Source organism: Pituophis catenifer, unplaced genomic scaffold (genome assembly GCF_029215685.1).
Source record: "Pituophis catenifer annectens isolate HBS135680 unplaced genomic scaffold, rPitCat1.0.hap2 SCAF_5, whole genome shotgun sequence".
In the NCBI taxonomy this organism is placed as follows: Eukaryota; Metazoa; Chordata; class Lepidosauria; order Squamata; family Colubridae; genus Pituophis; species Pituophis catenifer.
In genome coordinates this window covers 79237695-79381873 of record NW_027256885.1, presented here as the reverse complement: position 1 = coordinate 79381873, position 144179 = coordinate 79237695, and the positions used below count along the sequence as shown (strand labels likewise).

Here is a 144179-nt window from a genome sequence, read left to right as displayed (position 1 = left end):
CGCCTAGAGAGCATTTGGAGGACTAGTCAATCCGATTCCGACCGGACACAGGTGAGGTCCTATATCAAGACCTACCTAGTGGCGATAAAAGCGGCAAAATCTAACCATTTTTCCGCTCTTATCGCATCTGCAGAGAACCGCCCAGCCGCCCTGTTTAGGGTGACCCACTCCCTTCTTCGGGGGGGAGTGCGGGAAGATCCCTTGCAGGGTCGTGCTGAGGATTTTGTGCAATTCCTGCACGATAAAGTCGCTCGGATTCGGGATGGCTTGGACTCCGATTGGATGAGTCCACGGGAGGAGACCGGGGCAGGCCTTGAGAATGTTATCTGGGAGGAGTTTGATCCTGTGACTCCCGAGGATGTGGACAGGGTTCTGGGTAAGATTAGTGCCGCCACGTGTTTATTGGACCCGTGTCCCTCCTGGTTGGTACTGGCCTCCCGGGAGGTTACACGAGGCTGGCTCCAGGGGATTATAGGTGCTTCTTTGGGTGAGGGTGCCTTTCCTGCTGCCTTGAAAGAGGCGGTAGTGAGGCCCCTCCTCAAGAAGCCTTCCCTGGACCCGGCTGAATTAGCCAACTATCGTCCAGTCTCCAACCTTCGTTTTGTGGCGAAGGTTGTTGAGAGCGTGGTGGCACGACAACTTCCCCGGCACCTGGATGAAGCTATCTATCTATCTAGACCCGTACCAGTCGGGCTTCAGGCAGGGGTACAGCACAGAAACGGCATTGGTCGCGTTGGTGGATGATCTCTGGAGGGCTCGGGACAGGGGTTGTTCCTCTGTCCTAGTCCTATTAGATCTCTCAGCGGCTTTTGATACCATCGACCATGGTATCATGCTGCAGCGGTTGAGGGGGTTAGGAATAGGGGGCACCGTTTTGCGGTGGTTCTCCTCCTTCCTCTCCGACCGCTCGCAGTTCGTGTTGGCAGGGGGGCAGAGGTCGACCTCGAGGCGTCTCGCATGGGGAGTGCCGCAAGGGTCGGTCCTCTCGCCCCTCCTGTTCAACATTTATGTGAAGCCGCTGGGTGAGATCATCCGTGGTTTTGGAGTGAAGTGTCATCTGTACGCTGACGATACCCAGCTGTACATCTCCACCCCAGACCACCCCAACGATGCCCTTGATGTGATGTCCCGCTGCCTGGAGGCCGTGCGGGCCTGGATGGGGAGGAACAGGCTCAGACTCAACCCCTCCAAGACCGAGTGGCTGTGGCTCCCGGCGCCCCGATATAGTCAGCAGGTGCCATCGCTGACTATTGGGGGTGAATCTTTGCCCCCCACGGAGAGGGCTCGCAATCTGGGTGTCCTCCTGGATGCACGGCTGTCTTTAGAAGAGCATATGACGGCCGTGGCCAGGGGGGCCTTTTATCAGGTTCGCCTGATTCGCCAGTTGCAGCCCTTTCTGGATCGGGACGCCCTGCGCACGGTCACTCATGCCCTTGTTACTTCCCGGTTGGACTATTGTAATGCTCTCTACATGGGGCTCCCCTTGAAGAGCACTCGGAAGCTCCAGCTGGTCCAGAATGCGGCCGCGCGGGTGGTTATGGGCGCAACCCGTTATGCCCATGTGACACCCCTCCTGCGCGAGCTGCACTGGCTCCCGGTGGTCTTCCGGGTGCGATTCAAGGTGTTGGTTACCACCTTTAAAGCGCTCCATGGCATAGGACCCGGGTACCTCCGAGACTGTCTTCTGCCACCAATAGCCTCCCACCGACCAGTTCGTTCCCACAGAGAGGGTCTCCTCAGGGTGCCGTCAGCCAAGTTATGTCGGCTGGCGACGCCCAGGGGGAGGGCCTTCTCTGTGGGAGCCCCAGCCCTGTGGAATGAACTGCCCCCGGAAATTCGTAAGATATCTGACCTCCGGGTGTTTCGCTGCGCATTGAAGACCCTGTTGTTCCGCCAGGCCGGACTATCAATACAATAGTTTTAAATTGGGGTATTTAAATTTATTGGGGTTTTAAATTTGAGCCATTTATTTAATTATTTTAAATTTTATATCATTGTTTTGTTTGTGTTTTTAAATAGGCTGTACACCGCCCTGAGTCCTTCGGGAGAAGGGCGGTATAGAAATAAAATTATTATTATTATTATTATTATTAGTCATGCGGCGGGAGGGATGCATCAGGTACAGGCATGAGAGTAGCGGGATTAATAGTGGCACATTGGTGAAGACTTATCTGGGGGTTTTCTAACAGCAGAGCCTGATATTTATGCAATCTCTGGTTACTTATCCACAAGTGTCCTTTGTTTTCTAGGATAGTTTGCAACGCATGGGATGTGTAGACTGCTACTTCTGAGGTAAAAGTTAGTTTGTTTGTGTCTCTCATAAGTTCTGCCACAGCTGTCCAACTGCTTGGATAAGTAAGCCACTGGCCGTTGCCATGATCCTTGCTGTTGAGTTAATACCCCTATTGCCACATTCTGACGGACATCCACATAAAGACGAAAGGGTTTGGAAAGGTCTGGCAACCCTAAAGCTGGAGAGGATGTAAGTGCTTCTTTTAAATGACTTAATGCATTTGTTTGTTCTTTGCCCCATTCAAACGGGTCTGTTTCTGCTCCCCGGGTTGAAGCGTACAGGGGTTTGGCAAGTAAGGCAAAATTGGGAATCCATAAGCGACAAAAGCCCATGACTCCCAAAATGCCTCACAGTTCTTTTCAATTTTTCGGCGGGGGCAGTTGCAAGATTGCCTGTTTCCTAGGTAATCCTAAATTTCTCTGACCTTGAGATAGAGTGTATCCTAAATACGTGACCTCTTTCTTTACTAATTGAGCCTTTTTCCTTGAAGCTCTGTATCCACAGTCTTTCAGTAATTCAAGGAGGGTTTGGGTATTTTTGAAACAGTTATCCTGAGTGGTTCCTGTTACTAACACATCATCTACATACTGAAGGAGACAGTCCCCTTCCTGAACAGGTTGGAAGTATTGCAAGTCCTGAGCCAAGGCGTGCCCAAAAAGGGTAGGAGAATTCTTAAAGCCTTGGGGTAATCTTGTCCAGGTATACTGGCAATGTCTCCGCAGTTTAGAGTCTTTCCATTCAAAGGCAAACAAGTCTTGGCTATCAGGATGTAAGGGTATAGTGAAGAAAGCGTCTTTCAGGTCTATGACGGAAAACCATGCGGCTGAAGGAGGGATGGTCCCCAGCAAAATGTAGGGATTCGGGACTATTGCGTATAGCGTGACCACGGCATTATTTATTGGTCGTAAATCCTGGGCTGGTCTCCACCCCCCATCTGGTTTTTTTATGGGCAAAATTGCTGTATTCCATGGGGATTGAGTTTCTCTGAGTATCCCGGCGGCTAAGTATTTGTCAATTAAAACTTGAATGGCTTCTGCCGCTTGTTGAGGAACATAATACTGAGGTACTCTGATGGGCTTGTATCCCAATTTCAGTTTAACTTCTACTGGGGAGGCAAATTTAGCTAGCCCAGGGGGGTTATCCTCTGCCCACAGGGTAGGAACATTAAATTCTTTCCATATACTTTCCTGAGTTGAATCTTGCATTAACATTAATCGCCAAGTTTCTTCCACTGGATGCGACACCGTCAAGTACTGTCCATTTTCATTGAATGACATGGTGGCTCTCAATTTAAAAAGTAGATCTCTACCTAATAGCGGAACTGGGCGTTCAGGCATATACAAGAATTGGTGTTCTACTAGGCCGTTCCCAACCTTGCATTTAACCGGTTTCAGAAGGCTGTGTGTGGCTGGTGTGCCTGACACTCCTTGGACTCTGACTTTCTCCTTTGATAAAGGGGCCACTTGTTTATTAATTACTGATCGACTGGCTCCGGTATCGATCATCATGCGGACTTGATGTCCTCCCACCCATAAATCCATCATGGGCTCCGGGGGTGGGTCCGTGGGGCCCTGGCCTCCTCAGTCATCCCATTCCATTTCAGCCAGGCCGATTACTTCCTCATTCCGGTGTGACTGGCTGGGTGGAATGAATTGCCTGTCAGCCCCCCTCCTTCCTCTGCAATCTCCTCTATTTCCTCTCATGTTTCGTCCTCGAAAAACACCTCTCTGACTTCCTCTCACCATCTGTGACCCAGGCCCGTAGGATTCTTCTCTGGATTCCCTTCTTCTACGGGGACATTCTCTCTGCCAATGCCCATCTTCTTTACAAATTGCACATTGATTGGGTCCCAAAATGACCCACCCGAGTGCCAGAGTTAACGTTTCTGTCTTCTTTCTCTCTTTAGCAGCTTGTCGTTTTTCCTCTTCTTTCTCTCTGTTCAGATATACTTTTCTAGCAACTTCTAAGAGTTCACTGGTATTCTTGCCTAAAGCTCCTTCCAACCGCTGTAATTTTTTTCTAATGTCCGGAGCACTCTGGCTTATAAAGCGCTCGTTTAACATGAATCTATTTGCTGGATCTTCTATGTTTATTCCCGTATTTATTTTATAGGATTCTATTAATCTGGTTAAAAAGCTTTCAGGACTTTCATCTTTTTCTTGAAGTACTGTCGCCGTCTTAGCGTAATTAACAGGGCCTTTTGCAGCTTCTCTTAAACTGTTTACACATAAGAGGCGGTAGTCATTTAATTGAATTAAATGCTGAGCATTGTTCGCGTCCCACTGGGGATCGGTCTCAGCCTTTGCTCTAGCCTTATCAGCTGCTTGATTTACATCAGGAAACATACGAGTTAATACTTTTTCTTTAGCAATCTTGAATTTTTCCCTATCTTCCATGGAGAGTAAGGTATTTAACAGTTGTCGAATATCTCCCCAGGTGGGTTTATGGGTTTGCATGATGGTGTTGAAAAGATCTATGATTTCATGAGGCTTTCTGCTAAATGGGCCATATTGTTGCTTCCAATTAAGGAGGTCTGTAGTTGTGAAGGGCTGGTATTGAAACAATGAACGAATGGCAGGTGGCCCTTGACCATTCATTTCATGAGTTAACATCTCCCTTAAAGGGGCCAGCGTTTCTGCTTTCTTAAGACTAGTTTGACTTCTAGTTCGGGAGCTGACAGGTTGAGATTCTCCGTCTGTCTCTTCCCCTTCGCTTTTGACTTCTCTTTTGACTTGCAAATGACGCTTCTGAGGTTGAATAGTTCTTGGCGTTGCATTTGCTGGCAGTGGTGGGGAAAGGTTTTGCCTTGGGGGTATAGGATGAGGGGGAGCATAGGGGGGAGGGCGACTAACTTCTTCTTCTTCCTCCTGACTGAAAACTTTATTTTTAAATATCTTTCTGTTGGTTTTATTTTTCTCTTTCATCAAACACACTTTCACACACTCCTGCTGACGTTTCTTAAGCCATGGGGGGGGGCTGCCTTTTGAGCAATCAGCCACTGATCTATGTATGGAAACTGGTCCCAATGGCCCTCCCGAGTAATGACCCGATGTGCCTTGGATATCACTATTGGATCCAATGACTCTTCTTCTGACCACCCTATGCCAAGGGCAGGCCAGGTTTTTTTTTACATAACATCTTCAAGGTTTCGGGATTACACTGGGAGTCACCATAAATTCCACTGTAGGGACTTTTAAAATTGGCTAGCATACATTGCAACGGTGTCCTGGGGACACTGTTACTTCCACCCATTCTAACAACACTACCCCTGGCCTATGATGCTGGACGTTCCGACAGTCGTCTATGGGAACCGCAGAGGTTTAACCACCACGCCAAAAGAAATTCCTTACTGGAAGCTTTAGGACGACACCTTGCTTCCTAGGGGGATGATCAGCCCCCCTCTTCTACCCAAAAGGGGTAGGTAACCCTTTTTACTTATACTTGCCTGATGGCTTTTTCCTGTCCTGGTGGCCACCTGTAGAAAGGTATGAATCTGGTCTGACCTGAGGATCCTTGACTGGTCTGCTTCTTGCAGCAGGGTTCATGGCGTCTTTTCACCGAAAGATTCTGTAGACTTCAATGGAGTCTTTGTGGCCGGCCTGTGAACTTTCCTTGGAAAGGCGTCGATCCCTGCCAGGAGCAGCTGTCAGGCAGAACAAGTTTCTTTGTTCCTCAGTCCCTTCGTGGTAACGCCAGAAAATGTTGTAGAAATGAGAGGCTGAAGCACATTCCTGGGTCAGACAGATATCTTTTATTTGCGCAAAGGTTCAGGGCTATGTTTGATTGTTGCAACCTGAACAGAGGATGATTATTATTCTATGACTTAAATATGTTTTCAAGACAAAAGAGTTCTATGAGCCTTTCCAGCTTCCATATATGGTTACATTAAAAAGACATTTCACTTACATTACACTTTACTAATTATCAAACCATTACCTACTATTTAATACAATTATTTAGGCTACACATTTTCACTACTCCATCATTAAACTATTACAACTTTGACTAACCCATCACTTTATGTTTTACAACTGTCCTTTAAGTGCTGTAATGTTTAAATGCTGAAATTATGACTATACTTTAAACAATAAGTAACCTTTTGTATCCCCTGTATATCCGTCCAGATGTTCACATTTGATTCTGTTAAGAAGATGTATAGAATCAGTGGGTTTGACACAGGGCCATAGGTCAAGTAATTATAGGGACATCCATGAACTAATTGCTTAGTTTCATTCACCAGAACTCCACTCTTAACTTTTCTGCTGGATGACAGTTGAGCCTCATCAGAAGATATATTTTACTAATAATGAAGTCCAGCTGCCTTTAGCCAGCACGTATCCTTAAGTGAATAGATGAGTTCATTCAAAGGTTACTCAGAGTTCATAGGATTTGATCTGACTTTATATACCTGACTGGGAATGATTATTTCTTTTATTCACCTTTTATTTTCTTTTATTTACCTTATTTCCACCTCAAAACAAGGTACTTCAAACTTACAGAATGCATCCAAAATCTGAGACCCATGACTCCCATGGAATTGGAATTTAGCAAATTTTATAAAACATTATGTATGTATGTGTGTGTGTGTTTTTCTTTTAGCTAGGTTTTTCCTATGTAGCCAAGATTTTTCTACAGCCCTAGCTCAGTGGAGTCACATCCACTCGATTCTGGGCTTTTTTCTTCTGGCAGCCAGCAGGCCCTATGCTGCCCTATGCTGCTTAGTGAGAGACTTATATAGATCTATTTCTGGCTCGTTAGCCATCATCAGCAAGCCACACCCACATCTCATGTATCCTCCCTGTAAAGGTCTTTGGTTATTCGGGTTTTCTCCCACGTAAAATTGGAGGTTTCTTGGCAACGTTTCGACGAAGTCTCATTCGTCATCTTCAGGCTGGTGTTCTCGGCTTCATGCTTCTAGGAGCAATGTGTGTGATCGCAGATGTTTCTTCCTTTTAACTGCCAGTGGGGGTGTGAACTGATTGGGTGGGAGCTTGGCTGTGTTCTGATTGGGCGGAGGTGTGTTCTGATTGGTTGGGGGGTTGGCTGTGCTCTGATTGGATGGGGGGTTGGCTGTGCGCTGATTGGATGGGTGTGTGTTCTGTTTAGGTGGGGGCTTGGTTGTGCTCGGGTTTAGTTTAGTTTAGTTTATTTGATTTGTATACCGCCCTACTCCCAAAGGACTCAGGGTGGTGAACAGCCAAGCAATAAAATACATAAATACACAAAATTTAAAAACCAGATAAAATCAAATTAAATCATTTTGGCCCGGACAGATTAAAACACCCCAATAATTTAAAAACAGATTAAAATTTACATATTAAAAGAGGGAGAAGATTAGGCCAAGCCCGCTTGATGGAATAAAAAGGTCTTCACAGCGCAGCGGAAGGTGCGCAGATCCGGGATCCTCCATATATCTGGGGGAAGCTCATTCCAGACGGTAGGTGCCCCCACAGAGAAGGCTCTCCCCCTAGGGGCCGCCAGCCGACACTGTTTGGCTGATGGCACCCGGAGGAGTCCCTCTCTATGAGAGCATACTGGCCGGTGGGAGGCTATTGGTGGTAGTAGGCGGTCCCGTAAATAACCAGGTCCTAAGCCATGGAGCGCTTTAAAGGTGGTAACCAAAACCTTGAAGCGCACCCAGAAGACCACCGGGAGCCAGTGCAGCTCGCGCAGGAGAGGTGTCACATGGGAGCGCCATGACGCTCCCATTACCACCCGCGCGGCCGCACTCTGCGCCAGTTGGAGCCTCCAGGTGCTCCTCAAGGGGAGCCCCATGTAGAGAGCATTACAATAGTCCAGGCGGGAGGTGACGAGGGCATGAGTGACCGTGCGTAATGAGTCCCGATCCAGAAAGGGACACAACTGGCGAATCAGGCGAACCTGATAAAAAATCCTCCCGGTCACAGCCGTCAGGTGCTCTTCTAAAGACAGCCGTGAATCCAGGAGGACGCCCAAGTTGCGAGCCCTCTCTGTGGGGGCCAATGATTCACCCCCAATAGTCAGTGATGGCATCAACTGACTATATCGGGACGTCGGAAACCACAGCCACTCGGTCTTGGAAGGGTTGAGCCTGAGCCTGTTCCTCCCCATCCAGATCCGTATGGCCTCCAGGCACCGGGACATCACTTCAAGGGCATCGTTGGGGTCATCCGGGTTAGTCTGAGTAGCAGGGGGATTTGAGCTGGTGAGCTGTGTTGCTGTTGTTTGGCTTCGTGTTCGTGGCCATGCCACCTCTTCATGGTGGGTGTCAGTCTGCTTCATGTATGGATTGGAGGGGTTTAAAGTGGCTAATGATGCAGCTGTGGTCTGGCTTCTGGTCCGGGGTCGTGCCTCATCATCAGTGTGGGTTTGAGTCTGCTTTCGGCGTGGATGTGTGCTGGTTACATCCTGTGTGGGTCTGGTGTCATACTCCAATCCATACATGAAGCAGACTGACACCCACCATGAAGAGGTGGCACGGCCACGAACACGAAGCCAAACAACAGCAACACAGCTCACCAGCTCAAATCCCCCTGCTACTCAGACTAACCCGAGCACAACCAAGCCCCCACCTAAACAGAACACACCCCCATCCAATCAGAGCACAGCCAACCCCCCCATCCAATCAGAGCACAGCCAAACCCCCAACCAATCAGAACACACCTCCACCCAATCAGAACACAGCCAAGCTCCCACCCAATCAGTTCACACCCCCACTGGCAGTTAAAAGGAAGAAACATCTGCGATCACACACATTGCTCCTAGAAGCACGAAGCCGAGAACACCAGCCTGAAGATGACAAATGAGACTTCGTCGAAACGTTACCAAGAAACCTCCAATTTTACGTGGGAGAAAACCCGAATAACCAAAGACCTACATACAAACACCCGCGAAAACCTCAGAATATATATATATATATATATATATATATATATAAAAACAAAACATAAAACAAATCCATCATCCATTACAAATGCAAACAGTGTCAGTCGGTTACAAATCTTTTGTGCTTCATCCCCATATTCAAAATTTACTAATCTAATTTCTCATATTGTCAAACAGATCAACATCCTCATTTATTATTTATTTAACTATGGCTTTGTCACTTCAAAAAAAATATTTTCAAATATTATATTTATAACATTCATTTCATATTTCATTTCCATGTTTTATTATCTAGCCATTGATAAAATAAATCCCATATCTTGTAGTATTGTTTATCTTCTTGTTCTCTAATTTCAAATGTCAATATATTCATTTCAGCACATTCCATGATTTTCTTAATTTCATCTTGCATTGGTATTTTCTCATTTTTCCAGTTTTTAGCAAACACAATTCTAGCAGCTGTTAAAACATTCACAATCAAATAACTCAATTCTCTATTGTATATTTCTGGCACAATCCCTAATAAAAAAAATATCTGGCTTAAAGTCTATATGTTTTTTTGTCATTTTTTCCAACCATGTGTGGATTTTAGTCCAGTATCTTTTCGCTTCTACACATGTCCACCACATATGGTAATATGAGCCCAGTATCTGATGACATTTCCCACATTTCTCGGATTTGTTCTTGAACATTCTCGCTATTCTTGTCAGGGGTAGATGCCACCTGTAAAATATCTTATACAAATTCTCCTTATATGCTGTTGACATTGTCATTCTATAATTTTGCATCCACAATTTTTGCCATTTCTCTAGATCAATTCCATAACCAAAATTTTCCCCCCATGCAATCATCGTTTCTTTGACTTGTTCTTCTTCCAATTTTTCCTCTAATAAGTAACCATACAATTTTTTAATTACATAGTCATCAGAACCTGTTAAAATTTTGTCTAAGTTAGATTACTATAAAAACCTTCTGTTTTAGAATCTTTTATCATATCTAGAATGTATTTGCATATACGAAAACCAGTCCATTTTTATATCCTGTTCGTCTAGTTCTTGCTTCGATTTAAGTTCACCCTTTTCATTCAGTAATTCACTATATCTAACAATTTGTTCCTTTCTAAATGTTATTGAATATGAGAATGCTTCAATAGTAGATAACCAGACTGGAATTTTTAAATAATGTTGTCTTTTAATCTCCCAATTTAATAGCAAAGACGCTCGAATAACATGTCTTCTAAAATACCCCTGTGATTTTGTGCCCTTGTACCATAAGAAAGCATGCCAGCCCAACAACAAGTCATGTCCTTCTAAAGTCAACAACCTAGTATTTCTTAACATTATCCATTCTTTGATCCACATCAAATTAGTTGCTTGATAATATAGTTCCCAATCCAGCAAACCAAAACCACCTCTTATTCTAGCATCTTGCAGCAATTTTAATTTTATCCTTGCCTTTTTACCCTGCCAAATATATTTAACACTATTTTATTCAATTCTTCAAAATAATCTTTTCCCAACCTGATTGGAATTGTCTGGAACAAATATAAAATTCTAGGCAATATATTCATCTTAATAGTTGATATCCTCCCTATCAATGATAATTGCAAATTCTCCCATTTAGCCAAATCTGTCACTATCTGTTGTTTAAGTTTGTTGTAATTATTCTCCTTGAGTGTACTGCATCTTGCTGTCAAATATATCCCCAAGTACTTAACCTTGTTCGTTACCCTGCATCTTCGATACATCCACCAATTCTTCTTTGTTTTTTTAATATATATTTAATATATTTAAAAAAATAAATTTTATAAAACATTTTATGACATAATTATCATAAAGCATTTTATGACACAATACAAAATGTCATAAACCAGTTCCTGTACTGATGTCTGACTGTACTATACATTTCAACATGCATTATTTTCAAGGCAGAGACATCTCTGAATGTCTCCCAGCTTTTCCAGTAAAGGTAGCACATTAGCTCTGTCATTGTTGAAGGCATTCAGGAATCTGGTAAGGAAATATATCTGAAAGATGACCCAAGGGGTCACGGGTTGTCTGATTGTAATTAATTCTATATTTTATATTTAAATGTTGCCCTGTAATGTCCTGTTTATTTGCAAATAAGAATGGAACAGATTATATGTGATGATAGAATAATGCTATTGTCCTCACTATCAAGACATTTGGTTTACAAAGTTACTAAGCTTAGAGGCACATTATGTGAACTGGAAGGAAAAATATATGGCTAGATGGGTGGACAGAAGTTTAATAAATAATACTTTCAAACTGACTGATACTTTTGACCTGATAATTCTAGAGAAGTTGGCAATTGCCATTAAATTTAACTCATTTTTCCCTTCCATATCTTACATTTTATTTACTGAATGTGTTGCTAAGGTTTTTTATTTTGATTTGTAACGCACTATGTTTTTGATGATGCTATACAAATAAAAATTAATGAAATTAACCTGGAAAACCAATTTAAAATAGCAATATTTCAAAGCATGACATAGTGAAATCTTGTCAATAAAAGCCCTTGTACATAGGAGTTACACTGATTATCTAGTCTGTTTTTAGTAGTTTTATTTAGATGTTCCAGTGTTTCAAACCTTGAATTATTTACATTAATCCTTTATTTACAATGAAGGAACATTGCAAGTGCTAAATAAAAAGTAGAGGGTCAAAGAGCTCACTTACAGCATCTCATTTTTGTAGAAAATACTGTATTTGTGTGGCATTGTACACAGGTATACAGATCTGCCCAAATTTTCTTCCATAACTAATAAAAAAATAGAAAGATTATCCTTTTTGGCAGTGTTATCACTCAGACTAAGCAATCCAATTAGTAATTAATCTGTTGTTGGAAGAAATGTCCATCTGGGTTCAGTTCCAAGTGGGGAGAAAGACACTGGAAACATGGAAGTAGTAAGGAGTTCATACCAAATTTTAGAAGGGGTTTAGCCCCACCCCTTTGTGACATTTTTGTTTATTTTTTAGCCCCGCCCCTTTGTGTGACGTCTTTGTTTATGTTTTTGCACCACCCCTTTTGTGATGTCACAACACCCCCAGCCCCTCCTTACCTTGGAGGACTATAACGTCATAACCCTGGCCCTTTACCCACAAGCCCTTTTTATCGGAAGAACTTTTACATCATGGTGAGCCACCCCCACTTGACCCATAATCCTTCTCACCGGTAGTGCGGTGACAATACCACACACGCCCCCTCTCTGACCCGGGGGGGGCCTTTCACCCGGAACGGCTGTAACAGCAAACACGTCTGTCCCAGAAGCCCTTTCAGCTTGACACATTAATTATGCATATGAGGCTCTTCTCATTGGTCCATATTTGCAGAGGCAGGGATTGACAGTAGCAGCCTATGAAGTTGTTTCTCTGATTCAGAGGCGCTTCCCATTGGCTGAAAGAAAATGATTGACAGGCCGAGCACATGGAAGAGGCTAACCCGCCCTGAAAGGCTTCCCATTGGCAGAATCAAAATGATTGACAGGCCGAGCACGGGGGGGCCTTCTATTACAAAAAGCAGAAGCATTTCTGAGCTTCAAACCCCACAAAAACATATTTACACAGACCAAGAAGTAAAAAGCATTATCAAAAAGCAGACTTGGACCCTGTTTGCAGTTGTAAAGTTTGGAAGCTGAACACATCCTTTTCTTTGTTCTCAGAGGATTTTACTTTTGCAGAGGTGTAAAAATAAAATTACTATTTTTTGCAAAGAAAGCCCTTTTTGTATGCAAAATGTTTTTATTTTTATATATTTCCGAAAGGTTTGGGTAATGGGTAGGGCTAGAAGGCTGGAAAAATAAAATTAAGAGAAAGAATAAAGAATAAAAACATGAGGTTATGCGCAGGCTCTGTATATTACAAGAGGCCCCAGGGCGTGTTGGGGCATGCCCCAGGGAGGGGTGGCCCGCGGTCATGCGCTGCGTATATGGTTGCTAGATAACGGGAGGGCAATGAGCGTGATGGCACGTGCAACAAGCTTGTTTATGGCGTGTTCTGACATGTCCCAGGCGTGGCCTGTGGTTCACAGACTGATAAAAGAGGGCCTCTGCAGAAGGGCGACAATTCAGCCGCTTAAAGCCTAGGCCTCATTTAATAATATGGGGCAAGATGAAGGAAATAATAAAAAGGTTGTAGACCCTTCTACATCATGGCCCGAGGCAAGGCCTATTCTGAACGACTGCCACAAAATATGTTGTACAATGTTTGATGAAGACTTACAGGCCTTCAGGCCTATTTTGTTCGGATGCCGTCTATCATGCTGTAATGTACAGGACGCCATAGAACGTGAAGACGTGAACGATCTCACCAGGTCTTACCTGTCACGATGGGAAATGACTAAGAGATGCTCTTTATCGCCGGTCCAAGGAACAGGCCTGAGTAAGTAAAAAATCGGTTATATATTCAAATGTGTAATTCAGGCTAACACTGTTACCATCATGATAGGTAATGAATTAATATATTTTCCAGGTTCTGTCCCGGGATATAGTCACAACAACAGTGACCCCTTAATGTCAAACTTATCAACCGATGAAGAGTCTGCAGAGGGGCGCTTAGGTAAATGAAACTAAATTGACTTTTTACTACAGCTATTGATGACAACTTTATATAATAAATGGAGAAAGTTGCTGTTAGATTTAGTAATGATATATTTTTTATATTTAATCAGAAATGTCCCATGGATATAAACATGACAAGAGTCTGGTTTTTTTAAGAAGCATCTCAAGCGAGGAAGAATCTACAGAGGAGAGAGGTGATTGTCAGTGCCCTACGAAGACCATTACCAACGTGCCTACGGCAGATGTTAATAATGGTATTAATGAGGCGGTTCTGAAGCTTACCGAATACCCCGTTTGTCTACCAGAGGATGTAAATAAAGACATTACAAATGTAGTTAACATTGCTAAAGTATGTGAATGTGGTCGTGTTGGTTGTATTTGTGATGTGACTACAGAATTTGAATATAGTGATGATGATGATGATGATGATGATGACTATTACTATAGCTCTACTAGTGATGAAGGTTATTATTCTGCTAGTGAAGAATGGTAAATGATATGTAAATTACAAATAAAAGGCTTGTGCTAAAGAGCAAAGTGTATTTATTGTAAGGAGCGAATGGTGCAGAATGAAGTATGAAAATATTCTAAAGGAGTTGTATTATACACCCGGATGCACAGGCAGTTATGGAGGTGTAGACCCACTATTTAAGGCAGGACGGAAACACATTAAAAACCTAACCTTGAAGCGTGTCAAGATATGGCTTTCCGGACAAGATACATATACTCTTCATAAGCCAGCAAGAATAAATTTTCCTAGGAACACAACAATAGTTTCTTGCATAGACTGTCAATGGCAGGCAGATCTTGTGGATTTATCAGGATTTGACTCTGAAAACAACAGTTTGAAATTTATTTTAACAGTGATCAATGTACTTTCGAAATATGCCTGGGCTGTCTGTTTACTTGATAAGTCAGGACGGGGGGTGTCCGAAGCCTTCCAGACCATCTTCCAATCAGGAAGGGCCCCCAGAAAGTTACAGACAGATGCTGGAAAAGAATTCCTAAATAAGCCTCTGAAGACACTTTTGGAGCGTTATGGCATACACCATTTTGTCACACATAGTGAAACTAAAGCGGCTGTTATAGAGAGGTTTAATCGAACTCTGAAAAATAAACTCTGGAGACATTTTACAGCTAAAAATACTCATAGGTATGTGGATGTTTTACCGGCTCTCATGCAGGGGTACAATGGCTCTTACCATCGCAGTATCAGGACAGCCCCCAACATGGTGAAACAACCTAACGAAAAAGACGTGTGGCTACGGCTATATGGAAAAAGTTTTAAAGCAGTCGGAAAGTTAAAAACCTTTAAGGTGGGGGATCACGTTAGAATATCCAGACTAAAGGGTAGGTTTGAAAAGGGATATCATCAAACCTTTACAGATGAAATATTTATTGTCAAAGAACGGGTTCAGAGGGGAGAAAGAGTTGTATATAGATTAATGGATTATACAGAGGATCCCGTACAGGGAACTTTTTACCCAGAAGAGCTGCAAAAGATTCCTAGCGAACAAGAACGTGTCTACAGAATCGAGAAAATAGTCAGGAAAAGAAGGAGGGGAAAACAAAGAGAATATCTAGTTAAATGGTCTGGGTGGCCGGAGAAGTTCAACAGTTGGGTTAAGGAGTCTGAAGTGTGCCACCTTTGACATGGCTGGTTTTTATATTACACTGCCCAGCAATGCATCAGCAGCAGCATTTCCCAACAACAAAAGTTCCAACTTTACTATTCGACTAGCAAAAGTGTTGGAGCTTCCAGGATCATGGGAAGTAGGGCTGGTTGAGTTACAATATCCGCACACTTGGAATACATTAAATGCAAAGGAATATTTTGAAATCGCTAACGAGAGAAAAAAATGGCATTTTCCTTTAAAAGCTGGTCACTATGCAACCATCCAGAAAGTAATAGAAAATATGAACAAGGTTATGACAGAAGCCGAAGATCCCCCAGAAGTAATCGTGAAGTATGATGCAATTGGATGGAAAATCAGACTTAAATGCGAGGGTCCCTACAGCATCCTAGTCACTGAAGACCTTGGTAAAATATTAGGATTACAACCACATGTACGTACCAAAAAAAGCAACTTTGTCACGGACATTACAGGAGGATTCAACACGCTGTATATTTATACAGATATTGTAAGCCCGCAGATAGTGGGTGACTTCTATGTGCCGTTACTACGTTGTTTACCTGTGCAGGGTAAGGACAACGAAATAATCTTGACGACCTACGAGCAGCCGCATTATGTTACCGTCAACAAACATTATATTGATACGATTACTGTAGAAATCAAAACGGATCAGAATGAAAACATCGCTTTTAACCACGGTAAGGTCGTTGTTAAGCTTCATTTCAGGCCTCAGAAAAGTGAAGGATGGTCGTGATAAAGAAGTGCGGGAGTCCTCAAGCATATGTAGACTATTACAGGGCACAGGCTGGAAACGGGCTGCCCGGTTTCCGTGGATCCCCCGTTATGTATGGTACCGGTATAGGGGACCTGTTCTGGGGTCTTTTTCTAAAAGCAATGCCGTTACTGAGGAGAGGCCTAGAAATCATTAAACCTCACGTTAAAGTGGCGGCTAATAACATTGCCAGAGACGTGTCAGGACAGCTTGTATCACGTGTTATTGGGGGTGGGCAGGGGGGGTCTGGCATGGCAGTGATCAGGAAGAAACTGCCTGTTGGCCCGCCCATGCCTCCTAAAAAGAGGCGGCTTGTTAAAAAAATACGTCATACAAAGAGGAAACGTACACAAGGAAGGAAGCGCGGTGACAAACAGAACATCTTCTAAGATAAAATGGCGTTTATCCACGAGGCTTCAGAGGAATGTGTCAAATCGGAGCTAGATCTTTTTCAATTGGCGCCTACGCAAACTAGCATTGAAAACTGCACATACATCAAGATCCCCCCTTTATCAGCGCTGACTCCCAATGCCCTTTTGGAATTTTTTATAACGGGGCATGGCGATCATTACACGGATTTAAACAATACTCTGCTGTATGTGAGCTGCAAGGTTGTGAAGGCTGACGGCACGGATATCGATGACGGGGCAAGAGTGAGTCTTGTCAACTACCCCATAGCGTCACTGTTCAATCAGGTGGATGTTACATTAGGCGATCGCGTGATTACACAGAGTCACCGCTGCTATGCTTACAGAGCCCTTATTGAACTTATTCTGAACTACAGCGGAGATGCTTTGGGGACCCAGTTTTCAGCGGGTGGCTTTTACAAGGATGACGCAACGCTCATGGAGAACACCTTGCTGACAGCCGCCGGTAACTCTGGTTTCAGAGCACGAGCCAGACATACAGCTGGCAGTCATAAATGGGATCTGCTAGGGCCCTTGCATAGCGATCTGTTTTTTCAAGACAAACTATTGATTAACAGTGTGGATGTGAACATTAAACTCTCAGGAAGTAAAAATGAGTTCTGCCTGATGAGGGATGGTAATGAGAATTACAAAGTACAGATCCTGGCAGCGTCTCTCTTTGTAAAGCGTGTAAAAGTATCACCTGGTGTACGGTTAGGACATGCGGAGGCTCTGCTGAACTCCAACGCCAAATATCCTATTGATCGTGTTGGTATGAAAGTTTACAGCATTCCTGCAGGCAGTCTTGTGTGTAACCAGGAAAACCTATTTCTAGGGCAGTTACCTAAACAATTAGTGATTGGTTTCATGGACAACGCTGCATTTAGCGGTGATTATGAAAGAAATCCTTTCAATTTTCAGCACTATAATGTCAACTTTTGTGCCCTGTATTGTGACGGTGAACAAATTCCTGCTAAACCGCTTCAGCCTAATTATGAACATAACCTTTTTGTGAGAGAATATATGCAATTGTTACAGACGTCTGGCAAAGCAATGAAAGATCGATCTGTGCTAATCAACCGTGAGGAATTTAACAACGGCTATACTTTATATTGTTTTGATTTGAGCCCCGATCAAGGCTGCTCAGAGCACTATTCCCTGATCAAGAACGGAAACCTCAGAGCAGAAATTAGATTTGCTGTACCTCTCCCCAATACCGTCAACATGATACTCTATGCAATCTTTGAAAATCTTATTGAAATAAGCCACACAAGGAATGTATTGTTTGATTATATGTGAGGATGGATACCATGCAGATACTACGTGTGTTGTCTGGAAATGTGTTCTTTCTAGGCGTATACCCCAGTGATTTGTTACCCAAGAGAAAAATCTCCAAGAGACCTTTCGGTTTAATTGTAAATACCCACCCCCATACTCTACCTGGTGAACACTGGTTGGTGCTCTACTTTCCAACACACAGCAATGGTGAATTTTTTGACTCTTACGGAAGAGCTCCAGACGACTCTGACTTCCCCGTTGGCATCGTGAGGTTTTTAGAACTGCAAGCTAAGAAGTACAATAATCCTCTGTTTTGAGCACCCTTTTATTATAGACAACTTTTAGAGTTTTTCTGAGTACCCAGGTTTCCAGAGCCCACTGTTTCTTAATCCTAACAATTCCCGGCTGCTGGATCCTGATCTCTTTCTTTTCCTCACCTTCTGATTGGCAATATTCATCAATCAGATCTTTCAGACTTTCAAAGTTAACCTTAACACAGTTGGCACTGTTTAACGTTATACCCTTCACCTTTAACACAGTAGAACCATTTGACAAAGCATACCCATAGGTTTTTGGACCAACCGCCACAAACTCGGTGATGGAAGTGTTTGGAGGAATCTCGCTTGTCAGCTGCCCTAAATAATCACCTAATGCCGGTGACCACGCCCCCTCTCTGCTAATAAAAATGACAGAATCAGTATCGTGATAGAGGCATCTGTCCCCCAAACGATCCAATAACCTGTATAATTCTAGCCGTGCATAAGCAGTTGTAAAACAAGCAATGAACAAGTTTGTACACGTTGACTTAGTAGGATGTTTTTTGGCTGTTTTCCATGTTACAATGGCTGTTTCATCATCCACAAATTCACAAGAGGACACTTCGTAATGGGGGACAAAAAGATACTTAAATAATTCCTCAGGTTCTGTCACCACCGATGTAGTCAGTTGAGTGGTACTCTGGCCAAATTTACCCCACAAGGAGTTTAAAAACAGTTTAGCAATCTGCCTTTTAGCAGGATTGACTTCAATGTGCTCCTTGCGTAAACGGACCCCTTCGTTCTTTTCATAATCCCGAATGTAACGCTCTTTATCTTCCTCTGTTTTGCACCAGACGGGATAACCGCTAGCCTCCTGTTTTTGACGGAGATGCATGTTAATATAACCAGAAAACAAGGTTTTTGACTTCCTTTCAAAATGCCAAACTTCATAGATCTCTGCAATTCTGTAGCCTTTCTCCACAGCGACATTCAATTCTACAGTACACCACGTTCCAGTTAGGGCTCTTTCTTCATCATTGTGGAGACACTCTGTAACTTGTTGTTTTTCTGTACAAGTTGCACACAGACTAAACATTAATTTGCCACCAGACTTATGTGGCAGTACTGGAAAGTAGAGACCCCTTGGTGTGTACACTTTAACTTTAGCAAATCCAAAATACTGTTTTATATCCCCAAAGTTTTGGTATATTATTTCTGGGTACCCTATCGGGTACAGTTTGTTCTTGTTCACAAAGGGATATAAACTTGTAAAATCATAATATAAGATTTGCTCCCCCTGTTTTGGTTTATAGTACAGACATGTAGCATTTGTTCGGCCCCCAAAAAATGCATCTCTGGGGTTCAAGGGTGTTGGAAAATTACTATCTACTAGAAAATGTTTCAATCCCTCATTGTTCTTCAACATATCATTCCACTCGTGTTCCCAGATGATGCGTACTACATACCCCATGCTCTTCAGGTATTCTTCTCTCGCCCTAGTGCGTGAGTACAACAGGCTGTAGGTTGAATCAAGCAGATTGTTGAAGTCTTGGGCCTTGTAGCATATAGGGCATCCATGAAAAAAACAGCCATAAAATTCAAAAGCGGTGGGGGACCCGTTTATGACAGCAAACCCATCCAAAAAGTAAACACCTACTTGCTTTTCTCCACCTTGCAGAGCGTGTTGGATGTTTATACCCTCGGTATGCTCTATATACATCAGCCATTGTACAGAGCATGCAGAATAGCTTTTCTTGCTCTTCTGGTAATTGTCCAGAGGTGCTAATGCTACGGTATCCTTCTTCAAAAACATGAAACGGTACTGCGCCATACAAATAGATGCTAATGTTACATATTGAAAAGGATCAATGCAACGAATTTCGGACTCTTCAAGAATATCACTACCACAGCCTGTGAAAAACTCCCTTTTTGTCATTTCCATCACTTGCTCCCTAAACCTGTTACAAGCATCTCTCAGTATCTTAACATCTTGTTTGCAGTAGTAAGCAAGATCTTTTTTGAGGTTAAATGTTGTACCTTTATTAGCAGCATGCCATTTCTCAAATTCCTCTTTTTCCCCAGGCATCATGGTGTCAGAGCTATAATATTTGATATCCGGCAACGTCCCCACATAATCTTGATTCTCTGCAGTATTGAACAAATGAGGGAAATAACCCTTGGAACCTTGAAAGCCCATAGCTTTGGGTAATTTACTCAATTTCATGGGTAAAAAAGAAAGGCTATCAATAAAACGCATATGAAAGTGTGGTAGGGTTATGCATAGCAGCTTACCACCCTGAGTTAAGAGTTGTACCTTTACCTTTTCACGAATGAGCTGCCTGAGGACTAGGTATCCATCATAACTCTTGGAGTTGTGAGCTATGAATGTGGTCCCTTTAAACTTAGGCTGTACAAAAGTTTTCACAAATTCCTCCAGACACTTATCACCGTACCATTCCCACTTCCTAACATCACCATCATCCAGCATGTCCATGGCATAGACATAGTTCGGTATGTGAGCCCCCGTTTCTTGACAACATTCAAAATCATACACAATGTACATGTAACCTACAACTGGCTTAAAAAGCCTTTTCAGATAACATAAGTGACCTGTCAGGCTGTCTACTTTGGTACCACACTGTCCACAAGTTGTTTTCTTACATTCGACATGTGGTGCCGGCACATAGATACCACACCTGGAACAAAACACATCCTCACGAACAATTTTTCCTTCCACAGCTAGCTGCTCATGTCTTTCAAGACAGGCATTAGAGCGACAAAGCAGTTTACATATACGGCACCTCACCCTCCCCCCAGCCACTTCGCGGCATTCTGAACCCGTACAAGCTCGACAAAAATATTGACAATCATGTCTAAATTTGTGATGATACGCTGTATGGCACAATATGCAGAAGTAACGTACCCCCATGAAGCCTTTGATGTTTTTTATCCCATAGTAATGACTGTCGTGTAACAGCATAAACACTACTCTTACTTCTAGGGTCCCTCCAGTTACAAAAAACCTCCAACCCCCTTCGTGATAAAACACAATCTTTATAGTTATACCAAAGTGGTCTTCAAATAAGTGTATCTGTGAAAAATCAATTCTGTGAGATGTAGATATCCCAAGTGTGTTGTGGAGGTCTGTGGCTCTGGTAATAATTTCTTGTTTACTAGACATTTCGTTATCTAACAATGATAGCAGGCTGCCTGCAAAACACAGAAATACCCCCTCCACATTGAAATCAATCAGGTGTTGTCTTTTCTTCTCTAAAATCTTACTGAATAGAACAGTTCCTAATTTCCTAAGACCGCCCCCCTCATGGTTCTTCACAATCGTGACTGTTAATTCCAAAGAGTTCCTCCATAAGATCTCCACATTGCTTTGTAAACTCTCTACATAACTAAGGAACTCATCAGCATCTAACTCTTCAAGATGCCTTCTAACACTAAAGAGGGGCCTACTTAATTCCTCAGCATCCAGCCGCAATTGTACAAAATCATTTGGTCTTATATCCCTGGAAATACGGTTCAAAAGATTCTGTATCTCATTATGAATAACATCTATAGCAAGCGTAAATGATTGAACATGCTCCATATTTACAAATCTATAATGTTCATAGTACTCTATTGCTCTGTAATGTTGCAGGGGCCTCTGCCATGATTGAACTCTCTCCAGGTACACGGTTGGTGCTTCAGGTGTACTTAGTGGTTCAGAACCTTCCAAAGAGCCCCATTCCTCTGCTGATTGTGTTTCTGACATATCACCCTCTTCACTGGAGATGTCACTGTATGCAGATGTTGGATGCTGCTCCTCAGGCCCCCTTTTAGACTTTTTACATACAGGTTCTAAATAAATAAAAAAGACATATCGAAGGTCTGTCACTGTTTAATGAATACATATAACCCTATTTACCAGTTCTTGTACATTTTAATTAACCTTGTATGCCGCGGGATGTGGATGGCTGGGGTTCAATTTCCTGTTCTTGTACAGCCCTGGCATTGCATGGGGGTGCCTCCTGTAGTTCAATATTCTGACCAATGCTTTGTGTTCCTGTTGGACATGGTTCTTCTGCAGATCCCTGTTCACTGTCTCTATCTTTAGGTACACAAATAATTAACATTTAGGATTAGTACTTATTATAGCACAAAAACATATTGAATATCACACCCCAAAATACATAATTGCTGCTTTTCCCTAAAATCCATATGTGAATATAAGTTCAGACCTTGCATTTCCATTTCTTCAGTCCCCTGTGCTGTTGCTATCTGCTGCACCATTTCTGGCAGCTGCTCCTCCACAGGCGCCTGTGATATGCTTGCTTGCTGGTTCCCACCCCTTTGACCATGATGTGAAGCACTGCATCCTGGGAATTTGGCATGCATCTGCCCATTCCACCATTCTGAAAGGAATGTACAGCAATAAGGTAAAAGGTTCTAACGTTTATTACAATAAATAATACGGCCTATAGCATAACACATAACACATACACACACGCCCCCACACATGCACACCCCTCCACCACACATATTGTTACTTAGGGACAGTCATTTATTACAAACCCTAACACATTACAGCTTTTATACAATAATTATGCCTGCAAAATAAAATGCCATACCTTCTAATTTGTTTTCTTGTGCCCTTTGTAATGTGGATTCACCATGACCACTGTTATATGCAGCCCATTGAGAGTCCGTGGGCATTGTAAAAGCAGCAAACATTTCATCAGCAGCAGCAGCAGCAACAACATCATCCCTATCTGAAATAAACAAAGAATCATATAGGTATCCTTCTTGTTACAGAAAAGACAAGAGAACCCATAGTATACTAAAGTATACTAAAGACCCAAAGTATACTAAACACGTATACTTTGAATAAAGTGGCCACCCCGAACCCTTACACATTATTTTTGATGATAGATCAACATTCCCTAACAGACACTGCTGTTTATCCAATAGTAATATCTGCAAATTAAATGACATACCTCCTAATATCCTCTCTGTAGGGCATCCTAAGGGGCTTAAATTGCCACCCGATATATAAATTCCATTGTGAGTCTGTGGGCATTGTAAATGTCCCAAACAGCTCATCCTCCTCACAATCTGAAAGAAAAATTGAATCTTACTGGAATATGCACTGCCACAAAAAAAAAGGACAACCCACCCCCTATAATATTTGCATGGTAAAAGGAAAATAATACCTTCAACGGCCTTTACACATTGGGAATCAGTTGCATCCTCCTAATAACCACAAAATATATATTATATATATATAAAGCCAATTTGACTTTTTTAATACATATAAATCGGTATATAATAATATATCAGCGTTAAGCTATATCTTTCATAGTTATAGAAACACTTACATCAGCGTCTGTCATCCTGAAGCTGACTTCTTCACCGGTCAATAGGGAAGGGTATCTATGGCTAGCTGACCACTACCTTCTTATCAGTTTCAACCAGCTAAGACTCCAACGCCCAATGTTCTTGATGTCATCTTTAGTTCAACATGCGTATTGGCTGTCCTGAAGCCTTAACATAAAACACCCTCCAACCCACCCACCTAATTTTTTTTGCAAAAACAGTCAAACTCCCCCCTCCCTCCCCCCCCACACACATCCCTGACTCCCTATCCGTACTTCTAAATATCCCTTTACCAACCAGAAATAACAACAGTTTTCAAAGTTCTTCAGTATACATGCTTTATTAGAAATTCACATCCTTTACATTAACATTTTCTTGTAATCAATTTCTGATACATTTTGACATATCAATCTCTTGATTGAGATTGGAGTCTCATCTCTTATTCTTGTCATTAAAACCAGTGGATCCTTCATCCTCTCAATGTTTTGTATACATTCTTTGACTTCATCCAATGTATCCCTTGTGAAATATAACTTATTCATTTTATCTGAAATATAAATGATCATCCAGACAATTTGGGGTATAGATATTTGAAGGCACATTCTTTTAACAATGCTAGTTTCATCCATTCCATCTAATTGATCTTCATTCTTCAAACATCCCAGTAAACAATGATGCAAAATTTTCACAACACAACTCTTGACAATTTGCAAAAGGTCTGTATTCTGGTGAACATCCAGTTCTGAAAGAAGAAATAACACGTTACATATTTGTTTTCAACTCATAATACTTTTTAATTTTCAATGCCTATATATACGCACCGTTTGGTGACTGGCAGAAGCGGCAATAACAAATCTTAAGCGTCAATTCCTGCTCATTCTCAATATTAACTTTTTTACAACGTTTCCTAACTCGGCGTGTCCTCTTTGGGAGTTCTGGTGTCACGTTTATTTATTTATTTATTTTATTTATTGAATTTCTATACCGCCCTACTCCCGAAGGACTCAGGGCGGTGCACAGCCATGAAATAAAACACATAAATATACAAAATTTAAAATCGAATAAAATGGATTAAATAAATTTGGCTGAATTAATACCCATAATTTAAAAATACCCATATTTTAAAATCCATTAAAATTTAGAATTTACACTTAAAAGGGAGAAGATTTAGGCGAGGCCAGCTTGATGAAATAAAAGCGTCTTCAACTCGCGGCGGAAGGTGCGCAGATCCGGAATCCTCCGTATCTCTGGGGGGAGCTCATTCCAGATCGTTGGTGCCCCCACAGAGAAGGCTCTCCCCCTAGGGGCCGACAGCCGACATTGTTTGGCCGACGGCACCTGGAGGAGCCCCTCTCTGTGGGAGCGTACTGGTCGGTGGGAGGCTGATGATGGTAGTAGGCGGTCCCGTAAGTAACCAGGTCCCAAGCCATGGAGCGCTTTAAAGGTGGTAACCAGAACCTTGAAGCGCACCCGGAAGACCACCGGGAGCCAGTGCAGCTCGCGCAGGAGAGGTGTTACATGGGAGCTCCATGTTGCTCCCATAACCACCCGCGCGGCCGCACTCTGCGCCAGTTGGAGCCTCCGGGTGCACCTCAAGGGGAGCCCCATGTAGAGAGCATTACAATAGTCCAGACGAGAGGTGACGAGGGCATGAGTGACTGTGCGTAACGAGTCCCGATCTAGAAAGGGACGCAACTGGCGAATCAGGCGAACCTGATGAAAAATCCTCCCGGTCACGGCCGTCAAGTGCTCTTCTAAAGACAGCCGTGAGTCCAGGAGGACGCCCAAGTTACGAGCCCTTTCCGTGGGGGCCAATGATTCGCCCCCAATAGCCAGCGATGGCACCAGCTGACATCAAATAAATCATCAATTGGCTCTACATTATCAACCTTTTTATTATTTCCTTCGTCTTGCCCCATATTATTAAACGAGGCCTAGGCTTTAAGCGGCTGAATTGTCGCCCTTCTGCAGAGGCCCTCTTTTATCAGTCTGTGAACCACAGGCCACGCCTGGGACATGTCAGAACACGCCATAAACAAGCTTGTTGCACGTGCCATCACGCTCATCGCCCTCCCGTTATCTAGCAACCATATACGCAGCGCATGACCGCGGGCCACCCCTCCCTGGGGCATGCCCCAACACGCCCTGGGGCCTCTTGTAATATACAGAGCCTGCGCATAACCTCATGTTTTTATTCTTTATTCTTTCTCTTAATTTTATTTTTCCAGCCTTCTAGCCCTACCCATTACCCAAACCTTTCGGAAATATATAAAAATAAAAACATTTTGCATACAAAAAGGGCTTTCTTTGCAAAAAATAGTAATTTTATTTTTACACCTCTGCAAAAGTAAAATCCTCTGAGAACAAAGAAAAGGATGTGTTCAGCTTCCAAACTTTACAACTGCAAACAGGGTCCAAGTCTGCTTTTTGATAATGCTTTTTACTTCTTGGTCTGTGTAAATATGTTTTTGTGGGGTTTGAAGCTCAGAAATGCTTCTGCTTTTTGTAATAGAAGGCCCCCCGTGCTTGGCCTGTCAATCATTTTGATTCTGCCAATGGGAAGCCTTTCAGGGCGGGTTAGCCTCTTCCATGTGCTCGGCCTGTCAATCATTTTCTTTCAGCCAATGGGAAGCGCCTCTGAATCAGAGAAACAACTTCATAGGCTGCTACTGTCAATCCCCGCCTCTGCAAATATGGACCAATGAGAAGAGCCTCATATGCATAATCAATGTGTCAAGCTGAAAGGGCTTCTGGGACAGACGTGTTTGCTGTTACAGCCGTTCCGGGTGAAAGCCCCCCCCGGGTCAGAGAGGGGGCGTGTGTGGTATTGTCACCGCACTACCGGTGAGAAGGATTATGGGTCAAGTGGGGGTGGCTCACCATGATGTAAAAGTACTTCCGATAAAAAGGGCTTGTGGGTAAAGGGCCAGGGTTATGACGTTATAGTCCTCCAAGGTAAGGAGGGGCTGGGGGTGTTGTGACATCACAAAACGGGTGGTGCTGAAAAAATAAACAAAAACGTCACAAAGGGGTGGGGCTAAACCCCTTCTAAAATTTGGTATGAACTCCTTACTACTCATGGAGAATGCTTGGAAAGATGGTTTAATGGTGGACAGGACCACATGGTTTGAGGTCCTGGGCAATTGAGTACATGGGTAAGAGAGAGAGAGAGATTTATACCCTCTCTTGGGCTTTGAATTTTAGCTTCCTGTTCCTGTGGCAAGCTATTGGCTGCTGTAGGGGTCATAGCTAACCTTGTAGGTTTTCTGAGTCAAGCTTGGTTGAACTGTGCTGGGTGATGCAATGAAGGGGCTTTGGGCAATTCCTATTATGGCTGAGGGCTAATCCTACCTTTGTTGGATCTTGGGTGAGGGTATTTGCTTATGAATAGACCTAGCCATGTCTTTATCTCTTAAGTGCTGACATCTGCTGTGGGCTATTGAGAGTGGGGGCTATTAAGAGTGAGTCTGCTTCCTGCCTAAAAAAAACATGTTTCTCCATTTCTTATCCAGGGATCATGTGACTGGGTGGGCGAGGCGTGGCTGGGTGGGCATGGCCAATTTAGCAGTCCATTAAATAATACACACAAATTAAACTTTAATTTGTTTTGCTCCTGGGGGTGTTTTATTTGCTTTTCTTTGACTTTTCTTTTTACTAGACCATTTTTTAAGTTGTTTACGAGTCTAATGGTCCACTTCAGAAAACTCAGTTTTGCAGCAATTCTTCTCAGCCCCAAGGAGGTTACAATCAACATCTCTCTCTCCCTCCCTCCCTCCCTCTCTCTCTCATCTGTCTCTCAGAAAAGAAAAGTGTGCTAGTAGAAGAGCAAATGGGGGTGTGGGAGAGAAACCTTGCTAAATTCCTTTCCATTCTATTCTCTCTCTCTCTCTCTTATTTCTCTCTCAGGAAAGAAAAGTGTGCTAGAAGAGTAAATGGAGGTGGGGAAGAGAAACCTTGCTAAATTCCATTCCATTCTATTCTCTCCCTCTCTTATTTCTCTCTCAGGAAAGAAAAGTGTGCTAGAAGAGCAAATGGGGGTGGGGAAGAGAAACCTTGCTGAATTCCATTCCATTCCATTTGCATCACGGCAGTTTCAATCCACTTTTGGAATCTCTGGCCGCCCCAGGGCTTCCTCCGCATGTGCAGAACATGCGCAACAGGCTTGGGCAAGGGCTCTGCACATCTGGCAGGCAGAATCAGACTGGGCAGGCATTGCTTGGAGTGGATGTGGTGAGGAAGCCACAAGCGGGGGTTCAGCAGCGTTGATCCGCTGGCCAGCCAGCCCTTCCCGCCTCCCTCTCCAGTGGCGGAGACGTCTGTCCTTCATGTGCGGGCAACTGAGTGGGAAAAGGACAGGCAGCCAAGCAGCGGCGGGGGGGAGAAGGCAGCGGTGGCTGTTGCGGCCCCCACTCCCTAGCTGGTTCACGTCTCTCCAGCCCCGCTTTGCCAACAGGCGCACAAGCCGCACCTTCCTGGAATTTGGCTGCAACCCTCCGCTCGGAACAGAGATGTGGCCGGGGGCGGGGGGGGGGGGCGGCTGCAAGGCAGAAAGCTACCTTCAGTCCAGGGAAGGGAACGCAGCCTCGGGACTCCGTCTGAAGGAGCTGCGTCAGTTGGGCAGCGTCCCAAAAGCTCTCTGGAGCTGCTGCCTCGCAGATCAGGGCAGGGCTCTGCTCTCCCTGCTGAACAGCCCCGGTGAAGGAGGCACATCATTGGGGGTCTCTACCCCTGGCAGCTCCTGGGTGGCAACTCCGCCGCCGCTTGGCAGACCCGCGCAACTCGAAGGAGCCAAAGCTGCCAGCTAGAAAGTCCGAGAAGAGGTGGCAAATCACACTCAGACTCAGCAGGCAAAAAACGGCCACCACGAAGGGGGAAAGCCAGATCCCCATCAGAGCCCTGGCTGCCCAGACCCAGCAGAGAACAGGGGAGGCACGCAATCACTGCTGGGCTGGGGTGGCCATAGCGCCGATGGGGATTGAGCTTTCCCCACTCGCGGTGGCCGCCTTTTGCCTGCTGGGAATGGGTGTGCTTTTACCACCTCTACTCAGCCTTTCTAGCTGGCCACTTTGCCTCGGCGATGGCACTGGCCTAATTGACCTGTGCGAGCTCCACAGCGCTTTCGGGGCGCTGCCTGAGCGACGCAGCTCCTTCAGACGGAGCCCCGAGGTTGCAGTCCCTTCCCTGGACTGAAGGCAGCCTTCTGCCTTGCAGCCACCACCACCCCGCCGCATCTCCGTTCTGATTGGAGGGTTGCAGCCAAATTCCGGGAAGGCGCAGCTTGTGCGTAGCCAGGCTTCCTTCCCTGCAAGCGGGCGAGTCAGTTGGGCACTACCCAAACCGGTACCTGGGCCTCAAAGGCCCTCTTCCTCCAGCCTTGGGGTGGGTGCCGCTTCCTACCCCGCCCCCCGCGCCGCTTCAGGGAAGCCTGGCTGGGCGCCACGTGTTGGGTCTGGTAGCAGATGGGGAAATGCTGCGCTTTCCCCTATTTCCTGCAGGGTCTACTGGCAAAGTGCCCCTCTCGTGCACCCACCGCTGCAGTCGGGTGCGCGAGGGGAACACGCTTCACACGTAGGCCAAGGGCAAGACCCGTGAGGGGGCCAAGGAGATGACAAGCGGTGACCTGATCTCCAATTGCAAGCCAAAAGAGACGGGAATAAGTAGGCAGCAGCCGCCCCACACCCTCCTCACCTTGTCTTTGCCCGCAGTGGTAGCAGTAGCTGAAGGCAGAGGCACAGGGGAGAGGAATGCGGTCCCACGGACTTGTTATAGGAAAAACGGACTAGGCCAAGCTCTTCAATGCAGGAAAGAGTTTATTGCGCAAGGTTCAAACAGTCCAAAGACAGCGAAGGGTCTGAACGCCGATGGCTTCTTCTGGCCATGTATTTATACAGTTTAAAGGCAAAATTATTACAGAGAGTGATGCATTTCACACGTAGAAGCTGCCCTTTCATCTATCTCTGGGAAAGGAAATAACAATCTTCTTCTCTTTTTTTTTTTTTTTTAAATTTGATTTTTATTATAACATATAGTGATACAATCGGTACATTTTCGGTTCATTGGTGCAATTATATACATATATACATCTACATGCATTATTGATTGTCTTTTATTGATATTGTTTCTTGAAGCTAGATTTAATTTCAAAACACTTAAAGATAATAGTGCTCAACTCTCTAAGACTAAATATAATACTATTCATATAGATTTTGTTAATTAGTTAATATTTAATCTCTATTACCTTCTTTATTTCTTTCCTCCATCCATTCGTACCACATGTCCCACACGCTATAAAATTCTGAATCTTCTCTGTCATTAATTTCTGAAGTCAATTTGTTCATTTCGGCGCACTCCAATATTTTTCCAATAACATGTTCTTGAGGTGGTATTTGTTTTTCTTTCCAATACTGGGCAAAGGAAATTCTAGCGGCTGTCAGAATATGTATAATTAAATACTTTTTCTTTTTTGCATATTCAGTTTTCAAAATTCCCAGGAGAAAAGCTTTTGGGTCGAAATCAAAATTTTCTTTTATTATTTCTCTAATCCACATCCATATCATCCTCCAGAATTTTTGTGCCTGATTACATGTCCACCAGCAATGATAAAAAGTACCCTGCTGCTGGTCACATTTCCAACATTTAGGGCTCGAATTGGGGTAGATCTTCGCTATCCTAGCTGGGGCCATATGCCATCTATAAAACAGCTTGTATTGGTTTTCCTTATAAGCCGTCGCCTTTGTCATTTTAAGGTTATTATTCCATATTGAATCCCATTCGTTCAGATTTATATTCTGTCCTATATTTTTGGCTCATGCTAACATCGGTTCTTTAACTACTTCCTCTGCCATATCGTACTCCAATAAGTAATTATATAATTTAGCTAGAATTTTGTCGTCTGTACCCATCCATATCTTGTCAAATCCATTTATGCTCATTTCAATGCCAAATTCCTCCTTATCTTTTCTATATCTGGATTTAATTTGGTTATATGGCCACCAGTCTATAGAAATACCTTGTTCCATCAATTCTTCCCTTGTTTTAAGGTTCCCTCCCCCATCTAATAATTCATTGTATCTGACCGTTTTACCCATTTCTAATACATTTGGATATATTATAGCCTCCATGGTGGAAAGCCATCTCGGAATTTTCCTATGGTGCTTCTGTCTCATCTCTCCCCATATTTGTATCAAGATCTCTCTTATTTTATGTCTATGGAAGTAAGTTTTTATCTTCTTCCCAGTATCCCAGAGATATGCATGCCAACCCTTCTGGAGATCATACTCTTCTAAAGTTAACAGTCTTTTATTTCTCAGGGTTGCCCATTCTTTCAGCCATACTAGGTTTGCAGCTTTTTGATATAACTCCCATTTAGGTAATCCGAAACCCCCTCTTTCCTTCTTATCCTGTAAATTCCTAATTGCTATCCTTGGTTTCTTTCCCTCCCAAATAAATTTCCTGATGATGCTATTGAGCTCCAGAAAGAATTTTTTATCTAATTTAACAGGGACCATTCGGAATAGATACAATAACTTGGGTAATATGCTCATTTTTATTGCCGCGATTCTGCCTAATAATGATATCTGTAGTCTTCCCCACTTTTCCAGATCCTGTTTAATATTTCTAATCAATGGTAAATAATTATCCTCTCTGAGGGCCGAGCACCTTGATGAAATCCAGACCCCCAGGTATTTTACCTTCTTGGCGGTTTGGATCTCCATTGATTCTTCCAGTACTTTTTTCCTTACCTCCGTCATATTTTTTGTTAATAATTTAGTTTTGGATTTATTTAATTTAAGGCCTGCTACCTCCCCGTAATTGCCCAATTCTTCCAGAATTTTAGTGCCTGATTCTAATGGTTCTTCCATGATTAATACCACATCATCTGCAAATGCCTGTGTCTTATATATCTCTTTTCTGATTGTCAGACCCTTTATTTCATTATTGTTCCTAATCTTTCTCAAGAATACTTCTAGTGCTAAGATAAATAGAAGTGGGGATAGAGGGCACCCTTGTCGGACCCCTTTTCTAATTTGAAAAGCCTTAGTTAATTCTCCATTCAGTAATATGTTAGCCTTTTGTTTTTGATAGATTGTGGATATCGTATTGACAAAATTTGATCCAAATTCCATTTGGATAATTTGTTGTTTCATAAATTGCCAATTAAGATTGTCGAATGCCTTTTGGGCGTCGACAAAGACCAATGCCATTTCTTTGTTCGGGTGTTCCTCATAGTATTCCAATATGTCTATTATCATCCTTATATTATTCCTGATTTGCCTCCCAGGGAGGAATCCATTTTGGTCACTGTGTATTAATTTATTCAAAATTATTTTTAGCCTTCCTGCTAAAATACCCATATAGATTTTGTAGTCCGTATTCAGGAGGGATATCGGTCTGTAATTTTTAATTAATTTTGGGTCTTCTCCTTCTTTTTGGAGGAGAGTAATATACGCCTCTCTCCATGATTCTGGAATTTTGGATTCTGTTAGGGCCTCATTATAAATTTCTAACAACTTTGGTAACAAAATTTCTCCCAAATCCGAATTTTTATAAAATTCCCCTGGAAGTCCATCTGGGCCTGGGGATTTGTTCTTTTTAAGTTTTGATATTACCATCCTTAATTCTGTCATCGTTATTTCTTTATTAAGTATTTCTTTATCCTCTTCCCCGATTTTTGGAAGACTTTCTTTTGACAAGTATTGGACCACCTTTTCATTAGGAATTTGTTCTTCCACATACAGAGCCGCATAATACTCTCGGGCAATCTCCAATTTATCTTCCTGTTTATTGTTGAGGTGGCCTTCCGGGTCTTCCAATTGATGAATTATGCCTTTCTCTTTTTCTTTTTTTTAACCTATAGGACAGCCACCTGCCCGGTTTGTTTGCATTTTCAAAATAATATTGTTTGGTTCGTTTCATTTTGTACGCCAATTCCTCTTGATCTATAACGTTTAATTTGTGCCGTATAACCATCCAATTTTCTTTAACATCCTTATTATCTGGTTTATGTTGTAGTTCCCTCTCAGCTTTCCCTAATTCTTCTATCAGTGCCTTCTGCCTCTCTCTTCTTTCCTTATTCCTATGTGCACTATACGATATTGCTAGTCCTCTTATGTACGCTTTCATTGTATCCCATATGATACCTCGAGATGTTGCTTCATTTTCATTTACTTCAAAAAATAGATTTAATTCTTTTTTTACTTTCTCAACATTTTGCTTGTCCTTTAGAAATTGATTATTTAATCTCCATCTTGTATTTCTTCTCTTGTGCGTACATTCCCATTTAACCTCTAATGGATTATGGTCTGCCCAAATGTTGGGCATGATTTCTGTTGACTTAATATCTAACCCTATATCTCTGCTTATCCACATCATATCAATCCTAGACCAAGATTTCTTAGGATTAGAATAATATGTATACTGCCTCTGATATGGGTGCAGAACCCGCCAAATATCCACTAGATTGAGTTCTTCTACCATATCAAAGAATGGTTTTGGTAAATTTTTCCTCTTTTTCTTTTTACCTTTGGTCCCCTTATAATCTCTATTCGAATCTATTACCCCATTAAAATCGCCAATGATGCAAATCTTGCTCTTATCCATCATGCTTAATCTCTCTCCTAATTTTTTATAAAAGTCTCCTAGGTTTTCATTCGGGGCATAAATTGCTGTTAATAAGATTGGACAGTTGCCTCTTTTAACTTCCACCATTAATACCCTTCCCTTCGGGTCTGCATATTTTAGTTCGGCTTTTATTTCCTTCTTGATGTACAATGCTACTCCCCTTTTCTTTTTATCAGCTAGGGATGCATAAAGATTCCCCAATTTCTTATATTCCAAATATTTTTGATTTTCCTTTTTAATATGGACCTCTTGAAGGCACACTATATCCATATTTTGTTTAGCTAATTTTGTAAAAAAAAATCCTCTTTTTGTTATCGTTTAGGCCATTTACGTTAACCGATATCAATTTCCAATCATCCATCTCTTAATTTTTGTATACTATCCTAATACTTCTTGGCACGTGTGACTCTTTGTGGACTTTGGTCTTTCTTTGTCTCCTTACTATCCTTATCTTCCTCCTCCTTTTCCTTCGATGTCCCTTCTTTCTCTCTTATCTGCTGGGTTGCTTCTTCTTTCGATGTTTCCGCCTCTAACTTCTCTTTACTACTTTGATCCTCTTCAGACGCTCGTAATTGATCCAGGAACTCTTGAGCTGCTACTAAGCTATCTATCTTAACTTTATTCCCTTGCCACGTGATCCACATGCCTTCTGGTAAGATCCACCTGAAGAGAATATTCCTTTTGTTTAATTGAGTAGCCAAAAACCTATAATCTCTCCTTATCTCCCTTACCCTCCTTGGAATTTGTTTCAATATGATCACCTCCTTTCCCTTATACATGACTGGCTCATCTCTTGCCATACTATAGAGGATATCCTTTACCTTCTTCCTTGCGAATCTTATATGCACCTCCCTTGGCAATTTATTTCTTCGTGCATAATTTGTCTGGACCCTATACGCCTCGTCAATTTCCTTTATAATATCCAATTTATCTTGTTGCAACACCTCAGCAATTAATTCTGCCATCACCTGGCACAGATCTTCTTCCTTATCTTCCGCAATGTTTTGGAAACGGAGATAGAAGGAGGCTCGATCCATTTCCAATTGGGTAATTGAGTCTGCCAATTCCCTGTTCTGTTCCATCAGTTTTTGGTCAACCGTATCTAAATTTTTTTCCTGTTGTTCCATTTTAACTTCCATCTTTTTAATCTTCTGTGTATTAGTTTGTATCGATTCCTGTATACCAATCATTTTTTGATCTAATGCCCTAATATCTGTCTTCAATTCAGTATGGTTACTAGACATTTTTTCTTGTAACATAATCATCGTGTCCTGTATTGCTGTCAATGTTGATTGCATTGCTTGCATTGTGGGTAGCATTCCTGATTTCTCCATTTTAGAGAAACCTTCAGTCAATTTCTGTGTAGCAGGTGATGTCGTTGTGATCGTGGGATTTGAGGATGTTTTCTTTCCTGTTTTTGTCACCGTGGATGAGAAGCTCATCATCTCTTTTAATACCTTTTTCTGTTTTCTTGTTATATTTTCAATGTTTTTCCAGATTGTCATCCACCAATATTTAACTGCCTCTATCAAATGAATTTATATTAAATCGTTCCCTTCCGTTCCACTATTCAATATTGTTTAGTAATACAATAATTCAATAATTCAAATTTTTATCTGTTGCACAAATCTATCTTGTAATAAGTCACTTATTAATCAATTAATAGTTAAACTAATTTGAACTAAGATAACCCTCTCACCTGCTACCACTACTTAAGCAAATTATCTTTACCTACTCTTATTTAACACTTAAGCACTGATGACTTTCTAATATATCTTAAGCAATCTAAGTACACATATAGATAATTAATTATGCAATCTCAATATTCAATATTTTAAGTTATAAAAAGCTAATCAAAATTAAGAATCAATAATTGAAAGAAGAAGAAAGGAGGAGAAGAAAAGGAAAAATCCAATTATAGAATATAAAAGATTATAGCGTATATAAATTCCTTAATAAAAAAATCTAAAAAGTACTTAATAAATTTTAAATAAGTTCACAATTAATTTAGATTATCTAAAATGGAATATGTAATATATATAATATTAATATAGATATATACTTGTAGATATATAAATTTTCTAATTTTTTTTGTTGTTGTTGTTATTTGCCCAACTCGTTGATTGATTAATTGCTCAATAACTTCTCTCAGTCATAAAAGAGCAAAGGGGAAAAGCAACCAAAAATATAAAAAAAATATTTTACAATGATGTAGCAGGCACGCTTTGCTGTATGATCTGCTTCGCGTTGCTCTTAAGTTCAATCACTCTCCATTTGCATTGTCATTCAGATTTCATCAGCCATGTTATCTTCCCCAAGTGCTCCTTCTCAGTCTCTCAGCTCAAGACAGTCTTATTATTAGTCCTGACAGCTACCGCACTTCCAAAATCCAGTTCCTTTATTCAATTAGTCTATTCCACACTCTTAACTTTCCAAAGTTTGTTTGCTCAAAACAAAGTATCAATCCAATCCACTGAAGGCTCCGTCTCCCTTTCTAAAAGTGTCCTCAGTCTCACCAGCACGTCTGCGATTTCGTCTCCCACCAATCTCCTCCAACCTCACAATCGCCGCCAATTCCTTCCAGGATCCTTCTTATCCGACGCAGCCAGCACAATCCAATTGAATTCACTCCGAGCGTGTTTAAGGGAGAGTAGTACGAATGATCATAGGCACCAACTTCACTGAAATCTTCTTGCTTCCTGTCTTTTGTTGGCTATCACAGCTTCAAGTCTGCCATTTAAAGCAGACGCGCCGCGTTAGTTTGACAGCGGTAGTCGGTCCAGCAGAGAGTGCTTGCTCCTCACCACTCTGCCTGCTGACACCCCGCTATCGTCCGCGGAGCTCTCCGAGCTCCCATGCCTCGAAGGGACCCCAAAACGCAACAAAAAAGTGGCGCTGCAAGCAGCGATCGCTGTCACAGCGCCAGATCGCTGTCACAGCGCCATAACGCTGGGATTCACCAACCGGAAGTCCAACAATCTTCTTCTCACATACTCAGGTTCTCTGCTCCGGAGCTCAAGACATAACAAAAGGAGATAAGAGGCTAGGAGACACCTCAAGGGCAATAAGGAAGCAGCACCCCTTATCCAGGGATATGCATGACATTTGGGATGCAATAAACATTAAACAACAGAATGTATCTGTTTAGGGTCAGTTTGCCCTTTTACAATTCTGTACCTATGTCAAATACCTTTTGCCAGCTTAGCACCTTGGCACGGAAGAGGCACTTCTGTCTTGACCAAAGATTTGGATTTCTAATATTTGAGTTTTATCCCAATATCGAATCTTAGCCTGGCTCAGACTGGATGCATCGGGCAACCACCTGCCCTGTCCCAGCCAATTGTAGTAAGGCACAAATTGATGCGGTGGGCTCAGTTACCGGTGACAGCCGCCGCCGCCTCGCTCACACCTTCTCATCCAAGCTGCTGGGTGTTGCTCCGGTTCTTTCCGCCACAGCCGCGCAGCCTTTTCTTTCAATTCTAGCTATGCCTTGGCAATTGCAGCTGCGGGAGCCCAGCACTGCGGTTCCCCTCTCTCCAACCAGCAGCCTCTGCTCGCATCAAGAAGCCAGTGGCTGGGTGGGAGGAGGCCAAGTACGGGTGCAAGGTGATGCGCCGTTTCCACGACAGTCAGGCCAGTGGATGGCCAAGCAGGCAGCCCTCAGGGAAGAGAGCTGCACTGGGTGACGCATCCCCCGGTTGCGGGCTGGATGTGGGGCCCAAGGCAGAGGGGAGGGAGAGCGTGCGGCAGGCACCCAGAGGCCCCACAGAAGCCAAGAGGCAGGCCCGAAAGGCAGCCGAGGCTCGCCGTCCACAGCCCCCTTGCCTGAAGCAGCCCTTCAGCCTAGCACAGCGGGTCCAGGGTGGATTTCCCACCCCTGCTGTTGGCTTTACCTTCCAGTTCCAGCCTGCGGGGCTCACACCACTCTGCTTGCTATGGCTGCCCGCGAAAGTAAGGCCCGGCGGGGGAAGCCAGCTGGCAGAGGAGCGATGCGGGCAGCGCAGCCTCGTGTTTCCTTGCTGCTGGCAGCCGTGGCAGGTGAGGCCCAGCAGCTGCGGAGAGTCCGGGCGGGGGAGTGAGATGTGGGCTGCGAGGGCGAGCGGCAGCGGCTCGCATTTCTCTTTGCCACCAGCCACGGGAGAAAGGGAAGAGTAGGCGGGACTCAGGGGTCACGGCCAGCCCGGAAAGCTGAACTGCTGCCCAGCCCAGAGCAGCGAAAGGTGGCTGAATTCGCCGTGTCCACCCCCCCTCCCCCGAGGCGGCCCGTCAGCCTAGCATGGCAGGCCCAGAGCAGATTTTCCTCCTCCGCCATTGCCCTTACCTTCCAGTTGCAGCCCACTGGGCTTGCACCGCTCTGCTCACCGCGGCTGCCCACGAAAGTAAGGCCTGCGTTTGGCCAAAGGGTGGGGCCCGGCAGGTGGGTGGGGCAATGTGGGTTAATTAGATTCTGTCTGTGGTTTAATTAAAATACAGACTTATACTATTAGTGAGAGAATTAAAATGTTATTTTTCTATTTCTAAAACTCCAGTCTCCTAATACTTTCCCTTAGTGCTAAATGTATTGGCACAAAAAAACAAACAAACAAGTCATTAAAAAAGGTGCATCAAAAAGAATAGAAAAATACCCAACACATATACACATATTATCCCCCCAATTGAATACTGATTAATACATTACTAAAATGTTGGTTCCCACCCCTTGTGAAACAGGCCCCTCCCAAAATTTTTAAACTAATAAATCTATTTGTCAGCCAACCTCCTGCTTGCTGCCATGGAAATGGGGGGAGGGGTCAGTGGAGAATTTTTCATTGCAGCTTTGCAACTATGGTCTGGACTTTGCTTATCTCTCCAAGGTCATTTCTTCTAACTTTGGTATTCAGCAGCCAGCGACGATGCACTTGTATCAAAGACTTTCTCACAATATTTCCTGGCTGATTCTTGCCCTCTGGTTGCCAAGCTACCAGGGGGGTTGGGCTGTACGGTTTGTTTCAAGTTGCTGCTTCATGAGCTTTTGCCTCAGATCTTGCCAGAAACTTGTTGCATTCAGTTCTCTCCTAGTAAAAGTACCTTTTCTCTGAATCTATGGAGCCAAGGGTCTTTCCTAGGAATTGGACGGTAGCAGCCCTGACATTTAACAGCAGATCTTGCCATGGTGGTGCAATGGATAGAATGCAGTACTGCAGGCTACTTCTGCTGACTGCCAGCTGACTGCAATTTGGCAGTTCAAATCTCATCAGGCTCAAGGTTGACTCAGCCTTCCATCCTTCTGAGGTTGGTAAAATGAGGACCCAGATCATTGGGGGCAATATGCTGACTCTGTAAACTGCTTTTTTATTTATTTATTTAATCTAATTTTTATACCGCCCTTCTCCCGAAGGACTCAGGGCGGTGCACAGCCAAGAAATAAAACAAACACATATATAAAATTAAAAGCAATTTAAAAAACATATTAAATAAGTTGGCCCTGATATCATTAAAAAACTAAAACAACCCATTAAAATTAATGTTTAGGCCAGCCCGGCTTGTTGGAACAATAACGTCTTGAGGGCACGGCGAAAGGTGCGTAGGTCAGGGATCATCTGTATCTCCGGGGGCAATTCATTCCAGAGGGCAGGTGCCCCCACAAAGAAGGCTCTCCCCCTGGGGGTCACCAGTCGACATTGTTTGACCGACGGCACCCTGAGGAGTCCCTCTCTGTGGGAGCGTACTGGCCGGTGGGAGGCTATCGGTAGCAGAAGGTGATCTCGTAAGTACCCAGGTCCTAAGCCATGGAGCGCTCTAAAGATGGTAACCAACACATTGAATTGCACCCGGAAGACCACCGGAAGCCAGTGCAGCTCGCACAGGAGAGGTGTTACATGGGAGCGCCGTGTCGCTCCCATAATCACCCGCGCGGCCGCATTCTGGACCAGTTGGAGCCTCCGGGTGCTCTTCAAGGGGAGCCCCATGTAGAGATCATTACAGTAGTCCAGATGGGAAGTGACGAGGGCATGAGTGACCGTGCGCAAGGAGTCCCGATCCAGAAAGGGACGCAACTGGTGAATCAGGCAAACCTGATAAAAAGCCCCCCTGGCCACAGCCGTCACGTGATCTTCTAGAGACAGCCGCGCATCCAGGAGGACACCCAAGTTGCGAGCCAAAATCTCACCCCCAATAGTCAGCGATGGAACCAGCTGGCTATAACGGGACGCCGGAAACCACAGCCACTCGGTCTTGGAGGGGTTGAGTCTGAGCCTGTTTCTCCCCATCCAGATCCGCACGGACTCCAGGCACCGGGACATCACGTCAAGGGCATCATTGGGGTGGTCCGGGGTAGAGATGTACAGCTGAGTATCATCAGCATACTGATGGAACTTCACCCCAAAACCACGGATGATCTCACCCAGCGGCTTCACATAAATGTTGAACAGGAGGGGCGAGAGGACTGACCCTTGCGACACCCCACAAACACGGCACCTCGAGGTTGACCTCTGCCCCCCTGCCAACACAGACTGCGTGCGGTCAGAGAGGAAGGAGGAGAACCACCGCAACACGGTGCCCCCCACTCCTAACCCCTCCAACCGGCACAGCATGATACCATGGTTGATGGTATCAAAAGCTGCTGAGAGATCTAATAGGACCAGGACAGAGGAACAACCCCTGTCCCGAGCCCTCCAGAAATCATCAACCAATGCGACAAATGCCGTTTCCGTGCTGTACCCCAGCCTGAAACCCGACTGGTACGGATCTAGATAGACAGCTTCATCCAGGTACCGGGGAAGTTGTCGCACCACCACACTCTTAACAACCTTTGCCACAAAGCGAAGGTTGGAGACTGGACAATAGTTCACTAATACAGCCGGGTCCAGGGAAGGCTTCTTGAGGAGGGGCCTCACCACCACCTCTTTCAAGACGGAGGGGAAGAAACCCTCACTCAGAGAAGCGTTAATAATCACCTGGAGCCAGCCTCGTGTGACCGCCCGGGAGGCCAGCACCAACCAGGAGGGATATGGGTCCAATTAACATGTGGCAGCGCTAAGCCTACCCAGAATCCTGTCCACATCTTTGGGAGTCACAGGGTCAAACTCCTCCCAGATAACACTCTCAAGACCCACCTCCATCACCCCATCTGAGCCTACCCAGTCGGAGTCCAAGCCTTCCCTAATCTGAGCGATTTTGTCATGCAGATATTGCACAAAATCCTCAGCCCTACCTTGCAAGGGGTCTTCCCGCGCTCCCAAATGAAGTAGGGAGCGGGTCACCCTAAACAGGGCGGCTGGGCGGTTATCTGCAGACGCAACAAGAGCGGAAAAATAATTAGACTTTGCCGCTCTTATCGCCACTAGGTAGATCTTTTTTTTTTTTTTATTGAAAAAGTTTTTCAAATACAAATTTTTCCCCCTTTTCCCCCCCCCCTCCTCCCTAACCCCCCTCACCCCCCCTTCCCCTTTGACTTCTTCATAATAAAACCCAAATTCATAACAGATTATATCATGCTTTACTATCCACTTACTCCATCTCCATATACTGACCCTTTCTTTCTAATAAAATTATCATACCCCCCTTATACTATGCTATAATATGCATTTCAAAGTGACATTCTATTATAACAATGTCTAATAATTCCTGATTTAACATAATAATATTATTATATCTCCCAATTTAACAATTTCCGCTCGTAATCTACCCTTTTACTACCCCCCCTACGTTATAACATTTCAAAACATACTTCCACTCTAAAACTAGTCAATAAATCCTAATTTAACACTTATTCAATTCAACTACCCATTTCCTTCCCCCCCTTCATTACATATATTCACATCTAAACATAATATCCCTTTTCTTTAAACTAAACAATCCATAACCTAACCTATCTCCACCCACTTTCCTACAAAATTACCATAATTATTCTTAATATCTTTATTCTTCTGCCCACTCCCCTAGAAAAATATTCCCTTATGTAAATAAAATCCTAAAAGAAAAAAACTTTAAACTTGTAATCCATATAGCAACTTCTGTAATATCTTTCAACTGGATGATAAACTCCATCACCCGTATTAGGGTAACATCGCATCCTTGTTCCAGCAGTATCTTCAATATCTTCAATTACCATCTGCCCCCATCAGTAACAAATATCTTCATATTGGAAGAAAGAAAGAAAAAAAAAACCCCGACAACCACCCGAGTGACTTTATAATTATATTCTGTATAATGTTTATGGAGGTGTCTTTTATCCAGATTATTAATTCCAGCCATCATAATAGGGTAACAACCAGATCTTCTGCGTGCCCCAATCCAATAAATCTCTTGCCATATAACTCAACATACACGTAATATATTTATCCGGAAATCCAAAAAACAAACAAGATGTTTCCAACCATTCGATTTAAGGCCTTTTTCACATCCCATAATAATTCAGCACTGCAGAGATCTGCCCTATCCTCAGGATAAAATAAACCAATACTTTGCCAATTATCTTTTCATATATTCAGTCCTTTCATAAGTAACTGGCATTACACTGCTGTTTAGTTTAAAAGTTTTTATGTTTGTGAGACCTACTTCTTCTTTTCTTGACTTTTTGTGGGTTGGATCTCCATCCTAAATTCCTTTCTGTAGGTTGTGTGTCAACTGTTTGGTTTTGCTGATGTATAACTTGATCCTGTTGGGTTTGCTTTTGTGGCTGAGATCTTTCTGGTTCTGTAAATTGTATATCAACTAATTGACTTCCATGCTGGTTTGTGGCTTGACAAATCATTGCAATAGGATCCGGAACTGCCTCTCTTATATTAAATAATCCAACTGAGACCTCTGAAAAAGAATCCAAAAGCGGCTCATCTGTAGAGACCTCTTTAACTTGTTGTTTCTTCATTATCTCCATCTCCTTCTGCTTTTCTTGAGTTTCTGTCTCTTGTTGATTTTGCTTTTTAAGTACCTTATAATAGAATTCTTCCGCTTTTTCAACAGTATTTAACTGATATCTTATTCCTTGATATCTCAGTATTATACCCACTGGGACATCCCACCTGTATAGAATATTTTGTCTTCTTAACTCAGTCACCAAAAGTCCAAATTTCTTTCTATCTCTTACCATCTTAGGCGGTAATTCCTTATATATCCAAATTTTTCTCCCATTCAGTTGTAAAGTAGAATTAAAAGATTTTTGCACAATATCATTTCTAATCTCTTTGTCTGTAAAGTAAATCACCACATCTCTAGGCAGTTGCCTTTGTTTTGCAATCCAGGAATTCACTATAAGCCTTATTAATTTTACTGAATACCTCCTCAGGATGAACCTTTAAGATCCCAGCCAAAACTTGAGCAGATGTTTTTCTTAAGTCATCACTATTATTTTCCTGTAAACCTCTGATTCTGATCGCAAATTCTGTAATCCTGTATTGCAACATTACAACCTCTCTTTCAATTCCTTGCTTTATATCTTCTGCATTATAAGTCTCGTGACCAGCTTCCTCTTTAGACTTTAGTTCTGAGCTATTATCTCGAATATTTATTAAGTCCTTTTCAATTCTTAATATTTTATTATCCAAATTATCAATTTTCTCCATTTTAGACTCTAGCAATTTAATATTTGTATCCAACTTTATAACAATTTCTGAAAAACCATTAGTCACTGTTACAATCTTTTCTTGCAAATTATCATACTTTTGTTGTATCATTTCTTTAATTTCCTGCCTTAAATTTTCAAATTTCTGGTTCACAGTCTCATAATATTTTGCCATTTCCTCCTGGATAAATTCTTTTAAGTTAAAACCATTCTGCAAAGTCTGTAAGCTCAGAGCTTGTTCAAACAGTTGTGAGTGGGGGAGCACCCCCCCCCCTTCTTGTCTATCAGATTTTATTAGTAACGCCATCCTTCCAGCAAATTGTTCTTTTTTACCCTCCAAACAAGATCAAGTATAAATCTCCAAGAAGAGAGGAACTTAAAATAACTCTTTTTTCTTTCAAATTGTAGCCAGCACTATATATTCCACTACTTTGTATCTATTATGGAAGGACTCTTACTTTCAGCTTTCTTCTACTTCCCAAGCCTCAGCGGCCATTTTAAAGCTTTTTTTTTCCCTCTTTCACTTTAAAATGCTTGTAAATTCATTAAGGATACTTGCGATTTAGGGTCCAAAATCCAAGTCTCATCTTTTTTAATAAGTCCATCTGTTAGTTTCGTTAGTTAGTCCGTTTCCAGCGCCTACCTCTGCAAAAAAGCAGAGTGCACTCGATGCCCGGAGCGGCGGCAAGGGACAATAGGGAGCTCCAACCTGCTCGCCCCCAAGAGTTAAAAAAGACTCTGGGGACTTCGCAGAGGGCTCTACCCGCCCCCGCCCGCTCAGACTCACATTTCCTTCAGGAAATGGAGTTTTTCGAGCCGCCTTTCAGATGTAAAGGAGGCTCTTTTACAGGCAACGGGGCGGCGGTCACGAAGGACCGTCTGGCGGCGCCGGAAGCCAGCACCACTAGGTAGATCTTAATATGAGACCTCACCAGTGTTTGGTCAGATTCGGAGCGGCTGGCCCTCCAACCACTCTCCAGGCGTCTTTTCCAGCGCTTCATCTCTCTCAGTTCCTCAGAGAACCAGGGAGCCAATTGGGATCGGCACCGGGTCAGAGGCCGCAAAGGCACGACGCAATCCAAAGCTCCAGCGGCCGCCCTATCCCAGGCAGCCACCAGTTCTTCAGTCGAGTCGTGAGCCAGAGCCTCAGGAAATAGCCCAGGCTCCATCAGGAACCTATCCGGATCCATCAGGCACCTGGGACGGAACCACCTAGTCTCCCTGCGGCGGAGGGTAGCGGCTCGAAAGTCTAGTCGAAGGAGTGAATGGTCTGACCATGACAAGGGCTTGATGACTATATCCCCTGTTTCTAGATCATTCAGCCACTGACCAGAGACAAAAATCAGGTCCAGAGTGTGTCCCCCCATGTGAGTAGGGCCTTGAACTAACTGGGTCAGGTCCATGGCCATCATGGAAGCCATGAACTCCCGGGCTGCCTCTGACGTTTCACCGACAGATGGCAGGTTGAAATCCCCCATGACCATAAGCCTGGGGGTATCCACCGTGTCACGGGTGTTTTCAGAATTGCTGTAGCTACTTGATCAGTTACAAACAGTATGGATCCAATCAAGCCATCTCCTGTTTGCAATTAACTGCAAGCCTTCCCCGCCCTAGTTAATTGCAGGTTAACTCCCCATATACAGGTGAAACTCGAAAAATTAGAATATCGTGCAAAAGTTCATTTATTTCAGTAATGCAACTTAAAAGGTGAAACTAATATATGAGATAGATTTATTACATGCAAAGCGAGATAGTTCAAGCCTTGATTTGTCATACTTTTGATGATTATGGCTTACAGCTCATGAAAATCCCAAATTCACAATCTCAGAAAATTAGAATATTGTGAAAAGATTCAATATTCTACACCCAAAGTGTCCCACTCTAATCAGCTAATTAAGCCATAACACCTGCAAAGGGTTCCTGAGCCTTTGAATGGTCTCTCAGTCTGGTTCAGTAGGAATCACAATCATGGAAAAGACTGCTGACCTGACAGTTGTGCAGAAAACCATCATTGACACCCTCTATAAGGAGGGAAAGCCTCAAAAGGTAATTGCAAAAGAAGTTGGATGGGTTGTATTGAAGCACATTAATCAAAAGTTATGTGGAAGGGAAAGGTTTGGACGAAAAAGGTGCACAAGCAGCAGGGATGATCGCAGCCTGGAGAGGATTGTCAGGAAAAGGCCATCCAAAAGTGTTGGGGACTTTCATAAGGAGTGGACTGAGGCTGGAGTCAGTGCATCAAGAGCCACCACACACAGATGGATCTTGGACATGGGCTTCAAATGTCGTATTCCTCTTGTCAAGCCGCTCCTGAACAACAAACGTCAGTAGTGTCTTACCTGGGCTAAAGAACAAAAGAACTGGCCTTTTGCTCAATGGTCCAAAGTCCTCTTTTCTGATGAGAGCAACTTTTGCATCTCATTTGGAAACCAAGGACCCAGAGTCTGGAGGAAGAATAGAGAGGCACACACTGCAAGATGCTTGAAGTCCAGTGTGAAGTTTCCACAGTCTGTGTTGATTTAAGGAGCCATGTCATCTGCTGGTGTTCATCCACTGTGTTTCCTTAAATCCAGGGTCAACGCAGCCATCTACCAGGAGATTTTGGAGCACTTCATGCTTCCTTCCACAAACAAGCTTTATGGGGATGCTGATGTTATTTTCCAGCAGGACTTGGCACCTGCCCATACTGCCAAAAGTACCAAAACCTGGTTCAATGACCATGGGATTACTGTGCTTGATTGGCCAGCAAACTCTCCTGACCTGAACCCCTTAGAGAATCTATGGGGCATTGCCAAGAGAAAGATGAGAGACATGAGACCGAACAATGCAGAAGAGCTGAAGGCCGCTATTGAAACATCCTGGTCTTCCATAACACCTCAGCAGTGCCACAGGCTGATAGCATCCATGCCACGCCACATTGAGGCAGTAATTGATGCAAAAGTGGCCCAAACCAAGTACTGAGTACATATGCATGCTTATACTTTTCAGAGGTCCGATATTGTTCTATGTACAATCCTTGTTTTATTGATTTCATGTAATATTCTAATTTTCTGAGATTGTGAATTTGGGGTTTTCATGAGCTGTAAGCCATAATCATCAAAATTATGACAAATCAAGGCTTGAACTATCTCGCTTTGCATGTAATGAGTCTATCTCTTATATTAGTTTCACCTTTTAAGTTGCATTACTGAAATAAATAAACTTTTGCACGATATTCTAATTTTTCGAGTTTCACCTGTAAGCACGGACCTTTCTGCTTGCTATTTGAGCCTAGACGCTGTTTAGGCCTAGATGCAGAGCCAGTGCTGAAGCACCTGGATGCAGAGCCCAGAGCAGAGCTGCAGAAGGGAGGAGAACTCAGCTAAGGAGTCCTGACGGCTGCAGCAGAGATAGCAGCAGAAAAGGAGCCGAAGAGCTGTGTAAAGATACTCCCACGGAGCTAGCTGCAACTGTGAGTTGAGATAGCTGGGAGCCTTTTGAAGTCTCCAATTTCGGCTTGCCTTTTGCTGAGTTGAAGCACGCAAGCCAACATCTGAACTGTTGCTGCTGTTGGAAGTGTCTCACTAAAGTGTCACTAAATTTAAAGTCAAATAATATCCTTATTATTTGATTACCTGAGAATGCCAATACAGTTTCTATAGGTGAACCGTTGCACAATGAATGTGCTCATCTGATGCATTGCAGGTTAGGTCATGTGAGTTTTCCTATAGTGAAAAAGGTAACCGAACACTCAAGGGGAACCAAGATCAATGATTGTAACACGTTTCTAGATTGTTCAATTTGCAGGAGTGCGAAACTGAAAGTGAAATCTGTGCCCAAGAGGTCTCAGCGGTACTCTGAACACGCGTTCCAGCTTGTCCATATGGATTTGGTAGGTCCATTCGCACCTTCCATTGGCAAGAGACGGTACTTCCTTACCGTAGTTGATGACCACAGTAGATTTGGGTTCGTCTTTCCCTTAACGTCTAAAAAGGAAACATTGGCTAAGTTCAAAGAGTTCTGTAGCTTAGTCGAGAACCAGCATAAAGTCAGGGTTAAGAAGATCTTAACTGACAGAGGAACTGAATTTAATTCAAGTCAGTTTTCTAGCTGGTTGAGGAGTAAGAGCATAATCCATTTACGCACCACGCCTTACTCCGCGTTTCAGAATGGCGTCATAGAACGACGCAATGGCGTATTGCAGACGATGATGCGCGCCCTAAAGGATGCCGAACTAAACTTCGCGTACTGGGTGGAGGCGGTCAGATACGCAAAATTACACCTTAAATCGAGTGTGGTCTAGCATGGTGCAGAAGACCCCATACGAGGTGCTATACGGTCATAAGCCTAGTTTGGCACACCTCCACGTTTTCGGGGTGATGGCTGATGTTCATGTCCCAAAGGAGCTCAGGAGGAAAGGAGATCGAATCTCAGTTAAGCTGAGATTCGTCGGTTATGAGCAGGGCTCCAAGGCATTTAGGTTTGCGTACCCGAATGGGAAGCTGGTTATATCGAGGTCTGCTACCTTTCATGAAGGGGCTAATTGGAGTAAGATCCATGCTAATGAGATACTCACTCAGAACCCTTCCCGTAGTTTTGGTAAACAGACGGAGGATGTATCAGAGAACCTACCTGACAATAGGGATACATCTAGTTCTGGGAAGCGTGCATCCCATGTACCCTTGAAAGGGATGTTAAAGCATAAGATGGGGGTGGCTGGGAAGGATAGGCACCCAGCTTCAGACATGCATTATGAAGATCACGAGGAAGATGACCCATCAGATGATTCTGATGCGAATGATGCGCCTAGAGACAGACCAGTTAGATCTACCAGAGGCAACAAACCTAGGAGGTATGATGATTTCATTACCTCAGTCAATCAGGTTTCAGCCACACCTCAGAAATATGAGGATGTGCTGGCCTTACCTAATTATGAACAACAAAAATGGCTTGCCGCTATGGATATGGAGTTAGATAGCCTGAAAAAGCTAGACGTATTCATGCCAATGAGATTGCCCAAGGATAAGAGAGTGATCGGCACCAGATGGCTCTTTAAGAAGAAGCCTATTGAAAATGGAGGTTTTGTTTATAAGCCAAGATTAGTAGCGCAGGGATTCTCACAGAGATTCCCTGACGATTACGAGGATACCTTCTCGCCTACGGTGCGCCCTGAGAGCGTGAGAACGGCTCTCACTATTGCTACCATGCGAGGTGAAAATATATATCAGTTTGATATACAGACTGCATATTTGCATGCCCAATTAGATAAAGAACTGTATGTGAGGATTCCTCAGGGAGTAAGCCATCGGGAAGACGATGTTTGGTTGTTAAACAAGAGCCTATATGGCTTAAAACAATCTGGTAAGCGATGGTACGAGTGTCTCACTAAAAGCCTGAAACAGATGGGCTTTTCACCATCATCGGCTGATGAATGTGTTTTTGTTAAAGACCATCAGGACATTAGGGAAACAATTCTGTTGTATGTAGACGACATCTTATACATTTGTAAGTCTGAGGACAGTTACAAGAAGTTCTCAGATGGCCTAAGCAAAAGTTTTGCGCTAAAACCATTAGGCCGTATCAACAAATTCCTAGGGGTGCAATTTGTAAAAACCGAGAAGGGGTTTCAACTCTCTCAGCAAGATAAGATCTTGGAATTAATTAAGAAGTGCAACATGGTAGAGGCGAAACCATGTGATACCCCTATGGCAACAGATTTCCTTAAAAACATGTACACTGAGAGTACGGAGTTTGAAGATAAGACCCTTTACAAATCCGTGATTGGGTCGCTGTTGTACATCGCGAATTGGACAAGGCCGGATATCAGTTTAACCATAAACGTGTTGTCTAGACATTCGGAACATCCCACACAGTACCATTGGAATGGGATCAAGAGAGTCCTAAGATACTTAAAGGGTACTGTGAATTACTCATTGTTGTTGGAGCCAGAAATAATCAGAGAACTAAGGTTGAGTTGTTATTCAGATGCCAATTGGGCAGGGGATGTTAGATCTAGAAAAAGTACCTCGGGATACATTGTATATCTGAATGGTAGCCCTGTGTATTGGTACTCTGGAAAGCAGAAGCTAATTGCAACTTCCACAGCTGAATCTGAGTATGTGAGTTTGTCCAAAGCTTCCAATAACCTAGTTTGGTTTGATGATCTTTTGGTGAGCGTATGGAGGGAGCCCATGTATCCTATAAATATCTATGAGGACAACATGGCTGCTGTTAACATATTGGAGGCCGATGCTGTAGGTCAGAGATCGTGCCATATTGATATTAAGAATAAACATGTAAGGCAATTGGTGAGAACAGGTTTCATTAAAACCATCTACTGTGAAACAAGGGAACAGGTGGCAGATGTGTTTACTAAACCGCTGCCTCGTGAACATCATCATTATCTCCTGGGTAAAATATCGATGGCTATGTAAAATGTACTGACCGTTGATGTGCATATGTATTCAATGATGTATGTATGTTTGTTATCAAATCAAATAGCCACAGAGAAGGGGATTGTCACGAGTGTTTTCAGAATTGCTGTAGTTACTTGATCAGTTACAAACAGTATGGATCCAATCAAGCCATCTCCTGTTTGCAATTAACTGCAAGCCTTCCCGCCCTAGTTAATTGCAGGTTAACTCCCCATATAAGCAGGGACCTTTCTGCTTGCTATTTGGGCCTAGACGCTGTTTAGGCCTAGATGCAGAGCCAGTGCTGAAGCACCTGGATGCAGAGCCCAGAGCAGAGCTGCAGAAGGGAGGAGAACTCAGCTAAGGAGTCCTGACGGCTGCAGCAGAGATAGCAGCAGAAAAGGAGCCGAAGAGCTGTGTAAAGATACTCCCACAGAGCTAGCTGCAACTGTGAGTTGAGATAGCTGGGAGCCTTTTGAAGTCTCCAATTTCGGCTTGCCTTTTGCTGAGTTGAAGCACGCAAGCCAACATCTGAACTGTTGCTGCTGTTGGAGCTACAATCGGAGGGAGAGCTGGACAGTTTCCCTCCCAGGAGCTTCAAGCCACGTTTGCTGATTGAATTGTTTTTCACAGGTGACTTTTAGCTGTGAAGCTTACGCTGCTGCCCTTCTACTACCTCGATGATGTATCGACACCGAAGCTGTTTAATGTCATGTTAGTTTTTTCTTATGGACTGTTTCGGTATTGTGGAGAGGAATTTAGGGAGATGGCCTGGCTTCATTTAACCAAGATAAGACTTTGTTGTTAATGTGCCTTTTTTAAAGATATAGTGTTTTTTAAACGTTTTCAAGTAAAGTATATTTTTATACAAGACTCCTCTGCTAGTTTTATTTCAGTCCTAGTGTGTTTGCTTGTGAGCTGGTTCACAGTTCGGGGACAACCCTCAACCCCATCCTGACACACCGCCACCCCGGCTATTACATTGAGCAGTTCGGGCAGGGCCGCCGCTACGTGGCAGGGAGCCAGGTACGCAATCAGCAAGCCCATCTGCACCCCACGACCCCACTTCACAAGAAGGGACTCACATCTGGCTATCTGAGGTACAGTGGCCTCCCTCGGACAAAGACCTTCCTTTATAACAGCCGTCACCCCCCCGCCCCTTAGAGAGGGCTGTGAAGCACTGTGAAGCGGTATATAAATCTAAGTGCTATTGCTATTGGTCAACCTGGACACAGCAGTCTACTGTGGGGACCAAGCATCCAATGTCCAAGCACGGGAGTGAGCTGGAGGCAACTGGAGCTACGTCCAGCTCCCCCACTAGACCACACCGTGCTCAAGACGAGGCAGAATGGCGAGAGGAGCTGGACCTCAACAAGAAGCCTATCAGGCTCAGATGGGCATGGGGCATAGGGAAGACATCCCCCCCCCGGAGGGAAGCCCAGAGGAGGCCATGATGAACCAGGCCCTGTTCCTGATACAACAGGTTATGGGGAGTCGAAGAGCCCGGGAAACCCTTGCACAGATGGCTACCCAAGGTTCCTGGGTCACCCCAGGCCAGGCCATGGATGGAGCTACTACAGTGGGGATCGAACCCACTCTACCTGAACTGGCGCCAGCGCAAGCGATGCCACCCCTGTCAGCGGCGGATGTGCAAGTCAATCCACCTCCAGGGACCACTCCTCAAAGGAACAGGTCCCCAAAGGTCCCAGCCTTGGGGGTGAAGTATGGGGGAGACCCTGACCAACTCGGGGTCTTCCTGGTTCAAGTCTGGAACTACATGCAGGAGTATGGGGCCGAACTGGAAGCGGGAAAAGCCTGAATAAGATGGGTGTGTCAGGGCATTGATTAATCCCATGTTTGGTTCTGGGACAAATCACCCTGATTTAATTAGAGGAGATGGATCGTGGCCTCTCCAAGTTTGCAATATTCTGAAAAGAAACGCGAAGAAAAGTTATCTAATAAAACTCATTTATTTGTTATAAAGAAAATAAAACACCTCACTAACTAAGAAAAGTAATTGCTACATTTTGAAAGTAATTCAGGCCGGCTGCTTTCCAGCAGTCGACACCCCCGTGGCATGAGAACAAAGGAAAGGAGTGTGTGTAGCAAGTGAAAGAATGTGGACATGCGTAGTAAAATACTGATAAGGAACTTGGCAAACTACAGTAAGTCTATTAGTCCAAAAATAATGAAGCTCAGCTGGGAAATAAAAAACGCAGTGACAGGGTGACCATGGCTCTGGAGGGTGCAGTGGCTGAGTGGATGGTCTCCCTCCACAATGACAACACCCCCCCCCAACTGCGGAACTACGACACTTTATGGCAGCCCTTCGCCAATGGTTTGAGGATCCACTGGCAGAGCGCAAGGCTCGGACCCAGATGAAGGCCTTCACCCAAGGACGACGGTCGGTGTCTGCATACACCCAGGAGTTCCGAATGTTGGCATGCTGGATAGCCACATGGCCTGAAGACATCCTCATTGACTGCTTCAAAGATGGCCTCAATGATGGGAGGCAGAGCTGACATTGCGGCGAGATGGTGTAGCTTCCATAGGGCTCTATGGGAGTTCACCAAATTCCTTCTGCCAGAGGCTCCTGACGGACCTTAGCCACCTTGGAGGGGTGGTGAAGAAGAGATCCTGTAGATCACAAGGAGATCGCTAACTCCTTGTTTGATCCGGGGAAAAGCTCTCGTTCTGGCAGAAAGGAAAAGATGGCCATTGTGCGCTGTCCAAGGTTGTGACAGCCCGACCGGAGAAGAATGAGTGAAAATTGAGGAAGAACAGTGTGGTGACTAGGTGAGAACTTTCTAACTTCTGTTGAGGAATTTGTCCCTTTTAAAATTGGCTGAGTGTGCATCTAGAAACATCAATGCCATTTGCTTTCCAGGGTGTATTTCATAATACTCCAATGTATTTAAAATTTGACAATGTTAATTGGCAATTTATGTTATTACAACTAAAATATATGGACTTTGGGGAGAGATTTATTAATATGATTAAAGCAATATACCACAAACAATCAGCCAAGGTGATGGTAAATGGGGACATGACAGATAACTTTGATATTAAAAAAGGCACTAGACAGGGATGCCCACTGTCCCCGCTGCTATTTATATTGACTTTGGAAGTGTTAGCCAGGAATATTGGACAAGATGAAGAAATAAAATGAATGGAAATTAAAAAAGAGAAATAAAAGCTACAGGCATTTGCAGATGATTTGGTCTTCATATTAGAAGACCCTTTAGAAACCAGATCGGAGCTAATTAGAAAGATAGAAGAATGTGGGGAAGTTGCAGGACTGAAAATAAATAAAGACAAGACAAAGATTTTAGTTAAAAATCTCACAGATACAGAAAAAAGAGTGCTGATGGAAAGAATTAATATACAGATAGTTAAGAAAGTGAAGTACCTAGGAATACAATTAACAGCAAAATGTGTAACAATTAAAGAGGATAACTATGAAACTGATGTGGCAAATTAAACTAGACTTGGAGAAATGGAAAGATCTGCAACTGTCATTAACAGGAAGAATAGCTACTATAAAAATGAATATTTTACCAAGACTATTATATTTATTTCAAACAATTCCAATAAAACTGGGGAAAAATATTTTGAAGAATTAAATAAAATAATATCAAGATATATTTGGTTAGGGAAAAAAGCAAGAATAGGTTTGAAAATATTGCAAGACTCCAAAAAAAGAGGGGGCTTTTTTAGGCCTCGATACTTACATGGGTGAAAGAATGGATCAGCTTGAGACATATAAGATTACTAACTTTAGAAGGTCACGAACTTCAACTAGGTTGGCATGCTTTCTTATGGTATGGGAAGAATAAGATACATAGCTACTTTCAAAGACACTATGTTATGAATGCATTGTTATCAGTATGGCTTAAAATAAAAGAACAACACTATTTGAAAATACCAGTCTGGCTTTCCACAATGGAAGCATTGGTACCTCCAAATGTTATTAATATGGAAAAAATTGTAAGATATAAGGCCGTGATGGCAAACCTATGGCACGTGTGCCACAGGTGGCATGCGTAGCCATATCAGTGGGCACGCAAGCTCAACTCTGGGGCGCACCAGCTGATTTTCGGGCCTTCTGGGCCCACCAGAAGTAGGGAAAAAGGTTGTTTCATGCCTCCGGAGGGCCTCGGGGGGTGGTGGGGAAGGCCTGTTTTTCTCTCTCACCTGGCTCCAGAGCCTCTCTAGGAGTCTGGGGAGGGTGAAAATGGCCTTCCCCACCCCCCACCCCCGGAGGTCCTCCGGAGGCCAAAAACGGTCCGTTTCCAACTTCCGGTCCCACCGGAAGTTGGCAAACGGGCCGTTTCTGGCCTCCGGAGGGCCTCTGGGGGGGTGGGGAAGGCCATTTTCGCCCTCCCCAGACTCCTAGAGAGGCTCTGGAGCTAGGTGAGACAGAAAAATGGGCCTACCAGGCCATCGTGTGCCAGGAGCGGGGGAAGCGGGGGCGGGGTCACATGCGCTGTGGCGGTGCACATAGAATTATTTATTTATTTATTTATTTATTTATTTATTGGTTCAACTTGTATGCCGCCTTTCTCCGAAGACTCAAGGCGGCTTACAATGCATTTAAAAACCATATATAAAACATTAAAAGTTAAACCATTAAAAACAATTAAAACCCATTCACACCATTCATGGCTGGATCTCGCCAAATTGCAACAGCGAGATCAACGGCCCCGGGCCTGCCGGAAGAGCCAGGTCTTCACCGCTTTTTGGAAGGTCAATAGGGTGGGGATGGTCCAGACCTCAGGAGGTAACTGGTTCCAGAGAGCTGGAGTAGCCACAGAGAAGCCCCTCCCTCATGGGCCTGCCAGCCGGCATTGTTTAGCTGATGGGACCCTGAGGAGACCAACTCTGTGGGATCTTACCGGTCGCGGGGAGCTATGCGGTAGAAGGCGGTCTCAAAGATACCCTGGCCCTGAGCCATGTAGGGCTTTAAAGGTAATAACCAACACCTTGAATTGTGACCGGAGACCAATAGGGAGCCAGTGCAGCTCGCGGAGAGTTGGTGTAATGTGGGTGTACCTAGGTGCACCCACGACAGCTCTTGCGGCTACGTTCTGGACCAACTGTAGTCTCCGAACACTTTTCAAGGGTAGCCCCATGTAGAGCGCATTGCAATAATCTAACCGTGAGGTGACAAGGGCATGAGTGACTCTGAGGAGAGCCTCCTGATCCAAGTAGGGTCACAATTGGTGCACCAGGCGAACCTGTGCAAAGGTCCATTATGGGTGTGGGTACGCACGCAACCCCCCTGCCCCCCCTCCTGGCACGCGATGGCAAAAAGGTTAGCCATCACTGATATAAGGGATAGATATAGCATGGTGGCCAGATATGCAAATACAATCTCGTTATGAGAAAGATGCTACAATGTATGGTTTTAATAAAAAATTAACAGAATTGGACCAGATATTAACTGGAACGGATGAAAAACTGATGAAGAAAATATATTGTTACTGTATTAGGTATTAAACTTGAAAGTGAGCAGGTAAAGGAGACAATGATTGTCTGGGCTAAAAATTTTGGATATGCAATAGAATTAGATAAATGGCAGAAACTCTGGGATAGAAATGTTAAATTGACTATGTCAACTGCATATAAAGAAAATTTGTATAAAATGTTTTATAGATGGCATTTCGCACCGGTAAGACTGGCAAAATGTATAAAGATAGATCCACTAAATGTTGGAAGTGCAATCAAACACCTGATTCATATTACCATATGTGGTGGACATATTGGACGAAAATACATACTTGGTTGGAAAAAATGATAAAACAACACACAGACTTGCAACACACAGAGATATTTTTATTGGGCATTTTACTGGAAAAAAAATGATAAAAGGAATATATATATTTGATTTTACATGTACTAACTGCAGCCAGAATTGTATTTGCACAACAATGGAAGAATGATAAGATCCCGACAGATGAGAGTGTAATTAAGAAAATATTAGAATGTGCAGAAATGGATAGACTAATGTTTACTATTAAGGATAAAGAAGAAACTGAATATTTTTTGATATGAGACTTATTTTATCAATGGTTAGACAACAGAAACAGAAGTTAGAAATGGGGAGACATAAAAAGAGGAAATGTTAAAATGGAGAGTTGTTAAAGTAGATAATGTTAAATGTTATTATATTATCAATGTTATTATGATGAATACTACCATAAATATTTGGATTATGACTGCTTAAAAAAAACAATTGTACCCAGACTACACAATGTTTGATGGAAATAGAATTTTTATATGTTATATAAATTAAATAAATAAAACATTTTAAAAAAAGATAGTCTCAATGATGACATCTACCACACCTGCATCTCACATGGGGCCTCACACACCCTACAACACTGGTATGTGTTGGCAGATGAAGTGGAGAGCAAACTCGCCCAGGACCAATGCCGGGGGGCCGGAAGATGGGGCAAGTTCTTCCCTCCTGCACATAAAGAATACCCCAGGACCACAAAAAATGATGCCAAACCTAGACCGAGGTCCATGATGTGCTTCAGATGTGGGAAAGGGGGGTACTGAGCTGCAGCATGCCAATCCAGCAAGCCCAACCTCAGTGCCATGACAACTCCGGGGAAGAAGGCAATGAAGCCAGCTCCGAGGACCCGGGAGACAGTGCTGAAAGGCGTGGAGGTCGTAGAGTTCACCCCTCCTGGAGCTCCGACCAGCTTGGGTGAGACTGAAAGCAACGACGATGACCCCCTGCTAAGTCGATCTGTGGCCCCTGTAACCATTCTTGTGGAACTAGTGGCGCTCTCCTCAGGGACCCAGGGGAGAATGTTGGCTTTATTGGACTTGGGCTGGACTAGGTGTGTGGTTAGCCCTGAAGCCGTTGAAAAGCTGGGACTGAGACTCAAATGGCTGAGGGTGCCCATAGCATTTTGCCAGCTAGATGGGACCGTAGCTGGAGGGAGCCCAAATCACTTTATAATGGAACCAGTAGAAATAATAATGGGAAAGCATAAAGAGACTCTGAGTTTCATAGTGGCACTGGGGATGGAGAGGCCCCTCCTACTTGGACTGTCTTGGCTGCAGAAATGGAACCCTTATGTGAATTGGAGGAGAGGGCTTTTAAAGATTTGGCATAAAGTGGATAAGAAAGAGGAAAAGATCCCAAAGCCTGAGGGCAAAGCCTGAAACAAAGAGCAAAGGGAGCTGGGGGCAGTGGCTTGGGAACACCTGATAAGTTAGTCCAGAATCCCGAAGGAGTATTGGGATTTATGAGAAGTGTTTAGTGAGAAAGGCTCTGATGCGGTCCCGCCCCATTGCCCCACAGACTGCAGTATTGAAATCCTTCCCGGGGCTAAATTCCTGAAGCCTAAACTTTACTTGATGACTCCCCGTGAACTAGGAGAGCTTCACACCTTCATACACAAGAACTTAAAACATGGATTTATTCAGCCAGCAAGGCCACGAGTGGCAGCCCCAGTTTTGTTCCGGGAGAAGAAAGATGGGACTCTTCGTCTATGCTTTGACTATAGAGGACTAAATGCAGTGTGTGTAGAAAATGTCTACCCACTGCCCTGATGAAGGACATGTTGGCACATTTAGCCAAAGGCAAAATCTTCACTAAGTTAGACTTGCGGGAAGCTTACTACTGGGTTTGGATCAAGGAGGGCGACAAATGGAAAACTGTGTTTAATTGCCCTCTGGAATGTTTCCAATTCCGGGTGCACTGCTTCTGCAGTCACATGATCAAAATTTGGACATTTAGAAGCCTGTTCGCATTTAAGACAACAGGGTGCACTTCAACAACCCCCACTCACCATCTCTGCCCTTTTGGCCCTCTGCACTCTGCCACCCCCAGCTCTGTGACTAAACCACAGCTGCCACAGCCTGCCCCACATTGCAGTGCAAAGCCGCAGCCACTCCATCACGGAGGTGCAAAGCCACAGCTGCCCTAACCTGGCTCGGCGCTGCAGCACCAAGCCCCAGCTATCCCAGCTGCATCTGTCCTTGCTGCCCTGAATTCTGCAGCCCCTGCCATCCTGCATTCCACTGTCCCCAGCTGACCTTCACTGTCTTCTTGCTCCTGCTGCTGACAAGCTGCACCCAGCCTGGCCCTTTATAAGGCAGCTGCTGACCACACAACGTCTTCTTCCCTAGATTGCACATGGCCTTCCTGAGGCCTCATGAGGTTTCATCACGAGACCTCAGGAAAAAAGACACATGCAACCAGAAGCTTTGCACCTTGGTGCTGGATTGAGCTAGGGCAGCTGCAGGTTCACAAAGCGGAATGGGACAACTCACCACAGCCAACTCGCTGCGGCCAACTCACCATGGCCAACTCACCGCGGGACAACTTGTTCCAGGACAATTTAATGATTCAACTTAATTATTTAAAATAAATATTTTTTCTCATTCCAAACAAACTTATTCACTCCTTTTTGCCATTCCATCAACTGTTTATCACTTTTAAGCACTGGAATCATTTGAAACAAAAATAAAAATCTAGGTAGAACATTCATTTTAACTGCTGCTATTCTTCCAAGTGAAGAGAGCTGCAGTTTTTTCCAAGTGTCCATATCCTTTTGTACCTTTCGCCACAACACCTCATAATTGTTTTGGAACAGTTTTATATTTGAGTCTGCAACTTGAACTCCTAGATATCTCACCTTTGATACTATTTCAAAGCCTTCCTTCCTTTCAAGTTCTTTCTTTTGATCACCTGTCATGTTTTTAACTATCATCTTGGTTTTTTTCTGGTTCAGTCTAAATCCTGATACCATACCATATTCTTCTATAATGTCTTTCATCTGAATTATTGATTCCATCGGCCGTGTTAGGGTAACAACCAAATCATCTGCCCTTGTTCTGTAGTCCTCTTGCCTTATAACTATTCCATACAAAGTACTCGAGTCCCGTATTGTATTCAACAAGACTTCTAGAGTTAGAATAAACAACAACGGGGATAACGGACAACCTTGTCTTGTGCCTTTTTCTATACTGAAGTTTGTGGTTAAGCTTCCATTAATAATAATTTGTGCCGTTTGCTCTTGATAAATTGCTGAAACCGCCCGCACAAACTGCTCCCCAAAGTCCATCTTTCTTAAAGTCTTTAATAGAAAGTTCCAGTTCACTCGATCAAAGGCCTTCTCCGCATCCAAAAACACCAGCACTGCAGAGATCTGTTTATTCTTCTCAAGATATTCCAATAGATCTATAATTTGCCTCACATTGTCCTTCATATATCTGCCTTCTATAAATCCTGCTTGATCATGATGAATCACCTCTTGAATAACTGGCATTAATCTGTTGGCTAATACTTTTGCAAAGATTTTATAATCCGTATTCAGGAGAGATATTGGTCTAAAACTTTCCGGTTTTGTAGAACCTGCTTCCTCTTTCGGTATCAAAGAAACAAAAGCTGCTTTCCATGAAGGGGGTATTTTACCCCCTTGTTGTATGCTACAAAATAAATCTTTTAAGATGTTCAATCATTTCTACTTGTAGAGTTTTATAATACACTGCAGTTAAACCATCCGTTCCTGGAGCTTTAGCTGTTTTCAGTTGTTTAATAGCAGCAATAATCTCCTCAGCTGTTATTGGTAAACTCGTTCTTTCCTTTTGATTGCTAGAAATTTTCATAACTCTTTCATCTAGATATTTATTTATAAGTTCATTCTGTATATCATCTTTGGCATATAGTTTGGTATAATAATCTAAGAAGGCTTCTTTAATTAATCTTTGTTGAAAAACTTCCTTCCCTCCATACTCCATACTACCAATAGTCTGAGTACTCTGTTGTTTCCTCAGTGTGTAAGCTAACCACCTGCCCGGCTTATTAGCGTTGCAAAATGTATTATGGCAGAGGGGGTAGCCTCCCAACAACTCTCCTAAATTCGTGGATGTGCTCTTTAATGGGACAGCCCCTCTGCTTTAGATAGCTGAGCTCATCCTCTGCATACAGGTCTTCCTCTGCCTCCTCGAATCTGGCCTCTAGCAGTCGTAGGAAGTCATCTACATCTTGCAGTTGGGGGGCTCTCCTCTTGTGGAGGGCTGCTAGCCATTCCCTTGCTTCCCCCTCTAGCCCCTCTGCGATGGTATTCACCATAGCTCTGGGGGATGGGTAGAGGTGTCCATAACATTCTAGGTGGATCTCAGCTGAGTCAAGGAATAGAGCTAGCTGGTCTGAGTCCCCATCAAACTTTCCTCTGAACTGGGGCAGTTCACTCAGCACTGCTCCTCTCTCCCCCTGTTGGCCTCTGTAAGCTTGCATTTGATGTAACTGGCCCTCTTCCTCAGCTCTAGTTTGGAGGGAGAGAGGGGTTTGTCTACCCTGGGCAGCCTGCCTGCTGCGTGGGAAAGACACTGGTTGCGGCTTCTTTCTGATGGGTGAAGAAGGGGGGCTATGCTCCTGTCTGCTTCTCCTCACTTCAAAGGGATCCACTGCTCCTCCCCTCTCCTTTCGCCTGCATGACGGCCCCTCATCAGGAAGGGTGGCTTGGTCAAATTCCTTCCTTGGCTGCTCTCTGGAACTCCCCAGGGGCTTTGGAAGCCTGGCTTGTTTCCAGTCCAACCTCCACTCCACTCTTCCCAGCTCGCTCAGGGGCTTCCCCTTTTTCAGGGCATTGGGGTGGGGAAACTCGACTTCAGCTGCCTTAGAGATTAACTCCCCCCAATACTCATCTTTTCTTGCTTCCGTCGCTGAAGCAGGCATCTCAGCTTGGATGTCCGAGGGAGGCTGCACTCTGGCTGCAATTAGGCTTTCTTCAGATAGCTCGTCTTCGGCCATGGTTGCCTGATTTTCCCTCCCAGCACCCAAGACATCGAGGAGCTGTTGGAGAGTCCAGGATTCAGGAAACCTGGTAATCTTTACAGATTTTTAAAAGCAGTCCTAACTGTCTGTGAAGTTTCCGAAAGATGCCCTAATTAATTCATGAGCCATGATCCAAACTTCAAAGGAAATATATTAATTTATTAGGAGCACCATTCCGGCAATACTCGGATGCAGTTAGGACTGATCCTATGTAGATTTATGTTCCCCTATGACCCTCTCTCTCCCCTCCTCTCTGGCCATGTCATAAATCACATTCTCCAATTAACCACTTTGGCTGGCTGTGAAACCTAACACCCTCCTTCTGATTGCGGTGAGAAAGAATGTATGGAATTCACTTCAGTTCTCCCTCCCTCCTGCTCATGGCAACTTGAAAGCTTTGCAAGTTGACAGCTATTATGAAACGGATCGTTTCCCAGTGATCTGCTAGCTCCAGCTTCACTGGTTCAGTCAGGTGTGTGGTGTAAGTTCCCCCCACTAGAGACCCATCAACTTCTTCAAATCAAATTGGGTGGTTGAGCTTTTTGACTCGGATCCCTAATTTTAGGACTGTGGGTAGGTTAATCAGGCACCTCGTGCAGCCCGAATCTATTAGGGCTTGGAAAGTCCCTTGGGTCCTTGTTTTTGGGGCCGTTAGGCGTATAGGGAAAAGAAAAGGGTGGATGAGATTTTTCCAAGGACTTTAACCAACCATAGCCTGGTATGGATAGAAATTGAAATTGGAAAGACTGAGAGAAGATCATGGAGAGTAAATGAAAATTTGTTTAGATATGAAAAGAATGTAAATGAACTTAAAAAGCAAATGAAAGAATTTTTTGAAATGAATTTAAATAAGGGTACCCCTATTGAAACTGTTTGGGATGCGAGTAAGGCATATATGAGAGGGGTACTGATTTATATGAATTCTAAACATAAACTAAATCGACAAAAGAAAAGACTAGAAATGGAAGCAGAGATAAAGAAAAAAGAACAGTTACTTATAAAAAATCCAACAGATGAAAGAATACGAGGAGCTATAAAACTTTTGAAAGATCAATTCCATATGCTTATGGCAGAACAAACAGCAATTAATTTACAATTTGCGAAACATAATACATTCTGTAATGCCAACAAACCGGGCAGATGGTTGGCCTACACATTGAGGAAGCGGCAGAGTACACGGGTTATTGACAGTATTGAGAGTGGAGGGAAGGAAGTTTTTCAACAAAAATTAATTAAAGAGGCTTTCTTAGATTATTATATCAAATTATATGCTAAAGATGATATAAAGAATGGACTTATAGATAAACATCTAGAAGAAAAAAGAGTTATGAAAATTTCTAGTGATCAAAAGGAAAGAATGAGTCAACCCATAACAGTCGAGGAGATTACTGTCGCTATTAAACAACTGAAAACAGCTAAAGCACCAGGGACGGATGGATTAACTGCGGTGTATTATAAAACTTTACAAGCAGAAATGATTGAACATTTTAAAGATTTACTTTGTAGCATACAACAAGGGGGCAAAATACCCCCTTCATGGAAAGCAGCTTATATTTCATTGATACCGAAAGAGCAAGCAGGTCCTAAAAAACCTGAAAATTTTAGACCAATATCTCGTTTGAATACTGATTACAAAATTTTTGCAAAAGTATTAGCCAACAGGTTAATGCCAGTTATCCAAGAGGTGATTCATCATGATCAAGCAGGATTTATAGAAGGCAGATACATGAAGGATAATGTTAGGCAAATTATAGATTTATTGGAATATCTTGAGAAGAATAAACAGATCTCTGCAGTGCTGGTGTTTTTGGATGCGGAGAAGGCCTTTGATAGAGTGGATTGGAACTTTCTATTAAAGACTTTAAGAAAAATGGACTTTGGGGATCAGTTTATACAGGCGGTTTCAGCAATTTATCAAGAACAAACGGCACAAATTATTATTAATGGAAGTTTGACTACAAATTTTAGTATTGAAAAAGGAACAAGACAAGGTTGTCCACTATCCCCATTGTTGTTTATTTTAACATTAGAAGTCTTGTTGAATACAATACGGGACTCAAATTCTCTAAATGGTATAGTTATAAGGCAAGAAGATTATAGGACTAGGGCATTTGCAGATGATCTGGTTGTTACCCTAACACAGCCGATGGAATCAATAATCCAGATGAAAGACATTATAGAAGAATATGGTATGGTATCAGGATTTAGACTGAACCAGAAAAAAACTAAGATGATAGTTAAAAACATGACACAAGATCGAAAACAGGAACTTGAAAGTAAGGCAGGCTTACTTGGTGATTCGGAAAATACAAACCAGGAACACTCCACGGGGGAAACAAAAAAAGAAAAGGAAGAGAAGGAGTCTAGGGAAAGGGAGAAGATGGAGAGAGAAGGGGCTAGGGGGAAAACACAAATGGTAACAAGAAACACAAGTAGACTTAGACTAACAAAGAAAAACTAAGGGAAATGGGACGAGAATTGAAATTAATTTCAATCAATATAAACGGCCTTAATCTACCAACCAAAAGAACACATACTTTCAAAAAACTACAAAAATTAGACATAGACATTATCAATTTACAAGAAGTACATATCAAAAAACAACATCAACAGTTACTAGAAAATAGAAGACTTGGAATATTATTCACCTCACTATCAGATCAAAAAAAAAGAGGCATTGCAATATACATTAAAAGCCATATTCAGGCAAAACAAATCTACACAGATGGAGATGGCAGGATACTAATGATAGACATTAAGATGGAGGCCCGAAATATGCTACTGATATCAATATATGCTCCGAAATATGCTTCAAAAAAATACATAATAAAATTAAAGAATTAGATTACGAACATATATGCATAATAGGGGACTATAATGCAATCGTGGATATGGATTATGACTACCAAAGTAATAAAAAAAATAAATCTAGGAAAAAGACACTACCCGACACCTTTAAGGATATGATTCAAGAGTTACAACTGAAAGATGCATGGAGAGAATTGAATAAAACTAAAAAACAATATACATATTACTCAAATCCCCACCAGTCCTGGTCCAGGCTAGACATGGCCTGGATGACTGCAGAACTAAGAGAAAACATAAAAGAAATCGAAATTACACCGAATGTATGGGCAGACCATAGTCCTATAACAATAGTCTGGAAAGGCCAGCAAAAAAGAGGAAGATGGATGATGGACAGAGAGATCATCAAAGATAAAGAATACATAGAGATGATAAAGAAAGAGATGGAGATATTCTTCCAAATCAACAAGAGGGAACAAACATCATTGCAAGTCCTATGGGATACCACAAAAGCATATATAAGAGGACTAACAATTTCATTCAAGGCGAAGAAAAATAGAGAGAAACAGCAAAGAAGAAACAATTTATTGATTGACCTTGCAAAACAGGAAGCAGAATTACAGAACAGACCCGACAAGAAAGAGATCAAGGAAAAAATAAACCTTATTAAACATGAAATAAATTTAATAATAACAACAGAAATAGCAAGGAAAATCAAAATGGCAAAACAAAACCAATTCGAATTCGCAAATAAAACAGGATGTTGGTTGGCCTATAAGTTAAAGAAAGAAAAGGACAAAAGACTAATACATCAACTACAAGACGAACAAGGGCAATTGCAGCATACGGATGAGGAAAAAAAGCGAATCGTAAGAAACTTCTATCAGGAACTATATGCACAAGAAGAAATCCAATTGGAAAAAGTTAAAGAGTATATAAATAAAACCAACATTCAAGAAATAAAGGACACTCAAAGAGAACTCTTGAACAGACCAATATCGATGTCAGAATTAATTGAAGCAAAGAAGAAGCAGAACAACAATAAAACACCAGGTCCAGATGGCATCCCGGCGGAATTTTACAAAATTGAGCACCAGCCAATAGATGATGTTTTATTACAAGTCCTGAATGAAGCAATTCTAGAAGCCAAAACTCCCAAATCATGGATAGAGACAATTATTACATTGATACCTAAAGAAGACTCAGATCTCACCCAAACTAAAAACTACAGACCCATATCGCTTCTAAACACAGACTACAAATTATTTACATCAATTATGGCCCAGAGAATGAAGAAAATTATTGTGGATTATATCCATCCAGATCAAAATGGATTTATTCCAAATAGGCAAATCAATAAGAACACAAGAACAATAATCAATATCCTGGAATACTATGAGCAAAAATCGGATGAAAAAATGGCCTTACTTTTCCTTGACGCACAGAAGGCGTTCGACAACCTTAATTGGGGATTCTTAACATTACAATTAGAAAAAATGGGAACCGGCGATAAATTCCTAAATATGATCAAAACAATATACTCCGACCAAACCGCAAAGATATGGATAAACGGAGAGACAACAGACCAATTTAAAATATCCAAGGGGGTGAGACAAGGATGTCCCCTCTCTCCTATATTATATATATTAGCATTGGAACCACTGTTGAACGAAATTAGGAATGACAATGAAATAAAAGGATTAAGAACAAAAAACCAGGAGTATAAACTACAAGCATTCGCGGACGATGTAGTATTTATTTTAGAAAGACCAAAACAATCAGGATTGAATTTACTAAGGAAGATAGAACAATATGGTGAAGTGGCAGGATTGAAAATTAATAGACAAAAAACAAAACTACTAACTAAAAATTTGACAAAAACCCAGGAGAAAGAATTGGAAGAGATGCTAGGAATACAAACAACAACAAAAATAAAATACCTAGGAATCTGGCTTACCAATAAGGTATCATCTCTTAAAGAAGACAATTATAATAAATTGGCCAAACAAATCCAAAAGGACTTAGAGGCATGGAGTAAATTGAGACTATCGCTATTAGGCAAAATTGCTTCAATCAAAATGACAATTTTACCGAAATTATTATACCTATTTAGAACAATACCGATAAATCCAGGGAAATCATATTTCAAAGATCTTGATAAAATGACTTTAAAGTATATATGGCAAGGGAAAAGAGCCAGGATTAAACTGAAGCACCTACAGGACACTAGAGAAAAGGGTGGCCTGGGACTCCCAGATTGGCAAACTTACTACACTGCAACAGCTTTAACTTGGATCAAAGATTGGATGACACTCGAAGATAAACGAACGTTAGCATTAGAAGGATTTGACCTGTCGAAAGGCTGGCACGCATTCTTATGGGAGGAAAAACCCAGGCAACATGAGCACTTCAGGAGACATTATATCAGAGGAGCATTGGCAAAAATTTGGACCGAAATAAGGAGAAAACACTACGATAAAATCCCAAAATGGTTATCAACCATGGAGGCCCAAATCTATCCGAACACAATGGATATAGACAAGATGAAAACCTATGACGAATTGTTGAACACAGAGGGAGAAATGAAAACAAGAGACGAATTGAGACAACAGGGCACGGACATTGATTGGTGGCCGTATTTACAGATAAAATCAAGATATAAAATCGACATGAAAAAATTTGGAATCCCAAAAGAAAGAAATAAATTAGATAAAATTATAATGCAATCAGACAATAAATTAATAACTAAAATATATAATTATCTATTAAAATACAAATTGGAAGAAGAAGTGGTGAAGGAAAATATGATTATTTGGGCTAAAAATTTTGGATATAATATTAACCTAGAAAATTGGGAGAAAATGTGGAAAGTAAATACTAAGCTGACAATGTCCGTGCCCTACAAAGAAAATACATACAAGATGTTTTATAGGTGGCATCTCCCCCCCCCCCGCACGTCTGGCAAGGATGTTCCCCAATGTGAATCAGAACTGTTGGAAGTGCAAAACACAGAAGGGGACCTACCACCATATGTGGTGGTCATGCCCAAAGGCCAAAAAATTTTGGAAAACAATTCAAAATCAGTGTTGTGGCCCCGCCCTCTGAGCCTGTCCCATCGGAGGAAGAAAGCTCCGAGCATGAGGAAGAGGAGTCAGCCAGGCCTCCCTCTCCAGGCCCCTCCCCTCTGGCATTGTCTCAGGTGCCAGCCGAGGGAGAGGAGATTAGCAGGGAGACAGGTGGCTCGGATCAGAGTGACAGAGAAACATCATTCCTGGACGCACGCCTCCAAAGGCGTGATAAACGATTGCAGCAGCTTAGGCGGCGTGCTAGGGATTAGAACTGAGTCACTGAACCACACCCCAGAGACTATATAATAGAGGGTGGTGGTCAGTGATCCTTGTGACGAACAAAACTAACCTTGGATAGTCACTAAAGCCTCGTTCGGAACTGCTGAGAGAAATATTTATTGTTGTCAGACATTTGGAAGCTGAGTATTTATCTTTCTGTTTTTCTGTGAAAATAAAGGCACTTGGCAGACGGTGTGTCTATCGCTGCCAAGTTGGAGATAAAGAAACTGGGTGTGTTCCAAAGTGTTTCCTTAACCCTCGGCTGGCTGTGTTTGTGTGTGTGTGTGGACGGGGACAGATCAATCAGCTGGAAGAAATCACCACCCAAAAAGTGCCCCTCAGACCGGAAACATATCTATTAGGAATACTGACAAAGGACTATAAAAAAGAGACACAATACTTGATAATACATATCCTGACCACAGCCAGAATCACTTTCACACAAATGTGGAAACTAGAGGACACGCCATCAGAGGAAAAAATAATACAAAAAACAATGGAATGTGCGGAAATGGACAAACTTACCAAAGAGATACAGGGAAAAGAAGATTCAGATTATTACTTAATCTGGCAGAAATGGTACAACTGGTTAGATAAAAAGAACACGAAATAAGGGAATACCACCCAATGATATAAAAATAAGGAAATAAAATGAAATATCGTTGTATAAACATTGATACATGATAAAAGATAAATATACATAGATATATGGATATATAATTACCGAAGTAGCTCTATTTTTAAAGTTCAAGCTGTAAGACTTGACCTCTCTGTATAGTTAGTTTATGTATAGTTTGTTTAAATGTCTACGTCTGTATATGTATGTTTGTTTATTAAATAAAAAATTAAAAAAAAAGAAAAGAAAGTAAGGCAGGCTTTGAAATAGTATCAAAGGTTAAATATCTAGGAGTTCAAGTTGCAGATTCAAATATAAAATTGTTCCAAAATAATTATGAGGTGTTGTGGCGAGAGGTACAAAAGGATATTGGAAAAAACTGCAGCTGTCTTTACTTGGAAGAATAGCAGCAGTTAAGATGAACGTTCTACCTAGATTTCTTTTTTTGTTTCAAATGATTCCGGTGCTTAAGTGATAAACAACTGACAGAATGGCAAAGAGGAGTGAATAAGTTTGTCTGGAATGAGAAAAAGCCGAGAGTTAAATTGAAAATTATGCAAGATGTTCCAGAAAGGGGTGGCCTTAAGCTTCCAAACCTAAAATTGTATTATGAAGCAGCAGCTTTGACGCAAGCAAGTGATTGGTTTGGAAGGACAAAGACTGGAATATTGAATATAGAAAGTTATGACCTCAAATTTGGTTGGCATGCATACTTATTTTATGAAAACAAAGTGGATAAAGTATTTAATAGCCACATACTTAGGAATTCCTTGATGAGAGTATGGAAGAAGCACCGATTCAAATGGGATTACAAAATACCATTATGGCTGGATCTTGGTCATATCATGTGGAATATAAATATAATGTCACTCGGGGGGTTTTTATACAAAGAAGTTCTTTTTATGGATGGGGGCAGATGGCAACTAAAGACATTAAATACACTGTTGGAAGAAGGGATTAATTTAACTTGGTTACAGTATAATCAACTTCAATTGAGATGGAAAGAAGATCAAAAAAACTGGTATAATGATGCACGAAGAAGAATTGGTTAGACATATAAAAGAGAAAGGTCCAATGCATATTAAGAGGGTTTATAATGTTTTGTTAGAAAGAGATTCGGAAAATGAATTGGTTAAAGATTGCATGATAAAGTGGGCGCAAAATTTTGCAGAACCAGTTATGTTGGAAACATGGGAAAAAATATGGGTCCAGAATGTTAAATTTACACAGTCGCAGAATTTGAGGGAAAATTTTTATAAAATGTTTTATAGGTGGCATTTAGATCCTAAGAAACTGTCGTGCATGTATCCTAATGTTCAACCAAAATGTTGGAGATGTGATTGTTTAGATGCTACATATTATCATATATGGTGGACTTGCAAGAAAGTGAAGGCTTTTTGGATAAAAATTTGGTGGGTTATGCAAAATGTTTTGAAGAAAAAACTCCAATTCTCTCCACAATTGTTCTTATTGGGTATAGTTAAGGGTTTTACACTGGGTGAAACAAAGCTGATATTGTATATGGTGACAGCAGCTAGATTATTGATAGGTCAATATTGGAAAAATGATGCTATGCCCACTGTTGAAGAATGGACTTTGAAGATGGCCAGTTTTGCAGAGATGGCGAAGATTTCAGCATATCTAAAAGATTGGACTCAAGAGACTTAGGTATGGGAGTGGAAGAAGTGGATAGATTATGTACAGAATAAATATCAAACTAGGAAATATCAGATAGCTTTTAGCTGAATGTATTATATAGGGATAGAATAACTGGATGTTATTTACGAAGAAATGAATAGCACACAGGGGGTGGAATAGTTAGGGGTTAAAGTATTATAAAATGTGATTTTGATTTGGATTTCATCTTGAGGAAGTCATGGGGGGAGGGGAGGGTTAGGGAGGGTTTGGGGGGGAACCGGGGGGAAAATGTATTTGTAAAACTTTTTAAATAAAAAAAAAAAGGGTGGATGTGTCCACTCACCATTGGGTCGTCTTCACCCTCGTCCTCGCTGTCATACGATTCGGGGGATTGATTTCCATCATCTGGGATCCCCCTGGTTTCGGTTAGGTGGGCGAAAACCTCTGGACCCTGGGGGATTCTCCGTGGCGCGTTAGTGGCGCGCTTGGGCCCTCATTCCGATCGTGCCTTGGGTGGTGGGTCTGATCTCGGCCTCGGGGTTCCACATGCTGCAGCCATGTGACCAATCCCCCCACACCTGTAGCACCTCAGTGGGCTCCACGGGACTACAGGCCTCTGGGTGGGCTGTGGTGCTGTGGTTTCCTGTCTAATGGGTGGTCCCTTGCCGGTTGGCCCCTCTGCTTGCCATCTGGTTGCTTTGACATGTCGTTGGCTTGCAGCCCTCTGTCGACTTTTATCGCTATGCAGAACCATTCGGAGAGCCGGTTCGGGATGTCCCGATAAGCGGTCACTTGGGCGATTTGCTTGTCTAGGCTTGTTCTAAAGAAATACACCAGTAGTCGCTCTGGTAAGGGAGGTAAGGTCCCAATGACTCTCCTGAATTCACGGATATGCTCTCTGATGGGCCTCCCCTTCTGCATTAGGTTCCTGAGCTCGTCCTCCACATAGGGGTCCTCCTCTGCCTCCTCGAACCGGGCTCGTAGTAGTTGTAAGAACCCATCTGCATCTTGCAGTTGGGGGGCCCTGTTCTTGTAGAGGGCTGCTGACCACCTCCTTGCTTCTCCCTCCAACCCTTCTGAAATGGCACTCACTAGGGCTCTGGGAAATGGGTAGAGGTGTCCATAGCACTCGATGTAGATCTCAGCTGTGTCGAGGAATTGGGCTAGCTGGTCTGGATTGCCATCGAACTTCCCTCTGAAACGGGGTGGGTCCTCCCTCGCTGCCCTCTCCTCCCAGTGCGGGGCTCTATAAGCCTGGCCTCGGTGCCGCTGGTCCTCTTCCTCATCTCTCATTCTAGGGTGGGGAGGTGATGTCCTATCCAGACTGCTCTGCTTGCTGTGTAAGGGAGGAACCCATGGATGCATCTTTGGGCTTCTTCTCCTTCTGCTGGGTGGGGGGGAAGGGCTGTGCTTCAGTCTATGGCCTCTTGGTTGATCAGCCCAGATGGGTTCCCTCTTCTCCTTTGGCCTCCATGATGGCCCCTCCTCCCCAAGGATGGCACGGTCAAATTTCTTTTTTTTTTTTATTGAAAAGTTTTATAAGAAATACAAACATTTCCCCCCCCCACCCTTTCCCCCTCCCTCCTTCCCTCCCACCCCCCCTCCCTAGACTTCCCAGAACAGGCACAGGGTATAGCATTCACAAACATAAAGCTAAAATATGCTAACAAATTATTGCATTCATATTCTCCCTAAGTCTTTAACTCCTTATAGCTCAAAAACTATAAACATAAACTACTTAAAAATATTTCATTCATAAGCTATATGAATCTTCTTGTTCGGATACTTTTTTTGCATATAGTCAATCCATCTTCTCCATTCTGATATGTATCTTTCATTTGAATGATCTTTAAGATATGATGAAATTTTTGCCATCTCAGCCAGATGCACAACTTTTAATGTCCATTCCTCAATGGTAGGTGGATCTTCCTTCTTCCAGTACTGTGCCACCAGTAACCTGGCAGCTGTTATTAAATTCAAAACCAACTTAGTCTCTATTACAGTACAATCCGTGACTATTCCCAACAGAAAAAACTGTGGTGTAAATTTAATTTTTTTCCTTAAAATATTTTGAATAATCCATCATATTTTAATCCAAAAAGCCTTAATTTTTTTACATGTCCACCATATATGAAAATATGTAGCATCTTCACACTCACATCGCCAACACTTGGGTTGTAAATTTGGATACATGCAAGCTAGTTTTTTTTGGGTCTAAATGCCATCTATAAAATATTTTGTAAAAGTTCTCTCTTAAGTTTTGAGCTTGTGTGAATCTTACATTTCTAACCCATATATTTTCCCATGTATCCAACATTATTGGTTCACCTATGTTTTGTGCCCAATTTATCATACAATCCTTAACTAGCTCTGTTTCTGAATCTATTTCCACTAATACATTATACAACCTTTTAATATGCATTTGACCTTTATCTCTTATTTGCTTTATCAAATTCTCATCCTGCTGCAAAATACCAGTTTTTTGATCCTCTCTCCATCTGGCCTGCAGCTGACCATACTGAAACCAAGTCTTAATAATTCCTTCTTCTCTTAATTGCTCCATAGATTTTAATTGTAATCTAACTCCTTCCTTATAAAGGAGTTCCTTATATGTAAACTTATCTTGCTTTTGCTCCAAATTTATATTCTCTATCGCGTGTCTGGGTACTGTCCATATTGGTAACTTATCCTTTAGTTTATATTTATACTTTTTCCAGACACGCAGTAGAGCATTTCTTAATATGTGACTTTTAAAAGTCTTATCTACTTTCTTGTCATACAATAGGTAAGCATGCCAGCCGTAGACCAGACCGTATCCTTCAATATTCAGTATCTCTTCCTCCGTTAAATTTATCCAATCTGTAATTGCTGAGAGGGTAGCAGCTTCATAATACAGTCTTAAATTGGGCATTTTAAGACCACCTCTTTCTCGGGTGTCTTGCATTATCTTTTGATTAACTCGTGGTTTCTTCCCTGCCCACACAAACTTGTTTATGCCCTTCTGCCATTCCTTCAAATTTTCATTTTTTTTAAGTATAGGTATCATTTGAAAAAGAAATAAAAATCTTGGTAAAATATTCATTTTTACAGCGGCTATCCTACCCAGCAAAGACAGTTGCAATTTCTTCCAATTTTCCATCTCTTTCTGTATTTTTTGCCATAATGGTTCATAATTATGTTGATATAATTTAATATTTGCAGTCATAATATAAACCCCTAAATAGTTAACCTTCTTAACTATTTCAAATCCTGTTAACCTTTCTATCTCTTCTTTCTGGCTTCTGTCCATGTTTTTAGCTATTATCTTTGTTTTAGCTGTATTTATTTTAAAACCAGATACTTGTCCATATGAGCAGATTCTATCCATCAAGGCTGTAATCGATTGTACCGGTTGGGCTAAGGTAACCACGAGGTCATCCGCAAATGCTCGTAATTTATATTCATGCCGTCTAATTCTGATTCCCTTTATTATATCAGTCCCACGTATTTTATTTCAAATTTCTCTTTCAATTCATCTATGGGGCTCTCGAGTGGCTTTCCTGAAGCTTTTTAGTGCCTGGCCTGCTGCCAGTCCCATAGCCAGTCTGCCCTCCCCAATTCACTTAGGGGTTTCCCCTTCCCCTGAACGCTCGGGAGGGGAAACTCAGCTTCTGCGGCTTTTGGCAAAACCCCTGAATACTTATCTTTTCTCTTCTTGGGTTGTGGAGCGATCGTCCGATCTTGGCTGTCTGGCAGCTTCGATGGAGGAGGGGGGCGGGGTTGAGGCCCCGTAATATCTTGAAGCCCCGTAGCGTCCAAGCTGGCTGGGATCAGAACTGGCTCTTTTCCAGTTGCCTGAATTAGGGTCTCTTCGGACAGCTTACTTTCTGCCATGATGTCAGGGCTGCGCCTCCATTCACTCCATACATCTGGAAGGGAGCTGGAGGTTTGGAGGTCAGCCAGCTTGGCTTGGAAAGCAGAGTTGGCTATCTGTCAGGTTTCGATGTCGTCTTCAAATAAAATAAATTGCATTTCCAAACATAGTCTTTGAAGAAATCTTTCATTTTATTAAGCACAACAATCTGTCCCCGATCGTGGCGTAGCCAACTCTGACTTCCTGACCCCAAACCCTCCCTTTCCATTCCCCAAATTTCTGCGTCTCATTGGCCTTCTTCCAAATCACTCTCCCCATATCTACTACCTAAGCTCCCAAGAATGTCCCCCCTCCCTCTCATCTCCTAGGGGATATTATCTTCAAGGAAAATAAGTAGGTGAAATGTCAAATGTCCTCTTGCCAGCTGCCCCCTCTTCTCCTTCTTATGTCAGCACTAGAGTAAATGCAGGTTGAAGTGCTGACATCGGCACCATCAGCTGCAGTAGGGGAGGAGACAGGGTAGGCAGTGGTTTCATGGCACCCATCCCGACTCTTGTGATCGCTGCCCTATAGTGGCTCCCCAGACTTCCAGCCTGCTGAACTTCTCCCTCAGCTGTTCCATCAACAGACTGTGAGCTGCAGCTAGGACCTTCTACTTGGTTGGGTCATCCCACTGGGCTGCTCGTCTAGCCTTCCACTTGCTCCCCTGGGTCACCATGACTCCAGGGGGAGTCGGTTGGTCCTCTGCTTCCACCGCCTTCCCCACCTGGCTCACCCACCAGCCCTTGGGGCCTGAATAGGGTCCTTCCATTGCTCTCTCCTCGAGCATAGGCTGTTGCTCTGGCTTCTCAGCCCTCTATTTGGGGCATGCACCAGCCACTTGCATCCCAGCTTCAGCTTGGACTGCCGCCAGGGTTTCTCGAGAGGAGGCTTCCTCTGGCTTCGCTCCTCCATCCATTCCTTTGTCATCTGCCAATATCTCAAAGCTGCCAACCTCCTGGTGGGGTCCAGGTAGGCTGCTACAGGGACAGCTGGTTTCATGTCACTTATCCAGTTGGGAAATCCAGAAAAAGAAACTTCTGGGACATTATTTTACCAAGAGTATAAAACCTTACTGGAAAAAAACCACATTGGCACAGAAGAAGAGAAACCAACTCTGGGTTTCCCATGCAAAAGCAAGCATAGTTTTTCCCTATGGGCCACCCAGAGTCCATTATGTCCACCAATCACTTATGTTTATTTTGTTATGCAAAACAGCCAGCCATGTTGGGGCATCTGCTCAGTGTGTCCTTGAAATGCCAGAAATGTCTCACGGAAGCCGACAGTTGCTTGGATACCATTCCCACACCTTTGCATTCCATCTACACACACCCCGTCACTGTCAAGCTGCAAGAAAAGCAAAAATATAGGTCAGTGTTGGCTAACCTTTTTGGCACCACGTACCGAAACGGGTGCACACACAAACACTTTTGGCACCGAGTGCTGAAGCGCATGCATGTATGAAACAAGTGCATGCTGGAAACCGGTAAAACAGATGATCTTTTGCTTTCTGGCATGCATGTGTGCGCGAAGACCAGCTGTCCAGTGCGCATGTGCCGTCTCCGCTTGCTCTTTTGGGGGTCCTCGCACCCCCCCTGCCCGCCCCCTTGATCCCCATCGGGGTGGTGGGACATCCCCACCGGCAACCAAGTTCCGCAGCCCCAGACAGAGAGGAATGTCGTCTCCCTCTGCTGGAAAGCCAGAGCCCCTTCCCAGCCTTGGAGGTAAGGGGCATGGGCGTTCCCATGGCTCGGGTTGGGAGGCCAGCAGGTGGAAGAGCTCCGCCCCAACTCTGGCCGGGATGAACACACACACCCCACCTGCCACCAAGAACAAGTCAACGCAGCCCCCCCCCTTCCCGGTCGCTTCCCGGCCAGTGCACCTCTTACCCCTCCGCGGCATCTCCATGCTGTGCTGTCCTTCGGCCCTCCTGGGGCAGCGCAGCTCCTCCTTTTCCTCCAGCTGTCAGCGTTCCAGAAAGTCCCCAACTCCAAGTAAAACCTCTGAGGCAGGCATTTCTAAGAGTTCTATTTATTAGAGAAGGTAAATGGCACATCTGGGAAAACCCGAATCTGAGAGTTCCAGTTTTCCCTCAGTAAATCAGAAACCCAAATCCAGCCCCTGCACCCATCAGTCTGTCACATGGCCCAATCACCATCCATCCCAACTAGAGCCATCCCTGCAACCACTCCTCCTCTAGATGCATAAACACCATGACCTTGACTGAAGGGAAGAATGCTATTATGTCTAACTACAATCACTCCTCTAAATCCCCCCTTGTTGTGGCCCACCAGCGGCCTGCGCGGATTGTTGATGATCCCTATGAGGAGGCTGGTGTGGTGTCGCGCCAGCAGCCTATGCAGCCGGCGCTCGAGTCGGACAGCGAGGAGGCTGAAGAAGATGTGGTGTCAGAGGCAGAGATTCAGCCAGGGCCTTCAGAACCTCCAGAGGCTCCTTCAAGTGAAGAGGATGAAGTGGAGGAGCCTCTTCTCAATGCACGAGGCACGCAGAGCTGCCAAAAGGCAGGAGTGGTTACTCAGGAGGAGGTCTCCTCGAGAGTAAGGCTTGGGGATAATTGGCCACTCCCTTAGCCTATTTAAGTTTGCACACAGCTTGTAAACGTTGCAGGAAACAACACATGTTCACTCGCTGGTCATTGAATATGGATTTTCTTTGCAAACCTTGCTTCTAGGCTAATTGCCAACTCTTGTAAGACTTTATCTAATCTGTGGAATTTCTAGCAGGTTGTTAAGGACGTTTTATTAACAGCCTGCATTTGCAAAAGACTGTGTTTGTAGTAAACCGAGTTGTTCAGAGTTTTGTGTGTGCTACATTCCTTGGGATCCGTAGCTGGGGCAGAACACCCCTTCCCACATTCCCAAGCGCAAGAGGTTGGCAGCGGGGAAGCATCTGGTGCTAATATGGCTTCCAAAGCTGACACCAGCATCCCGGGTGGAAGCAGCAGCACAAGAACCACTGCCGCCCTCTTGCAGCAGCAAGAGCGGGCAGCAAACCCTGCCCTGCTGCCCTGTGCACCCAAGCTGGCCAGGCACTCCAGACCACAGACGTGCGGCAGTGCCATGGGCTGGAGGGTTGGGGCCACACAAGAAGCCTGCTCAGGGGGGGAGGGAGGGAAGCCCTGGCCCGCCTCTCCTGGCTGGCAGCTCTGCTCCCCTTGCTCTTGCTCTCTTTGTGGATTCCAGTGCACGCATGCACACTGGCCAGCTGGTCTTTGCACGTGCGGGAATGCCAGAAACCAAAAGAGCAGCCGCCCAGTGCGCATGTGCGCATTGGGAAGATGATCTTCCGGTTTCTGGCACGCACATGTGCGCATGAAGACCAGGTGGCTGGCGCGCATGTGTGCACTGGAAACCAAATCATCTTCCCAACACACGCATGCGCACCGGGCGGCTGCTCTTTCGGTTTCTGGCGCTCCTGCGTGCGTGAAGACCAACTGGCTGGCGCACCGGAACCCGGAAGAACCTCATATTTCTTGGCTAGGATGACATACACCTGTGCAAAGAGTTTTGGAGCTGTGAGATTTAAAAAAACATCAAACATCATAAAAAGTTAAACAGAGACATGGTTTAAATACATTTTCAAGCAATCAGCAAAACAATTAAAACACCCCCACTTATCATTGTTTTTCGGATGTTACATACTGTAACATTTTGGCTTTCTCAGCAACATTTTTCCCGATTTAGAATTCCCCCTTGGAGGGGCATTTCCACCATGGAAATACCCTTTCAATATGTCCTTAACTAAAACAATTAATTGGAACAGGGTATCTTCCTTCCTTCCTTCTAATTTAGCTTGGGTCAGCTTGACCCAACTCAGAATGTAGTAACTTAAGTTTATGGCATTATTTCCTCAGAAAAGGCATCATACATACTTCCCCTTTCTTAGGGTTAGCTCAGGTCATATGAAAGGTAAATATGGAGTCACTTAGGCTATATTCTTTACAGGAATAATTCCATTTCTCTCAGGAGCTATGGCAAAAGTCCCATCTACATACCAGGTATTGGATGACTGCAAGATGTTCAACCAAGTCTTTGTACCGAATATTAGGATTCTCCTTGATCCCTGTCCAAAATCTCCTAGTAGGAAAGGCTCTTGTAAACCAGGAGTTGGTGAATATGTCTTGTATTCCTCAGGTAAAATGAGGGCATCAAGGCTTACCGGGTCTGAGTGTTAGGGTTAATTACTGTATTATGGATAATTAGGAGGGAATCTGGCATCTTTAAGTTCTCTTAAACAGAAGAGGCTGTTGGAAGTCTGTTTGACTTCAAACAGCATCCCTCATTGCATGTAGCTCAAAGTCTTCTGTAGCAACCTCAATTTGCATATCTTGCCATCAAGCAGGGCCGGATTTAGATGAAAAGAGGCCCTAGGCTATTCCACTTATGAGGCCCTTTCACCAGTGGTGGGATTCAATTTTTTTAACAACAGGTTCTGTGGGCGTGGCTTAGTTGGGGGTGTGGCTTGGCAATCATGTGACTGGATGGGCGTGGCTAGCTGGTCACGTGACTGTGTAGGAGTGGGTAGCTTGTCATGTGACCAGGTGGGCGTGGCTATGTGCATAGACTTTTTTCAGAGGGCTGAAAAAAGTCATTTCTGACTGGGCCTCGCACTTTTGACCAGTCCTCACACTTATGACCATCCTCACATTTATGCCCGTGCAGCTTTCTTAACAACCATGTCACTCATTTCACAACTGCTTCTCTTCACCATGGTGACAAGATAGGGCAAAAACGTAAAATGTGAGGACAGTCGTAAGTTCGAGGACTGGTCAAAAGTGCGAGGACCAGTCAGAAATAACTTTTTCAGCCCTCTGAGTAGTCCATATGCATAAAAGGATACAGCAACAGAGAGGGATGAAGGAAGGGAAGGGAAATTAGAGTAGGAGGGAGGGTAAGAGAGGGAAGAAGAGAGGAGGAGAAGGAGAAAGGAAGAGGAAGTAGGGAGGAGAAGAAGAAGGGGAGGAAGAGAAAGTAAGAAGGAAAGAAAAGAGAGAGGTGGTAGGTTTGAGGAGAAAGATTGCTGTACAATAAAAAAGATGAAAGGGAAGAAAGCCAACCCCAAACAAATATAAAGATATTAAGATAAAGAATGAATTGTTAAACTTTAAAGAATAAAAGAGAACAAATATGAATAAATAACAATAATTAGAAACACACATACAAACATACAATGTATTTTCTTTGAACAGAGTATTTGGCCGGTTCACAAATTTAAACAGTGTTTAGTCATTTCAATTAAATTTACAATTTCTATATTTCCTTTTTGCCATATTTATTCCTCATCTATTTTTGTAAAAAACCAATATTACCCTTCATCCTCATCTCTAATCTTAATCAAATTCAATTTTTCCCTTCTATTCTATATTATACCCCTTCCCATTGTCATCTATTTTTATATCCATCCTCACATTGGTTAATAATGTAATATTAGTTGTTTAATATAAATTCAACATTTTAATATAAATCAATTAGTTATATAACTACCTTTTTTGTATATTAATCAATATGAACATGAATATTCCAATTATTTCCATGCAATCCAATTTCTTACAAATCCATTAATTATATTTACCAATAATAATAAACCAAATAATTTCCCCCATATATTCCTCCAAACCACAACTTAACCATTTCTGCTTTCAACACAATATACAATTAATAGTATCTCAATTATTACAATTCCCTAGTTAAATAGAGCTTTTTTTCTTTTGTGTTTTAAAATCTTGAACTCTCCTCTTTTTCCCTAAATTTCCCATTGTTTGCACCTACCTTTTTTGGTGAGGAAAAAGAAAAGAATTCTGCCTGCCTAATTTTCCAACCTTGCAGCAACAGCAAAGCAGTTTCACTTTCGTTTCTCAGCATAGCTAGGGGGAAAAAAATCAGCACTCTTTGCAAGGAAGCAGAAGAACCCTGAGCAAAACAGCTGAGACAAATCAGCTGAGAGCCGGGAGGCCAATTAGCCTATGCTGAAGCTCCGTGGGCCAATAAAATTACAAAAAAAACACCGAACCCTTTGTTAAATTGCTGGCTCCCCCACCCCTCGCCCACCACTATTTATTGGCAATAAATAGTGGTGCGGAGGGGCGGGGCAAGCCAGCAATTTAACAAACGGTTCGGCTGCACCACTGGCTCTAGGGCGGCCCTTTGAAGCCCCACGGCAAGAATTTGAAGTTTTTTTTTCCTCTAGCCATCGGAGGCAGCAATAGATGGGGAGTGGGCGGGGTAAGCGAACGGCCGGCGATCCAACAGAGCAGAGAGAGTGAGGGTGAGTGAAGGCGTGGAAGCTGCTTTCTCCATCCTGCTCTCTTGTGTCCGGAGCCGGTGGGGAACCACTTGGCAGCCCACGTGGAGCCCAGGCAGCGGAACTCAGGCTAGAGAAGGGGTGGGCAATTGTGGCTCTTTTACAGCCAAGCTGTCTCAGGAATTCTGGAAGTTGAAGTCCACAGGTTGTAAAAGAGCCACAATTGCCCACCCCTGGCTACGGTAGGCTGGCACCGCGCGGGTGGGAGGCGAGGGGCGGGCGAGCCAGCAATTTAACAAAGGGTTCGGCCGAACTCCCTAGAACCCCCAGAATCCCACCACTGTGTAGGCCCCTCTTGATCTTGAGGCCCTAGGCTGAAGCCTAGTTAGCCTATAGGAAAATCCGGCCCTGAAAACAGCTATTTTTCTGTATTTTGTTTAAAGCTTCAGAGATGGGTTTCAGGATGCTCAGCATATGTTCAACATTTCTCTTAAGCCCAACGTTGAGGATTTTGGCCGTGACAGTGCCATCTATTTTATCTCGATTTTCTTCACAAACTGTCATCAGAATAGGCCAGTTCTTGATATACTGCTCAAAACAGTCCACCACAGAGTTCCATCTAACATCTTGTGGGAGCGTTAGCTTGGTTCCACCCATCCTTTTCAGAGCTGCTGCAGCAAAATGATTGTTACGGAAGTATTTAGCAATTTCAACAACATTAGTCTTTATTTCTGGAACACTTAAGTCTTTGGCTAAGAGGTGCAGCAAATGAGCACTGCAACCATATGTTATTAGCTTTGTATTCCCTTCCTGCTCTTCTAAATTTCTTCTCATCTTGGATACATTTGCAGCATTGTCTGTGACCGAACTGCGTACTAGACATTTAAATTTTTGTTCACATGTTATTATAGCTTTTACTGCCACTTCTTGTAAGTATTCTGCTGTGTGTGCATTTCCTGACGTATCAATTGTTTGTGCAAGGAAGACTTTCCCTTCTTCTGTTGTTATACAAGCACATACAATAGGATCATTGTGGACATTACTCCACCCATCAATACTTAGGTTAACAATTCTACCCTCCAGAGCTGTTGCACATTGCTCCATTTCTCTGTCATACACTTTATCCAGCAGTTTCCCTGCAACATCTGCTCTGCTGGGTGGACTGTATCCTGGTCTCAGTGACTGAACCATATTAATGAAATGTGGGTTCTCAGTCAGACGGAAAGAAGAGTTCGTTGCATAAACAAACTGGGCAATTTTTTCATCAATTAACTCTTTTTCTAATCTGCTAGTTTTTATCACAAACTTATCTATGGTGGTTCCAGGAGGGAAGGGCTTTTTCTTTCTTTTAGGTGATAGTGATATGTGGCTGTGGGTGTCTGATGATGATGATGCTAATGAAGCACTATCCTGGATGGATAACTCTGAAACTGTAGAACAGGAGGATGGTGATCTTGAAGGTGGATAGTTTCCAGAATCCATGAATTCCCCTAAACAAAAAAAGTCAATGCTGTTATTGTTATGTCCTTATAAGGACATCCGCCCGGATTGGCTGCCAGCCATCGAGCGGGAAAGTTTGAATCACTGTCAGGGGCGGTGCGACTGCCGGAGCGAATATAAAGAGAGCTCCGGCAGCGCGCAGCCAGTCTTGCTACTGTTTCTAAATAAAGTTACTAATGTAACGAGCTGGTCGCGTCTTCCATTTCCTGCGCCGATCTAACACTGGCGACGAAGGACTAGAACCAAGCGACAGACCTCGTGGCACAAAGCCAACCAAGACCAAGCTACTCGACAGCTGAAACCACCAGTAGGCATTTCCGAAGGCATGGCATCCGCTGAAGTCACATTGCCAGCCCTTGCTCCATTCCGCCCAGGGAAGGACAAGTGGAAATCCTACGTGGTCAAATTTCGGCAATACCTGAGAGGCAACAATATCAGGGATGCCGATGATGACCGGAAAAAGGGCATTTTCCTGGCCAACTGCGGCTCAGAAGTCCTCGACATGGCCATCGATCTCGTGGCACCGCGAGACATCGAAGAAGTACCATGGACGGACCTGCTGCAGATCCTAGAGGACCATTATGCCCCAACAGGAACACCAGTGGCGAACCGGTTCACCTTCCATCAGAGGGATCAGAAGGAAGGTGAGACCATCAAAGAATTCGTGGCCGTCCTGCGCCAAATCGCAGCCAGCTGTGAGTTTGACCATGTGGACAACGCCATTGCTGACCGCGTGGTTTTCGGCATGAGGGACAGAGGCCTGCAAAAGAAATTCCTGAGCAGGAAGAAACTCGTGCTCAAGGATGTGGTGGAGGAAGCTACCGCATCCGAAATCTCAGAAAAAGCGGCAGCCGCGGTAAGCAGGGCAAAGGGAATCCACAAGATTCGCAGTGCCACTCAATCATCAACTGAGGGTTCCACAGCGGGATCAGAGTCGGAGGAAGAGTCCACCGTCCACAAGATATCCAGACCCCCAAGGCAGGAAACCGCTCAAAGAAGCTACAAGGGGGAGCGCTGTGCCAGCTGCAGAGGGGACCATGCCAGGGCAACCTGCAAGTGGAGAGATGCGACCTGCAGACGCTGCAACAGAAGGGGTCACATCACCGAAGCCTGCAGAGCCGAGGAACCGGCCCCAGAGCCCTCCAGCCACCGTCCCCGCGAAAATCGAAAAGATTACCAGAGGTCATCCAAACGGTCCTCTGGCCAGTCTAGACGCAGAGACGACGAATTTCCCAGGAGCGGAGCGGTCCACCAGACGACCATCGCCCACACAAACTCAGACAATGCCACCAAGTTCCACGTGACCATCCACGTGGAAGGATCACCCTGCTCAATGGAGGTAGACTCGGTCTCGGTCTACTCCATAATGGATTGGCATCAGCTGAAGCGCCTGCAACCCAGCATCAGCAAAAGAGACCTGAAGCCACTACACTCCAAGCTCGTCGATTTTGGGGGAAACCCCATCGGGGTCCTAGGAAGAGCAAACATCCGAGTCTCCTACAACCAGTTCCAAGGCAAGCTTCCCATCACAGTCGTGGAGCACAGCCGACCGAACCTGCTAGGAGTGGAGTGGTTTAAGCCGCTGGGGCTATCAATCGGAGGCATCCACCAAATTCGCAGGGATGAACTCGACAACCTCATCGAAGAGTTCAAGGAAGTCTTCGATGGTAAGCTGGGAAAATTTGTGGGGAGGCCAATCTCTTTTAATCTGGACAAGGGTATCACCCCAATCAGGCTGAAGCCCCGCCGGGTTCCATTTGCCTTGCGGTCAAAAGTAGACGAGCAGCTGGATAAGCTGATCGCCCAGGGCGTCCTGGAACCGATCGATCATGCCTCATGGGAAACCCCCATTGTGACCCCACTGAAGCATGATGGATCTGTGCGCATCTGCGCCGACTATCGTTGTACCATCAACAAGGCGTTGGCACAGAGCGCATACCCAGTCCCAGTGGTGCAACACCTGCTGCATTCCCTGGGGACTGGCTCAATTTTTGCCAAACTGGACCTGGCCCAGGCTTACCAGCAACTGCCAGTGGATGAAAAAAACGGCGGAGGCACAAACCATAGTCACACACAGGGGGGCATTCAAATGCAACCGTCTCCAATTCGGAGTCAGCACTGCCCCCGGCATCTTCCAATCCATGATGGAACGCCTTCTCCAAGGCGTTCCAGGGGTGGTGCCATACTTTGATGATGTACTGATCTCCGGAGACTCACAGGCACAACTCCTTGAAAGACTCAGGCTCGTCCTGCAGCGATTCAAGGCCAAGGGCTTAAGAGTCAGGAGAGACAAGTGCATCCTAGGAGTACAGGAAGTCGAGTTCCTGGGCTATCTCATAGATAGCACTGGCATCCACCCCACCAAATCAAAAGTGAAAGCTATCCATGAAGCTCCGAGCCCCAAAAACAAAACGGAACTTCAGGCATTCCTTGGATTGCTTAACTTCTATGCAATGTTCCTCAAACAGAAAGCCACAGTTGCTGAGCCACTCCACCGCCTGCTGGGGAAAGCGGCTTCCTGGAAGTGGGGCCAAGAAGAGGAAGCGGCGTTCCGGGCTGTGAAAGGACTGTTAACTTCCAAAAGCGTCCTCATCCAGTACAACGAGACGCTCCCCATCAAGCTCACCTGCGACGCGTCGCCCTACGGGGTGGGGGACAGTCCTCAGTCACGAGCTGCCCAACGGCTCTGAAGCCCCAATAGCATACTTCTCAAAGACCATGTCCGGCGCGGAACGCAACTACAGCCAGCTGGACAAAGAAGCCCTGGCTATCGTCGCAGGAGTAAAACGTTTCCATGAATACGTCTATGGGAGGAGCTTCACCATAGTGACCGATCACAAGCCACTCCTGGGACTCCTCACAGGCGACCAACCCACCCCGACCTTCATGTCCCCGCGGATGACGAGATGGGCCATCTTTCCTAGCCGGCTATTCCTACAAGCTCGTGCACCAGCCTGGCACAACCATAGGAAACGCCGACGTGCTGAGCAGATGCCCATTGAAGGATCCAGTGGAAGACCCAGCCCCCATGCTCCACCTCTTCCACATAGACAACGACGCCAGCTGCCCAGTCTCTTCCGCAGACATGGCCGTCCACACACAAAAGGACCCCACACTCCGCCAAGTGAAATCCTGGATCCTCAGGGGGTGGCCAACAGAGAAGACGGAGGAGAAATTCAGCACATTCGTCAGGAAGCAAAAGGAGCTGTCCACAATGAAGGGCTGTTTGCTATGGGGAGACAGGGTGCTGATCCCAAGCACTCTGCAACGGAGAGCACTAGAGACATTGCATAACAGGCACCCAGGCATCGTCCACATGAAAGCCCTGGCACGGAGTTACGTCTGGTGGCCATCACTGGACAGAGACATTGAAGAATGGGTCTCCAGATGTGACCCGTGCCAAGAAGTACGCCCAGCGCCGCCACAAGCCGAGACAGCAAAGTGGGAGACCCCCAGCAACCCCTGGTCGAGGATCCATATCGACTTCGCGGGTCCGATGCAGGGGCGCCACCTACTCATCGTCGTCGATGCCTTCTCCAAGTGGCTCGAGGTGGTACCCATGGCATCTACCACAACGGAAGCGACGATCAGGGCCCTACGCCGCCTTTTCGCCACCCATGGACTGCCGGATGTGCTGGTTTCCGACAACGGGCCCCAACTCACGTCCCTGGCCATGGAGGCATTCCTGGCAGGACTGGGCATCCGCCATGCCCTGTCCGCCCCCTACAGGCCTGCTGGGAACGGACAGGCTGAACGGATGGTGAGACTCACCAAGGAAGCACTCACCAAGATGGGCACGGGTGACTGGCAGGAAAGAATTGATAACTTCCTCCTCACCCAGCACATCACGCCACATGCCACCACCCACAAGAGCCCGGCCGAGATGTTGATGGGCAGAAGGTTGAGGTCACCACTGGACCGGCTGCACCCCCAATACAGCCCGGAAGTGACCGCAACAGCCAGCCGCCCGCTTCGCGCCTTCAGCAAAGGAGATCCGATTTTCGCGCTCAATTTCCACGGCTCTCCTAAGTGGCTGAAGGGGAAGATAGACAGCACAACCGGCCCCAAGTCCTACACTGTGGAGTTGGAAGATGGACAGGTCTGTAGACGTCACATCGACCAGCTCCGGAAAAGGTGGGGGGGATCGGAAGGAAACCAGCCTGACGAGATAGGCCTGCAACACCCCGACGAGGTAGGCCTGCAACACCCCGACGAGGTAGGCCTGCAACACCCCGACGAGGTAGGCCTGCAACACCCCGACGAGGCAGGCCTACAACACCCCGGCAGGGTAGGCCTATGACACCCCGACGAGGTAGGCCTACCACACCCAGGCGAGGCAGACCACCAACACCCCGACGAGGCCGGCCAAGCACATTACCAGGCGCTGACACACCGACAGTCCAGAGCGGTAGACCGGGACCTGCCGCAGGAGGGATGGCAACACCAGCCCAGCGAGGTGGGCACCTGTCACTCCAGGGCGAGGGACCGCCAAGACAACCCACGAGTAGACCGGGACCTGCCCAGGGAGGAAGCATCGCACCCCCCCAGCAAAGGCAACCAACGACAGCCCTGCCAGGGAGACCTCCTCTCCAGGCAAGTAGACCGGGGACCATCCGAGGAGGGCACACCACAGCCCATGGGTGAGGGTGGCACACAACACCCCGGCAAGGGGGACCCCCAGCCAGTACAGGGGTCAACCCGGCAATGACAACCCAGCCCAGAAGACCCCAGCCACCAATCTGCGGTAGACCAGGGACTAGGGCAAAGGGGAAGCCAACAACACCCCGGCCAGGGAGGCCTGCGCTACCTCGGCAGGGGAGACCTCCACCAACCCGCGGAGGTAGCCCCGCAACGCCGACCCAACGGGGTAGGCCAACGCCAGCCCGGCAAGGAGGGCCTCCGCCACCCCGACCAAGGAGACCGGCGCCACCCCTGCGAGGTCAGACACCACAACGGGAGCCAACACCACCCAGCGCTGGCAGACCGGACCCGAGGGCACCGATCCAAGACACCCCCCCAGACGACAACGAGCCAAACCGCAACCGAACCGCAGAGCCCGGGAGACCGGGGAGGAGCAAATGACAGCCGGGGACATACCGAGACTCAGACGCTCTTCCCGGGTCGGCACCGAGCAACCACAATGAGGCGACAGATCCAGAGGCCAGGAGGAAGACCATCAGAACCAGCCATCCAAGGTCCGCGGTTCGGCCGGAGGCGCTGAGGGTGACCCCGTACACTCGCCAGCCGAACCGAGCCCGGTTCCGGGGAGGGAGCCGGGAGACGCAGGAGCTCCGTCCGTCCAGGTCGGGGACGAGGAAGAAGTGAGACTGCGCAGGTCAACTAGGGTGCCGAGGAGTCCTACGTGCCTGCGCGATTACGTGACTTTCATTGATGAAGATTGACTGTTTTCTGACTAGGAGGGGAGGAGTGTTATGTCCTTATAAGGACATCCGCCCGGATTGGCTGCCAGCCATCGAGCGGGAAAGTTTGAATCACTGTCAGGGGCGGTGCGACTGCCGGAGCGAATATAAAGAGAGCTCCGGCAGCGCGCAGCCAGTCTTGCTACTGTTTCTAAATAAAGTTACTAATGTAACGAGCTGGTCGCGTCTTCCATTTCCTGCGCTGATCTAACAGTTATTTCATTGTTTATACAATTTCTGCTTATTGTACACAGCACTGCCCCAAAAGGAATATTTGCTTTTCTTCATAACTGTACCAAATGACAGTAACATGCAGTAATAATAAGAAATATAATTTTGCTCAAACATGACAGTTCAAGGCAGTCTTTAGAGATATGATTCAATAAAAATGTTTACCAACCTGAAGATCCTGCCTGTTCAAATGTGTTTCTTTGGTCATCTTCATCACAGCACTTCTTATGATGTTGTCTCATTCGGGCCACCAGGCCTTGCATTTCTTTGTTGCAGTGTTTGCAGTTTGCACGCATGCCTGCCTTACCGATAGGTAAAGGAACTTCATTAAAATATTGCCAAACTGGGTCTCTTTTACGGCCTGCTGCCATTATAGGTTTTTTCCTCCAAGGAAAGAATGTGATAAACCTCAGGTCATACACACAAAAGGATCCAAAGACTTGTCTGTCTGTGGCTGTGCAGTATTGTGCTCAGAAAGTTTCACTTTCATTTTGTACTGCTTGTCTGCTTGCCCCTTCCTCCTCACACTTAGTTTCACTTTCTTCTTGTGCAGATCTATTCTACTCCAAACAATCAGAAAAATATTGTTTCTATTCTATTCACTGAACTTCTTGAAACTTAGCACTGAAGGGGTTGATTCTGTATTCATAGGTTTGTAGAACAATAGGATTAAGGTCTTTTTCTCAACTCTGTTCATGTTATAACATTTTTGCTGTGAAGAAGAGGCATGTGATCTCTGCTGAGTCAAATTCAGTTTTGAGAACTGCAGAAGTAAACCAAGCATCTGTGATAATATCTTGTAGGCAGAGAAACTGCCCAATAATCTTACAAAAACCTCTGGAAGAGCATGACATTGTGAATGGATTAATGGAATTTATTTACCAAAAAAATTAAACATATACAGCCTTATTCTACATAATTAAAAAACTAATCTTTATTTCATGATGGAATAACCTTTGGATGGTAATATATTTTCTTCAAAAAGCATTTTATTTAAAAAAATCCAATTTAAATAAAAAAATCGATTTAAATCAAAAAAATCTGATTTTTTTTATTTTTTTAAAAAAATCATTGATTTTTATCCGCCCTGATTCTAATACAGATGTTTTAACAGAAACCTATGATGCCAACAATTTGTATGTGTGTATACACAAACACACACAGACACAAATATACAGAGACAGACACAGTAACTGAGGTTAGGGGAGGATATACACTTGGGTCATGATTATGACATCAGCTAGGGCTTAAGCACTCCTATGTTCAGTTAGGTCTTTTATATAGCTCCTAATTATACTATCTAAATACACTAAGCCAAACTGTATTTCTCATAAGACGTGAAAGGCGATGCAACTTAATCACTACTGCTGCCAGTAGCAAAAAAGCTAAATTTTGTTTCAGCTATGTTATTTTGTTCTGAAACTTAACAATACATTCCTAAAAGAATATTACTTTCCAAGAAGACTTAAATGTTTCAGGAATCAGATGTACTCCACTAAACCCTCTTTTTGCCCCACTTCCCTACATCAAATGTTGACTCCTGTGATTTCCCATAAAGGATACATAAGCATAATCTTAAATGGGTAAGTATGGTTGTGCTAGATGGCAGCCTTTAAACAGTTGTCTCATATCATTTGGAAAGGATTCATATCTATATTAGCCAACTGCAGGAGAGCCATAGTTAATCCAACTACCATTCTGTTAAATAAATGCATTTTTACCTCTAAAAGAAAAAAAATAAGCTTTAAAATCTAAGTTACAAGAGGTTTCTACTTCAAGAGGTATTTAAAGCATATGTTCAAAGAATGAGACTTTAATATATACACAATTACTGCACTGTGCGCATTAATAATTTGATACTAAATCATGTTAAAACAATTACATTTTCTTTTAAACCAATGAGATATGAATCTATATATATAAAAGCAAAAACCACTCACGCCAGAACCGTAAAGCCTACAAACTTGAAATTTGCCACGTATGTTCCTCTTGGCTTCTAGGTGCTCACTAAGAAAGGATTTTTCAAAATGACCATCAGAGCATTAGTATTTTCTATATTATGATTAACACGCTCTGATGCTAAGGAGTTCTACTCCCCTTCCCCACCTGAAAAGAAATCTGTTCCAAATGCAAAACACAAGCAGAGGAGTTTCACTTTCAGTTTTACTTTCACAGCAGCAACCAGGGGATAGGATAGGAGAGGCTTCTGTGGGGCAAGCCAGAGGGAGAGAAGGGGATAGGATAGGGGAGGCTTCTGTGGGGCAAGGCTGAGGGAGAGAAGGGGATAGGATAGGCCAATCATAACTACTCATTAATTTTCAAGCTGTAAGTGTCGATTTATCAAGCCCGATCACATAGTTTCGTAGCGAAGCATGGGTAGCCAGCTAGTACACTATAAACAATAAAAAGCTATTCTATGCAATTTCATCTATCTGCTTCAATTAAGTAGGAGAAAGATAATAAACAAAAACATTCCACAGGTTTGATGCCTGTGTCAAAGACTGGCAAATAAACTATAAATTGATGCAGCTTAGAAAAATGGCTGTTTGCTAAAGAGATCATGAAGCCAAAATGTCAGGGGTGAAATGCTCCCGGTTCGGACCGGATCACCCGATCTGGTAGCGATGGCGGCGGGTGGTTCGGAGAACCGGTATCAAAAATCCCTGCACCCCCCCCCCATGCCCAGCTGAGCCGCACGATCATCAGAGGCTTTTTTTTTTTTACTTTTAAAAGCATTTTTTCTACAACCTCTTCCGAAGAAAAAATACTTTTAAAAGTAAAAAAAAAAAAAGCCTCTGATGATCGTGCGGCTCAGCTGGGATCATCAGAGGCTTTTCAAAGCATTTTTTTCTGCAACCTCTTGGCCGAAGAGGTGGTAAAAAAAATGCTTTGAAAAGTCTCTGGCAACTCCCAGCTGAGTTGCCTGATTGGCAGAGGCTTTTCAAAGCATTAGAAAAAAATGCTTTGAAAAGTTAAAAAAAAAAAAAGTTGGCCACGCCCACCCAGTCACATTAACCCCCCCCAAGCCACGCCCACAGAACCGGTAGTAACAAATTTTACATTTCACCCCTGCAAAATGTGCTTTTGTCATGACACCACTGATGGGCTGTATGCTAAAATAAAGCCAGGTCATGACACACACTTGAAAGTAAAACAGGAAGCCTGTAATTGCAGTGTGTGTCTGGCAAGAACAAAGAATGCTTATCTACAGGAAATATGCATGTATAAATCTTGTAACAATTCTGGGTAGTTAGAAAGCTGACAACTTGCAGATCTTAGCTAACAATTAGGAATAGTGATGGCCTGCAGCCAATAAAATGTGTATTAGATAACTCTTGGGGCATTCATTAGCCAAGGTTTAGGAATAGGGACAGCTAGAGACCAATAGAACAAATTGTAGAATTATTACTAAAATGTTTATTAGATGATATTTTTTATTATCTTGCCTTGTCCTGCCTTTTCTTTTAGTGAAAATGTATAAAGCTTACTTAATCCTTTGTTCTTGGTTCTTGGCATTTTGGCCAGGAGCCCTTTTCCTTGGAGTACTCCAATAAAAAGCAATCAGAAACCCTGCACCTCGTGTCTGGCGTCCATCATTGGCTTCAGCACCAGGCTCAGACCTGAATTGGGGACAACAATCTGGGGGCTCTTTCCAGGATTCCACACCTGGATTCAATTGAAAGACACCAATGACTACCAGAGGAGGGCCCCTGGACGGGTAAGACTTAGTGGCTGAAAGGTGTGTGAATGCTCTGAAATAAAACTCCCAGAAACACACAACTGTGTGTTTCTGCACTGCCAGCCGCCCTCAGAGCTCATGAGTCTTTTGACAGTGATTGAGTACTCTGAAAAGCAAGGAGTGATGCAGAGATCCGCGTGTCTCACTGATGCATAGAGTGGATTGATTGAATGCAATGAGCCACTGTCTAAATGAACGTCCAGCCTCAGTAAGATCCTTGGTGACTTCTTAATTGAACTCAAAGGCTGAAGCCCTGAAGAAAGCGAGGAGCAGGAACAACCACCGGTGGAGGAAAAGAAAGAGGCAAAATTTGGAGGAAAGGTAAGGACTGGACAGGAGACGTCCCAGGGGATAAGAGAAATCCACCTGAGATCTGGCTTTGAAATGGGAAATCGTGGCAGCAAAAAGGCATCCAGTCGAAAGGCGACAGAGTTGCCAAAAGGGAAGATGCCCAAAGATACGCCGGTGGGTTGTATTTTGGCTAATTTTGAAATATTAGAGAGATTAGATATAGGGACTAAGGCAGCCTTTTCTCATTATTGTGTGTCAGTATGGCCATACTTAAAATTAGATAAACCAGGAGATTTCTGGCCACCCCAAGGATCAATCAATCACCAATTAATTAAAGAAGTGAGAACTGCCCTCTTGGAGCAGAAACGGCATGTTGAAATTCAATATCTGGAACTCTTTGTGAAATTGGCAAACAGCCCATCTCTGCTACAAGATTGCAGTTATGAAGGATCTTTTGTATGCACAGCACAGGATTCTAAGTTAAAGAAACCCAGTGCTCCTCCGTTTATACTGGAGGACTCTAAGACTGGTCTGCCACCCCCTACTTACTCATGCAATGGGACAGCCCAGACAAGGAGATCCCAGAGAGGGGGGGAGGCTGAGGAACAACATAATCAAACAGTGAGTGACTCCTTTGACATCCAATCTCGATCAAAACTGAAATCAGAGGTGCAGGCTCCACTTAGAGAAAATATACCGTATTTTCCGGCGTATAAGACAACTGGGCGTATAAGACGACCCCCGACTTTTCCTGTTAAAATATAGGGTTTGGGCTATACTCGCCGTATAAGACTACCCCTCTTCCAACGCACACCAAATAAAAATTAAAAAACATCAACTGGCTCACCCACAATGTAAAAGCAGCTGTGCTAGACCCAAAATGGCCCCTGCAACAAGCAGGAACCTCACACAGCCACAAAAAGCCCCAAAAAACAACTTTCACACTTTACACACACAAAATTCCACATACAGCTTTGTGAGATTTTGTGTGTTTGTGTAGTTAGAGTGAAACACTACAGAAACACACTAAATCTCAGAAAGCTGCACAAATATTATTTTTTTTTTATTTATTTTTATATGAAAACTAAATTTAAAACTTCCTAAACTTTAAATGGCTAGGTCTAAAAAAGAACAACTAAAAAAAACCCCAATTAACTATTTTTTTTAAAGCTCCCAAAGGGGAAAAAAACTTACCCAATAGAACAGGGGTCTCCAACCTTGGCAACTTTAAGACTTGTAGACTTCAACTCCCAGAATTCCTCAGCCAGCTTTGTTTTGCTTGATTGCAGGCAGAGAGTGGCTTGCTGATGGAATGGATTCAGGCAAGCAAAGCAAGGCAAGCGTTGTGACTAGCAGCTAAGGTAAGCAAGCTGGAGGGGGAAAACTTTTTTCCTTTTACATGGCTCTGGCGATCCCAGCTGCATTGCCTGATTAGAAGGCAACGCAGCTGGGATCGTCAGAGCTTGGATTGCCAGAGCCATGTAAAAGGAAAAAAGTTTTTCCTTTTACATGGCTCTGGCGATCCCAGCTGTGTTGCCTGATTAGCAGGCAACACAGCTGGGATCGTCAGAGCTTGGATCGCCAGAGCCATTTAAGGCTCGTCAGAGCCTTTCGGGCTGGTCTGCCTGGTTACAGGAAAACGACACCCGGCGTATAAGACGACCCCCGACTTTTCAGAAGATTTTCATGTGTTAAAAAGTCATTTTATACGCCGGAAAATACGGTAGTGGTAGTAGGAGGAAATAGATTCCGTCGAGTGCTAGTTCACACACCATTTTCCACTTCAGACCTTTATAACTGGAAGCAACAAAATCCCAGTTATAAGGAAGACCCAGAGAAAATGCACTCCCTGTTCTTATCTATTATAAGGACACATAACCCCACTTGGGCAGACATTCAGACATTGATGGATGTCCTTTCAACACCAGAGGAATGGAGACTGGTGAGGGGGGCAATGGAGCAGCAGTTAAAAAAAGAGCATGAGAATGACAACCGCTGGGAATGCCCCCTCACAGAGCCAGAACGGGATCTGGATGATGATCGGGACAATAGGAGAGTACAAAATTATCAATCCTTACTCTTTTTTTTTTTTATTGAAAAAGTTTTTCAAATACAAATTTTCCCCCTTTTTCCCCCCCTCCTCCCTAACCCCCCTCCCCCTCCCCTTCCCCTTTGACTTCTTCATAATAAAACCCAAATTCATAACAGATTATATCATACTTTACCATCCACTTACTCCATCTCCATATGCTGACCCTTTCTTTCTAATAAAATTATCATATCCCCCTTATCCTATACTATAATATACATTTCAAAGTGACATTCTATTATAACATTATCTGATAACTCCTAATTTAACATAATAATGTTATTATATCTCCCAATTTAACGATTTCCACTCATCATCTACCCTTTTACTACCCCCCATACAATATAACATTTCAGAACATACTTCCACTATAAGACTATACAATAAATCCTAATTTAACATTTATTCAGTTCAGCTACCCATTTCCTTCCCCCCCATCATTATGTCTCTTAGCTCAAATCTTTTACATATATTCACATTTAAACATAATATCCCTTTTTTTTAAACTAAACAATCAATAACCTAACCTATCTCCACCCACTTTCCTACAAAACTACCATAATCCTTACTCTTATATGGAATCCAAAATGGAGTTCCCAAAATTAAAAATCTTGCAAAAGTATATGAAATAAGGCAAAAGAAAGAGGAAAGTCCTGGAGATTTTCTTGAAAGAATATACCAGGCTTTCAGGCAATACACTGATTTAGATCCTGAAGCCTCAGACAATCAGAAAATGATAAACATGATTTTTATAGGGTAGTCAGCAGAAGATATAAGAAGAAAGTTACAGAAAGTAGAAGGAGGTCCAGGGAAAGGCATTTCAGAATTGGTTGAGATAGCTTATAAAGTTTTTACCAACAGAGGACAAGAAGAAAATAAGAAAGAAATTCAGAAGGCTTGCTGAAACTATCTTCCTAGCAGATGCCCTTAGGCAAGAAAAGCAGGGAGGAGGGGGACAAACCGGAAGAGGACGGCAAGGAGTGGGAATTCAGGTAGCTCGAGGCAGTAGAGGGCATGGAAGAGGAAGGGTCCCTTGGGACCCAACCAGTGTGCTATATGCAGAAAGGAAGAACATTGGAAGAGGGAATGCCCAATGGCTATAGCCATGCGAGCAGAAGAAAAAGAGTGAAGAGGTCAGGGGCAAGGAGCTATTGCTCCCCCAACCCCCGAACCCCTGGTGGAAGTCCAAATGGAGGGGGGGGGGTTAAACACAAAATGTTAATAGATACAGGAGCAAGCAGATCTGTCCTTAACAGACCTATTGCTCCTCAGACTGCTGATGAGATACCAATTGTTGGAGTGTTGGAAGAAACATCCCTCTAGGTTCTGCTCCAAGTGGGGAAAACAGACACTGGAAACATGGAGACTGCTTGGAAAGATGGTTTAATGGTGGACAGGATCACATAGCTTGAGTTCCTGAACAGAAAAAGGGCAGATACAGTAAATCCTCGGGTTTTTATGCTCTCTCTGGCTCTGCATTTCTTGGGGCCCCAAAAGAGTATCCTGATTGGTTGTCAGACTCCCAGGGGATGGGGGCCTTGCTGGCTGATGGTCACATGTGCTTCCCAGGTCACATGTGGTGAGTTTCTGCTGCTATTGTGTAGAGGGCTAATCCCATCTTTGGCAATTCCTACTATGGCTCTGCCTGAAGGAGGTAGATCTTTGTTATGTAGAATAGACTGGCCCAAGCCTTAATGGCCCATTGACAAAGGGTGGGGGCAGGAAGGTGGGAGCTGCTTTGTCTGTAAAATGTGCTTCTCATATTTCTCATCCAGGGAAATATAATATTCTGCCTTTTTCATATTTCCTAAAATATTTCACTCTTCCAGGAAAGGGGTGGGTGCTAACTTCCTACAGGAGCTTCAGGAAAAGCTATTTCAGCCCCCTTTTTACAACCTTTAGAATGTAAAATAGGGCGCACTGTATTCACTCACCAGTTCCTGTATTTACCGGAATGTCCACTCCCACTCTTGGGATGGGACATCTTTAATAAATTACAAGCAACCATAACGTGCAAAGGGAGAAGCATAAAGATGAAGATACCCCAAGAGGAAATATGGAGAGCAACCACCTTAGTAATGTAAGGTCCAATAATAATATGTTTAAGCTCATAAATGCCAAACAAGAAACTTAAACAGAGGCTTGAGTAACATAGCATTTAATCTTGATCAAGCTTAAATGGTTAGCTGTTCCAAACATATACAAGATACATGCAGGTAACAACTACAGAAAAGAGAGGGAATGTGAATCCCTTTTATATTGTTTAGGAAAGTCATAAGCCTCCAATTCTGGCATCTTTGATTTGTGTATCCCCTGGAATTTGGTTTGTGTATCCCCCCCCCAACAGGGTAGAGCCTCTTAATGAGCATCATTACCTCTTTCCTTTGTTCTCACAATTGACCACTTGACCCCTTGGTGTGAAGGGAAAGGAACTCAACACAGATTGAGTGTTAGCATCTCCAATATGATACGTTCTGGGCAGGGGGGGAAAGAGATAAGGCTCTGATATAGTTTGACAAATGCCAGATACTTCACAACAGACCCCAATAACAGTCCAGGAAGTTAGTCAATGTGGCATGTTTGTGTTATAACCAGGGTGGATAAAAATCAATGATTTTTTTAAAAAAATCTCTTTTGCTTTGATGTGTCAATGCAGTAAACAAATCGCCCAATTTTGGATACTCCAATAATTTTTTGTATTGCTTTCTAATATGAACTTCTTGTAGGCATACAATGTCCATTTTTAATTTTCCCAATTTATTAAAAGTTCTTTTCCTTTTTATCACCGAATTCAAACCGTTAATATTTATTGATATTGCTTTGGTTTCTTCTTCCATATTTTATTTGTTACTAGTTTTTGTTGATCTTGTCGTCCTTATTTCTCTTTGATCCTTGGCCTCTTTTGACCTTGCCCCCTCTCTAATTGCCTTTTCTTCTTGTTCTTTTGTCGTCTCTCTTTTTTGATCTTCTTTTTCTTTCACCGCTTCATCTTGGACTTTCGTTTCTTTTTCCTCTCTCAATCTTTGTTCTTCTTGGGGCCCCAAATATTGATCATAAAATAATTCCGCTTTCTCTATCGAGTCCAGTCTATGTCTTTACGCTTGCCAATAAGCCTATATTCCTTCTGGTATTAACCATCTGAAATTTACTCCTTTTTGGATTAAGAATTTTGTCAGAAATTGTTATTCTCTCCTCAGATCTTGCACTCTTCTGGGTATCTGTTTCAGCACCACAATCTCTTTGTCTTTATATTTTATTGGAGTATTTCTTGCTACCTGTAATATTTCTGTTTTTATTGCTTTCCTGGTAGATCTTACATGCACCTCTCTTGGCAGTTTATTTCTCATTGCATATCGAGTATGCACTCTGTATATCTCATCAATCCCATTTAATATCTTTTCCTTGTGTTCCTCCACCACTTCCACCACTATCTCCGCCATCAGTTCTGCCAAGTTCTCTCCTTTCTCTTCTTCTATGTTTTGAAATCTTAAATAGTACTCTGCTCTGTCCATTTCGAGAGAAATATTTTTCCCCCCTGGTTTTTGTCAGCCATTGTGAGTCTGTCATCCATTTCCTCCACTTTTTTTTCTATTAAATCTGCCTTTTCCTCCACTTTCTGTATTCTTTCTTCATTCTTTCCCATCATCGCCTTCACTTCTTGAGAAAACCCGAATAACCAAAGACCTACATACAAACACCCGCGAAAACCTCAGAAAACAAATATATATATATATATATATATATATATATATGTGTGTGTGTGTGTGTGTGTGTGTGTGTGTGTGTGTATAGGGTTATGCAAGTTTTGGTGTATTCGGGTCTTTTCCCATGTAAGATTGAGAGTATCTTGGTGACGTTTCGACGAGGTCCCACTCGTCATCTTCAGGCTGGTGTCTTCGGCTTCATGCTTGTGCGAGGAAAGCATGATCGGAGCCAGACCACGGCGGCATCACCAGCTGCTGCACCCCCCTCTGATCCCCACACAAAGCAAACTGACACACGCCATGAACACATGGCAAGACCTCAAACTCTGAGCCAAACCAAAGCCCAGGATGTGGCATCACAGCCATCTGCTCAGGACATTACATCAAATAACTCAGGATATCACAACACTAGAACTCAGGATGTTAACACACAGCCCATTACCCAGGTCATTAAAACACAAAAGACTAATGGGCACACATCAAGGACCTCACCCACACAGGATGTTACGAAACAGCTGACTAATCTGCAAACATCAACTCCATCAACCAATCAAAATGTAACAACACAGGCAACCAACCTGCTCACAGCAACAAAGCCAGCACCCCACACCTCCACACCAGTATTTATAGAGAGACGGCAGCTCCGATCACGCTTTCCTCGCACAAGCACGAAGCCAAAGACACCAGCCTGAAGATGACGAGTGGGACCTTGTCGAAACGTCGCCAAGATACTCTCAATCTTACACGGGAAAAGACCCGAATACACCAAAACTTGCATATATATATATATATATATATATATATATATATATATATATATATATTTATAATATATATATATATAATTATATATATAATATAAAATATAATATATTTATTATATATTTATATATATATAAAAAGAAGAAGAAGAAATGAAGAAGTAAAAAACCAAACATTCCTGACTCTTCAGGTTCTTCTTACCTTAATCCAATTTTTTATTTATCATCAAAATTCAAACACTTCAAAAAAACAACCAAAAAAAAAAAAGAGGAGAAAAAAAGACATGGAAAGGAAAAAAGATACAAAATTCAATCCAGTCAATGAAAACAGTTCAAGAAAAAGGAAAAAGAAAAAAGGAAAAAGAGAAATCACTGTAAATGGTCAAATCCTAAGCCAAAAAAGAGGAGTATAAAAGGAAATAAAATAAAATAAAATAAAATAAAAAGAAGCAAAAGAGCACAGTCACAAGAAAAAGAAAAAAGAAAAAGATTTCCAAACAGGGCTGTTTATATTGCCTCAGTTGTCTTGTTTTAGTTTCTGTTTCAAAATTTTCACAAGGCACACTATTTCAACTTCTATTAAGGCTATCTATCTCAATATGCAGTTCTTGCCAGACACAGCTGTTTCTTATCAGTCCAAGCCTACAATCTCAAGGCTAGTCCTCTCAATCAGTTTATTTAAAATAAAGTCTTTTTATTTGTGTCTCTAGATGGCGCTGCAAACCACTTTCACTCAGAAGAAAAGTGGAAAAAAAGAAAAAAAATAGGAAAAGTTTTATAACTAGTTCTTTCAATAATTTCCACTCAGTCTCATTAATTTTGCATAAATCCACAAATCCAAAATTTACAAGTATTCAATTAGGCTTCCTGTTCTTATTTTCTTGCTCCCCAAAGTAATTTTGTTACTTCATTCAATTCATTTCTTCCGCTTGGGTCAATCCACTTTCTTCGCCGCTAAACAGCTGAGGGTAGAGAGCTGACACATGCCCCGCTCTCCCCTCTTCTCTTTTAGTTATTTATTTATTTGTTTGTTCAACTTGTATGCTGCCTTTCTCCGAAGACTCAAGGCGGCTTACAATGCATTTAAAAACCATATATAAAAACATTAAAGATTAAAAACAATTAAAACCCATTCACACCATTCATGGCTGGATCTCGCCAGATCGCAACAGCGAGATCAGCGGCCCCAGGCCTGCCGGAAAAGCCAGGTCTTCACCGCTTTTCGGAAGGCCAATAGGGTGGGGATGGTCCGGATCTCAGGAGGTAACTGGTTCCAGAGAGCTGGGGCAGCCACAGAGAAGGCCCTTCCCCGCGGGCCCGCCAGCCGGCATTGTTTAGCTGGTTTGGCTTCTGTCTCAAAGACCAGTCTCAATCGGTGTTGATATGGAGTGAGGGGTCCTGTCCACAGCTGCTCCGGCACGGTACTCCACTCCTTTTTAACATCTACATGAAGCTGCTATGTGAGATCATTTACAACCAGAGAGTGAGGTATCATCAGCATGCTGATGATACTCAACTTTATATCTCTACCCCTGGTGATCCAAGTGATGCTGTTGCTGCTCTCTCGTGTTGCCTGGAGGCTGTGGGGGCCTGGATGGGGGACAACAGGCTTCAGCTGAACCCTCGAAAGACCAAAGAGCTGGGTGCATGGAGCTTCAAGATCCAGGATTTTAACTATCTTAGATCTGGATGGGGTTGCACTACCCCAGACAGACCCAGTCCGCAATTTGTGGGTTCTCCTGGACTCTCAACTCCAGCTCGATGAGCAGGTGGCAGTTGTGGCTAGGAGAGCCTTTGTACAACTTCGTGTTGTGCGCCAGTTGCGGCCTTTCCTGGATCAACCCTAACAAAATAATGTCTTGACCAATCTCTTCCATGGTTTATATATTGTAATGACTTGGTCTACTTTTTGAATCCCTAGGTGTGCATATACCAATGTCTGCTAAATAGTTTGATCAGGAAGGATCCAGAAGGTCATTAAATAGTTTATTTTGATAGTTTCCTATTTTGATAGTTTCCTATATTATTGAGAAAAGAACAGTGTATAAAAGTCAGGAGGGCTAGAATAGTTAGAAAAGCAAAGAATTGTATGGTATGCTCATAGTATCTAGTATATTGTGGCATAGGTTTTTGTGGTTGGTTACATACATACACACACACACACACATAGAAGTATATATGCAAATGTTTGGGGACTGGAGAAAATTGCATATGGTGAAAAAATTGTATGGAAACATTGTATGGAAATAAGCAGAAAGTACAGACTATTGTTATTTTCTTGGATGTTCAGGAGTTCATTTCCATTATGTTTCTTTGTTACTTTCTTCCTATACTCTGTCCCCATAGAAGAGTATTCTAATATAAAATAAACAGATAAGTATAAAATTATCTACATCCATTAGAAAGTATGTCAGATATACAGATGATCCTCTTGAAATCTATCATTTACGAATATTTGGCAATATTTTCAGCAGTTTCATCAGATTTCTTACTTAGTATATGTTTTAAGTTCAGGAAACAGCAATCATTTTTTGTGGAATTAGCTTTCTTTTTTCCCTTTATTTTCTTTAATTCTAAACTGCATAATTTGATTAATTTCACTACTTGGAGTGTTGGACAAAGCTTACCTGGTATCTCTAGAGTGACAAATCTAAATGAATTATTCAACTTTCTTTCTTTTTTTTTTCTTTTTTTTTTTTATTGAATATTTTTATTGAATTTTATTGAATTTTTTTTTATTGAATTTGTATACCGCCCTACTCCCGAAGGACTCAGGGCGGTGAACAGCCATAAAAATAAAACATATAAATACAAAATTTAAAATAGAGATAAAACAAATTAAATAAATTTGGCTGAACCATATTTAAAACCCCAATAATTTAAAACCGAATTTAAAATTCCCATTTAAAAACGGAGAAGTTTAAGTCAAGAAAATCCTTTTATATTGGGTTCTTTCCTAACCAAAGTCCAACTTTTAAAAAAGCAGAAATGTTTTTCTAAATATATGTTCTATAATAATTTCATTTCTGATCTTTTAGAGGCATTTGGCGGTGAAGATGAGTTGTGCATCTATTTCAGAAAACCTTATATGAAAAGACAAACAAGTTTCAGAAAGTGTCAGCATTACTACTTGGAGAATATGGCAGGCTTTAAACGAGGTTATGATGGAAAAATTGCTGGATTGTATGATTTGGATAAAACCTTAGGCAGAGGGCATTTTGCTGTGGTGAAGCTTGCCCGACATGTATTTACAGGTGAAAAAGTGGCAGTTAAAGTAATTGACAAGACCAAGCTAGATACTCTTTCCACAGGACATCTTTTTCAAGAAGTCAGATGCATGAAACTAGTGCAACATCCTAATATAGTTCGCCTGTATGAAGTTATTGACACCCAGACCAAACTTTATCTGATCTTAGAACTTGGTGATGGAGGAGATATGTTTGATTACATCATGAAACATGAAGAAGGTCTTAATGAAGATCTGGCAAAGAAGTATTTTGCTCAGATTGTTCATGCTATATCATATTGCCATAAACTGCATGTCGTTCACAGAGACTTAAAACCGGAAAACGTTGTCTTTTTTGAAAAACCAGGACTTGTGAAATTAACTGATTTTGGATTTAGCAACAAATTTCAGCCTGGAAAAAAACTCACAACAAGTTGTGGCTCTCTTGCATATTCTGCCCCTGAAATTCTACTTGGAGATGAATATGATGCACCTGCAGTAGGTAAGTCAATGGACTATTAAACAACCTTAATTGCTATATTTTTGTGTTCAAATGAGATATTCTTGAAAAATCATTGAACAGTCACAATCTTATGCCATCCAAGAACTGCAGTTTCCAGAATTTAAAGCTAATATGCAAGATAGAATTCTGAAACTTGCAATTCTAAGATATCTTGAGGATACCATGTTATGAAAGGGTGGAATTAAATTTTAGAATCATACATTTTAAAGGTCTTTGTATACTTTCATTGAGGTAACCAGCTAGGTATCCCTCAAAGAGTATAGGGCAATTGGCCGTGACAACATCTGGCCCACTTCACCCCGCCCACCCACCCTACATCTGACCCACCATGGACATTCGTCTACCACTGCCCCCTCCACTGGTGCTCCTCTGCTGCCACTATTCCCCTGTCGGTCTTCCAACTCTGCCTAGTGACCGATGCGCTGTGGAACAATTCTCCATGGTCAATTCCCTGCACTGGATGAATAGCCATGCGTGTAGTGTGCTGGAGCAAACTGGGAGGAGGAGGTGCAGAAGTAGGGGTGACAGGTGGGGAGGGGACGGCAGTGGGACCCTCTGCCCCAAGGCACTTGTGGGGCAGCGGCACTGGGATTGGGGCCTCCTGTGATGACTCCCCTGGACACCTCCCCATATACCCCTTCAGATGTCATCTTGGGGGAGGATGAACCAGTTCCTGGCATGTCAGGAGGGAAGTTGGTCAATGGCTCCAAGCAACCGTCTGAGTGTGATTTGGCTGAAGTACAGCTGCAGGAGGACAGCCCTGAGGCATCACATGAGGAAAGCATGCAGCTGCAGCCAGTCAGGGATGAGGAAGAGGAACTGCCTTCTGCACCTGATCTAAGAACACGTAGAACAGAGAAAAGGCAGAAGCAGTGACGGTCAACCAGATTACTCGTGAGGAGAAAGCCTCACCATTCTTGATGGACTGCACCAAAAGCTGGCTATTTAGCACAGCAGATAGGTGGAAGTAATGCTGGGAACAACACGTTCATTTCCTAGCTGTGTGTTTTCTGGTTGTTGATTCCTGCCTTGCTTTGGATTGACACCATGTCTTGACTTGGATTGTGCCTTGTGAACTCTGGACTTTTCTTGCCTCGTGAACCCTCTTGTATTGTGGATTTAATTTTGCCTGGTGGGTTTATTTTGATTGGGAAACTTTCAAGTGCCTTGTGGACTCATTGGCCATTGCTCTATGGACTAGCATTGGTCTGATTGTGGCTGGACTTAAAAATTGAGGCTGTTCTGAATTTTTGGTGAAGGGAATTGCTGGGGAATATTAATGAACCCACTAAACCACGGTTAACGTGTGAGTGAGTGGGACAGCACACCTCTGTGGAGGCTCGGGGTGGCGTCAGGTGGGGAGGGGGCAGTAGCGCAGTGGTGGCATCAGGACCCTTGGGCCAGGAGTGCTTGCAGGGAAATGGAACCAGGATCAAGGCCTTCATGAGGTGCAACGGGGAGCAGAAGGGGAGGAGGCGGCAGCGTGGGGGGATGGCATCAGGACCTTTGGCCCTGGGGTGCTTGGAGACGCCCCACCCAAAGGAACAGGGCGGGGGAGTTGAACCTTTTGGCTAGCAAGAGCCAATTTCTTACCTGTAGTGATGTGACACGGGCAGGTACAGGAAGCGTGCTACATCCCGGGTGGGCAGTAGTTACTCTGGGGTTGGAGGGGAGGCATTGTTCGGTACCGACCCACTCTTCCTTCCTGGCGGAGATGCTGCAGGAGAGTTGCCACCTGTGCCGACACGTGTGTTACATATGCCAAAAGAGGAAAACAATACAGTAAAAAGTCCAAGGAGTTTGCTTGCATTAGTGTGTGAAAGAGAAAGTTACTCAGAGGGGGAGGAGCCCGGCCGCCCGGGGGCTGCTCACCTTTGTGCCGAGGGCAGCTGATATCTTGCGCAGAAGGGGTGGGTGGGACAGGAGGACCCAATCCAGGAATCCACTGTCAGCTTCCCAAAGGATTGGTGTTCATAGCCCGGCATGCGTTCCGAAGGTCATGGAAAGTGCAACCCCTTCCCTCTTCCTTCTGCCACTGCCACCCCTGTGCTGCCACCCCCTCTCCTCTTACCACTGCCCTCCCCAGGCCTCCACAGAGGCACCGATCTGGTGCTGCTTCCCCACAATCACCCCGGGGCTGAGGGTCCTGATGCTGCAACGCACTGCCACCCCTTTCCCGCTTGCCACCGCTGCCGCCTCCTGTGCCTATCCAGAGTCCCTGATCCCAGCACCAGTTCCCAAAAAGCACCCCTGGACTGAGGGTCCTGCTGCTGCCACTGCGCTACCGCCCCTTCCCCACTTGCCACTGCCGCCACCCCCTGCGCCTCCATGGAGTCCCTGATCCTGGTGCCAGTTCGCCACAAGTGCCTCTGGGCTAAGTAGAAAGCCAACTTGAGTCTAAAGGGTAACATAAAAAAGCTCAAGTTGTCCTTAAAATACCCTGACATTTAGCCAGAGAGACATATAGTCAAAAGTTAAGATTATTTATTTATTTATTTATTAGTCGCATTTTTATGCTGCCCAACTCCCGAAGGACTCTGGGTGGCTTACAACAGAGAATAAAACAATGCGAACAATATCCCATACAAAAGTTTAAAAGAAAACATTAAAACCCATACACTCCAATTCGTGGCCGGGTCTTGCAAGATCACCGTAGCGAGATCAACTGCCCCAGGCCTGCCGGAAGAGCCAGGTCTTCACCGCTTTCCGGAAGGCCAGTAGGGTGGGGGCAGTCCGGACTTCAGGGGGTAATTGGTTCCAGAGAGCTGGGGCAGCCACAGAGAAGGCCCTCCCCCGCGGGCCCGCCAGCCGACATTGTTTAGCTGACGGGACCCGGAGGAAACCGACTCTGTGGGATCTTACCGGTCGCTGGGAGCTATGCGGTAGAAGGCGGTCTCGAAGATATCTTGGCCCTGAGCCATGTAGGGCTTTAAAGGTAATAGCCAACACCTTGAATTGCGCCTGGAGACCGATAGGGAGCCAGTGCAGCTCGCAGAGAATTGGTGTAATGTGGGTGTATCTAGGTGTACCCACAATAGCTCGCGCGGCAGCATTCTGGACCAACTGTAGTCTCCGAACACTTTTCAAGGGTAGCCCCATGTAGAGCACGTTGCAATAATCCAACCGTGAGGTGACAAGGGCATGAGTGACTGTGAGGAGAGCCTCCTGATCTAAGTAGGGTCGCAGTTGGTGCACCAGACAAACCTGTGCAAAGGTCCCCCTAGCTACAGCCGTCAGATGTTGTTCCAATCTCAGCTGTGAGTCTAGGAGGACACCCAAATTGCGAGCCCGTTGTGAGGAGGGCACTTTCTCCCCCCCCCCCGAACCAAGGATGGACAATCAACATAGTCTTTAGGGGGCAATACCCAGAGCCATTCGGTCTTGTCTGGGTTAAGTCTGAGCCTGTTGACTCCCATCCAGATCCTCACAGCTTCTAGGCACCGGCACATCACATCCACCACCTCACTGAACTGACGAGGGGTGGAGATATACAGCTGGGTATCATCAGCATATTGCTGATATCTCACCCCGTGTCGTTGGATGATTTCACCCAGCGGTTTCATGTAGATGTTAAATAGGAGGGGAGAGAGGACCGAGCCCTGAGGCACCCCGCAGACAAGGGGCCTAGGGGTCGACCTCTGTCCTCCTACCAACACCGACTGTGATCGACCAGAGAAATAGGAGAACCACCGCAACACGGTGCCTCCCACTCCCAACTCCCTTAGTCGCCCCAGAAGGATACCATGGTCAATGGTATTGAAAGCCGCTGAGAGGTCAAGTAGCACCAAGATAGAGGAATGACCCCCATCTCAGGCTCGCCAGAAATCATCCATCAGCATGACCAAGGCAGTTTCCGTGCTGTAGCCAGGCCTGAAGCCGGACTGAAAAGGGACCAGATAATCAGTTTCATCCAATGACCACAGGAGCTGAAGTGCCACCACTTTCTCTACAACCTTTCCCACAAAGGGTAGGTTGGAGACTGGACGAAAGTTCTTTAATTCTGCTGGGTCCAGGGAAGGCTTCTTGAGGAGGGGCCTTACAACCACTTCCTTTAATGGTTGCGGGAAGGACCCCTCCCTCAAGGACGCATTAACTAAAGCCTGGAGCCAGCCTCGTGTCACCTCCCTGCTGGCCGAAACCAGCCAGGAGGGGCACGGGTCCAACAAACAAGTGGAGGAACTCATCGCCCCTACAGCCTTGTCCACTTCCTCAGGAGTCACTGGCTCAAACTCCTCCCACACAATAGGACTAAGACCCGCCCCCATCATCTCAGTTGGTATTGCCCAATCAGAGTCCAGGTCCATCCGAATCTGAGCGACTTTATCCGACAGAAACTGCACAAATTCCTCAGCTCTACCTTGCAAGGGCTCCTCCGTTCCCCCTACCTTAAGGAGGGAGTGAGTCACCCTAAATAGGGTGGCTGGGCGAGAATCAGCGGATGCAATAAGTGCGGAAAAATGTGAACATTTTGCCGCCCGTATCGCCACTAACTAAGTCCTAATAAAGGCTCTCAAAAGTGTTCGTTCGGATTCGGATTTACTGGTCCTCCAGCGTCGCTCTAGACATCTCTTCTGGCGCTTCATCTCCTGGAGCTCCTCAGTAAACCAGGGAGCTTTCCTGGATCCACTGTTGTTGAGAGGCCGCAAAGGCGCAATCCTGTCCAATGCCCCAGACGCCGCCCTATTCCAGGCAGCCACTAGGGTCTCGGCCGGACTGTAGACAAGGGAGTCAGGTATCTCCCCAAGCTCCTTCTGGAACCCTTCAGGGTCCACTAGGCGTCTGGGGTGGAACCACTTAATCGGCTCCGCCTCCCTGCAGTGGAGGAGTGGCGTCTTAAAGTCCAACCTCAACAGAAAATGATCTGACCAGGACAAGGGAAAGACCTCTATACCCCTTAATTCCAGATCCTGTCTCCAGTGCCCTGAGAGAAATGCCAGGTCGAGCGTGTGTCGGACCCTGGACTACTTGGGTCAGGTCCATGGTTGTCATGGAAGCCATGAACTCCTGAGCCACATCTGAGGATTCGCCAAGTGATGGTAGGTTGAAGTCCTCCAGTACCATAAGCCTGGGGAACTCCACCGCCAATCCGGCTGTTGCCTCTAGCAGCGCAGGCAGGGCTGTTGTCATGCAGCTGGGAGGCAGGTACAGTGAGGTATAATGTGAGTAAAATAAAAATTTGTTTGATACTTAATAGTAGCAACAAATATGGAGGTGAAGAAATTGATCTGCTCTTGAGATACTTTGACTGTGGTATCTGTATAATACTGTGTGGCTATCTTAATGTATCAATTCAAGCGAGTCTGCTTTTTGACTGCAGGGCATGATGATAGAGTTAGTTACGGTAAGTAAAGTAGTTAAGTAAAATGATAACCAACCGTAATTAAAATATGTTAGAATCCATAAAACTTAAGTAAAATGTGCAGAACATTACTTGATAAAAAAAGGTTAAGAAAATTTAATAAAATCATTCATCTTTTTAGCAGTTACTTTAGTGAAGCTTGCCAGCCTCCATAATCAAATCTTGCCCAAATCTGTTTAATATTCAGTTTTGGGTAAAAAAATAAAACCTCCATTTTTTATCCTGTAGTCCCTATTCGGGGTAGAGTCAGGGTGACTGGATGGAGCTGGAGCTGGAGCTGAGTTTACTGGCTAGATGCCCTTCCTGACGCCTATGCGGAATTTGCAGCAGATATTTTTTCTTTGCAGTTTAGGAGAGAAACATCTGCCGCTACCTAGAATTGAACTCTCAACCTTCTGAGTATGAGGCAAGTGTCTTCACCACTAGGCCACCACAATCAGGCCAAATAGTTCTTCCTTCAAGGAGGGCTCCAAAATTTTTCCATGGACAGAAGTGGACATAGGGCAGTGCAAAAAAATGTGAAAAATCTTCTATAGTTTTGATAGAACATGGGCAGATAACACTTATTATATGATCTTTTAATTAGCTGCCTAAAGTTTTTGTAAATACATTGTTAGGTAGTCCCATTCAAGTAGAAAGTAGCCATTTTTAATTTGAGTGGTAAATTACTAAATGAATTATATACATCTTACAAGATTAATTTGTGTCGTGCATGTCTGAGAATGGTGAAAAGAAATGCTATTTGTTTCAAATATTTCAGGTGAATCTCCTTTTTAGTATAAGTCATTTCTGGAGATGGCGTCTGTTAAATGTTAACTGTTAAATACAGTTAAACACAGTTAAAATGCTCACTTTTTCTGGAAGATCATTAGGAAGTGAAGATCTGATGGTAAATCATTTGGACGAGTTTGGCCTGCAAATACCACTCCCTGCTACCTGGCGTTCACATTATAATTATAGTAATGCTAGGCCCTTTATGCTGACAAAAATATCTTTGTAGTTAGTCCAACAGATACCTAATAAAAGCATCACATGTAATTAATTAGACTATTTAAAAGATTCTGCTCATGGCCACTGATATGAATAAAGATGTATAATTTTTATCACATTTGTTTCTGTGGTTTTAGAGATTAGTGACTGAGAAAGTACAGTATGCCTCTCTTGTCATGATGCAACTATATTAAAAATACATTGCAGATTATTTTTGCTGATTAACAGTCTCACTAAACCATAACATTTGTTTCAATAAGGAGCAGTTTATTAATTCCTTAAGGATTCAGTGTGAAATACATTAGTTGACAGTTTTGTTTGGAGTTCTTTTGAAAATGAATCAATTATATTTTTAATAATCTGCACAACAAAATCCACAATGAACTTTGGGACTCGCTGCTTACTAGATTTGTGACAAGCATCAAAAGGGCAGTTAGTGACAAAGCTTGGTTTCCATAGTAGTTGTTAAGGATATTGGTGTTGTGTTACCAACCAGCAGAGTAAATGCACAAGGAAACGTTGCTGAGAGCAATGAATAAGAGTTATGCAAACTGGTTTATCAAAAGCTTACTTTATAGTAGAAAAACAGTCTCATAGTCTTTAAACAAATTCCAAGTCTTTGCCAGTTAAATCAGTCCAGTAGTTACAGATATCTTCTTACCAAACAAACATTAGTTGGTTAGAATAACAAACTCACTCTGGTTCACAAACCACGATGGTAGCAGATCCATCAAACGATGATTGGCAGATAGCAACTCCTCTCAATGGTAGCATATCATACTCTGGTAGCATATCATATCAGCTTTATCATCAAACTGAATAGTTACAATACCTTGCTTAAATACTCTCACAACCAGTCATTACCTAATTACAGCATGACTCAGCATTATAATGATTCAGCAAGAAAAACCTTTAAAGTAACATAATACATTTACAGATTAAAGTTACAGTACACATATATTGCCTGGACAACTTAGTTAGGCTCAAACCATATCCTAACAGTAGTGACTTGATGTTATGTAAGGAAGTTGCATGTATTCTTGTATTGCATGTAGTTCAAATCTCACTGGCTCAAGGTTGACTCAGCCTTCTATCCTTCCGAGGTGGGTAAAATGAGAACCCAGATTGTTGGGGGCAATATGCTGACTCTGTAAACTGCTTAGAGAGGGCTGTAAAGCACTGTGAAGCGGTATATAAGTCTAAGTGTTATTGCTATTCTTCTTGGTTGTCATGGCTCTGAGAACCTGCTGGAGCAAACTGCACAATTGGGGTGTTTCAGAAAAATTCGAAGTTACATGCTTTATTTTCAGTGGTGGGATTCAACCAGTGTAACAACCGGTTCGGTGAGCGTGCGCTTTGCTTCGCTTCGCACGTGCCAAACACACACACTGCGTGCGCGCAGTGCGTTTGAAAACAGCTCTAAAACTTACCTTCTACTGCAGCCCTGGTGAGTAAAACAGCTGAGGTGCGGCAATCTGCTCTGCCGCACCTATCAGCTGGGCTTCAAACAAAGGAAATATAGGTCGGTATAGTGCAGGGGCGGGCCCAGCTGATTGTTGGAGCGAACCGGTTTGCTCTCAGCTGATCGGCGGAGCTACCGGTTCTCCTGAACCGGTACAAACCAGCTGAATTTCACCCCTGTGTGTTTTCCTTAAGAATTATGGCCTTCCTTAAAATGAAGAATTATGTTTTAAAACCACTGATGTTTCTAATATTTCTGTACTCTCAGATCCATTGTTTAAAGGTATTTAACAGAATTCTGAATCTATTTTTCGTGAACTTTGATTCCCGATACTGCTGCAGAGTTTTCATGAAGGTATGTTGCCAGATTGCTTGCTAATGGGGGCAACCAATATAAAAATGTGAAAAATAACTAAAATCATGTAACAGTGAAAATTCTTAAAATGAACTTTAAGCTCTTGAGAACATTTCTGGGTTAAAAAAAGGCAAATTTTTGGTTCCCTGCCTTGCAAAAAATCAGAATAGACCTGGAAGAAACATTGGAGGTCTTCTAGTCCAACCCCCTGCTCTAGGAGGAGACCCTATACCAGTGATGGCGAACCTTTTCAGCACCGAGTGCCCAAACTGGAACGCGTGCACATGCACACGTGCCGGAGTGCCAGAAACCCGAATACCAGCTGGCCAGTGTGCTTGCATGTGCCAGAAACCAGAAGAGCAGCTGGGGACGGCATGCGTGCCCACAGAGAGTGTTTTGTGTGCCACCTCTGGCACGCGTGCCATAGGTTCACCATCACGGCCCTATACCTGTGATGGCGAACCTATGGCACGTGTGCCACAGGTGGCACGCAACACCCTCTCTGCGGGCACACGAGCCGTCGCCCCAGATTAACTCCGCTGTGCATGCATGTGTGCCTCTGTCTGGCCAGCTAATCATCAGGTATCTGCCGCACATGCGTGGCGCAGAGGGTGTGTGCAGGGGGCATGCACGCGTGCGGGGTGTGGGGTGTGTGTGTGGGCTGTGTGCGCATGTGCGAGGTCAGGGTGCGTGTGGGCGGCGCACGCATGCGCAAGGGGCGGGGCACATGCGCAGTGGACGTGTGCATGCGTGGGGGCCATGTGCATGTGTGGGGGCTGTGTGCACATTGCATTTTGGGGGTTCGGGTGCACGCGCACACGCATTCGCGCTTTGGGCACTCGGTCTGGAAAAGGTTAGCCATCACTGCCCTATACAATTTGAATCAAGTGGCTGTCAAGTCTCTTCTTAAAAACCTTCAGTGATAAAGCACCCACAACCTCTAACTGTTCAACTGGTTATTTGTTCTCAATTAGGAAGTTTCTCCTTAATTCCAGGTTGCTTCTCCCCTTGATTAGTTTCCAGGTCCTCCAACTGTTCTTCATATGTTTTAGTCTCCAGGCCTTTAATAACCCCAGTTGCTCTTCTCTGCACTTTTTCCAAAGTTTCAACATCTTTTTTGTAATGTGACCAAAATTGGAAGCAGTATTCCAGATGTGGTCTTATTTATTTATAAAGTGGTACTAATACTTCACGTGATTGTGATTCTGTGCCTCTATTTATACAACCCAGGATTGTATTAGCTTTTTTGGCTGCTGCTGCACACTGCTGGCTCATATTTAAGTAATAGTTCACTACAACTCCAAGGTCCTGCATCTCTCACAGTTACTGGTTTTGAGCCAGGTTTCACCTAATCTGTACTTATACCTTTGGTTTTTCCTGCCTAAGTGTAAAACTTTGCTTTTCTCCACATTAAAATTCATTTTGTTGGATAGGGCCCATTGTTCAAGTCTGTCAAAATCTTTTTGGATCCTGAGCTTGTCTTCTGGGGTGTTGGCTATTCCTGCCAGCTTAGTGTCATCTGCAAATTTGATGAGTTCCCCTTCTATTCCCTCATCTAAGTCATTTATGAAGATATTGAGGAGTACTGGGCCTAAGACAGAACCTTATGGTACCCCACTGCTTACTTCCCTCCATGTAGATGTAGTACCATTAAGAACTACTCATTGAGTATGGTTTGTCAGACAGTTACAAATCCATCTGGTAGTGATGCTGTCTATCCCACATTTTTCTAGTTTGCCAAGGAGTAGGTTGTGGTCTACTTTGTCAAATGCCTTACTGAAGTCTAAGCAGGGCCGGATTTAGATGAAAAGAGGCCCTAGGCTATTCCACTTATGAGGCCCTTTCACCAGTGGTGGGATTCAATTTTTTTAACAACAGGTTCTGTGGGCGTGGCTTAGTTGGGGGTGTGGCTTGGCAATCATGTGACTGGGTGGGCATGGCTAGCTGGTCACGTGACTCTGTAGGCGTGGGTAGTTCGTCATGTGACCGGGTGGGCGTGGCTATGTGCATAGACTTTTTTCAGAGGGCTGAAAAAAGTCATTTCTGACTGGGCCTCGCACTTTTGACCAGTCCTCACACTTATGACCATCCTCACATTTATGCCCGTGCAGCTTTCTTAACAACCATGTCACTCATTTCACAACTGCTTCTCTTCACCATGGTGACAAGATAGGGCAAAAACGTAAAATGTGAGGACAGTCGTAAGTTCGAGGACTGGTCAAAAGTGCGAGGACCAGTCAGAAATAACTTTTTCAGCCCTCTGAGTAGTCCATATGCATAAAAGGATACAGCAACAGAGAGGGATGAAGGAAGGGAAGGGAAATTAGAGTAGGAGGGAGGGTAAGAGAGGGAAGAAGAGAGGAGGAGAAGGAGAAAGGAAGAGGAAGTAGGGAGGAGAAGAAGAAGGGGAGGAAGAGAAAGTAAGAAGGAAAGAAAAGAGAGAGGTGGTAGGTTTGAGGAGAAAGATTGCTGTACAATAAAAAAGATGAAAGGGAAGAAAGCCAACCCCAAACAAATATAAAGATATTAAGATAAAGAATGAATTGTTAAACTTTAAAGAATAAAAGAGAACAAATATGAATAAATAACAATAATTAGAAACACACATACAAACATACAATGTATTTTCTTTGAACAGAGTATTTGGCCGGTTCACAAATTTAAACAGTGTTTAGTCATTTCAATTAAATTTACAATTTCTATATTTCCTTTTTGCCATATTTATTCCTCATCTATTTTTGTAAAAAACCAATATTACCCTTCATCCTCATCTCTAATCTTAATCAAATTCAATTTTTCCCTTCTATTCTATATTATACCCCTTCCCATTGTCATCTATTTTTATATCCATCCTCACATTGGTTAATAATGTAATATTAGTTGTTTAATATAAATTCAACATTTTAATATAAATCAATTAGTTATATAACTACCTTTTTTGTATATTAATCAATATGAACATGAATATTCCAATTATTTCCATGCAATCCAATTTCTTACAAATCCATTAATTATATTTACCAATAATAATAAACCAAATAATTTCCCCCATATATTCCTCCAAACCACAACTTAACCATTTCTGCTTTCAACACAATATACAATTAATAGTATCTCAATTATTACAATTCCCTAGTTAAATAGAGCTTTTTTTCTTTTGTGTTTTAAAATCTTGAACTCTCCTCTTTTTCCCTAAATTTCCCATTGTTTGCACCTACCTTTTTTGGTGAGGAAAAAGAAAAGAATTCTGCCTGCCTAATTTTCCAACCTTGCAGCAACAGCAAAGCAGTTTCACTTTCGTTTCTCAGCATAGCTAGGGGGAAAAAAATCAGCACTCTTTGCAAGGAAGCAGAAGAACCCTGAGCAAAACAGCTGAGACAAATCAGCTGCGAGCCGGGAGGCCAATTAGCCTATGCTGAAGCTCCGTGGGCCAATAAAATTACAAAAAAAACACCGAACCCTTTGTTAAATTGCTGGCTCCCCCGCCCCTCGCCCACCACTATTTATTGGCAATAAATAGTGGTGCGGAGGGGCGGGGCAAGCCAGCAATTTAACAAACGGTTCGGCTGCACCACTGGCTCTAGGGCGGCCCTTTGAAGCCCCACGGCAAGAATTTGAAGTTTTTTTTTCCTCTAGCCATCGGAGGCAGCAATAGATGGGGAGTGGGCGGGGTAAGCGAACGGCCGGCGATCCAACAGAGCAGAGAGAGTGAGGGTGAGTGAAGGCGTGGAAGCTGCTTTCTCCATCCTGCTCTCTTGCGTCCGGAGCCGGTGGGGAACCACGTGGCAGCCCACGTGGAGCCCAGGCAGCGGAACTCAGGCTAGAGAAGGGGTGGGCAATTGTGGCTCTTTTACAGCCAAGCTGTCTCAGGAATTCTGGAAGTTGAAGTCCACAGGTTGTAAAAGAGCCACAATTGCCCACCCCTGGCTACGGTAGGCTGGCGCCGCGCGGGTGGGAGGCGACGGGCGGGCGAACCAGCAATTTAACAAAGGGTTCGGCCGAACTCCCTAGAACCCCCAGAATCCCACCACTGTGTAGGCCCCTCTTGATCTTGAGGCCCTAGGCTGAAGCCTAGTTAGCCTATAGGAAAATCCGGCCCTGAGTCTAAGTATACTATGTCCACAGCATTTCTCTGGTCTACTAATTTAGTCACTGTGTCAAATAATGAAGTAAGATTGGTTTGGCATGATCTGTTTTTAGTTATAACTATTTGTTTCTAGATGTTCACAAATCTGGTTTTTTAATTATCTTTTCCAGTAGCTTTCCAGGTATTGATGTTAGGCTAATTGGTCTGTAGGTTCCTGGGTCTGTTTTTTTTTTCTTTTTCCTTTTTTGAAGATAGGAACCACATCAGCTCTTTTCCAATCCTTAGGTAGTTCCCTGGTGCTCCAGGATTTTGAAAGATATGGTACAATGGTTCTAACATCCGACAGCTCCTTCAGAACTCTGGGACTGTATGTAATACATCAGGTCCCAGTGATTTATATTCGTCAAGATCAGATACTGTAGGCATTCTGTAACCATTTTCTTGCTTGTTTTAATTTTTATTTATAGGCTGTCTTTTACAATTATGTTTTTGGTAGGTTGGGTTATACTTGCTTTTTGCATGAAGACTGATGTGATGAATGAGTTAAGCAGCTCTACTTTCTCTCTACTGCCTGTTACTTCCTTGCCATCTTCCCTCTTTAGTGAACATGTTTCCTTGACTTTTTTCTTGTTATTTTTATGTTGAAACTTTTTTTTTATCTTTGACTTTTGTTGCAAGTCTTTGTTCATTCTGAGCCTTTGCTTTCCTGACTTCATCTTTGCAGATTCAGGCTATCTGCTGATATTCTGCCTTAGTTATCTGTTCCCCTTTCCATTTTTTGTACTTGTCCTTTTTGTCTTTCAGTTTACCAGAGAGATCATTGTGCAACCATGCAGGTTTCTTCTTGGATTTCTTGTTTTTCTTTTTCAATGGTATTGTGGTGGACTGGGCTTTTTTTATGATTGTATTTTTCAGTTTCCCACACTTCTTGAGCCATTTTCCCCTTTAGGATTTTCATCCATGGAATCTTTTCTAGACTCTCTCTGAATTTGTTAAAATCAACTCTTTTCCAGTGTGATGTTCAGATAATCCATGCATGGGTTAACTCTCGTCTAATAGCCAGAGACTGAGTATAGATTTTTTCGAAGTGTTTAGCCACGCCTCCTTGCTGGTTGAGCTTCAGTCTTTTTCACTCAGTCAGCAATAGAGACTTGAGTTTTGCTTGCTCTAGCAATTAAAGCTTAGATTTCTTGTTTTAGTTTATTTAGAATTTTTGTTTTTCTATATTTTTGATTATAGAAGGAGCTGAGAGTCTGGAATTTATGAGGGGGTGTTTGATTCCACCTTCCTCGGCTGCTGGGAGGTGAGTTAGACGCTTCTGGGGCTCCAGTCCATCTTCCCCTCCTCTGATCTCATCAAAGGCAGCAATACGGAGTTCTGTCCCTTCTAGGGCACCTCCGTTTTTTTCCCGCTTAGCCGCCAGTGGAAGAGCTGGTTTACCGGTCCGCCGGCATAACTGCCACCACCACAACAGCTCCAATTTAGCAAAGCGACTCCGGAGCCGTCGCCCCAGATTAGCTCCGCTGTGCATGCACGTGTGCCTCTGTCTGGCCAGCTAATCATCAGGTATCTGCCGCACATGCGTGGCGCAGAGGGTGTGTGCAGGGGGCATGCACGCGTGCGGGGTGTGGGGTGTGTGTGTGGGCTGTGTGCGCATGTGCGGGGTCAGGGTGCGTGTGGGCAGAGCACGCATGCGCAAGGGGCGGGGCACATGTGCAGTGGACGTGTGCATGCATGGGGGCCATGTGCATGTGTGGGGGCACAAGGAAAGAATGTGATAAACCTCAGGTCATACACACAAAAAGATCCAAAGACTTGTCTGTCTGTGGCTGTGCAGTATTGTGCTCAGAAAGTTTCACTTTCATTTTGTACTGCTTGTCTGCTTGCCCCTTCCTCCTCACACTTAGTTTCACTTTCTTCTTGTGCAAATCTATTCTACTCCAAACAATCAGAAAAATATTGTTTCTATTCTATTCACTGAACTTCTTGAAACTTAGCACTGAAGGGGTTGATTCTGTATTCATAGGTTTGTAGAACAATAGGATTAAGGTCTTTTTCTCAACTCTGTTCATGTTATAACATTTTTGCTGTGAAGAAGAGGCATGTGATCTCTGCTGAGTCAAATTCAGTTTTGAGAACTGCAAAAGTAAACCAAGCATCTGTGATAATATCTTGTAGGCAGAGAAACTGCCCAATAATCTTACAAAAACCTCTGGAAGAGCATGACATTGTGAATGGATTAATGGAATTTATTTACCAAAAAAATTAAACATATACAGCCTTATTCTACATAATTAAAAAACTAATCTTTATTTCATGATGGAATAACCTTTGGATGGTAATATATTTTCCTCAAAAAGCATTTTATTTAAAAAAATCCAATTTAAATAAAAAAAAATCCGATTTAAATAAAAAAAATCTGACTTTTTTAATTTTTTTTTTAAAAATCATTGATTTTTATCCACCCTTGGTGGAAGGCAAAGCTTACTCAATAATATGTTGTTTTGGAGGGGATAAGGGCACAATTGTAATATATTGTATATCTTTTAATTGTTATAGAAGAAGAAATATAAGGGGAAAAATGGTTTCGTGGGGAGGGTGCACTGTAATATTTGTATTTTTTCCTTTTTTTGTATTTAGATTTATATATATTATGTTTGTATTATTTGTATTCAAAATAAAAAAAATATTTTTTTAAAAAAAGAAAACACTAACAAACCAGGGAGATGGCTGGCATATAAATTAAAAAAGGAGAAAGAAAAGAAACAGATACAAAGTCTGATAGATGAGCAGGATATGCTTCAACACCAAAATAATAATAAAAAAAGAAAATAATCCAGAACTATTATGAAAATTTGTACGATCAAGAAGAACTATCAGAGGATAAAATAAAGCAATATTTGGAAGAAGCCAGGCTGCCTAAAGTGCCTGAAGCAGTAAGAACTATGTTAAACAAAAAGATAACAATGTTTGAATTAACTGAGGCGATTAAAAGACAGAACAATAAAACGCCAGGACCGGATGGCCTACTGGCGGAAGTTTACAAACAATTACAAGATACCCTAGGACTGTCAATGCTGGAAGTATATAATGAAGTCTTGTTAGAAGCCAAGATACCAAAATCCTGGATGGAAGCAAATATTACACTGATACCAAAGGAAGATGCAGATTTATTGTAAATTAAAAATTATACTGTGTTTCTCAGAAAATAAGACTGAGTCTTATTTCTTTTAGACTTGAAAATAAGCACTTGGGCTTATTTTCGAGGCAGTCTTACTTTTTTTTTTATATAAAAAGTTTTTTATTTTTTCTCTTCATAACGAACATTACATCATTGATCAATCAGTGCATCATCTGGGTACAATTTTTTTGTGTTATCATATTTAACGCTTACCACCATTTTCTTACTATGTACATATCTTTACTTTTACATTTCAATTTATTATATCTCCTGTTAAAGCATTTTCCTTCCAAATTTATTTAATTTTATACCACTTTTTGTCCATATACACTTTCCATCCAATAATAAAATTGCCCCCATATATTATAATACTCAAATTCTTCCTTCCCTTTAATTGCCAATGTTAATCTATTCATTTCTGCACATTCTAATGTTTTCTTAATTACCTCTCCCACTTTTTTCTGCTTTCCAATTTTGTGCAAATACAATTCTCGCTGCAGTTATTACATAAATAATCAAATATACATTTTCTTTACTAAATTTCTCAGATAAAATACCCAACAAAAACAGTTCTGGTTTTAAATCAATATATTGTTGCGTCATCTTCTCTAACCATAATCTAATTTTTGCCCAATAGTTTCTCACTTCTGCACATGTCCACCACATATGATAATACAATCCCAGTGTCTGGTGGCATTTCCAACATTTAGTTGATTTATCTTTAAACATTTTTGTCAATCTTTCCAGTGACATATGCCATCTATAAAACATTTTACACAAATTCTGTTTATATGCTGTTGCCATTGTTAACTTATAATTTCTTTCCCATAGTTGCTGCCATTTAGCTAACTCTATTGTGTGTCCAAAATTTTTTGCCCATGCTATCATTGTTTCTTTTACTTGTTCTCCTAATGCTACATGCCCATATCTCTTCTCAGTCAGTTATACAAGGTATTTGAATGTTTAATCCTGAACTGATTGTCTGCAATAGTAGAGCCCGTGATTATACTGCAGCAAGCTGGTTTCAGACCTGGCAAAATCTGTGCAGCTCAAATCCTCAACCTAATACAATACATAGAGGATGGCTTCAAATTGAAGAAAATCACAGGAGTGGTGTTTATAGATCTCACCATGGCTTACAATACAGTCAACCATGTGGCCCTGTTGGAAAGTCCTTAACCTCACAAAGGATTTTAAATTTATGAAAATTATAGGATGCATACTAGAAAATTGTAGATTTTATGTCAACTTTCAGGGACAACATAGTTGATGGAGAACCCAAAGAAATGGACTTCTGCAGGGCAGCATGTTAGCTCCTATGCTGTTTAACACACTAATACACTAATGACCAACCATTGCTGGAAACTACTAGCTTTGCTTATGCCAATGACCTGGCATAACTGCAGCACAGAGCATAACTGTCAAGGCTGTCGAGGAAAAATTGACCAAGGCTCTGAACCTAATGACTACATATTACAGGGATAGCCAGATGAAGCCAAATTTCCTAAAAACACAACTTTGTGCTTTCCACTTGAAAACCGTGAGGCACCAAGAACTGTGCAGGTACAAAGGAAGGGTACCAGCCTAGAACATTGAACTGCTCCAAAATATCAGGGAGTAACTCTGGACCACACACTTACCTTTAAGTACCAGTGTTTTAATACCAAACAGAAAATATTTGCTAGGAACAACATTCTGAAGGAAGTAACGAGCACAAGATAGGGCACCCAACCACACACATTAAGAACTTCCGCATTAGCCCTATGTTACTCTGTTGGAGAATATGCCAGCTCTATTTGGTATAGATCAAAACATGCAAAACAGGTGGACATGGCCCTAAATGAAACACTGAGACTGGTCACAGAGTGTCTAAAACTGACCCCAATACAAAAGGTGCATTATCTAGCTGGTATACCCCCTCCAACGTTCGGCCAGGAAAGTGCTGTGCAGAAAGAGTGGGTTAAAGCGCCATGGACAGAAACACACCTATTATATGGCCTTCAACCTCCAAGGTTGAGACTGAGATCAAGGAATAGCTTCCTCAAAACTTCTGCCCCTCCTAACAATCAGCTGCCACTGACCACCCTGGAACTATGGAAGGCGAGTAAGAAGCTACTGGGCAACTGGGCACAACCACATGACTGTCTACTGCCTGGTCAAGAACAACCTTGATGTCAGTATTCCAGAAAACCCCCAACTCCAAGTAAAACTCTGAAACAAGCATTTTTCAAAGTTCTATTTACTAGAATAGGTAAACTGGCACATCTGGGAAAACCCGAATCTGAGAGGTCCAGGTTTTCCCTCAGTAAATCAAAACCCCCAAAACCATCCCCTCACTCCTCAGACGATCACATGCTCCAATCACTGTTGAGGAATTCGCAGAGCAACCCTTGAGTAGCAAGGGTGTGCACATGAAAAGCGATTGAGAGTAGTTAGGAAATAACACAGCCAACACACAGATACTCTGAGTTATGTTTACTTTCAGGAAATAGTAATAAGGCACAGTCCAATAAACAGTCCAGGTCATACACAGATAAGGCAGTAGATAGTAAAACAATAGTCTAGGGATAATCCAATAACAAAGTCTTCTTACCAGTCGTAGTCATTCACATTAACAGTTCTTCTATATTTGCAAACAGTAGCAAACACAGCAAAAAGCAAAGCTATCAGCAAAAAGAGAAGCAAAGAGAAACAAACCAGGTTTCTAGCTCCCTTTTAAGGACATTGGCTACAGAGCTAACCAATCAGGACACAGTATGATGCAATACAGCAATACAGCAGTCTTAAAGCTATATTCATGGTTTATATATTGCCAACCCAACAAGTTAGGTAAAATCATTTCCTAACATCCCTCCCATCTCAAGACATCACTCCAACCACTCTATCTCCAGATGCAGGATCGGCCTGACCTTGACCGACAGGAAGAATGCTGTTATGTCTAAAGACAACCCCTCTACTAAGTCCCCCCTCCTACTTTCCCACAAATGAGATGGTGGCAGCATGGAAGCTTCCGGCCTAATATGGCTTCCAAAGCTGACACTTGGCCTGTATGGAAATCACTAAATAGACTGAGCGCCGGGGTAGGAAGATCAAAGGACAACATAAGAAAATGGGGCTACCCTATAGAATGGGGGTCGGCAACCTGCAGCTCTGGAGCCGCATGTGGCTCTTTGACCCCTCTGCTGCGGCTCCCTGCAAACTGGTAAACTTCTGCAGTTCAGTGAACCGGCTGATCCCACCACTGGCTGACCCCACCCTGCTCCCCTCCCCTCCCCGTCACTCCTCACCTGGCCCAAGAAGGTAAGGGCAACAGTAGGGATGGAGAAGCGGCCGGGTCTCGCGGGCACTTCTTCCAGCCCTTGTTGGTGCTGGGCATGCCTCAGTCACTCAAGTAAAGCAGCTCAGGGCAGCGGGAAGGGAGCTGGCCCCGTCGAAGATCGCACACTCACCTGTGGGGTCAAGCTGGAGCGTCCTCAGCAAAGACGCTCACCCGTCAGCCGGTCAACCTGCCCGCCCCGCGCACCTATGCTGCGCTTTGGCCAAGCCCGGCTGCTCGCTTGAGGAGGGTCTCCATGCTCGTGCATGCCCTCCCAGCCCCGCCACAGCCAGCCAGGGGGTCGCATGAGAAGGAGGAGGAGGGTCGTCTTCCGAGTGTCAGGTTCCAAAAAGGCAGGAAAGGCTCCAAATGGAAACTTGGTTTGTTAATTCTTGTTTTACTCCCCTTCTGGCACAAACTGACAATCACAAACGCAATGAATTCCTTGTCAGGGCTACTTGCCCGTGCTCTCCACCACCTTTTAACTACTTAGCACCACCCCACCCACTCATGCACGCAGCTCCCCCCCACATGACCCGGAAGTGAGAAGAAGCAACCATTCACCTGCCATCTGGCCCAGCCTCCTCAGTCCTTAGGCTTGTGATGCCGGTTAGCTTGGCAGCCAGGTCTCTGCCCCACCGGCTGCCTCCCGGCTTGCCCAGTCATCTATGGAGATCTGGGACAGCCTGAGAGTGACGGGTTGCCTCCCAGCCGCTGCCGCAGCTTCTCCAATGACGTCAGCACCAAGCGACTGGCTCTCAGATGTTTTGCGGTCTCGCGGCCTGCGCCTGGCATGTTCTTGTGTGGCGGGCCCGTCCGCCGGCAATGCTGCCACGTCTCCACCTGGAGAGGTGAGTACTGGCTTGGCGGCGAGGTTGGCGGCTCCTGGATGGGTGGGGCAGAGAGAGAGAGGAGAGAGAAAGAGGGAGAGAGAGAAAGGGAAAGGAGAGAGAGAGAGAGAGGAGAAAGATAGGAGGGAGAGGGAGGGAGAGAGGAGAGACAGAGAGAGAAAGAGGAGAGAGAGGAGAGACAGAGAGAGACAGAAAGAGAGAGGGAGGAAGAGAGGAGAGAGACAGACAGACAGAGAGACAGAGACAGGTGAAAAAGGTGAAGAACACACCCGAGGCTGGGTGTGGCAAAAGGTGACTGGGAGGGGACGGGTGAGGCAGGGACGGGCAGGGCCAATAATTTAACAACCAGTTCTCTGCCCTAATGACTGGCTGGGTAGGTGTGGCTGGGGGGGGGTGTCATGTGTTTGGGTGGGACTGAGTGATGTCGAGTTGGCCACACCCACCCAGTCACAGTTGTTAAATTATTGGCGCCTGGTGTTTTCTTTTCTGTGGGAAACGGGTCCAAAAGGCTCTTTGAGAGTTTAAGGTTGCAGACCCCTGCTATAGAAGATACTCTGTGTGAATGTGGAGAAGAACAACCAATCTCATATATGCTATGGTGCATATGATGCCCTTCAACATGTACAGAGGAAGACCTCATGCTGGTGAGAGAAAATGCTGTCAATGTGGCCCAATACTGGGTGAATGTCATTTAGTTTTAATCCTATTTATTTTACATACTTTTTACACATGCTATACTCTTATGACCTATTTTATACCTATTTTATTTGCTCAATATTGAAGGTTATATGTCTATAATTTGAAGGTGCTACTGACACGAATAAAGAAGTAGGAAAAAATCAAAGGCCAAAGGACAGGATTGCAGGAAATAACTTTCTGGGCACCAGTACATGTAGAAAGGATGTGGTTGTCTTGACTGATTACAAGCTGAACATAAGCCAACAGTGCAATACAGCTGCAAAAACAAACAAACAAATGCAATACTAGCATGCATCAACAGAAATACAGTCAAGATCAAAGAAGCCATCATTCATTCTGCATTGATAAGACTACACCTAGAACACGGCTGTCAAACTTCCAGCCCACGGGCCAGATGCATCACGCACTGGCCACACCTACGCCCAGTTTAACGAAAGGGAAAAAAGTCCCGATATGTCAGGGCAGTGCCGTGACAACGTGAGTTGACACTGTGACCTAGAATATTCCATCCAATTCTGTGCACATTTCAGGAAAAAACATTGACAAACTGGAGTGAGTTCAGGGAAGGTCATCCAAGATTACGGAATGGGACTTTTTGGCTCGTACCCTTGGCCGTGCTTGTTTCTCCTCCAGGGTTTTGCCTCCGCGTTATTATCCAGAAGCTTTTCTCCTCGGCTGGCCCTCCCCTATCCTTTCGCCCCGGCACATGGGCCACGGCCCCTCCGTCCCAGTCCCTTTGCCGCAGCCCATTCGTCAATGTACAGTTTGCTGCGTTGGGCGTTTGGGGCGCCCAGGACAGTTCACAGCCAGCCAATCAGTGCAAGGGCTCAGGGGCTTTGGGAGAGGTGCTGCTTGGGGGGAGTTGCTGCACTTGATAGAAGGAAGGGGAGGGGGTGGAAGAGCGGGGGTGGGGTGGGGCATATACGGAGGTGCTGCGCTTGGTGGAAGAATGAGGGTGGGGGGCGTAAATAACCTGGCTTCATCCAAAGGAGTATATACGGAGGTGCTGCACTTGGTGGAATAGCGGGGGTTGGGGGAGAGTAAATAACCCAGCTTCATCCAAAGGAGTATATGGATATTATCACATGTGATAATATGTGCCTGGTAATTGCTTGCATTTCCAACACTTTGGTGATAAATTACTAAACATTTTTTCCAGCCTTGCCGGAGGGAGATGCCACCTATACCATTTCCTCTGTATATCTTGATGGCAGGGCCGGATTTTCCTATAGGCTAACTAGGCTTCAGCCTAGGGCCTCAAGATCAAGAGGGACCTACACAGTGGTGGGATTCTGGGGGTTCTAGGGAGTTCGGCCGAACCCTTTGTTAAATTGCTGGCTCACCCGCCCCTCATCTCCCACCCGCGCGGCGCCAGCCTACCGTAGCCAGGGGTGGGCAATTGTGGCTCTTTTACAACCTGTGGACTTCAACTTCCAGAATTCCTGAGACAGCTTGGCTGTAAAAGAGCCACAATTGCCCACCCCTTCTCTAGCCTGAGTTCCGCTGCCTGGGCTCCACGTGGGCTGCCAAGTGGTTCCCCACCGGCTCCGGACGCAAGAGAGCAGGATGGAGAAAGCAGCTTCCACGCCTTCACTCACCCTCACTCTCTCTGCTCTGTTGGATCGCCGGCCGTTCGCTTACCCCGCCCACTCCCCATCTATTGCTGCCTCCGATGGCTAGAGGAAAAAAAAACTTCAAATTCTTGCCGTGGGGCTTCAAAGGGCCGCCCTAGAGCCAGTGGTGCAGCCGAACCGTTTGTTAAATTGCTGGCTTGCCCCGCCCCTCCGCACCACTATTTATTGCCAATAAATAGTGGTGGGCGAGGGGCGGGGGAGCCAGCAATTTAACAAAGGGTTCGGTGTTTTTTTTTTGTAATTTTATTGGCCCACGGAGCTTCAGCATAGGCTAATTGGCCTCCCGGCTCGCAGCTGATTTGTCTCAGCTGTTTTGCTCAGGGCTCTTCTGCTTCCTTGCAAAGAGTGCTGATTTTTTTCCCCCTAGCTATGCTGAGAAACGAAAGTGAAACTGCTTTGCTGTTGCTGCAAGGTTGGAAAATTAGGCAGGCAGAATTCTTTTCTTTTTCCTCACCAAAAAAGGTAGGTGCAAACAATGGGAAATTTAGGGAAAAAGAGGAGAGTTCAAGATTTTAAAACACAAAAGAAAAAAGCTCTATTTAACTAGGGAATTGTAATAATTGAGATACTATTAATTGTATATTGTGTTGAAAGCAGAAATGGTTAAGTTGTGGTTTGGAGGAATATATGGGGGAAATTATTTGGTTTATTATTATTGGTAAATATAATTAATGGATTTGTAAGAAATTGGATTGCATGGAAATAATTGGAATATTCATGTTCATATTGATTAATATACAAAAAAGGTAGTTATATAACTAATTGATTTATATTAAAATGTTGAATTTATATTAAACAACTAATATTACATTATTAACCAATGTGAGGATGGATATAAAAATAGATGACAATGGGAAGGGGTATAATATAGAATAGAAGGGAAAAATTGAATTTGATTAAGATTAGAGATGAGGATGAAGGGTAATATTGGTTTTTTACAAAAATAGATGAGGAATAAATATGGCAAAAAGGAAATATAGAAATTGTAAATTTAATTGAAATGACTAAACACTGTTTAAATTTGTGAACCGGCCAAATACTCTGTTCAAAGAAAATACATTGTATGTTTATATGTGTGTTTCTAATTATTGTTATTTATTCATATTTGTTCTCTTTTATTCTTTAAAGTTTAACAATTCATTCTTTATCTTAATATCTTTATATTTGTTTGGGGTTGGCTTTCTTCCCTTTCATCTTTTTTATTGTACAGCAATCTTTCTCCTCAAACCTACCACCTCTCTCTTTTCTTTCCTTCTTACTTTCTCTTCCTCCCCTTCTTCTCCTCCCTACTTCCTCTTCCTTTCTCCTTCTCCTCCTCTCTTCTTCCCTCTCTTACCCTCCCTCCTACTCTAATTTCCCTTCCCTTCCTTCATCCCTCTCTGTTGCTGTATCCTTTTATGCATATGGACTACTCAGAGGGCTGAAAAAGTTATTTCTGACTGGTCCTCGCACTTTTGACCAGTCCTCGAACTTACGACTGTCCTCACATTTTACGTTTTTGCCCTATCTTGTCACCATGGTGAAGAGAAGCAGTTGTGAAATGAGTGACATGGTTGTTAAGAAAGCTGCACGGGCATAAGTGTGAGGACCGGTCAAAGTGCGAGGCCCAGTCAGAAATGACTTTTTTCAGCCCTCTGAAAAAAGTCTATGCACATAGCCACGCCCACCCGGTCACATGACGAACTACCCACGCCTACAGAGTCACGTGACCAGCTAGCCATGCCCACCCAGTCACATGATTGCCAAGCCACACCCCCAACTAAGCCACGCCCACAGAACCTGTTGTTAAAAAAATTGAATCCCACCACTGGTGAAAGGGCCTCATAAGTGGAATAGCCTAGGGCCTCTTTTCATCTAAATCCGGCCCTGGCTGTTTTATTTCTGATGCTGTTGAAATTTGGAAGGAACTGAGTGAACACTTAAAAACAGAACTACACATGGACAGAATTAAATTACAAGCATTAAAAAAACAAATGGGACAAGTACTGTCTTCAGCTCATTTTTTGGCAAATATTGTCAATATCCAGTATCGGGGTCAAAACTTAAGTGCTGAGGAAGAGGAGTTAGCTATGACATGGGTATCCAGCAATCATCCATCTGTAATGCCAACTATAATAAACTTCAAAGCTAAGGGGGAACCATTCAAGAAATATATGTTTGCTGAAGATATTTTAAAGAAAGTCACACCAGTGAACTGGTGGAAGTCACTTAAGCACTTGGATTTAGAGACTGTTCAAGTAATGATTTCACTTTTAACAGCAGTAGCTTCTTCTGCAGGCGTTGAAAGAATATTCTCTTCCTTTGGACTCATTCATTCTAAATTGAGAAATCGTTTGGGACCCGATAAAGCAGGAAAGCTTGTTTTTCTTTTCCAGATTATGAACAAAGAAGAAGATGAAGATGACGAGTGAGCTACAGAGGACAGTATTTAAGTTTTTCATGTGTAGGCTGGGCTGACAGTCTAAGTTTCTTAAAATATATATATTTTGTTTAGCCAAATTAGTTAACAAACATGGATGTTTGTTTAAGCAAATAACATATGCTGTAATGTTATTGTTTCAGTTGAATAAATCTATTTAAATTGTTATTATTAAGGTAATGATTATTTTTCTCCTTCCTAAGTACAACAGAAAAGTTGTCCAAATATGAATGATTAACCTATTAAACTGGGGATAAAAAAACTAATATGAAAAGTTGTTATTCTAAAAATCTTCATCTACTTGCATATTAAAGTTATACCAGCAAGAATTAGTCTTTATGTAGAAAACTATGATTTAAATCAAGCCTTACTGACTAGTGATTTAAATCGTAATTTAAATCGTGATTTAAATCAGTTTGATTTAAATCAAATCCACCCTGCTTCCACCAACACTGTTTTTATAAAATCCCTCCATATTTCATTATAATTGTTTACTTTGATCATCCCCTTGATAGATTACTGCCTTGTCGTGGCAAAGGGGCTTGCATAGGTTCTGACAGGTTCCGGAGAACCGGTAGCGGAAATTTTGAGTAGTTCAGAGAACCGGCAGATGCCCTGCCACGCCCACCAAGCCACACCATACCCACCAAGCCATGCCCACAAAACCGGTAGTAAAAAATGTTTGATTTCACCACTGGATCAAGGAATGCTTGCTACAGAAGAAAAGAAACTGCAGCAAAAGGAAAGTGAAAAAGAGAAAAGGGACCGAACAGAGAGCAACGGAGCAAGACCCAAAGAATTGAGAGAAATAAGAGCAACCAGGAGTATAAGACCCAGATATAGATAGAACAATGCAAGAAAAATTTAAGATACTATCATTACAAATCAATGGATTGAACTCACCCATGAAAAGGAAGAAAACCTTCAGTAAATTACAAAGAGTGAATCTAGACATAATATCACTACAAGTCGTCCATATAAAAGAAAAACATAAACAACTACTGGAGTATTCTAAATTGGGGAAACTATTTGTGTTGTTATCACAACAAAAGAAGAGAAGAGTGGTGTTATATGTTAAAGAAACTATTCAGGCTAACCAAATATATAATGATGAAGAGGGAAGGATCCTGTTTGTGGAAGTAACATTAAATCAAAAGCGGGTACTCCTAGTTGCAATCTATGCACCAAATAGTGGACAAGAAGAATTTTATAAAAAAAACTACGTAATACTATACGTGATATGGAGTGTGATAATCTTTGTCTCCTAGGATACTTCAATGCAATAATAGATAAAAAATTGGACTATAAAAGTAATAGAATAAGGAAAGGAGTAAGAAGGATTCTACCTAGAACTTTCTTTAAAATGGCAGAAGAGTTAAACATACAAGATGTATAGAGAGAGAGGAACCCGGGGGAAAACCAATACATATTCTATTCTAATAGACACCAATCCTGGTTTAGAATAGATGTGGTATGGATGTCGATGGAATTAAATACTAATGTATATGAGGTAGAAATAGATACAAATCTATGGGCAGATCATAATCCAATGAGAATTAGCTGGAAAGGACAAAAGAAAAGTATAAAATGGACTCTGAACCGATCAACATTAAAAGATATAGAATTTAAGCAGACGTTGGAAAAACAAATGGGATTCTTCTTTAAAGAAAATAGGAAAGAAGGCACGTCATTACAAAACCTATGGGACACAGCGAAAGCATACATGAGAGGAGTTGCTATAACATTCATAGCGAAGAAAAATAAAAGGAAGAAACAACAACAAAGAACTTTAGAAGAAGAATATAAAAGACTCGAAGCAGAGTTACAAAAGGAACCACAAAAACTAAATTTAAAACAACAAATGGAGCTAACTAAACATAAATTGAATATCCTTGAAAAAGAAGACCTGGCGCAACATATAAAAAGAACTAAACAACAAAAAAAGAGAAAGGTTAGATTAATTGTTCATATAAACTCGACATTATATATATATACAGGTGAAACTCGAAAAATTAGAATATCGTGCAAACGTTCATTTATTTCAGTAATGCAACTTAAAAGGTGAAACTAATATATGAGATAGACTCATTACATGCAAAGTGAGATAGTTCAAGCCTTGATTTGTCATAATTTTGATGATTATGGTTTACAGCTCATGAAAACCCGAAATTCACAATCTCTGAAAATTAGAATATTACATGAAATCAATAAAACAAGGATTGTACATAGAACAATATCGGACCTCTGAAAAGTATAAGCATGCATATGTACTCAGTACTTGGCTTGGGCCCCTTTTGCATCAATTACTGCCTCAATGCGGCGTGGCATGGATGCTATCAGCCTGTGCCACTGCTGAGGTGTTATGGAAGACCAGGATGCTTCAATAGCGGCCTTCAGCTCTTCTGCATTGTTCGGTCTCATGTCTCTCATCTTTCTCTTGGCAATGCCCCATAGATTCTCTATGGGGTTCAGGTCAGGCGAGTTTGCTGGCCAATCAAGCACAGTAATCCCATGGTCATTGAACCAGGTTTTGGTACTTTTGGCAGTGTGGACAGGTGCCAAGTCCTGCTGGAAAATGAAGTCAGCATCCCCATAAAGCTCATCTGTGGAAGGAAGCATGAAGGGCTCCAAAATCTCCTGGTAGATGGCTGCGTTGACCCTGGACTTAATGAAGCACAGTGGACCAACACCAGCAGATGACATGGCTCCCCAAATCAACACAGACTGTGGAAACTTCACACTGGACTTCAAGCATCTTGCAGTATGTGCCTCTCCATTCTTCCTCCAGACTCTGGGTCCTTGGTTTCCAAATGAGATGCAAAAGTTGCTCTCATCAGAAAAGAGGACTTTGGAGCACTGAGCAACAGACCAGTTCTTTTTTTCTTTAGCCCAGGTAAAACGGTTCTGACGTTGTTTGTTTGTTCAGGAGCGGCTTGACGAAGAATACGACATTTGAAGCCCATGTCCAGGATCTGTCTCTGTGTGGTGGCTCTTGATGCACTGACTCCAGCCTCTGTCCACTCCTTGTGAAAGTCCCCAACACTTTTGAATGGCCTTTTCCTGACAATCCTCTCCAGGCTGCGGTCATCCCTGCTGCTTGTGCACCTTTTTCTTCCACACTTTTCCCTTCCACATAACTTTCTATTAATGTGCTTTGATACAGCACTTTGGGAACATCCAACTTCTTTTGCAATTACCTTTTGAGGCTTTCCCTCCTTATGGAGGGTGTCAATGATGGTTTTCTGCATAACTGTCAGGTCAGCAGTCTTTCCCATGATTGTGATTCCTACTGAACCAGACTGAGAGACCATTTAAAGGCTCAGGAACCCTTTGCAGGTGTTATGGCTTAATTAGCTGATTAGAGTGGGACACTTTGAGCCTAGAATATGGAACCTTTTCACAATATTCTAATTTTCTGAAATTGTGGATTTGGGGTTTTCATGAGCTGTAAGCCATAATCATCAAAATTATGACAAATCAAGGCTTGAACTATCTCGCTTTGCATGTAATGAGTCTATCTCATATTTTAGTTTCACCTTTTAAGTTGCATTACTGAAATAAATGAACTTTTGCACGATATTCTAATTTTTCGAGTTTCACCTGTAGGTTTATGTTGTGCCCTATATTTTTGGCCCACACGATCATCGGTTCTTTTACCACCTCCTCCGCTCTGTCGAATTCTAATAAGTAATTATATAATCTAGATATTAGTTTTCTTTCCGGGCCCACCAGCAATTTATCTAATTGGTTTGGTTCTACATCAATACCAAATTCTTCCATATCTTTCTTGTATCTGGACTGTATTTGTAAGTATGGCCACCAATCAATAAGTATTCCCTGCTCTTTTAATACCTGGTTGCTTTTAAGTTTTCCATATTTATCTAAAATTTCTTTGTATGTGATCATTTTACTAATCTCTACTGTGTTGGGGTGGATCATGGCTTCCATAGTTGATAACCAGCCTGGAATTTTCATATACTGCTTCTTCCTTACTTCCTCCCATACTCGTATTAATGCATCTCTAATTCTGTGTCAAAAAAAAAAAATGTTTGTGTCTTATTCCTTTTATCCCACATAAAAGCATGCCACCCTTTTTGTAGGCCATGTCCTTCCAAGGTTAAAATTCTTTTATTTCTTAAATCGACCCAATCTCTTATCCAAACTAAGGTGGCTGCATTATTATTATTATTATTATTATTATTATTATTATTATTATTATTTGATCCAAATATATTTCAGATTTGTTTGTTTGATTGTTAGCAGCATAAGTTGTTGTTCCTTTCGAAGAAGGAGCTAATTTGTTTATAAAAGAGAGATATTCACTAAAACACAGAGATGGCAAGCTGAATAATTATAGGGAACGAACAACTACAAAGGGTTAGGAAAAACAGAGAGTGAACTATAAAACTATTACTTATTTGCCAGACCCAGGACCGAAGAACCTAATCACAAACAAAGTGTTGAGCGTCAAGAAGCACTCGACACCATGCACAAGACCGCTGATCCATGGACGTTCATCCTACCTGCTAGGAGGCGGGGTGGGACGGGCTGCACGGGTGTTGGTGATGGGGACAGGCTGGCGATTAGGCGTTATAATGCACGGGCGTTTATAGGGGTCGCGAGGGTGTAACACGCGCACGGAGACAAGCAGCGTGATTGGATCAAGTCGAAATGAATGACGGCTTTGCTGTGCGCGCGTGAAGAGAGGCGGGAAGTTGAAAACCTCCGCGCAGCTGCTTGTCATTAGAGAAACCCTTATAAAAAGACTGTGCGGGGCGTGGGGTAGCCGCGTCTTTAAATTGCATTGCAGTCCGACTTCCATACGAGCTGTTTGTCACAATAAACCAAGTTGCATCAACTCTTCAAGTGGCTTGCTTGTGCTTTCGTGAACACAGACCGGGGGGAAGCCGAGAGGAAGACGCGGCTACCCTTTTTCAACTAGTCTGGTTTCGGAGCTTCGACGCGATGGCCGAAGGCGTGACCGAGGATGTGCTACCCATAGAGGCGCTGCGAGAGGAGGAGGCTGTCACTGCGTTATTTTATTTACCAGCTGAGCTCATTATTTCTGGACTATCTGACCCTCCGTAGCTTGCCAAGAATTGTTATCAGTAAGCTACGTGTTTCCGCATCCACCCACATTCCTTCACTTGCTTCTCACCTTCTCTTTTCCCTTTGTACTCCTGCCAGCAAGGTCCGTCTTTGGACCGGCAGGAAAATTATTTTCAAAAATGTAACAATTAACTTTTCTTAGTTAGTGAGGTGTTTTATTTTCTTTATAACAAATAAATGAGTTTTATTAGAAACCTTCCTCGTGTTTCTTTTAAGATTAGGGTGTGTGTAAAAAGTATTTGTTGCTTGTGCAACGAGCAGAGCAGAAACACACAGGGAAGGAGATAAACGTCCAGCTCTTGTGAGAATAATACTTTATAGATAACAGTCTCGGTGTAAGTAAAACAGTCCAAGGTCATAAACAGTAATATCAGTCCAGTAAGTATCTTCCCTTACTAAAGCAAACAGACTTTAGTAACTATTGGTATACAGTACCATATAATAGACTCAGTAAGCAACAGGATACAATCAGGTATCAATCCGAAAGAAGCAGGAAGAACCAGGAAGAAGGAACGCTTCTCTGTGCTGCTTATTTATGCACTGTAGCCTAATTACAGGGTTCAGCAAACCCTGATTACGTGGCTCAGTTGTTTCTTAAAGAAACAGATATTGCCTGACCAACAAGTTAGGAGTAAGCTGCAAGCTGAACCTAACATTCTCCCCATTGGGCAGGACAATATACACAATAGATACAAAAACAAAAATACACATCCAAATTATACATTGTACAGTGGTATCAGTCACATTTCAGATTCTTAATCCAAATCTTTCACAACAATTGGTGTGTTTAATGGCACCTTGCGCTTTGGTAAAACTATCGGCAATATTGTCCTCTGATGCGCAATATTCCAATGTAACCATGTTATCCTTAACACATTGCCGAACATTCAGATAACGTATATCAGTGTATTTAATCCTTGTCTTTACAGCAAGATTCGTTGCCATTTTAATGGCTGCCTGGTTATCCTCATAAACCGTAATAGGATAATCCATTTTGAATCCAATATCTTCCATCAACTGTTTATAATAAATCAGTTCAGTACATGTAAGTGATAGACAAGAAAACTCCGCTTCCATGGTAGACAAACTTATGTGTTTCTGGCGAATTGATTTCCATCCAATCAGGCAGTTATCCAACATGATTGCTATTCCAGACGTAGATTTTCTGGCAAAACTGGCATCAGCATATGCCTTTAACATCATACTGGCATTTGGTTCTAAATACATAGCAAAATGCAATGTTCTTTTAAGGTATCTAAGAACACGTTTAGCAGCCTGCCAATGCCTATCAGTAGGCTCTGAACTATATTGTGCTAGTTGATTAACACTAAAAGCTATATCAGGCCGTGTCCAGTTGCTCAAATACGACAAACTGCCTATTAATGATTGATACAGTTCTTTACTGAACTGTGGACTCTGCAAACTATCCTGCTGGAATTCCTGTGTCATAGGAGTCTTGGCAGGTTTACATAATTCCATCCCATATTTTTTCAACAATTTGCAGATCTTATTAGATTGTGATATTTTAAATCCTCTAGATGTTTTCAGGATATCAAGCCCTAGATAATGCCGTATATGTCCTAGATTTCTAAGTTTAAATTTTGTTTGCAACTGACTGATAATCTCTCTGGCCTCAGCGTCAGTTCTGGTAATTATGGCAATGTCGTCTGTAAAGAGTAACAAGAATGAAACACATCCATCCTGTTCTTTTTTAAACAGACATTTATCTGCTACGCCCTCATAGAACCCAATGTTATGTAATTCCTGCACTATACATTGGTTCCACTCGTAACCTGATTGCCTTAAACCATATAGGCTTTTTTGTAGCCTCCAACACTCAGTTCTATCCTGTGTATCATAACCAGGAGGTTTCTTCATATATATTGTATGCCTCAACGGAGTGTTCAAGTAAGCTGTTTCAACATCTAAATGAGTAATTGAGCATTTATTTCTAGCTGCCCAAACAAGCATCGTTCTCAAAGTGCTCGCTCGTAGACTTGGAGCAAAAACCTCATCATAGTCTCTATCTGTCTGTGAGAACCCTTGTGCAACAAGCCGAGCTTTATGGGTTACTACCCCATCTATACTTTTCTTTACCTTATAGACCCACCTACAGCCTATAAGTTTCTCATATGGTGGTATTCTTACAACTTCATAGACACCAAGCCTCTTCAAAGAATCAATTTCTCTATCCATTGCCTCTTGCCAGGCTTTTTGCTCCTTTTCTGGATATAATTTTATATCATGATAACTGGATGGTTCGATATCTACTTGGCAAACCACTGTGGCTTTATAGCGATCTGGTGGATGCCGGTCCCTGGAAGATCGTCTAGGCATAACAGGACTAACATCAGGTATATTGGGTTCATCCTCCCCTAACCCTGATTCCTGTTCCTGTTCTTCAACCTTAATAGATGGTTTATCATCCATCTCAGATGAACTATCATCAGGAATATGGTCTATCTTAACATCAATATCTGTAAAACCATAGTCTGCTTTCTCTAACCTGTCCCAGCCTTCATGTTCTAGGAATTTAGCACTAGCGCTACACAAAACTTTTGTTGTTCCTTTTTCCCAGAACCTATAGGACCTATGGTTAGCCTCATAGCCAACAAAAATCATTTTCTTTGCTCTCTGTTGGTCCTTCCTTCTCTGACTAACCGGTATATGCACCCAGGCTGGTGCACCAAAAGTATGTATATAACTTAAATCAGGCTTCCTCCCATGCCATAAAGTAAAAGGTATTTTTTCCTGTAGAGGAGTGCACCACATTATTTAAAATATGATTGGCACATAGTATTGCTTCTCCCCACAATTTATCAGGTAAACAAGCATCAGCCAGCATAGTCCTAGTCATAGCTTGTAGGGTCTGGCCTCTTCGTTCAATATATGCATTATGTTCCGGCCGAAAAAGGGGCAGAACGTTTATGCTGTATCCCAGCATCCTTCAAAAACTTAGCCAACTGATGGTTAGTAAACTCAGTTCCATTGTCAGTAACAATGCATTTCACCTTAAACCTCTGCTTCCTTTCTACAAAACGAAGCCAATTTGTGATACATTGAAACGTATCACTTTTGGACTTCATAAGGTAGCAAAAACCATATCTAGTAAAGTGATCAACTATACTCAAAATATAGCATGCTCCCCCTAAACTGGGTTTCTTTGGCCCTATTAAGTCTAAAAAAACTACCTCCAAAGGTTTAGTTGTTTTAAACCCATTGCAGCGGTTTGCAGGTGTAACTTTACTTTTATGCTGGTTACAAGTATTACAATTCAGGTATTTGCTGCAAGCCCTTAACTTTATGCCGTTAGACTGCTTAACAGTCAAATGCAACAACCTGAAATTCAGATGACCAAGCCTTCTATGTAGTAAATGTAAGCATTCATCATGCGGCTTTACATTTCCAAATTTAGCTTTTGACTGAACTAACAGTAATGACTTATCCCTAATAACAAATAAGTCGTCTTCTAATTCTGCAGTAACTACAGTGCCTTCACATTCCAGCAAACATTTGTTGTTTTTAAAAGTTACTGTAAACCCAGAATGTAGTAATGACTTTACAGATAAAAGGTTATATTTCAAACTAGGGATATAAAGCATGGGTAAAGGGTGCTTACTAATAGAACATTGAACAAGTCCCTCCCCAGCTACAGTCACATTCCAGCCATTAGCTAATTTGACCTTTTTAGTACTTTTCTTCATGTTTAGAAACAGTTTTCTGTTTTTTGTTATTGATTGAGAGGCACCGCTATCAATCACCCACCAATCATCTTTTATATTATTAGATGAACTGGTTGCTAAATTACACCCTTTCCTGGGTTTAGCAGAGTTTCTAGCAGACACTTTCTTATTATTACAATATTTTGCAATGTGCCCCTTAGCCCCACATGCATAACAGCGTTTAACAATATTGACATTCTCATATACAGCTTCCGCTTTTGGTTGCTGTTGCATCCTTAACTGGTCTCGTTCTTGCCTACGTTTGGCCTCATCCAGTAACCTACCAGTTATACTGGCCAATGTTAGTTCATCTCTAGACAATACTTCTAATGATGAAACAAAAGAGTCATAACTGTCATCCAACGATGAAAGAATAATATAAACTTGCTGCAGTTCAGTAAACACAAGGTCTTTCTCATGTAGCTCCTGGAAAAGCCCTGTCATGGAGTCCAGGTGAGCCATCATGTCTCCTCCTTTCTGAAGATGTAAGCGAAATAATTTCCGTGTCAGGTAGATATGGACACCCACAGAGTCACGAACGTAGAGCTTCTTTAGCTTTGACCAACACCTCGCAGCAGACTCTTCGCCCCGGAAATGGACAAGTTGCTGGTCTCCCAGTGTCAGGCCAATGATGCATAAAGCACGCTCGTTGTCCCTGTGAAACTTCGCTATCTTTTCAGCATCTTCTTCGTCATCAGCATTCAGTGCAGTTATGTCCGGTGGATTATCAACCATGTCCCACAGTCCTTCTTTTCGCAAAAGTAGACAGCATTTTGTGGACCAGGTAACATAGTTTGTACCATCCAACCGGGTTATGGTAGAATAACTTGTACCTTGCTCAAAAGCCATCATCTTGACTACTACACCCACTGCCTGCACTTCTCACTTCCACAAAAACAAATTAAAGAGCCTTGGAACGTTGTGGGCCCATAACCAATGTTAGGGTGTGTGTAAAAAGTATTTGTTGCTTGTGCAACGAGCAGAGCAGAAACACACAGGGAAGGAGATAAACGTCCAGCTCTTGTGAGAATAATACTTTATAGATAACAGTCTCGGTGTAAGTAAAACAGTCCAAGGTCATAAACAGTAATATCAGTCCAGTAAGTATCTTCCCTTACTAAAGCAAACAGACTTTAGTAACTATTGGTATACAGTACCATATAATAGACTCAGTAAGCAACAGGATACAATCAGGTATCAATCCGAAAGAAGCAGGAAGAACCAGGAAGAAGGAACGCTTCTCTGTGCTGCTTATTTATGCACTGTAGCCTAATTACAGGGTTCAGCAAACCCTGATTACGTGGCTCAGTTGTTTCTTAAAGAAACAGATATTGCCTGACCAACAAGTTAGGAGTAAGCTGCAAGCTGAACCTAACAATTGACAACTTGGATTAAGCCACGACCCATCTCCTCTAAACCAGGGTAATTAGTCCCAGAGCCAAACATGGGATTAATAAATGCCCTGACAGAGGCGCCGGGGGACGCTGCCGTTTCCGACGCACTCGAGATGGATGAACAGCTGGTGGTACGGCCGAAGAGACGGGAGCAGCTGAAAAGCAGCGGAGCCGCGGAACCGCGGCCAGAGACGGGGCGTGAGGAACGAGAATTGCAAGAGCCGGGAGCGACTGAGGCGCGTTCACAAGCCCCACCCTATGCGGGTGCCCAGTTCCTGGGCTGGAGGGAACGGCAGTGGGTCGAGGAAGAAGAGGGGGAGTGGAGTTACTCCACGGGCCCAGGGGCGTCCACTATGGATGTTTTGTGTGATAGATTTGGAGAGGCCAGCTTTCGCGACGCATCTTCTTGGCAGCCATGGGCACCCGCGGTGGACTCTGCTGGTTCCTGGTCTAGTGGTACGGCGGGCGGCAGCTCAGGCAGCAGATTTCGTCTCGCCAGCCCAAAGTTCAAAGCGGAGCGGCGAGAACAGCGCACACAGCGGGTAAGCGGAGAACGCCAGAGCGTTAGCGCCGCTCCGACAGTACGTGGGGACGGTGTGCACGCCTCCACGGGGACTGTGGCGCAACCGCGCAGGGAGCGGGGGGTGACCCATGGTAGAGGCGACCAACAGAACCAGCCGGGTCCGGGGCTTAGACCACCACAGCCACCCCAACTAGACCCTGTGCCGATATGGGGCCATGGGCCATGGACCCCTCGCCAGACACCCTGGAGCTTACCTCCCATACAAGCGGCTTTTGATGGCACTGCAGGAAAGGTGGCGCTCTTCCTCAGCCAAGTAATAAGCCATATGGACCTATATGGTAGGCTTTATCCCTCGCAGTGGTCAATGGTGGTTGCAGTGACGGCGGTGTTAACGGGCGAAGCTGCTGATTGGGTCGCTGACCTACACAGCGAACATGCCGGCGAATTAACAGATTTAGGGCTTTTTCTGGAGGCATTGCGGAACCGGTTCGAGGACGAAACCCGAACGCAGGTTATTGAAGGGGAATTGGTCAACCTTAGACAACGGGGTCGTCCAGCAAAGGACTACGTCAATGAATTTTGTAATTTGGCCGGGAAGCTCCGCTCCTGGCCAGAACGCCTTCTGATTCATCAATTCCAGGCGGGGCTTGATAGAGACATTAGACAGGCCTGTGTCTACCGGGGTCTGGGCCCCTGCCTATCTGAGTGGTACAAGGCGGCTGTTAGTTTGGATGTCGGGTTGCGGGAATTCAAGCCTCGCACCGTAAACCTAAATCTACGACGAGGACCAATGGGCCGGTCCAGTGATAGGAACGTTGCTCGAACAGCCCCTTTCTTTGGGTCCGCTAGCGGTGAGGTAGCTAGACGGCCGTTCCATTGCTTCAGATGCAATCAGGAGGGGCATCGAGCAGCGGAATGTCCAGTGCCGCCACCTTGGATGTCTACTCCACGTCCGCCACCGGCTACCACCCCACAGGACCGGCCTGCACGGACACCAGAACGATCCAGAGCGGTTACACAAACATCCTTGGTAGAGGCAACACCTCGTTCCATCACGGGTGGTCCACCGGGAACAGCCCGCATGCCCGAGACTTCAGAGGAGACTGACACCGAGGAGGACATACACGATCCTATGGTGAGTGATCCCATTCGTCCGTTCCTGATTCCAGTAACCCTTAGGCACCCCGTAACCAACCGGGAGTGCGATCAAGACGCATTGGTAGACTCCGGATGCACCCGTTGCCTTATCCGCCGGTCCATAGCAGAGGCTTTAGGCCTCCGGATACTAACATTACGCGACCCCATTAAATTCGAACAGGTGGATGGTACTACTCTGGGGGGTGTACCCGCCAATAGCGTAACAGAACCTGTAGTGTTAAAAATAGGGGCCCATCAAGAACGCATCTGGTTCATTGTAATAACACAGATGATAGAACCAATCATCCTGGGTCTTGCCTGGTTGGATAAGTGGCAGCCCCACATCTGGTGGGAGGGGGGTTTCCGTAAATTAAGGCTTCCGATCACAGGGGAACCTTGTGTTGCACTCCAGTATGGGGCAGCGCCCCAACAGAAGTACCCTTCCGTGTATTCCGATCTTGCTCGGGTGTTTAGCGAGGATGAATGCGACGTGTTGCCACCACACCGGGATACCGACTGTGGTATCGAAATCATCCCTGGAGCTCGATTACCGAAACCCCGAATGTACTCGACTCCAAAAGAGCTAGAGGAATTACGCGCATATATAGACAAAAACCTGGCGAGAGGTACTTTCGTGTCAAGGATATCTTTGATTTCATAGTGAGCCGCTGTTACTAGGTCACACCTAGCAGCACCGGTGCTGTTCCGCAAAAAGAAGGACGGGGGGTTACGCTTATGTGTCGACTACCGGGGACTAAATGCTGTCTGTGTCGAGCCGCTATATCCACTGCCGCTGATAACCGATTTACTGACAACCTTGAGCACTGGACGGATCTTCACGAAACTAGACCTACGTGAAGCCTATTATCGAGTGAGGATACGGTCGGGGGACGAATGGAAAACTACGTTCAACAGTCCCCTCGGTAGTTACCATTTCTTAGTGATGCCATTCGGTCTGCAAGGTGCACCAGCTGTTTTTATGCAGCTTATAAACGGAGTGTTACACGAACACCTATATCGGGGGGTACTAGTCTACCTGGACGATATACTTATTTATTCAAACACGATGGAAGAGCACGTCCAGCTCGTTCGACAGGTACTTACCAAATTCTTTGTTAAACTCTCGAAATGCGAATTCCACCGGAGAGAAATAGATTACCTTGGATTTCGGATTAGCGATACGGGAATTCAGATGGATCCGAAAAAAGTAGAAGCGGTGATGGAATGGCAAGCCCCACAAACACGTAAGCAGTTACAGAGCTTCCTAGGGTTTGCAAATTTTTATCGACAGTTCATCCCGTCTTTCGCGAAGATAGCATTGCCTTTAACCGAGCTCTTACGAACGAAAGGTGTAGTAGCACCCGGAGTAAAACCCAGGCCGGGACATGCGCTGCAATGGTCGCCCGCGTGCCAACAAGCATTCGAAAGTCTCAAACGTCTCTTTGCTAGGGAACCGGTGCTTAAACATCCAGACACATCACAACCATTCATTGTGCAGGCAGATGCGAGCGACGTGGCCGTTGGAGCTGTGCTACTACAAAAAGATCCAAACAGTGATCTACGGCCCTGTGCATATACCTTGCGTAAATTCACGACAACAGAGAGGAATTGGGCCATATGGGAGAAGGAGGCATACGCTGTGAAGCAGGCCTTACAGACATGGCGACATCTACTAGAAGGAAGTACGAAGCCTTTTGAGGTCTGGACAGACCACAAAAATCTAGAAGCGCTTCAAACCCCTCGAAAATTGTCCCCAAAACAAATCAGATGGGCACAATACTTTCAACACTTCCGGTTCTCTCTCGTCTACAAACCAGCAGGTAAGATGTTTTTGGCTGACGCATTGTCACGAATGCCTCAATACAGAAGCAGAAGGGACAAGGTTTTACAGGCTATGATTCCACCCATAAAGGTGTATACATTGGGGACTCGCCAACCCACTGACTGGTTAGCGACACTACGAAAAGAGCTGCTAACAGATAAGTGGGTACAGGAAAACCACTCCTCTGTCACCCACCGAAACGGCTTGATATGGTGGGGAGACAGATTGTATATCCCCGTTTCCTTAAGGCATCGGGTGTTGACTCAATGCCATGATAATAAAACCGCAGGACATTTTGGGTTCTTAAAAACATTGCATCTCATCCGGAAACAATTCTGGTGGCCCAAAATGAGAAAAGACATTGACCAATACGTCCGCGGGTGTCACATATGTGCCACATCCAAACCACGTCCTGGAAAACCATTAGGGCTACTACAGACCGTGGCAGAGCCAAGCAGGCCATGGGATGAAATCGCCATGGATTTCATCGTAGAGCTCCCTAACAGTAGGGGATATACAGTCATTTGGACTGTAGTCGACCTTTTTTCGAAACAGGCACACTTCATCCCTTGTAAAGGCTTACCATCCGCGAAACGACTAGTCCGGATGTTTCTCCAACATATCTATCGATTACACGGCGCACCCAAATGAATCATTTCAGATAGAGGGGTGCAATTCACTGCCAGGTTCTGGAGAGGTTTCCTTCATGATATTGGAACAACACAGGGCCTAAGTTCAGCATATCACCCCAGCACGAATGGAGCAGCCGAGCGAGAGAATGCCATGGTGGAACGGTACCTACGTTCCTACGTATCATACCAACAGAGAGACTGGGTGGACTATTTGCTGTTCGCTGAGACGGCCTATAACAATTCAGTGCATAGAAGCACCGGATGTACTCCTTTCCACGTTGTTATGGGACGGGATTTCCCAGCTATTCCTGACCTGGACCTCCCCGCTCCACCATCAATGACTCCCCAGGAGTGGGCGGCTAGCATACGAAAGACATGGCCTCAAATAAAGCAAGCACTATCTAAAGCAGCTGAAGAATATAAAGAGCAGGCCGACAAAAAACGGACCACGTGTCCTTCTTTTCAGGTTGGGGATTTAGTGTATGTGTCCACTAAATATATACGGTTACGGTTGCCCAGTCGAAAACTAGGTCCCAAATACATAGGCCCATTCCCCATCGTAAAAATCATTAACCCGGTAACGTTTATGTTAAAACTCCCCTCTCTGCTTGGGAAAATTCATCCTGTTTTCCACTCAAGTCTATTAAAACCAGTTACCGTACTCCCTAAGGCAACACAAACACCCCCAGGGCCAGTAACAGGGGCTCACTATGAAATCAAAGATATCCTTGACACGAAAGTACGAAGAGGCCATCTATATTATTTGGTTCGGTGGAAAGGATATCCTGATACAGAGGCCTCATGGGTTCACAGAAAAGATGTAAATGCCCCGCGGTTGGTGGGGAAATTTCATAAGAAAAACCCCCACAAACCGAAACCACTATAAGAACACTAACCACTATTTCTTTTTCGTTCTCCTTTAGGCGGACACCTGGTAGGGGGAGCCGCCTGTCGAGCGTCAAGAAGCACTCGACACCATGCACAAGACCGCTGATCCATGGACGTTCGTCCTACCTGCTAGGAGGCGGGGTGGGACGGGCTGCACGGGTGTTGGTGATGGGGACAGGCTGGCGATTAGGCGTTATAATGCACGGGCGTTTATAGGGGTCGCGAGGGTGTAACGCGCACGGAGACAAGCAGCGTGATTGGATCAAGTCGAAATGAATGACGGCATTGCTGTGCGCGCGTGAAGAGAGGCAGGAAGTTGAAAACCTCCGCGCAGCTGCTTGTCATTAGAGAAACCCTTATAAAAAGACTCTGTGCGGGGCGTGGGGTAGCCTCGTCTTTGAATTGCATTGCAGTCCGACTTCCGTACGAGCTGTTTGTCACAATAAACCAAGTTGCATCAACTCTTCAAGTGGCTTGCTTGTGCTTTCGTGAACACAGACTGGGGGGAAGCCGAGACAAAGACATTTAACCACCATAAAACCACACACACACACAAAATAAAAAATTCACACGCCAAATCAAAAGATGTTTTTCTTTGGGAAAAAAGGGAAAAAGGGTTACTCTTACAGTTACGACAGGCTAGCCTCGGAACGCTGTGCTTGTGTTTGTTTCTTGCCTGCCTCCCCAGAAACAATAAACTGATTCTACTCTCAAGCAGCTGACCTCCAATCATTTCAAAGTAATCTCCCAGCCAGGAGTTTTGAATTCAGGAAGGGGAAGCTCTGCCTTTCAACAATTCTTAAAGAGAAAGGCTTCTTTTTCCTTCCAACAGGAGTAGCGTCTCAGCCTCTATCTATAAACAAGCAAAAATTAAAATAGTTCTATGCAAAATTAATTGTATCTGGACCTTGGAGTTTGAAATGGGAGGGACATGAAAGAGGGAGCCTTGAAAATTTGAAACAAACTTTGACCAAGGCTCCTGTATTAAGTTTACCAAACTTGGAAAAGCCATTCAATCTCTTTGAACACACACACACACACACACACACACACACACACACACACACACACACACGAAACAATTTTAATGCAGCAGCCAGACTTGATTGTAACCACAAATCACAATTTGAATCAAGCACAGTTCTTAGCCAACACCAGATCAATGGATCAGTTTTGATTAGAACATTATGGTGCTGAAGTGATTGATTTACAAACAAAAATAAGACCTGATTTGGAGGAACACCCCCTGGAGAAAGGAGAAGCAATTTGTATAAATGGTTCCTCTAGGGTGGAAGGGGGAGTACGGAAAAATCCTGGAAACAAGGGGTTTGCCTCGAAATTGGTCTGCTCAAACCTTTGAATGGTATTCATTAAATTAAGCTCTATGGACAGGGAGCCTGGATAGCTCAATAGACAAATGCATTGTAATTTAACACCAGCTGTCTGCAATTACTGTCAATTCGAATCTCACCAGGCTCAAGGTTGACTCAGCCTTCCATCCTTTCTAAGGTAGGTGAATTGAGGACCCAGTTTGTGGGGGCAATAAACTGACTTTATGAAGGCTATTGCTTAATGCATTATAATCCTGAGTCTCCCGGAGAAGGGCGGCACATTAAAAAAAAAAAAAAGGAGGGGGGATGCTGGAGACTGTATGGGGATGCTGATGTATGCTGGATACTGTATGCATTTGCGATAGTGCATTCATTTGGCAAAATATGGGTGGAGTCATTGAGGAATTCAAGCTATGTAGATTAACTTTTAAAAAGCTATGGTTGTATATTGGGATATATCCTTTAGTAACATCAATTATAAACAAATGTTTGATTTGTAAAAAGGTGAATGAACAAGCTGTCAGGAAACAACAGATGGGTGGGAGACCACCAGCTTTAAGACCATTTCAATGTATTCATGTGGATTTTACAGAATTGCCAAAAGTGGGGAGAGTAAAATATTTATTGGTCATAGTGGACCACCTCACAGGGTGGGTTGAAGCTTTTTCTGCAGAAATGCTACAGCAACAGTGGTGTCAAGAGTTTTATTATACCCAACCTAGAAAGATTATCATCATATGAACTGTTGTTTGGAGTAGTTTTCACTATAGGAAGCATATGCATTAATTTTCTGGAAACCAGAGACAAAGTATTGAAACAATATGTGTATAAACTGTCCAGATATTTTAAAGTTTTTAGGAAACAAGGACTATTAACCCAAACACCACCTTTGAAGTTTCCAGTCCATAAATTCCACCATGATGATTGGATGTTCCTGGAAGGAAGTGAAAGGGCCCATGCCAGCCCCAAAGGAGTGGAAGGATTGAGTGGTTGCCTATGCTGTTTCCCAACTGAAGAGGACTACAACTGCTCAGATTCCTTTGCGCGCTCTCCCAGATGTATTGGTTTTGTAATTGTGCTTTTAAGATCTTAGGAGGACGGTCCTGGATCCACTGGACGAGACTGAAGCCCGCAGACCAAAGTGATCCAGCCACATACCAGGTGACAACAACTGACCGGCCCTTGGTATTGAGGTTCAAGAAGACATCCTGCTGAGCCCTACCGGTAACGGGCTCTCCACGCACGGTGGTGATCGTCAAGCTTTGCTGAACCACCCCGGAAGCTGGTTCTCTACGCACGGCCGAAGCTTGGAACGGAGGAAGACAACATTCCATGACTATAGTTTGTAATGTAAAACCCATTAACAGTGATAGTATCCAGTAAGCACTTATTAAAAACACTCATGGTTGAGGAAGATTGGGGTGTGGGGACTCTGGGCAACAGCTACTTTAGCCCTTCTGTTGGTATTGTTTTAATACAATTGATATTGCCCTACCCCAAGTTACACATATCCCTAACCCTCTTCCTAACATGGTGAACTTGTAAACTTCGGGTCTTGCGCTCTTAAGGCCTTGTGGGTGTGGGAATAAAGTCACTATGATTTATTTGGGGTTGTGGGTACTATTAGCCAAGGGTCTAGTGAGTGATGCTAGCTTGAACAGAAGTTCCCCCGGTTGTGTGGATGTTCAAGAAATTCCCCTTGTCTCTGCGGAAGGATTTGAAGATGTCAAGAATCCCAGGGGACCTAGCAGCATCAAGACACTGAATGGGGACACTGGGTCAAGTCCACTCCCGCCAACAACGTGGCATCAGAAGGTGGAGTGGGTACCTTATTCCTAAACCAACTCCTAGACCTAAGGTTAAGAGTTTAATAATCCTGGTACAGGGGGGAATAGAAGGGCCCCTACAATAATTGAAAAGAAGAGATTGCATATCAGGGATACTGGAATTGGGTCGAAACCTTGTTAAATCATAGGGTCACCTTCCCTGTGTGTAAAGAGACATCAGAAACCTGGTAGGCCTATAGGATCCCTGATAAAAGAACAATGTCCATCAGAAGTGTACCTTGGTCCTAGAATGAACCTTAGGGATGTAAAACTAACCAAAGATCTTTTTCCTTCTGCACACCACTCACTTTCTCATCACCACCAACTGCCATCATCACAAAATGGGGAGGATGGAAGAGGTCCTGGAAGGTATCAAGGAAAGGTGCACTAGTCTGTTCCAGCCCCCTCGCTTCACTATCTGGTTCTCCATTAGGTCCAACACAGGTTTATGTGTCTTCTTTCCCCCTGGGATACTACCTCCCGGTATCTTTTTGAAGGTCCAATCCTCGGAGATAAGCAAAAGGACCCTTCACTAAAAGTCCCATTACAGCCGCTGACGGGAATGTTTGTGGTGGGGGCTTTTGGGGGTCTGGACTAATGCAAGGAACAACCGATCACATGCCTTTTCCGTAAATCTTCTTATGTGAAAGGGATGCGTATTTATGTTTGCCAACAAATTGGACCGGAACATGCACACTAGTACTCCTTTTTCCTGAAATAGATGTTGTCAGTGGAGAACATACCATCCCTGTTCCTCTCATGGGGCATGTTCAGAAATGGGTACCAATCCTAGTCCCACTATTAGTAATCTTGGGGATAGGAACTGCAGTGGAACAGGTGTAGGTGGGGTAACACACTCAGTAATACAGTTTCAGCAATTATCAGAAGAAAGCCTGAACCAAATTGCTGGAACCCTGGTGGAAGTCCAAGACCAGATAGAGTCATTGGCAGCAGTGGTCCTACAAAATCGACGTGCCTTAGACCTTGTGGCCAAAGAGAGAGGAGGTATGAGAAGATTGTTGTTTCTATGTGAATAAATCAGGTGTGGTCAGAGAAGTTGCCAAGGATTTGCAGGATAGGGCATCCAAGATAAGTCAGAGGTTACAAACAACTGACAGGTGGTTTTCTTGGTTGCCTGGATCCAGCTGGATTAAACAAATGTTATTCTTGTTGATATGGCTGTGGCAGGCCTAGCTTTTATTCCTTGTGCAGGCCTAGCTTTTATTCCTTGTGCAATCCCTGTGCTGAAACAGCTATCTATCAGAGCAGTGAAAGAGATACAGACTGCAAAGGAATTAGTTTTGACAGAGCGCTTTCTTGAAGAAAAAAGTTTCTGAAACAGACACATATGTCAAAATAGGGTCTGGGAAAAGAATGGAGGGAGTACCTCCAAGGATTAATAGGGTGAAGATCAAGAAATACCTATCTCTTGCCTAGATTAGTCATATGTTGTGGGATATTATATGTTGGCTTTGTGTATTAAGGGACATAGAGTGTTGTGTAGGAAGTAATGGAAGTTTATGCATGGAAAAACTTCCACAGGGGGGAATGAGGTAAATAGCAAATAAAGAATAATGTAGATAAAAGAAATAATGTA

General features: G+C 43.6%; 2 protein-coding genes and 1 long non-coding RNA gene across 3 annotated transcripts; 2 read left to right on the top strand and 1 right to left on the bottom strand.

The window, feature by feature from the left end:
- The first annotated feature begins 16537 nt into the window (after positions 1-16537).
- On the top strand, positions 16538-17848 carry LOC139317723 (uncharacterized protein F54H12.2-like). Its single transcript, XM_070944795.1, has one exon. It carries the CDS (start codon positions 16538-16540, stop codon positions 17846-17848), a length of 1311 nt encoding a protein of 436 aa, XP_070800896.1.
- A 53680-nt stretch (positions 17849-71528) lies between these two features.
- LOC139317402 (uncharacterized) lies at positions 71529-119248 on the bottom strand. Its single transcript, XR_011600454.1, has 4 exons — positions 119160-119248; positions 101440-101581; positions 73991-74128; positions 71529-73448 (listed from the first exon to the last, which is right to left on the bottom strand). It is a non-coding gene; the product is annotated as an uncharacterized lncRNA (long non-coding RNA).
- Positions 89549-100722, top strand: LOC139317482 (SNF-related serine/threonine-protein kinase-like). Its single transcript, XM_070944549.1, has 3 exons — positions 89549-89573; positions 99138-99825; positions 100490-100722. Exons 2-3 carry the CDS (start codon positions 99186-99188, stop codon positions 100720-100722), a joined length of 873 nt encoding a protein of 290 aa, XP_070800650.1. The 5' UTR covers positions 89549-89573; positions 99138-99185.
- Positions 119249-144179: the final 24931 nt, after the last annotated feature.

What these genes read in the sequence shown, in the direction of transcription:
- LOC139317723 (XM_070944795.1), top strand. Translation starts at nt 16,538, where the DNA reads ATGGCGTTTATCCACGAGGCTTCAGAGGAATGTGTCAAATCGGAGCTA.
- LOC139317482 (XM_070944549.1), top strand. Translation starts at nt 99,186, where the DNA reads ATGAAAAGACAAACAAGTTTCAGAAAGTGTCAGCATTACTACTTGGAG. An exon ending in ATATGATGCACCTGCAGTAG is followed by an intron (nt 99,826 to 100,489) that starts GTAAGTCAATGG and finishes ATACCCCTTCAG; the next exon opens with ATGTCATCTTGGGGGAGGAT.